A 144,179-nucleotide genomic window follows, 5' to 3' on the forward strand; every position below is an offset into this window, starting at 1 on the left:
CAGCATCATTTCAGCCGACGAGACGTCATTTACATAGCTCCGCCCCATGTCCTCACGACCCCTTCAAGGCCAGCGGAAATCTCGCTACTCCATTGAAAGGGCCGAGAAATCCCGTATTTTTCCCCCGAATATTTTCTTTTGTTGTTTAGACAACAAAAGCAACTAACTTTCGAGAATTGATGTGTAAGGACTGCACCCAAGAAATGGATAACGTAAAAAATTCCATAAACAGTGAGTCTTCATTCAGATTTTCCAGAAAGCCATGAGTCTTTTCAAGTGTATATTTCAAGTTTTGTGTAGAGTTTTCAGTTTGTTTGGGGTTTTTTTCATCAGAAAACATTAAAGGCTATTTTAATTCAAAATAAAAATAAAAAAAATATTGCAGACATCTAGCAACATTAAATAATTTCTCACATTTTTCATGTCTTATCAAAATAGGAGAAAATCCAGTTGATGTACTGGAAAAACAAAGTGTTAAAAATTGGGAATGTAAGTTGAGTCCTTACCACAACAATATTTGTTTTCTCTTGATTTTTTTTTTCCGAGCAAAACCTGAAAGCATCCTTTTTCATGCAGGCCAGCCTTGGTGGGTGATTTTAAGCCAAGGCCAGGCGGGAAATCTTTTGGCCAAGCAGTGTACCAGGATGGGGTGCACACCCACTTCCCTTTTTCCGTCTTCCACGAGGGGAGTAGGCAGTGTTTGGTTGAACAACAATGCTCCCTTTCAGAGTGACTGTCAGGAATTTAGAAGGCAAGGGAAGAAGCTGAAATGTGGCTCTGGTGGATCGACTTTCCCCTTAGAAGGCTTGTTGGCTTCAAGACAAATTAGGCCTACTGAGACAGACAGGCAGAGCTGGAAAGTAGGCCCCAAATTGTGCACAGTGAAGCATCACGTGAAGCTTTAACTGAAAAAGTGATCAGTTCACATATTTTTTTCTTCTTTCCTCTCATGACAGGATAGAATAATCTATTTTACACGTTGGTCCTGTCCCGTCTGCCCGGTGACGAAAACCAGATCCTGGTCCAGGAACAGCAACCCTGAAATTTCCCACATCTGTGTAACAGCTGATTAGCACCCGTCAGCATGTGTGTGACTTAACCTTCCTTATCTCTGGGTTCACTGTTTTAAAAAGGAGTCAGTCTAACGGTCAACAGGAGGCTCGGGGAGACTTTTGGCATGAAAACGTACAAATTTGACAGTGAGATTAGACAAAAATGTGTGCTCACTGGAGGACACCGGCTCATTATAGTTTGGTTTAATTGCAGCTTCAGGTCCTCAATCCTATCTGCTGAGAAAAGGCCAGATGTCTGTTACGTTGACTGCCAATGAAAACCAAACATGAAATCTAGGGTAACATTTCTATATAGCTTTATTAGCCATAAAAAGGGAAATTTCAGATTTTTGGGGGAATAAAAATTGAATTATTAAGAGAATCGATGCCCTTGATAGGCTTGTGTTTTGAAAAGTCTGACTTGATGCTTTCAAGGAGTGGGTCATGCTAGGAAGATGGAAAATTGGAGAAGACAGATCCAGGCCATGGAGCTTGTCTTTGAACGTCGTTCTGATCTGGTGCTTGCAGAGCACGTCTGCTTCTCTGGAGCACATCAATCTCTTCCCTAACAGACAGGAAAAAAAGTTTAGAAAAGGAAGGCTGTGGAGGTTTTATAGTTTGTCTGCAATCACAATCTTCTGCATTTTTTTCAGAAATCCAACTAGCAGAGACATTTTGACCTTTCAAAGCAGGAGAAACACCTGTTTGGTCTTGGAGATAAAGTTGGATCAATTCGGATGCATGCACACTCAGCCCTTCATGCTCCTTGCCTCCAAGTATTGATTGACAGGTGTGATTGGACATCAGTACGATATGGCCGGTTTGATGAGGGAAGGCAGAGTATGGTTTTGTGGACTTTAGCACTAAATGTGCTCAAACAGAGTCCACCTAATCCATAATAGGAATTAAATGACTTCTGATGACATGCAAGTTTGTGCAGAGCAACTCAGGAGCCACAACAGAAACAAAACGGCCGACCGCATTGTGCAAAACAGACAGTAGACGTAAATAAGACACACATGTTTAGCACCATAGGCCTAAAAAGCGTGCACAATGACAATAGTGGCGCTTAACACTGAGAATAAAGGTTGACATGCAAATAAATGCTTCAATGTCTTGAAAATGTGTCTAAACCATTTATTTATTAATAGCTCAAGATAAGCTCAGCCATCCTTTTTTTGGTTTTAGCAGATCCTATCTGATATTTTTCACTTAGTTATTACCTAAATCTCATGACCAAAATGTCAGTGTGGGAATTTACATCAAACAATAAACCAAAACGTATTTTGTCTCGTCTCTGTCATCAGTAGGTGTTTGTCCCATCTCCTGCTTTGCTCGACTTGCTTTACTTGGACAAAACACCTTAATGCTCATCCGAACCAAAGAACAGATTGGTGAGCGCACACTTCAGAACTTGATTGCATCTGATTTATAAACACGATTAAAAGCAAGACACATGCAATCGTGTTAGTCTACCTCCACTAGAACTGAGTCCATCTGCCAATACAGACAGAAAAAAAGTGTTGTGTGAAGGTGTGAAGTGTGAAAAATAAATCACAACCTTTTTCAAGAGAAATATATATATTAAAAAAAGGATTTCAAAAGAAAACATTTCAGTTTCTCATTGAAGTCTTTCGGGATTCTAACTCTGCAGTGTTTGGGCAAACGCGCTCTGCAGCCTGAACACAGTCCATCACAGGACGAACAAGAAACATTACCGGGTGATTGATATTGGTTTTGTTAACTCGTCTCTTCGCAATGTGACCTATATTTCATTTAGCTAAGGGGGGGGTTAAGGACAAGGTTTAATGTGGATTTGAGGTTTTTGGGTAGCAGGCATTGACTGTATAAGAGAACTGGACTGAGAGACTCCTTGCCGCTGGCGTTCTGAATAGGAAGCCAAAATCCATAAATTTCTATTGAAAATTAAGCAGCTATTATTCAGTCATTGTATTTTCAGTCACTATTCTTCCTACGCTACATTTGTTAACATGTTGTTGCTAATCGAATTTTTTTCATGACACATTTTTTTTGCCACATTCTTTTTATTGAATTTTCAAAGCCATAAAATTCATACATAATTTACAATTTTAAATTTCACTCGAGTCAGCCATTACAAAAATTGCAACTTTATCAACAGTTTTTAGGTAACCCCCCTCCCCATCCCAAGAACAAGAGTGCCTCTCCTTAGACATTGACAAAATGAAGAATATAAACTTAACACACTTAAAATTAAGAGAAGAAAAAAATAAAATAAAAATTAAAAAACAGAGGTCTGTTGTACCATCCAAAATTAACAATCAACATTCTATTCCAGAGGATCCATATTCTTTACAAAGTGTATGAAAGGTTTCCATATATTTTCAAATTCTTCTACTTGTCTTTCAAAATATATGTAATTCTTTCTAAAGGGACCCTGTTGGAACCATTGGGTTATGCTTGGACTGTAAGTTTTTTTCCAGCGTTTGGCAATACACATTTTAGCATGAATCAAGCTGAGATTTATAAACACCCTCTCACCTTTGTTGTAGTTATGCATTTCTGGAAATATACTTAATAAGAAAAACTTTGGATCCAGTGGGATCTGTTTTAAAGTAATTTTCTCTATTGTGACTTTCACGTCTTCAAAAATGTTTGTATACATTTGCATTCCCAAGTACAGTGGAAGTGTGCATTACCACACATTTGGAGCAAACATCTGGTATATTTCTGTTATACATATTTAAATCAGCTGGTGTTACATGTGTACGCATTAACCATTTGTATTGTGTTAATTTTAGTCTGGAGTTAATTGACACCTTTTGAGCTGCAGCACAAGCACCCTCCCATTCCTCATTTGTAATTTGTTTTTGGAGATCCGAAACGATGACTCAGACCAATCCTAACCAATCACTGCTCACTGATGTTGTTTTTTTTCTCCAACATCACAATGTCCAAATGACGACTTAATTGTTTTAGTTTGTTTGAACCAGAAGTTGAAAGCTATTTTCTATGGGTGACATACATGTTTGTTGTTTTACTTTGATCTGTTAATGCCAAAAAACAAGCATTTTTATCACCAAAATACTCATTTACTCTGTGTTTGAATATTTATTGACTGAATTGGCAATTTCCCATGATGCTTTTGGAGATTTTTACTCTCAGATTTGTTTTATGGATTATTGGGAAGTTTCCCTCAACCTGAGTACAAAATACATTTTTAATTAATTATGTTTTGGTTTGATTAATTACCCAGATAGTGACTAAAAGTCAAACTGGATAGTTACTATGAAGCTAAAATTCTCTTAATATAAATCTTTGTAAATCTCTGTTTGGATCAAGGATATTTCTGGAAATCCAAGCAGACAGAAGGAATTGTTGTTTAAGGAAATTCTCAGGATCTTGGAAAATATTTAACAGCCCTACAGGCTTTAATTTTGTATTGTAGAAAATTGGCTGAAAGCTCATTCTTTTAGGTTTGAAACATAACCTCAGCAGGAAACGACTTTCCTGACGGGTTTCGGCACAGCACCTGTTTTGAGCACTACTAGCCCCAAGACACAATATACCACCCCTGTTCCCCGAGGTCAAACAGGTGCTGCCGCTAAAAGCTCCCATTTCTACCTACACCTCCTTCCTTTTTCCTCCAGTCCACCCCGCCCACCACACTCCTACTGCACAAATTCAAACATTAAAGACAAGATGCATGTGAAAAATGGTTTGAGGAGCCCCCACAAAGGCTATCAGGAAACAGTCACAGCCTTCTCGCCAGCTGGCACAAGTGGCGTCCAGATCTAACCACATGAGTTAGGATGGACTGGAGGGTTCTGAGGTCTCTGTTTAAGACGCTTTGGTTAAAAGGCCTCCAACAGCTGTGGGTTTTCTGAAAATGTAAGCACGCATGAACAACACGTGTCCTGTAGAGTGAACAAGTGCATGCCTTTGAGTGAGAGGGAGAAAAAAAACAAGAGCGCAAATTAATTATTCAAATGTCCCCACAGCACACGCTCCGCAGGGACGATTATTTTAGAAACAGTAGTCCGTGTTTATCTCTGCTGGAAGACAGAAGCCAGACTGCAAGTTCTCTGCAGGTGATAAGCTTGAAGATGTTTGGAGAGTCTGAGTGGGCAATGAGGGTTTAAGAGACACTGGATAAGACTACAATGACAAGAGGGATGCTTTTAGTTTTCTTCTTTTTTTAAACCTTATCTGGAAGATTTGTCTTTTTGTCGCTGGATCACAAAGCATTTAGAAAAATGCAAACAATTTCCTCAAAAGCAGAAGTGTTTTGCTTGAAATTTTTTTTAACAACAATGTGATCCAAAGGGTGTTGCTTTTTTAATCTAAATCTTGTAATTTTTAATTAGATCAGTTAAAAAAGTATATCCCTTGAATTTCTGTTAAAAATGAAAGTAAACATTTCTGGAAAAATACGTTTTTATTTGTTCTTCATTGTAAAAATGATGCCAGGCAATAATCTTGTGACTTCCAACCATCGTGCATCCCATTGGCTCAAGCAAAAAAAAGTTAAATACAACAATGTTCACTGAAAAGACGAATGCAAATTTAAATCAGATTGCTCAAATGTTCATAAAACAAGCCACATTTGAAAACGTTTTGCTTTCAGGTTGGAATTTACCCTTCCAATCAGAGAATATTTGATTTCACCAGCTCAGTTTGAGCTCATGGTTCAGTATGGGATTTTTTTTAATGAAGTTGGACCCAGTTAGGACTTGCAGGTGACCTTTGCTGTTCCTTGGAGGATTTTAAAGTGTTAACAAACAAATAACAAGTATCCAGGAAACATTATGTCTTGTCTTAGTCCAGAAAGGTCCACTGATCTGTCTCCAGCAAAGATCAAAAATTGCTAACAAATTGTGTTATTGAAGTTATTACAAATCTAGAAGACTTACTGCAATGGTATGCATCATATTGCACTTTCTGCTAAATCTATTTTACTATTTCTCCTTCAAAACGGGCAGTGAGCCATCAGACGTCATCCTTTTCAGCTCCTCCCCTGTATGGACCAAGCCTCTATGTGCTCATCTATGTGCGAAACGTCCCCCCCACTACTAAGGTCACATCACAAGGTCCCACACCTCTGACTCCTGACAAGTTATATCTTTTTTTTAATATGTACCGAGTACCCCGGGACCCCAAAAAAGATATAGCAGGTTAAAAACATGGAGGGTTGGATGGATATAGTGAGTGTTTTTGCATTAAATCTCACAATTTGATTTTAAAATAGCTGTGAAATGAAAAAAATGTGGACTTTGGTTACTTGAAGGTGAAACCTGGCAGGGTTTATCTATAGTGTGAATGCAAACAAACAATCCAAAGAACCCAAAAGGTAAAGCACCTTAAAAAACTGCCACAACTGCATCCTTTTCAAGTAAACAAAACCACACTGGGGAACTAAAGAAATGTGAATGAAAAAAAAGCTGGACAGTTTTCTGACAGGAGTTGAAGGAAAGTTCTTTTAGAGGCATTGATAGAAGAGGTCCACACATTTTAGCCATATTCTTCTGTCTTCCTTTCTCATCTTGTGTGAAATTGACCCAAACAGCTGAAGAAATTAGAAAAAAGGTGTGTTGCCGTCTCTTATGTCATAAAAGTGGCCACCTCGATCAACACGAACAGCATTTGTGCACATTCTTGTATTCAGCAGCGTGGAAAAGGAGTTTTCCCCTCTGCTGACATTCCTTCTTCCATGAACCATCCATACATGTGACTTAATTTACTCCACTCCTACCAGACTTCTGCATTCCAAGACCCCTGTGCTCTCCTCTTTTGTTTTGACTGATTATCCAAATCTGATAAAGACTTAATGAGCAACTTCACTTTGTCTTACTGGGAAAAAATTAATTTAGTCTCCTGGTTTTCTGGACCACCTTTGAGTAATGTTATGTAATAAATTCGCCACTGACTCCCTTTAATAAGCTCCAGCAAAGCGATGTTTTCATTAAGGAGGGCTCTGCTACTGTTTTGTTTGGCAGCAGACTTTCCAGGTTACAGATGCTCCACACCATCCACTTTCCCTACAAGACCTTCTATATTTAACCCCCTTTTTTTCCGGTCCAGAATATACATTTCAATAAGTCTGTTTCTTTAGACGACACATGTGATATTCTTTGACATGTGGTGTGTTTCTTTCCCATGACATACCCGACACGGCGACGATGGCTCCTGAAGAGTGAGGGTGTGGCAGAGGCAGCTGGCACAAGTTTAGCGATCCACCTCATCACAGCCTTCCCATTCATTTTTTCATGAACATTGACCATTACCACAAGTGTGTAGCTCTGTTTAAAAGCAGACAATCCACAAATCCTTACTTTGTTAGATTGTGGGTTTTTTTTTCCAACGCACTGCTTGTAAATTTGAACTTGTCAGTAAATCAAGGTTTTTCTGTTGGGGTGGCAGCTTGTGCTTGACGGATAACCAGTTAGCTGTCCAGGATGATCTGATCAATGATGCATCTGTCTTGAAACGTCTACTGTACTCAGCGTATCTGTTTGTGGAGATTGTGCTGAATGAGCCTCATACATCAAGCCTCAGACAGCAGAGCACCCAGCAACCTGAAACAAGGAAACTGTTTGCATTCCTCCAGTTCTCCGAATGCGGCTCAAAAAGCCATCCTTTGAGGGGCATTCAGTTAATCCTGTGTTTTCCTTCACATTTCCGGACGAGAAGTCAGTCTGCTCATACTGTCAATCATTCGGACAAGGTCTTGCCCTCTTTCCTCTTTAATTCTGTCCATCTATTAAAGTCTTCCCTTTTAGCTTGTGGGATTTTCCTTTTACGAACAGCTTCGGTCTGGGTTAAACGGAGCAATCAAAGTCATCCCCTGAAAAATCGGTCCCTCTTTGCGCACAGGATTCTGCCATTTTTCCCGCATAGCTTGTGTGGTTTGCATAATTACACCTCTTTCTGCATGGGTGGTGCAGCAATGGAAAACAAACCAAACTCTGCAGGTTCCACCCCAGAGTTTTAGGTGTATTGCAGTATTCTTAAGGCCATTCTAAAACTTTTAAATTCCTTGAATAAAATGAAATAACATCTCTGAGGCCGTCATCAGCAAGCAGAGCAAATAGAACAGTTGTATTTGTGTTTTTAAAGCTTTTAAGATGTTAGCATTTGTGTCACAGTTCACTATAGCATCTCAAGAGCAGTTCATGAGGCTTAGGCCTAATGGAGAAAATCAAAGGCGTATCTTGATAAGGTGAGGCCGAAATCCAGAATGTGACACTTAGAGAACATTTGTCATTCCAGTGATGCCATTTTTCCACGTCTAGCAGTTGTGGATTTCCCCTGCAGGGTGCAGTCCTCTCACCAACTGCCATGGCCTCTCTGAGGATTTGCCTCGCCAGCTGTTTTTTTTTTTAAAGAAACCTGCACCTCTTGCGTGTTTGTTGCCGGCATTTTGGCATGTCTTCTCATTCGAGGGAGCAAACCCAGCAGCCGAATTTCTCTGGGACAAACAAAGGGCACGTTACTCTCAGTTTTGAGCTCATCTTTCAACTTGACCTCTTTTATTCTGTGAAGGTCAGAGTATCACCAGCCCACATGTCAAGTATGATTAATCCCCCTGGATTGTGGCCAAGATTTTTGTGTGGTTAAAGTGGGAAAAAGGGCTGACAGAAAATTGTAAATTTTATTAGCATTCTGTTTAATATTCACATTTCTGTGTGGTATCACTGATGCATCTCACTAAAGTCTGCTGTTATTCCCTGACGGTTTTTTGGGAGCAACTGAGGACAGCAAAAAAAGGCAATGCATATACTGCCATCTACTGGCCTGCGGGAGTCAATACATCTCATAAAAATACAATAATTTTTTTAAATACTTACTTAGAAAAAAAGTAAATTTGAATCACATTTCCCCCGCAAAAGAGAATAGAAAGCAGTACATATATTTATTAATCCTATCTATCCTTTGCCATTTTGACAAAGGATAGACAACAGCTCCCTCTGCTGCTAAATATAAATCATTACAGCTTTATTTCCTCAAAAGGAAAATTATTTCCTGAACAAATTGAGTTGTGACATCTTTTGGCCAAAATACTGCTGTAATACAATGCAACATCTCTCTATCTCTCTGAAAATGTCCCTACAGCTGTATTTACAGCTGGCGATTTTTAACATCACGATCTGGATTATTCAATGGGTTTTTGTCATTTTTGTTTAAATCTGTATCACAGTTAAAAAAAATTTTTTGCTAAGGTTTAGTGCATAGGATTACATTTGACAGGATAATGCAGTTTGATTGTTGAAATGCAGAACTTTGCTTTGATAAGTTGTTATCTTAATAGGATAATGGCCCAAAACAGTGAGCAGCTTGCCTGATGTATAAAAAACGACCTACTGTATTTTACAAAAATAAATACCAATAGCAGAATTCAGTTGGAAATTAAGGATTTGGCTTTTCAAATATCTCATCTCATCATTCATACGCTGTTTGTTTACATTGTTAGCACCAATATCCATTCACAGGTAATCCAGAAGACACCCTTGAATGGCAAGGTGCTCCAGCAACAATACATCAGATCCTGTGAGAGAGCCACGTTGGTTTGTGGAGGGAAACGGGCCTATAATTGATTTCCTTTGTGTCTTTGTCTCTCCTGTGCATTTTCCTGCGGCATTCGGGAGACAAGCACAAGAGGAGGATGAGAGATAGAGAAAAAAGGAGGCCACCATGAGCCCTCCTCCATGACTGCAGAAGGCAGAGGTGAGTTTCCGCACATGTGCTGCATGTCGATCCAATCCATCTCCACAGGCTGAGATTCATCAGGGAGAACACCTGTGCCACGCTGCTCTGAATAGAGTTCTCCCTGCACGCTTGTCTGCCGGCCATCCTGGATGCAGAAACATCTGGCAAAGGAGCCAGTGAACATCTGCACGGCAGCAAGCAGCCAAGTAAACAGTGCTAATGAAAGTAGGACCAGTTCCAAAATACAAGGCTACAGTATTGACCATCTACTTTCCTGTAATGGAGACCACATTAAACATTGGCACTGCTTCTTTTCCTGGTTGTTGAGAAGAACTGCAACTAAACAAACTGATGTATTTGACGTTTTTTCTATATTTCCTGTTCATCACATCAAATATAACCCATAATAAACAATCCACAGTTATTTGTTGTGTTTTTTTTAACTTTCTAGAGCTTGAGTTATAGCTTTATCCCGATAAAAGACTTTATAGGCCCCTCTTGAGAGTTGTACTATAATGTATTTTAAAATGACTCTAATTTAACTTAAATGACACAGTGTGGCAAACATCTAAATGCTTGTGCACATCCATTTTGTAGAAAAAAAACACACACCCTCAGTGCTCTTTGTCATAAAAGAGCGCCAGGATATAATCCAGGATCCCTCCCAAGCAGCTCAACGCGGAGACTGCACACATAAGTAGGAGTGCATGAGGCACGCACAGCTGATTGGCCTGATCCACTCATGTGATCACAAGCAGAGTCCCCCGTGTTAGGCCATGGTAATTGAAGCTTCCATATGGTATAGATCAGATGTTGCCTTCACCACAGCATTCCTGCAGCACAGTGACTTCCTTTTTGCATCCACACTGAAAACTGGGCTAATTTGGACAACTGTTTGGCATAACACCCACTCATGTAACGTCAAATAAATGAAATTCAATTTGCTAAATGACAAAACAAATTACATGTTTATGGTTTATACATTGGAGGATTTATTGATGATCTATTGTCTAATTTTTTCTTGCGTGGCAGGTGTGACGCTCTTTGCCAAAGTATACAAGAAAACGAACTTTAGCAGGAAACAGAAAAATTATGAAAAGCGTTCACTATTTTCTTACAGTTCTTTATATTACAAAGATATGAGCCATTATATAATGAATATATTACTATATTAAATTAGGGTGAAATATTTCATATTTTAAAGTAAAAATTGGATTAAAATTAAACATTTTAGCATAATATTAATCATGTTTATCCAATCACCAATTGGCTACTATTTAAATCTAAAGTCTGTAAAGTTATGCCATATTTAAACAACAATTTCTCCAATTTATCATTTTCTGTTGCTTCTGAAAATGTTACTTCTATGGAACTTATTTTTGTTTATAAAAATAATCCCTGAGTTAATTTTAAAAAGTGTGAAAAATTACTAGTTTTACTCTATTTTGGTTGCACGTGCAGTTAGTTAAACACTACGGCAACTCTTTAGGGATACTTTTAAAACAAATAAAAAAGATGATTGAGAAGGAGATTCTTAATTTGACAATTATTTCAGAGTTATTATTTATAATCAAAACTCCTATAACTACATAATATATAGGGAAACAGCAAATAAGTACATTTATTTACATAAGCACAGGTGATGTTCGCATTTCTATATCCAAGAACTTTTGTTTTTTATTTTAAAGTATCGCGATAGTTTAAGTTCTATGCCGCAAATAACTGAGGCAATGTTGGGATTTTCAAATAATAGTCGAATTATCTTTCTTGACAAGCAAAATTGTGATTTTAAACAAAAGTGTACATTCAATTGTCAAATTTGAAGTTGACATTTTCATAAAAACGACTTACATAGACGCGTTTAAGGAAGATTACGTCACTTTCTCGTTGTATAAATTACACGTTTTGGGAAATATGTCATGTGTCGCTACTTAAAGGTAATATTTGTTGAAATTGTGAGTTCACTTATCCACGTCCGGGTGCCCAAATTTTGAGGTTTCGAAAAAGAGGTGTACTGTCTCTTTAAGACGTCTCTGGCAGTCTGTTTCGTATTGATCAATCCACCATTTTCCAACACACAGCAGCTCCGGCAGCGCCACAGAGAAGAGAGCCACCCCTCTACCTGGAGAGGAAGCCAGGGACCGGGGCGCAGTCATGGCAGCGAACATGTACCGGGTTGGAGGTAAGCGCACACGGGTTCGGCTCTTTGGAACACCCCCGTCTTCGTTATTTTATGGCGGGCTCGCCATTATTCACAGAGCGAGATCTTTTATTTCCCAAAAAGCTAAAGAGCTTTGTGCCTCCACAGATGAGGATGGTGTGAAGAGGAGGATGGTGATGAAGAGTAGTAGATCTTTTTTTTTTTCTAATCACGAAATGTTGGTAGCTTCTTTTGTGCCTGTGTTTTGTTGCTCAGCGTGGAGCCAAACAACTCCTTCAGTGTGGGGATGCGCACTTTAGTGAAATGCTTTAGGTTCTCTCCTGTTTGAAGGTATCATGGCGAACATTTTCCCCAAAGTTTTGCGTGCGTTTAAACTGCTTTCTGCTCGGAGTAGCAGCCAGGAGGACTTCACTGACTGACCAACGGAGACAGGTAAAGCATCCATGAGCTGAAGGAGAAGGAGGCTGCTGGGACAAAAAGTTCAATTCTACCAAAAACATTTGGGGAACACCAAACTGGCAACTTTAGTGATGGTTTTCATGCCCATCCATCGCTAAGCTATTTTATTTCCATAATAATTTAAAAATATTTTTAAACAGGCAATTGATTAAAGTACCTAATTAAGATTCCCCACCCACTCGTTCTCTGCCTGTGTTCAGATTCAAATCCTACAGGGGAAAAAAACACGTGAAAGTTCACATAACAAAGTCTAATAATGTCATTATAAATTATTGTAAATATATTAGCCCTCTTGTTGTGGTTTAAATGTTTAAAAATACCCTTTAAAATGTTACAAATGTCTTGTTTTGTGTGTTAAAGGTTTAAACAAGCAAAAAACAACAACAGGTTTTTGGTTTAATTTTAGAAATTAGGAAGTGTTTTTTGGGATTTAAATAAATTTTTTTTTCTATTATTGTAACATAAGCTATCTTGACAACAGTGGTCATTATAGAATAATCCACACAAAGATGCTTTTCTAGTTATTAATTTAATAATGTGTGTTTATGTTTTTAAAATGTATCAAAAACTTGTAGACTGGTGTAAAAATGATATGTGAACTAACTGAAAAAACCATTAATTTGAAACATTTTGATACCATAATATTTATCTCGATGGTACACATTTCTCTGTGTTAGGACTTCATAAAAAAGTTTTGTAAAGATACATATAATGATGCTCAAAATTAATTTAAATCTTATTTTTAATGTTTTTCTTTCACCCCTAAATCCAGTTTGAATTAGATCTTCTTCTTTAAATGTATTGGCATTGAAATAACACCTGAATTTGTCGGATTTTTGCATTACTTACCCTCCTAAACGTTCATCAAAACAAACACTGACTGAATTAGTTCACAACTAGAACGTAAATATAGTGTTGAGTGGGCGATTTTTCTGCGAGTAATTTAGATGGGGTGCTGTGTGGGTTTTTGAACAATTGACGTTCTTTGGCTTGGATGAAGTTGTCATTTGTCTCGAGATGTGTCATCGTATCCCCGAAGAGCTGGCAGCAGGTGCAGCAATTTACAGCTGAGTTTATTTATCTAATCTATGTATTGATATTCTTTGGTCATAACCGCTTGTACAGGCTGAGTAACCACATTTTGTAGTACATCTAACCAGTGTGTGCACGTCTGGGAAAGAGGAACGATGATGAAGAAGAATTACCTTCACTTTATGGATCTATTTGCTTGTTCTGACCAAAAAATCGTCCCATCAAATGTAGGAGTTAGATGGACTTCTATGGATCAGCTATAGTCAAATTAAACCAGATCTACCTGACTGGCAACAGGATTATGCCCAGATCAGGGTAGAAGGTTAACCCTCCCTCTGCCAAAGTGTTGCCTAATTTGGTCCAAACCTTCATCGTCATTCTCTAGAGGAGAATCCATCAGCAGGGCTTAAATTCCTCATCTGAGCAAATTGTAATTAACTGTGCAGATGTATTATTTATTTATTGCCTTAATGCACTGAGCTTGTATTGGGTTGCCTCTGTTTTGTTGCACCGCAGCTCAGGAAATGTAATTAAATTTATCAATCAGGGTCTAAGCTGTTTACACAAACTCCCTAATTTGTCATTTTGGAAAAAGAAAAATCCATTTAGCTTCTTATAAAATACTTGAAAACATCTTAGGATTATGAAACTTACCCAATTTAATCAAAAATCATTAAACATAAGTCATAAAAATAGGACGTCTTAATTAATAACTGATAGGAGTAATCTAGACTTAGCCAATAATAAACCCTGCCTCTCCTGAAACCGGTTCCAGGTCATCATCAGAAGAAAGCAGAGCCTTAAAGAGTTGCCTTCAACTTTGCAAGACAATGCTGCTGAACCATCTTAGGAAGGACTTCCTTTGAAAAAGACTTGGACAAAAGCAGGCTCCTCTGGCCTTCATGTCTTTGTTTTGCACAGCGCAGGCCACAAGCCACTCATCCGGTGCACACAGCGGTTTTTCCTCAATGCTTCGCACCAGAGAAAGTGTTAATTACCAAAGATGGGCTGTGTGTAAAGCATAGAAGCAAACACAGCTTCTGCTTATTGAACTAGAGTTCAGGAGACATAATTTATTCGTGCAAATGTGTTGCTTAAAGGAAAATGACTGCAGAGAATTTAGTTGCCTTCGAGAAAAGAACCAAAAGGTGCTGAGAGTTAAGTGTGTCAATCATATATAGGGTATTTCAGAAGGATTCAGCATGCTTCTTGCTTGAACATGATCTTCGAAAATTATAGTAGATCCAGCGTCTACAGAGAATGGCATCAATTTTTAAATTTTAAATGGCATAGTGGTTTGTTTTATGGCTGTAAGGACTGGGGAGCCTCCTGATACACAGCAACCAATCAAGAATTTTTATTTCTGGTTGAGATAAATCATGCGGTTTCTTAAAGACCCACTCCAGTCATCTTTAGAGCTCTTTTAAAAGCTTTCCCAGTGGTCTTTTTTTTATGATTGGGTTATTTTTAGCTAAAATCAAAAGGTTTGTGGAATTTGTGGTCCCCCAGTGTATTTTCTACTTAACAAATACCGGTAATGATCATTTTTTTTAAACTGCATTTTTTTGCATTTGCTCCTGATTCCCACTTATTTTTGAAAAAAATAAATACTCAGAAATGGAATTTTTTAGCTTAATTGTCTTAATATATGTCCTCTATCATCAGAAAAAGGCCACAAGAACATGATAAAAGCACAGAAAGCACAATTTTCATCTGATTATGTCCCTAAGTACTATAATAGTCGGATGGTTTTTTTGTAGGCCAGTAAAAACTTTGATTTGTGTTTGCTTTTTTGGCATACTGTTTGTCATTGGGAACAACTATTGGAAAGTTAGGTCGGTCAGTAGAGACATGCATCATGGGTGGACCTTCCATGTCTTTATAATGTAGAATCCCAAAACATGGAAAAACAACATATTTTCTGACCTGCGACCAACACGAGACTGATGAAAAGTCTTGGAGATCAAGTTGGTCGAGCACTGATTTAGCTTGACAACGAAAAAAAACAAAAAAACTGACAAGGTGTTTTCACACCGGGCTGTTGGGTTGGTACAGTTATGAATCTTCTAGGAACATTAACCTAAACTCTGTTGCAGACTAAACAAATGAGCTTTCAGGTAACATTTTGTTCAATTTAATTTTTACTTTTATTTTTTTCCCCACTGTGTCAACAAACTATCAATAGGACTAGAGAATAGAAGGAAACCAAAGTGAACCGTCATGAAAAGTAGTAGGATTAAAAATAACTATTGAAATGGAGAAAAATACCGGTATTTAGAAAAAGCAGGAAAATATCACAGCGGTAAACATGGTGTAGTGAGTCTGAGGACGAATAGAGGACATGAGTTTTCTTTCCCTGATCAATACTCAATTTATGCAATAACATATAAAAAAAATGAGTAACATTTGTAATTAACAATTTTATTTTTTCAAGTATGAAAGGAGATTAAATTATGATATCACGATGACAGGGATATTTTTTAGCAATTGAACCAAGTCTACTTTCCTGGTGTAAAAGCACCCCTGGGTCCTTTAATGCAGCTATTGCTGCTGAATAGCTAATGTACCTTCATAGAAAACAAGAGAAACTGGCATTTAGAAAAGAAATTATTGAAATTTCCATTCATTTTTTTATTTAAACAAGTCTAAATTCTTGTTCTTTTATTGAATGCTTCTGCATAGACCAAAGTATGGGTCACTCTGTCATGATGGAGAGACTTTGATGTCAGCGGGAATTTCTTGGGGTTTTTAGAGATCTTTTATAGAGCTCAGCTGACAGTTATAATTTATGACATTGAAGTGTTTTTTTTTTCTTAATAAATTGCTCATGTAGTTCAACTAAAGGATCTGAAGGATATATTCGCACTAAAGTCTGTTCTTTAGTTGTGTTTTTGAAAATATGAGGATGGATATGTCGACAGTTTAGGACAGCAATCAGTTTTTATTTCAGAAGCCAAACCTTGCACATACCCATTGCTCAGTAAATGCTTTGATTTTAAGACTTCATTTTCCGAGAAAATAAAATTTTACTATTAAATTCAAACAGAGAAAAACGTGGAAAATGATGATGTCTATCCCAATAGCCATTGGAGATGTTGATGGATGGATTGTAGTAACGAGTTTCAATGTGTACAGCTGTTGCTATTGATGAGAATCTGGGTGCTATTCAAAAAGGTGTGAGTTTGATTTCAGAATATTACATTTTTGTCATAGAAATCCCCAGCTTCGCCGTCACATGAAGTGTGACCTATTGAAGGGTTTATATTCATGACATTTTGTCCAATTGGTGTAAAGAGTAGACTGACCGCTTCAAACAACCGTTTTCTCTGTAAAATGTGGGAATTTCAGATACTCGTCATTGTTGTTTGTCTCTTTGTCTGTGTAAAAATGTTGGAACCAATTTTCTTTGTCTCCCTTGTTGCTTTCCTTGTTTTGCCTCATGTTTACGTTGCTTAGCTTTTCCTACGGTGCCCTGCCGCTGTGCTGCTGGCATGTTGCAGATTGCGGAGCAGCAAGGATGTGGGCAACTGTTTAATTGGAGCGCCACTGGCAGGAACTAGGCTTGTGCTGCTTCTCAGTCATGCGATCACCATGTGTCAGCAGAGCTGCGTCTCAACAATTTACACATGTAAAGCCTTAGCTATCGCTCAAAAATATCTATATTTTAAGATGCAAATTGATGTGTATGTTGTTAACTGTATGGAGAGGGTTAAACCTTATTTGTTGATTGATTTTTATGCATGTCCTTTTTCAATTATCTATTCTAAGCTTATTTTGTGTCCCTCGTCGAACAAAATTTCCCATTTCACACCCATATTGTTTGGTTTTTCTTTACTTATTTATCCACTTTGTGCCTTTTTCTAGCCAAACTCACCAATTTCCATCACAAGTTTTTCTCGTCTTTCCATTCGAACGTCTGGTCTGGTTTAGATCAGCCCAACCGCCTCTCCTTTCAGGCTCTCAGAAACTGCAACAAAAAAAAAAAGTCTGCTCAGTGACATCATAGCCCCAGGAGCAATCTGATTGGATGAAAATGAGAGGTGGGGGAATAGCAGGGCGGTCGCATGCGGGGTGAGGCGGCAGGAGGCAGGATGGGAAGCAGAGAGACTGAGTGATATTGCTCATTACTAACAGGCCTTACTCCCCCTTTATCTCTTTCATTGGAGTTGGTCTCCAGCTTGTTCTCCGCCAGTTTTCACAGTCTTCTATGCTGGAAACTTCAGCTCACTACAGAGTCACTTTATTTTTTCATCCCGTACTCATTTGTTCTTATCAGAGGAGGTGATAGACATTCAATGCTGTAAGTATTTACAGTACTTATAATTTTTGTCCTGGGTCATCAAAAGAAGACACCCACCAGTGAGACACATTGATGTCCCAAGTCTTGCAAGTAAAGATGAAGCAGATTAGATCATCGCCGAGCTTATTTTGGTATTCAGTCTAGTTTTTAAGTACATTTGGAAGAATTTTATTTCCTTTTTTAAAAGACAAAAAGTCATGGATAGAAAACCGTAAATACGACTTAATCAGGTGGACAAAAATTATTGTTTACCAACAATGCAGAACTTTTTGGATGACTGGAAGAGTTAAATTTTGAGTTGATAGCAACCAGCGGTACTTAGGACATGCTGGAGAGACTACATCTCTCAGGATGTACGACTTGGGGGTCCCCCTCAGAGGAGATGGAGGAAGTGGCCAGGGAAAGGTAAGTCAGGGACTCTCTGCTTAGACTGCTGCCCCCACAACCACTGACTCCAAAACAGACATCACTCCTTGTAGTTTTTGAAAAATGACCATGTCAGAGTTGGGCTGTATGTGTTTGGTATGTTTATTTTTGGCTAAAGATGTTATTTTCAAAGTTGAACAAAATAAAACATTTAACGTATTGTATAGCTGGAATCTTTTGCCTTTTTATATGTGGAGATGCTTGGTTTATGGTTGCATCTCACAACCTCTTTGCTTTGATGGTTAAGTTCTAACAGATGTTTAGTTGTTTTCTGCTGTTGCCAAATTCATTGCACAGACAATCCTGAAAGTCACGAACTTGTATGTAGTCCTGGAATAATTTAGAGGGTTTAAAGTGACGTGCCAACTCTATAGGCAGACTCTGAGGTGATATAATCCACCGACACTGGTATTTGGAAATATTTTCTTTATTTGGTGTTGTGTTACATGATTGATATAGAAAATGTTTGAAAATTACAGAAATTGAAAATAAAAATCTGTCATTTAACTTAATTCCATTAAAAAGTCAGATGTTCTTTTGGGTAACGGGTGGAAACATGCCGTCATTGACCAAGTTGTAGTAGATGTACGTATTGTGATGTTTACATCTAAATTAAATCTTTGTGAGTTGAAAGCATCCATTTTTTTTGCCATTGAGAGCTCTTTTATCAGAGCCACACATAAAGTACTTACTCTATTACAAGCGATTAGACTGCAGTTGCAGTAAACTGTTTTTTTTAAATCATATCAGAAAGTTTTATCTTTGTGTTAAAAAGAGGCCTTTACTTTTAGTTTTCTTCAGTGAAAGCATATTTGAGCATAATTTATTCTCTTATTTTTTAATGCATAACTTGGAGGATAAGTCTTAAGCAAACTTTTTGGGCTCTTATCTGTTAGCCGATGCTCTGAATGAGCATCTGAAAACTATGACCTCAGCTGTCTTTAAAATGTATTGCTCAACAGTTCGCCCATTTATTATTTAGAAAGAGGCAAAGATGTCACCATGACGTAGTCTGAGAACAGAGTAATTGGTGACACACGCAGAGTAGTGATCACTTAAAATAGTTAAGTGATGTCTTGGTGCCATGAATGAAACAGCACTCTGCTTTGCTGCATGATTTGATACTACATCCTAATTCACAACAGAGGATTTTTAATTCAGTTCAATAACACTGTGATTGGTTTATTGGCCTCTTAGTCATTCGAGCCAGTTAAACAGCTCTGGGTTTAATGTGGATTTCAAGTATGAAAAACAAATGTTAGCAGGGATACTAGAACATTCAATTTAACAGTGGAAAACTTGACATGTGACAAATGCTCAGATGCAGTTGATAGAAGAGGTTAGTTCATGTTTGTGTTCTACAAGCATCATTATACTTCTCTCAGTTTAACCGCAGAAAATCATTCGATACAATAGTCATAAAATTGACCATTTGTGAAAATATGATTTTAACTTTTTTTTTTAAATCAAACTTTAAGAAAGAGGCAGTTTTATAAATAAAATTTTTATTTTTGTAGCAAAATGGTTTTAACGTCTCCCCAATGCACTGTAGACTTAAACATCTGTTCCACACTCAACTGACATACAGTGGTCCCTCATTAATTGTGGGAAATATGTTGTAAAAATAACCCATGATGGGAGGAATCTGCAAAGTAGTAAACATTTTTGTTTTGTTTTACAATACTAGATGTTTTAAGGCTGTGAAACCCCTCACTATGCGCCTTCTACACTTTTCTCTGACATAGTCAGACTTTTCTCTCTTATTTAAAATCTTTCAAAGTTCAAACCTTTACAGAAAAAAAAAGACCAGTATTACGAAATGAAATTAAAGTTCTGCTAACAATCGAATATTTCTATACATTTGTCAGTTTCTGTACTGGTAAGGAGGCACAGCATGGAGGAGGTTGATTGACTGTAGATTATTGTCAATCAGGACAGGATTTAATGTTGTAAAGTTGCACACAACACTGAAAATTTTATTTGAAAACGAGGTGCCAGTTGGGCAGATACGGTTTTGACTCCACCCAATTTTCTGCCCACATGCCCCTCACAAACCTGAACTCACACACTCACAAACACCTAAACCTCTGCAACTCTGCTGTACATATGTTTGTTTTACATGTGAAGTAGACTAAATAGGGAATTGCTCCCTTCTAAACCAGCCTCCTACTCTTTGGTACTTATGGGTCGGCCTCATGTTGTGGGATATATTTCAGGGGCTTTGTTACAATAACTGGCCTTTTGGTAACGCAAGCAAATGGAAAGGGTTTGAATTACTATTCAAAGATGATTCGTCAACCTGTCCGAGCTCAAAAATTCTGCATAAAACAGAACACACGAGGCCAAACGTTGGTTGAGTAAATGATGTACTTGTACCGTGTTCTTGTACCAACCCCACCCTGTTGTGTTTTCCATCCAGCTCAGGATGACTGCAGTGAGTGCGGCATGCCTAAAGCACCAGTAAAAACGGTCATAGCACTGTGATGAGGTCACAAGTTGCTCATGCAGTGACTAATGCACCAGAGATGTTTCTCCTTTTGCTTCTCCTCAGCAACCAAACTCAGAACCACACCGGATCACACATACATAGTGCATGTCGAATGCTGCTCTGTACATGTCAAATTGGAATTAAAGTATGTAGAACAATTGTTCTGGGTAGTTTGTATTTGTGTGGTGTCGCTCTTCCTTCTTTCTTCCCCGGGAGAACATTAGTTATGCAAACAATCCAATTGAACATGACAGTCGTCCGCTGGATAAGAAACCGTTTATTTAGACCGCACTGGAGGATATAAAATGAAACAGTATTTCCAGACATCTGATTGTTTTATCTTCTTTTAGAAATTTGATTACCAAAACAACTCTTACGCCTCACTTGATATTCAAACCTTTCGTCTGAAAATAACTTTTGAGTCTTTAAATCTAATAATTGATGTTATTGAAGATGTCGTCCAGAGGATCCCTGATCTTTCAGAGAAATGTTTGTTTTCCTCCAGTTGTGGCTGGAAATTGCCCGTAGTTTGCCATTACAAAAGGATTGTGCCTAAACCATCTTGTAATGGACATCAGCGGATGCTGGGGCGGAAGTTTTAAGTCATCAAAAAGCAGAGGTTTGTTGGGAACAGAGATTCCTAGTGATGGGAGAATTACTTGAATACCAGGCATCTTACCAAGTGGGGGATGTAATCTGAAGAAATTTAGCCAAGACGCATATGGGACTAAGAGCAGGCGCCCTACCATGACCAGGGCTTGTGGGGACGTCCTGGTGAGAGCTTAGCCTCTAGTGAGCCTGGAGCGCAGCCAAGACTCACATTTGTGCACTAACCCAAGAAAGCATGTGCAGTCCCTCATTCACGCTCGCACAAATGCAGACTCACTGCGCATGCAAACTCCTCGGAAGGAAAATAAGACGAGGAGCACGAATGTTGGGTTTGCGATCCAAATGAAGGGTTCAGATTACTGTGCATTAATGCATCAACGTTTCTTTCGCTCTGGCTTTCTTAACTACAATAGAATTAACTGGGTATAAAATTAGCCTAATCGGGCTAAATGAAAGATTAGTGCAAGCGTATTCTTAACTTTTCTGTTTGCTAATGGAGCTGTCCAGATGGCAGAAATGTCTGTATTTAAATGACTACAGTGCTAATTAAAACCATTTCTTTTTCTGTCTGTCGCTCTTTTCCCTTCTCTACTGGCCTCTTGCTGTTCTTCTGCAGATTATGTTTATTTTGAGAACTCGTCCAGTAACCCACTGCTGATCAGGAGGATAGAGGAGCTGAACAAGGTGAGTGGGTGTTTGAGGGGGTAAACTTCCATCTTTAAATCTAGCACACAACCACTGAGGATGATCACACCCCGTTCCTGCTATGGCACTTGGACATGTTGACGTTTTTGCTACCTGGAATGTTAAGATTTGACTAAATATAGTTCAGGAAATCGTGGTGTAGTGGCTTGCACTGTTGCGTCACTGCAATAAGGCCCAGATTTGAAAGCCCAATTGGGTCTTTCGCGTAGAGTTTGTATGTTCTTCCTGTGCATTATGGGATTTTACCACTGTCCAAAAACTTGTGACAGTGTTTTAGGCTTTGACAGTGAGTGGTTGTCTGTCTGATGCTCTGGGATGGAGTGGCGTCTTGTCCAGATTGACTCGTTGCCTTATGATAGCTGGGATGGGCTCCAGCCTTCCTTGAGATCCAGCTCTAGATCAAGCGAGTATAGATGATAGATGAATGACTTTTGAGTCAATAATTATTATTTTAATGACAGTTTTTTGTCTCAGAGTTCAAGATAATCATTTGCAATCTGAAGATATAAAGTCTCACTCTAACCATCTGTTTTAAAAGGCGCTCCAAGTGTTTTTTTTAATTTGAATATGCTGTTAATAAAAAAAAGAAAAACGGTTGTTTTCTAGGACGTAGTTTCTGCAGAACGGCAGTAGTTCATTAGAAATTCACCTCTGAGTTGTAGGCTGAACTATTGGCGCATAGGAAGCCCATTTCCCATCATCCACCTGTTTGCATGCTCTCCAGCTAGCTTACAGCCCCTTGCAACCCCAACCTAATGTTACCAGTGCAACAAAAAAAGTGAGCAGTTTTTTTTACGTCTGCTCCTGATTCACAACAACTTGAATAAAGAAAAACTCAAAAATGCTAATTTAATATTAATTTTCTTTATATATATCTGCCATCAGCAGAAAAAGGCCACAATAAAATGTAAAAAAACCACCATTTAACATCAAATGGTACAATCAGTTGTTTTCTGAGATGAAATTCCAATCTATCCTGTATACAAAAAGAACAGAACAGAACAGGACTATATTGTTGATCATGTTTCTACTGTTGTTTACTAAAGCTCGGGGTGCTCAGTCACAGGAAAACATGAACTCTTGTGGAGCAGCTACGGGTGGCTGCTGTGCGTCCTTTGCTTCAGGACTCAGCTGGTAGATGTGATTGACACAGATCTTCCAGTGATCCTCCACCCTGCTGCAACTGTCTGTCTGTGCTCCTCTGGGATCTTTGACCTGGACATTTATAAGTCTAGGAAAGTAGAGAAAAAGAGAGATGCAAAATTAAAAAGTTTATAGTCTGAAAATCTGTATGTGCGCGATTCTGCAGAAGTGAGCAGATAAGTTGTATTTGCTTGACATTTCTGCATGTTTTTCGTGGCTTTAATAAAAGCCTTAGTCATTATGTTGACTGGTCACACAAAGGGTTAACCATTAATAGATGTAAATATGATTGTGCTGTAAAATAATTTATTTTATCCAGATCTTTTAGATTAGGTTGTAAGAGAATCTGCTTCTTTGGACTTCTTGTATGAAGATGGAATTTTGTGATTCTTCTTTTATAATTAAGCTTTTCAAATAATCCAAGTATACCATAATTATTATTTTACTAAATTACCATATTATATCTTGCTTATGAGTTTGGTTTTAATGTATTGTTTCTGTTTTAAAATTTATTCATATATATATGTTTTGTATGCTAATACTAATAGTTTTAGTTCATCATTTGTTATTTAAAGCTTTAGTTTTTCAGTTCTGCAGCCTCTGGAATGTTTTTTCATAGAGAATTTGAAGAGTGCAGAAACAAAGATTACACACCACACTTTCCTGATCACTGCCTTGCAAAGAGATCTGATCACCGATGGGCTCAACTTTTCATGCACGTGCTCATGCATGTATCGGTGCTCCATGTTCAGCAGCTTTAGTTGCCTTGGTAACGCTGATTGTCTCTGATTTGCAGACAGCCAATGGGAACGTGGAGGCCAAAGTGGTGTGTTTTTACCGACGCAGGGACATCTCCAGCACACTCATCGCTCTGGCAGACAAACATGCGAGTGAGTGACCAGCAGACCATTGAGATGACAAAAACCGCTATCCAATTTCTTCTGTTTTTATTCCTTATACCATTTCATAAATAAAGGTCAGGGACCTTTGATCTAATGGATCAAGTTTTTGCTTTAATGAAAACTAAATTTTTATTTGTTGATCGTACAATTGGTTTACAGATGTGATAAAGACCAGTTGATGTATTTCTATGAGCTGGCTTAGGTTATTGCTTCTCATCAGATGTTTACTGTTTCAGGTTCAGACAGCAACAAGTATTTCCTCTTCTTATTCTTAGTTTTTGTTTTTTTATGAGGCCTTTTCACTCAGAAAATAGCCGCTTCTTGAGCACTACCTGCTTGTCCCAACATTTTACCACAGAAGATGGTAGCAGGCTCTAAAACGGTGATCTCCAACCTTTCTTTAGGCCACGGACCAGTTAAAAGTCTATTTTCACAAAGCGTACTGTAAGACGTGGCGGATAAATGCAACAAAATTAAATCATGTAACATTTTTAAACTGTATTTTATAAATATAATAACAGGCATGAAATCCACTTTGTGTGAAACTTTATTAGTAGTGCCTTTGTAACATTACTGAGCCAGTGGAAAAAGCATCAGCAGCTCTGAGGGTTTGCAAACCAAACCCCAGACTTTGACAGGGTGCAGCACGGAAAGGGGTGGTGCCTCTGGGTGTGAAGGTGTAAAGTTTAAGGATGTCTGTGTTTCTGAAAGATACTAAGATCTTTACACGGCAGTGTGTTTGTGTTTCTGATGAAGAGATTTTGAGCCACAAAAGTGTCAAAAAAAAATCCTGTTTAACCAGTCTCATGTTTTTTGGCTTCTTTATTTTGTCAGGTGATTGTAGCTGCGATCGAGGACTCAATCATTTTGACTCATTTCAAAATGGGGTTCTTTCTGCACAAGTTTTCCTAGTGGAAGTTTACTGAAAGACTCCAGAAAAAAGGGTTAACGGCAAAAATGACTCTGCCCCTCCAGGGTGTGTCTGCATTTCTGCAGCCGCGCTGTCGGTGTGGATGTTTATATACGCGCGCCGGGCTCGACTCGTTAACTGCGCGGCGTCGCAGGACGTGCTGGCGGGGAGCTTTTAATTCACTCATTATGGATGAGTGGGGAATGGCAGCAGGACGTGGGTGCACATGACTCTCCTCATGCATGTCTGTTCTGACTGGGTGATCAAATATTTTGCTTGCAGAAATGTTGTGGTGCTCGCTCAAAGGGGCCTCCAGTCCTGGCATCTGTCCCTCCTCTGGGAGTGAATGGGACTCCTGAGTGGTCAGCTCGTGTTGAGGATTTGGCATTCAGCCTTTCAGGCACTAAAATTTGCCAACACTTTTCTATTTTTGGTTTGTAGCTCTGTTCTTATGTATGCGAGAGACGTGTTCCTCTATAGGAGACAGATTCTGTTCAGTAATGTTTCAAGTGAAATTTCCAGAAAATTCAAGATATCTCCACTTTTCTTTCTGCCTTTATGGAATGCTTTCAGAGCATTGCAGTCCTGACACATTTTGTCGTGCTTAAACATCAGATTCTGTTTTTTTTTTTTTAATCAAAAATGAAAGTTTAATCCCTCACTGATGCTTCCTCCATTTATTCGAAATATAAAATAGTGAGAAGATGGCGGGAAGGTCAGCGTTGGGAAGAGTTCTGTGGTTTTTAGATTGACTCAATATGGGAATCTGTGTGAGAAGCCAGGTTGTGAGCAGTCCTGCATGTGACTGCTTGATTAAGGCTTTCCTCTGTTACACTATTGATATGACATTGATTGAGATGTGGCTCCAACAAGATTAAAACACTGCATGATTATAAAACCACACATCTAGAAATCAATCCCTTATCATTTTTTCCCAATTCCATCCTTGAAAATAATTAAAATGTTAAAGAGGACCAGTTGGGATCAGAATAAAAAAAAGTCTCTAAATGATCCTTTGCTTTAATTGTATATTTGTTTCCTGAGGGTTGTGTTGTTTTTATTTTATAACTATTAAAAAAGAAGTACCTTTTATGTAAATGTCTGAGTTTAATGTTTTTTTTTTTGGTGGACAAACTAGAAGAAAAATTGTTATCTATTACACTGGAATCATTTGTTTTGTTTACATTCTCTTTATTGCCAGAAATAAAAACGCAATCACACACATTTCATTTTTTATTTTTTACACTTTTGGACTTTATGTTATTTTACTGATCCTTGAGGTCATCTTTCTGATCTTTGTTTGGGTCTAAACCTTTTTCCAGTTTCATGTCATCTACTTAAAAAAAACAAAAACAAAGGGTTGGGGTTATACCATGGTCACTTACAAAAGAAATAAACATTTAACATTTTTTAGTACTTTATTCCTGTTTGTTACTATTTGTTACGTGGTGCGGTGCGTTGTCACCGCAACATGACAATGCGCTGTTCTGACCTCTGTTCTCGACTGCGGCGGCGAACTAAAGCGATATACATGCTGGTCATTAAAGTGAAAATAGACTTTAAACCGGTTGGAGATGACCGTTTTAGAGCCTGCTACCATAAATAAAGCATCAGTTCAGAGAGAAAGTTCCCCTCTTACCGCTTGTTTTTGTCCAGATAATGAAGCAAAAGGTTTGTTTTAAAGAAGCCAGCGCAGTGATACAAAACCTTTTAAGACCTTTTAAGACCAGAACTTTTTTTTAGGTGTGCATTATCGCTGTGTGCTATCACTTTTTAATGCACACCCAGCAGCCAATCAGAATCAAGAATTCACCCGGACCTTGGTTTAAGTACGGGTTAATGGCCGACAAAGTATGCATTATCACTTTATACCGAACGCCGTGGAAGCCTCAACGTGGAGGAGGGTTGCTTCCGCGAAGTGCGTCAAAAAGTGATAATGCATACTTTGAAGGCCATTAGCCTGCTTATACCATGGTCACTTACAAAAGGAATAAATAGTAACCAGTTTTTAGTCCTTAATTCTTGATTTTTCCCAATTTGGATCGCTTTTCTCACAAAAAAGCGAACTATTACGTGATGCGGCGCGATCACGTAATCCGCTACAATGAAGATTCGGAGATAATAAAGCAATATATATTTGCTGATCTTTCTGATGGGTTGAATAAAGCATCAGTTCAGAGAGAAAGTTCACCTCTTACTGCTTGTTTTTGTCCAAATGATGAAGCAAAAGGTCGTTTTAAAGAAGCCGGCGCAGTGACACAAAACATTTAAGCTAGGTAACCGGATCTTCTTTATTCACCGTGCGGTTATCCTGTGTTACATCACTTTTTCATGCACACCCAGCAGCCAATCAGAATCGAGTATTCACCCGGACCATGGTATAATAAATAATCGTCATAAAACTCTTGTAGACTCAAATCAACCTCTCTGAGACCTCGACAAACAGTGGCATCCTGTTTTTAAATCATATTTTCTCCAAAAAGAAAATGACATCTATTATGGCTCTGAGTCCAGTTTGGAGACAAACCCAGACCTTCACTGACAAACACTGAAAATAGTTTGCAGCTCAGCCTCGTCTTTCTTTCAGACTGTATTCCTGTTCCAGCTCTTTACTGAAGTGTGCACAGAATGAAAAAGATGAGCACAGAACACACTCGAGTACGGCAGACAAGACATTCAAAATTGAAAAACCCTTCCTTGTTGCTGAGTTTTCAGGATCAGAAAAATGCTGCGTTTCTGTGGAAATGACGATTTGCAAGACTGCAGTCATACTGTGGATAATGTGGTTTTAGTGTATGTTATTTGTTGCTTTTTGAGTTGCTTTATAAAAACATCTATGTTGAGCGAGCTGCAGGAATTTACCATGACAATCCTGGAAGTTCAGTTTTCCTTCCAGTAATTGAATGTTTACAGAGATAATGAATTGGAACAGTGGCTAAACTGTCATTTTCTTTCAGATGAACCTCATTTAAAGTGAATTTGTCTGCTTGTAGCTGTTAGCAGTGCGCATTAACACACTCACGCTGCATCATAGAGGTGCAGCCAGTTTGTTAATGTAATGACTGTCGGCCGTGCTCTGCTCTTTTTCCTCTCCCTGACTTCGCCTCTTCGTCTCTCGGTGTGGTAAGGCGACCCATTCATCAATAATTGATAATTGGCTAGGACAGGTGAGATGGAGAGGCAATTTGTTGAGTATGGAGCGGATGCATTGCCCAGGGGAAGGACTTAGGGTGGTGGTGGGGGAGGCTTGAGACTTTGGTCGCTGTTCAAAGATTGGCAGTCAATGGATAGCTACGCAATTATGTGTCTGTTTTAGCATGTTTTCTTTTGGTTTTAAACTCCAACACAATACTTCATCCCCAATTTATTCTATATTTAAGTTTCTCGTTTATTTTAATGAGATGGTGCAGCTGCTAGAAAAGTATTTTTTCTGCTTCATTTGGTCATTTTTGTTACATTTTCAGGGCTCCAGACTAACTTTTTTCACTAGGAGCACAGTGGCCCCCAACTGAAAATTTTAGGGGCACAACCAGAAAATTTAGGGGCGCATACCGTAAGTCAACATTCTAACCAAATCTACTAATTTCCGCTGTATTACGAATAAATACTTTAATAATAGATGCCGAAATTACAATGTGCTGTTTCAAATTAAGTGTCACATTTTATTCTACACTTTTGAAGATGAAACGAGGTAAACTGACAGCAGCATCACTGTCATGACAGTACAAATACTAAACAAAATACCATAAATTTAGAATAAAAAAAAGTTTTTAGTAACAAGTGATTACCGTAGTAACCTTTCGGTCATTTCACAGTTTCAAACAATACTTAAATGTATGTAAATATTAGAGGATGGAAATTCATGTTGGCGACACCAAATAGGTACAGCCAAGATGCACAGTAATTTGAGATCACCCAGATGGACACAACACTGCACAGATCACCTGGTGTGAGACGTATATTTTTGTTTTTGCTCTAACATCACCTGTCAATCAAAACAAAAATATCACCAGAAAGGGGCGGAAGCAAGACCCCAACCTGAGCGAACGCAGCTGGAAATATAGTACTGAACTGACTGAAAGCTGCCCTATTGACTACAAAACAATGCATTATGGGACATGTGTCCTGATGGTTTTTTGTAGTTCACTGATCAATTAAAATCATTTAAAATACCAACTGAATAAAAAAATGCTACATACATTACATTAAAAGATGTAATATCACAGATCATACTTAGGGGGAGAGGCAAATTAAAACTAAATTGAATGTTAAGGACAACTCCAACTCCAGCTTCGCCTTTAACCCCCCCCCCCCCCCCAGGGCGCTGGTTCATCTTAAACACGTCTATTGTTGCATTTTCCCCGCCTGTTTTAAATCGTGTTGTCGCTCACACGTGTTTTAATGTCAGAGCCCCGTTAGTTGTCACGCATGTAGGTGTGGGACATTTATGCTCCTCAGCTGACCATCTCCCGCGGGAGCGGTGTGCTGCCGTTGTAGGTACCGGATGTTCTCGGGTTGCCGGATGTTCTCGGGGTCCTTCAGGGTCCTTCCAATGAATTATATCACTAGAGGAGACATCACGTGGTTCCTCATGGGAGGAGAGCACCGCCATCTTGGTGAGGTCAAGTTTTGAAGACCAAACCACTTTTATAACATTTAATAAAGAGCTCTGTTTTTGCTTTCAATCACTTCATTATATGAAAAAGAAGAATGGCTTGAAATTGCTTAGTTTTGTTCAGAAATAAAAACTTCACGAGTACCCCTAACTTAACTAGTATTAGACTACTTAGATTTTTTCTATGTTCCTTTATTTTATTTTACTTATGTTTTTATTTATTTGTGTGTTATGTTCATTGTTTCTTTTTTTCCCCTCTATTCTTTATTTTCTATGTCAATATGTTATATTTGGCAATGGTGACTGATCTTCGAGGCAATATTGATTACATCGTTATTGTTCGTTGTTAACGTTAATGTCCTTGTTAATGTATGATACCGCAATTGTCAATAAAGTTTTTTAAAAAAACTTAGCGACGTTAACTCATTGGTCGTGGCAACTAACAGCCAATCAAATAGTGTGACGTCATCATTGGTCGAAGGACCCTGAAGGACCCCGAGAACATCCGGCAACCCGAGAACATCCGGTACCCACACCGTAACAGCCGCGCATGAGAACAGTGGTTTGCCTCGCGAGTTTGAGACCCCTGCTGTACACTCTGACACTGGTACACTAGCTGCAGGTCGGAAGAACGAATCAATAGTTCGCTTATTCATAGCTCAGACGCACATATCAGGTTGTGATGATAATCGTCTCCGTTTCCTTCCCACAGATGTTTACGCGCACTCGATTATCTCTAGGCCCCTCCCCCTCCACGCATTTTAGCCACTTACAGTGACTTTCCCTATTCTTCTCACACGCAGTGGCCGCCTCAGGCATCACTCAATGACACGCGAGTGTGCGCTCGCGTGTGCTCCAGTCTCATGAGTATTCGCGCGAGTGTGTGTGTCTGTCTGCGTGCGTGTGCGCTCGCGTCTCATTGATTATTTCATTGCTCATTTCAAAGATCATTGACGTGCCCCTTCCACGTTTAATGTATAAAAAATACGGAGGGTGGGGGAGGCAAATTTACTGGTAGCACATGTGCGACTGGATGTAAAATTCAGTCGCACACTCTCAAATTTTGGTCGCAAAATGCGACCAAGTGGTCGCAGTCTGGAGCCCTGATTTTATTTAAGTGAGGATGAGGAGATCCCACAGCATAGTCTGAGTCGAGCTTTTATTCTAGGTTTTTCCGAAATACAAATGTATAATGTGATATGACATCATACACGTCAGTGATCATATAAACTGTAAGATTGAGTATTGCATAATGTTTTTTGTTTACCTGGTTGAAAAAAAAATACCTGAAACCCCCAAATCTAAAATATTCTATAGTAAAAATGGTGCTTAAGTACCTCAAAAACTGAGTTTTTGGGTGTATTCAGACTGGACACATTTTTTCCTCCTAAAGTGAACCCAGAGTTTGATTCCCCCAATAATCCGTAACAAATTTTCAGTCTGAATGCACGCAAGCGCCTGGTCCGGGTACAGGAACCTCTCTCGGACCGATCTTTGGAGGTAGTCTGAGTTCGTTTCCAATCGCGCTGAGCTTCGGTTCGCTCTGAGAATTCTCAGTCCGATAACAATCCGCCCTTAGAGTGGAACAACTTGACTAAAACAGCCACTGTAGCCGACGTACACAAAGTAGGAATGTAGCAACAGATGAGCCGCGGGCAAATGTAAAACAACAATTGTCGTGTTATCAAACAGAAAAAAGGGTCCAACTTTTAATTTGTTAGAACGTTTGTTTAAACAAAACTAAAAACGATTCATACATGTTTTTCTGTGTCTTGTTACGCAGCACTGTGAAGCTACCTTGTAGTTCCTTAACAGAATTCTCTTTATAAACAATGCCATAACACCACAATGATGAGACACAGGAACTCATTGAAATGTGATTAGATGAATGCAGGCTCATCAAAACAACTTTTAACGTGACACACATTGCTTCTTACTGTTTGCCCGACAATCTATATCTCCTAAACACTTTGCAGCCTACCTCGTTATTTACCTTCTTGCCATTAACCACTTTGCAGCCTGCTTCCACTGTACCAAAAAAAAGTGTGTAAAAGGTGTCGAACCTGACAACGATACAGCCGTTTAAAACTGGTGAGCAAATATAAAGTTTGAATACCGGTAACTAAACTAGTTATGGAAGTCCTGCAAAGTGCAGGACTTCCATAACTTCTGCCTCTAGTTGTATGATTCCTGGCCAATGACTGAAGAGATCTTTAGTCACATGGTTTTGTTTACAAGCTTTAGTCGTGATCAGGAAGGTCTGCTTGACGACAGTCTGAATACAGACCAAACACAGGGTTCAGGACTCAATCCGGACCAAATTAAGTCTTTTCCCAGTCTGAATACCATCTTAGTTCAAAATGTATCAAACATCAGCTGAAAAACTTAGAATCATCTTTCCCAACATTGTTTGATGAATCTAAAAGCAGATTGTGTCTCAAACTCTTCTTACTATTAGATTATTGGAAATATTTGAATTAAATTTGTGTATTTGTCGTTTTTGTCTTAGTTTTTTTGTACTGTTTTATAGGAAATTAGTGCAAGTTTAATTATGACTGACATCTTAAAGTTGTTACATAAGAGACGTCATTTGTTGCATAAAATTTATTCTTTGGGGGTCTTGCTTCTCATTTTTTCAACATAAAAGAACAAAACTATAGTATGCTATAGTATACTGCTCTGTTTTGGTGTCCCCCACAGCTGTGTCCTCAGCCCACTGCTGTTTCTGCTGCTAAAACATGACAACATGTTGGCTTTTGCTGTTTTCAAATTAAAAATATTATTTATTTGACTTCAAAAGAATAGTGGAAATATTTTAGCTGAATTGAAATGAATGAATGAGTTTTACATGTGGCATTCTAACACATTTCAAAGCGAGTGGATTGTCTTGGCCTTAATGCATCCGCATGGTAGACGGGGCAAAGCTGGTGCTGTGCGCTTAAGCGTGCTGCTGTTCTTGGGCATTGATGCGGTGTCTGTTGAGGATTGGGCACAGTAGAGAACCGAGGGAGTTCTTATTGATTTTTCTCCACACATCTCTTCGGCTGAAAATCCCTTGATTGCTTTTGTTCTGCTCCTTGTCTCTCGCCTTCTCTCTCGCTGCCTCTAATGAAACTCCAAATGAATTGGGGCACGTACCAAACTGCTCCTTCACTCTGCACACCTCCTCTCTGAAGCCTCCAGCTGACAATCACTCGTTTTTTTTATTTTAAACTATGATTTTTCTGTTTTTTAGTTCCAATCATAGCCAGATTTTGGTCCTTTTATTACTATATTTCACCTCTTAAAAATAAACAAAAAACCCTAGTCCCTCTTATTTGACAGTTCTGTTTGTCAAATCCATGTCAGTTAGTTTGACTGTTGGGACATAAAAAGTCTAAGTTCCTTCATCCTGCGCTTGTCCTTAAGGAATGACACGGGTGTTCTACTGACTGCAGGAATCTCTACCATTTCCTGCTAACCACTTTACCAGTTAAACCAGGAATGACTCACATTAGAGCAGGGGTTTGATGTTTTATGTGGTGCTTCTTTAGCTTTTTTACAACTGGAAAAACAAAACTCATACTGTTTTTATTACTGCATTAAACACAACTATTACAGTCTAAAAAAACATTTGTGGTTTTTAATTAAGGCCATCATCAAACATGAAGGTGCGCACTTTAAACAAAAAGTCCATCCTATTACTTAGTTTTTTATTATATAACAGTTTTCTTTATTTGATATTTATTTTATCTCAATAAAATTGATGATAAAACAAAATTGACAATTAAAACACACAATTATTCATTTCTCTGCTCACAGGTAAAAATCTCCTGTTGCTGAGGTATTGCATGGTTACTACTCCTACAGAATCATGCTGTGAGTAGCAGACAGGTGCTGACAAGTCAATGCATTTAATGCATCATTGGCGAGTGTCTGCACCCCTGGAAAGACTGGACATTTGCCGGCTTGGAAAATGTATCGCGCTAATTTAGAGAATATTGACTGTGAGTCAATCGGTGACAAGAAATTAGGCGATATCCAATATAAAGACTATCATTCTTTCATGTAAACGTTTGGTTAGAAGTGAAAGGAAATAAACAACATTTTATAAGGATGACAGCAGTAGATTCTGGAGAAAGGTCATAAAGTCAGACTACTAAATTCTAAAGCCTAGGTTCTATCAAAGCATTAGCAGAGTGACCAGAAATTAATCCCATTTTCAAGTAGAAAATATTCGATATTCTTCACAAAGATTGTATTTATGCTAATTAAGCTCACATGACCCCGACATATAGACATATAGACACAGAAATCGGACTAAGGCCTTCAATTCACAGGATTTACGATACAAAGATATACGGGGGACTGTCTGAAAATATCTTTACTAAAACATTTTAACTGAAGGTATTGCACTATTGTTTAATATGTAAAACTCAAGACTTTTATTTGGAAGGACACATTATGTACAAGTGTTCCAAAGATTTGTAGTCCGACTTTGACGAGCCTTTGATCTGTTTTCAAAATGTTCCCAGTGGTCTTTAAATTACGACCTGTCGTTTTCTGGGACAGTGTTCCTGCAGAGCAGCAGTAGTTTATTCCAAATTCACTTCAGAGTTGTGGGGGGGCCTGTTGGCACGGAAGTAAACCAGCACTCATTTCCTACCATCCCTTTGTTTAGACACTCTCCCACTAGCTTACAGTCACTCACAACCCCAAGTTAACATTAGCGGTGTGACAAAACTGGCGAGCAATCTCTGAGGTATCCAGCCGTACAGTTTCGAGTCAGATTCCAGCTTGGACAAGGAAAACGAAGAATCAAACTGTGTCGACTTGAGCTTCTATTTACTTGCATGCTGTAGAAAATTGAAAAGATAAGGTCTCATGATGTACTGTTTAGGGGTAGGTTTTTGCAAGAATCCTTTCAGGGGAGGAGCTCTTCAAGCTTTTAAAAGTTAACCAAGCTTCACTGAACATAACTTCACCTGAGAAATGGCCAAACATCTCCCCACATTCCTCTACGCCAACTGCAGCACACATACTCCCAGTGAGACTGACGAGTTGCATCTCAGACTCTACAGGCCTCAGATGACAATGAATTCCCCCAAAATGCATGTCAACAGTCAGAGCGAAGGCTAAACAAGTACAGACCAGATGACAAAACACTCATTCACATCAACCCCTCACATTATTGCACTCTTTTAAACCTCTAATTCTAACTTTAAAAAAACACACACACACAACCAGAGTAGCAAATTTCAAACAAAATTCAAGGTGTGAAAACATCTAAGTTTGAACTAGGGGTGTGACGATAACCGCATCACCGCATTTTCTTTTTGTTTTTGAACGTTTTTTAAATTTTTTTTTATTTTGCATAATAGACACATTAAACACATTCATCTTTGCTGATAATTTACGTTTTCCTGCCAGTCCTATGTTCAGACTTTCTTTCTTTCTTCTTTCTGGCAGACTATTCTCCCCTTTACACTCTGCACCGCCCCTGTCACTCCCTCTTGTCAGTGCGCGGCTCTCACTACCTCTACGTTGCATGCCGCGCGCTCCCTCTATTTACACACATGCGCGCGGTTTCAGAAGCACACATCCTCTTTGATTTTACAACAGAAATTTCCGTCTAGCGAGGAAATACAACAAATTTGCTGCAGTCTAATTATTAATTTCCATTGTATTAATTTCCATTAGAAGCTGTGTGCGTTCTTGAGTGCATGACATGGCAACCTGCCGGAGGATTTTGTGTTGTGGGGGGGTGGAGGTGGTGGTGGTTTATTACTGTTTTCCTTCACTCTGTAACTCCGAACACGAACGCGCACTGTTAGATTTCAGGGGGGCTGCGGTTAACTGCGACACCGCGCCCCCTGCTGATTCATCACCACGGTGATCAAAAATCCCACACCCTCACAGCTCCAGTTTGAACCACAGCCAGATGTAAATGCTGTTAGGACCTAAAAAGACGTGCTTAAACAAAACAAAGCCTAGAGACCCAAAGAAGCATTCCTGTGTGTGTTATGTTAGGCCAGTACATTTTCTTACAGATTTGTTTTAATCATCACCTAATCTATAGGCTGAAACTGGTAGCCATTTTGTGTGTTTTTTGTTTTTGTTTTAATAGGAAACAAGAGTAGTAATTAAGTTGCTTTGTAATTTTTTAAAAACACAATTAAGGGCAGCCCATTGTTCTGAACTTCTCTACAAAGTACACAATCGTCTTATTTTTCCGGTTGGAGGTTTTTAGAAGGCTGGAAAAAGCAGCAATCCTAAATAAGATGAAAATTTAAAGAGTTTACCTCATTCTGTCGGAATCAAAAGACTTATCCTGTGAGATTTATGTGAAATATTTCTGCACAGTTGGTGAACATCTTGCACCCTCTCTGGGGGTTCATTGTTCTGGCTCATCAGATGTGAGTCTCTGTGGTTTTCTGTCCATTTGCTGTGCACCAGAGATGTATGCGGCTGAAGCGGCGAGATGCATTTGCATATTTCCCAGTGGACGCCATTGTTTCTGCCTCATCAGATGCACTTATGCTGGACCTTTACCCTTTTTTGTTCCACCTAGGGGAGCTGGAGGAGGAAATGGAGAATCCAGAGATGGCCGATCTCCCTGAGAAACAAAAGCACCAACTCCGACACAGAGAGCTGTTTCTGTCCCGCCAGCTGGAGTCCTTACCCGCCACACACATCCGGTAACCCCGCCATGCAATTCTCAACGCTACAATTAGCCTGCATCGTTGTTGTTGTTTTTTACGAACAAAATTGATGTAATTTTAGCCAATAGTTTGAATTGTCAACTTTTTGTTAGTGGCCTTTTCAATTGGCTGAATCGATCCAAATTCTTAAGGTTGCCGTTGAAATTCTGTTACGTTTTTTGACCAGAACAGCTTTCTTTTTCGTCACAGAGACGCAAAAAAAACATTCTCAAAAGAAAAATCAATCGTCCATTTCTCTGTATGCAGGAAGCAAATTGTTCTTTGGTTATTAATCTGTATTCTGCTCAGTGAAACAGGACACTGCTGCTCCATTTAAAACCAGAAGAGAATTAATTACACCAAGCTGGTAATACTAAAGGATTTTAGTAAAAATACAAAGGATTTCTCATAACATTTTTGGTGACATTCATTAGTGTTTTCATCAGAAACCTAATAGACTTTTTTTTCTTTACATGTAGTTTTAATAGGAATTCTTTGGATAAATTATCTTTATTGACCGGGGGGGTGAACAGATGTAAACCACTCCATCGCTCTCTGCAAACTAAATGTCAGTGCAGAGAACGCACCACATCATCACCACATTAGAACCTGACATTTATGGAATGACTGGAAGTTGAAGTTGACATCTGCTTCTCAAATGATGTTCAGTTTAGGCACAATTTACGCTTTTATTTTTTTTCTTCACCCAAGTTTCTGAAATATTCACATCTGAACAGTGACATTTAGGCCCTTATGGGTGAATACAGGCTGTCTGCGGGTCAATAATTGGCAAACTTTTCCGGCGCACGCAGGCGGCCTACGCTCCATGGGAACCCAAAAACGCTTAACTCCCGCCATACATGTGTCTTAGGCTTAACTAGGGATGTCCCGATCAAATGATTGGAACCTAAGCCCAATCATGTTGTTTCAGGCTGGATTGAAATCGGACATTTCATCCAGATCAGCAAATGAACGTTTTCTCATTAATATGATTGCTGCTAAATAAATACTCTAGTACAGTGTTTTTCAACCTTCTTTGAGCCACGGCACACTTTAACCTTGACAAAAATCCTGCGGCACACCAGCATCCAAAAGAAAAAGAGGAAAAACTCATAGTCTGTATTGATCTACAGTAGGGTTGGGCGATGTCCCCTAATTTGGCCGTTGACGATGTTTGCTGTCAACCATCGGGATGGACGATGACATCGTCGGGGGGGGGGGGGGGGGGGTATTTTTACATTTTTCGTTCTTATATAACTGCTATTCGTTATTTTGCTTTTTTCATTTTATTTCCCAACTAATGGTTAATCCGCGATGATCCAGTATAAACTGAGGGAAGTGACTTTAACAGAAAAAGTAACAAGCAAAATAGAAAAGAAGTGGTCCGCTCCCGCACTTAACTAGCGAAGTGGACCGGCGGAGGGCGGATTTACAGCTTTATGTTTGATGGGAAGGGGGGGGGGGGGGTACATGAGCGGTATGTGTGGGAGATTTAAGACTGCGATCCGTCCCGCAGCTCTAGGGGTATGAGCTATCAAACTCAGAACCGGGTCTAAACGTGTGTCTGAGCACAGCTCGGATCGTCAGCAGACACACAGCGGTTTGAGCTTCAAAGCAGAAATGTCGCTCAGTCCTTAGAAAACATTCAATCAATCACGTGGATTTGTGTTTCCAGTCGTGTCCCGACTAAATAAAGGCTGATGTTATTCACAGGATGCAGCGCCACCCAAAGCTAATGTTGTTAGCCCGTGTTAGCATACTGCTAATCCTGGCTACGTTCAGAAAAAGCACTGACCACACGGATTAAAATTCAAATGATGAGCGAACAGGTGTTTCATAATAACCGTAACATTATTAAAAGCACGTTTAGAAGATCGTCTCGTATTTTACCGAGCTGACATGTCAATGTATATAGCTGCTCGCCGCTGTTATCGTTTTGTATTGAATTGTTACCTTCAATAAAGTTTGGAAAAAAAGCCGCTCGGCGGAAGTTGTATCCTCTTCCGGTTTTCAAACTGCGCATGTGCGAATACTGCGCGTGTGCGAATGATTTATTCCGACCGAAATTGTGACCTTAGTGAACGTTTTTATATTCTGAAAACATTTTTCTGGGCCCATGTACACGGTTGGATACTAATCCGACCATTGATCCCATCAAGATATTTTGTACATGTAACCGCGGCTTATGATGTCGACGCGCAACGTGGCGGGGGCGTGGCATCACGATGGTGGTCTCTCCATCGGGATGTCAGTCACCCATCACGATGGACGATGATATCGTCCATCGGCACAACCCTAATCTACAGCCCCTCTGCAATCTCACATGCATTTTTGTGATAATTATGGCAAAAAAAAAAGGTATTAGAAGTTAAGTTAAAAGATTTAAAAACTGTTTGATGTGTGTTCGTTGTGGTTTCAAGACGTTTAACAACTAAGATTCATTGTGTGCTGAGACGCTGTCACTTTAACCCAATGCATCATGGGAGATGTAGTGCAAACAGCCGCTGATTGCAGATAGACTCGCTTCTTTGAGCTTCATGGTTTTGTTCACTTGTTCCACGGTCTGGCACCGGATCCGCGGAAAGCTACACCGCTAAAGATGAGCTTTAGCTGGTATTTTTGTTGGAACTGAGCGACTTTATGAGCTAAATCATGACAAGGAAGTGAAGACTTTAACCACTTCTGATTGGTCAGACTGATGACGTGTGATTAAGCCTCCAAGAATGATTGGTGGAGACAGTTAAAGTTCAAAATGTCTCAAGAACAACTGAAACAAATAAACTGCATTATTGATATGAGCTAGTCATGAATACTCTTCATCATATTCAGTCTACTTGGAAGATAGTCTTGGTTGATTTTTAAGGACTTTGAATCATAGCTGCAGTCACTGAACTTATACACACGACTAATTAACTCCTGGTTTTACTAGTGAACTATGTTTTCTACTTTTTACTTTATTGTTCAAGCTACTTCACAGAAATGTTCTGTTCAAGTTTTACATTTTAAAATAAGGTTCATAAAACAGGGATAGGGAACAACTTGGATCTGTTCATTTTACATTTGTTTTAAATTGGATCAGGGCCAAAAGAATCCAAACAGGACAAACTGTGGTCCGGGGAGCCTCTTTACTCCTAATCATTAAAAATCATTTATTCTGTGTTGATCGGGTTATTTTTTTTTTTTGTTCTGTGCTCTTTCTTACATTCTGGTCCTCCTCCAGGGGAAAATGCTGCGTGACTTTGCTGAACGAGACCGAAGCCCTGAAGTCGTACTTGGAAAGAGAGGTTTGTGTTTTAAGATTCGCACTAATTTAAAGACGGAGACGCACAAGGGGGCACAAACCCCTTGTCTTCATGATTTTGTAGCAAAGTAGTTGAGACACAGGCGTGTCGTACAGATTTTGTTTTTTAAACCCCTCAAATCCTGCACACGTGAAGTGCTGTTCACATAAGTGCGAGCTCCTTGTTTGCATGCTGACTGTTAGAATTTAGAAAATTAGACGATCAGCATGCAGCCCGTGTGGACATCCTATGGACACTTGCATATCGCAGTAAGGGACCAGGGCACGCACCCCACTAACGACGGCCTTACGGCACCGCACGACAGCATCACCCGCACGTCATCCGTGCATTATCCTCACAAATACTTTACGATACACGCATCACACACACATGACAATGGTACGGTCCCTTAAGGGAGCCGTATGAAGCTCAAGACACCCCTGCACCCCCCCTTAAGATGCAGCCACTCCTCTCTACGACCTTCCAAGGGCCTGGACAATCCTAAAAACCTGGAGCGACGGGACAGGTCAACCCCCACCCCCCACCTCACCCGTATAAGGCGTAATCCTTTTGAGTCATGTTAGCGGTTTGAGTGAAGCTGACCTCATGCTTGGACAGTAAACGGCTTTGCCTGATCGGTCGGTGCCTTAAAAGAATATTTACCGACGGTGTTGACTAAATTCTGATGGGGTGTACAAACTTGATCAGCACCTCTGTGTTTTCAGGCTGGGGGGTGCGAGGCGTACAAGAGGAGATTCTTGCTTTCAGATGAATAATTCAATGTGTTGACTCAGAATGTTCCTTTCACGGACAGTAATGAGGAGACGAGAGACTAGCAGAGCGCGCACACTCGCATGCGGACACACACACCGATCCGCCAGGCGCCCTCCCCTCCCTGGTCGCTCGTTTGCTTCCTGTTCCTTTGCAACCCCCCCCCCTCTCATGGCTTCCTGCTTTCTCTTTTTCCCAGGATGCTTTCTTCTACTCACTGGTGTATGACCCTCAGCAGAAGACTCTGTTGGCTGATAAGGGGGAGATTCGAGTCGGGAACAAATACCAGGCGGACATCACCGATCTCCTCAAAGAAGGTTCTTTACCGGCGAGCAAGCCCTCATTCACAGAGAAACCATGTTTTTTTCTTCCTCTTCCTGGTGCAAAGGGTCTGCATTAAAATAAATCCACTTTCATGACGTTTCTGCCTCTAGCCGCTGTTCACAAGTGAGAAGGTCTCAGCTTTGTTTCCATGGCGATCACAATGTGACCATGTGATTGCGCACAATCGGAGCATTCAGAATTTTGCCGTCTGCTGCACAAGTGATGACTGTGCAAACGACTGGACGACTACTGTTCTGTCTGCATCGTCCTCCACGGCTACGTTCTCCTGTTCAGACGATGGAAAACGAATTATAGTCATTTATGAAAATGACTCTCACTTCTTCTGCGTGAGGCCATTTGAGCCTCTACAAAGTACTACGAGGCTCAGTTGTTATTTTTTTCTTAAAGGTTGAAGGATTTTCTGAACCTTTTGTACCAAAACTTTCCCTTTTGAATTGTGTTTCTTGGCATAATTTCCCATACAAAGCCATGAAAAGCGTTCAGGTTGCACACTGAGCAGTTCACTTGAATCATTTGTCTGTTTTCTGCTTGAAGCTCCAGCAGGTTGATCTCATGCTGGCTCCACTCCCATTTTCTTCAGCCTAGATTAAAAAAAAGACAACCCCAAATGAACCAACCGTGTGTGAGAAGTTCCCTCCCTTCATTTGTGTCTCCAGATGAAGATGATGACAGGGACCTGACCAAGATGGAGGAGAAGGTGTGGGAACCCAACAGCTCTCTAACAGAGAAACAGATTGACCAGTTTTTGGTCGTAGCTCGGTGAGTCGGAGCAGACGAGCTTTTTTCCTTAACCTCGTTTCCTGCCTGGTACATCAGAAACATTATTTAGACTTGGATATTAAAACACAAACTGAACGGATATGATTCTGTCTGGAAAACGGGAGGGGGGGCTTTCTTATCAGCTAGAAAAACTGTTGATTATTTCTGTAATCGAGTGAAGTATTGATTAGTCCACTAAGAAATCAGGAAATTAAACTGGAAATAACTGCTCTTCATTAAAGAATTGATATGCAGAAAAGAAAAGATTGTAGAAAGTCAGGCGAATGAAAACATACAAACTTTTAATGTTTTTACTATAAAAGGTGCATTTTTTTGACAGTCTTCTGTGAAAAATGGTATCTAGTAGAAAGAAAGGAATCATTGTTTATGTTCATTGAATTGTAGCCGCACATTAAAACGACTCACTTGTTAATTAATTTCTCAATGTACATGAAGTAAAGTAATAGATTTTGACTCTATATATCACTCATTGAATGTCGCACTTGCCTCCTAAAATATAAAAGATGTATAATATACTCACCATGAACACCTCCCTCTGCAGATAAAACTTTAGATTTTTGCTGCTTACAGCGTCTACTGATAATTTCTAACCTATTTTTTACTTTATTATTGTGGTTTCTATGGGGGGGGAAAAGCAATTTTCAGCTAAAATTATGTGCATCAACTAACAGTGTCATAAAAATACGGTTTGCACAGACTGGGAAAATTTAAACTGATCATCTTGTAAAATATAAAAAAATGTATTAGATAACATAATAAATAAGAAAAATCAGAGTTTTACATATGTGTTCCCTCGCTACATTGCAGCTCACCTTTCACAATTTTTTTTTTATTGCAATTTTGTCTACTTTTTTTTTTTTTTTTAGCACATTGTATTCTGCGTCCTGATTGGCTGTAGACCTTTTGTCGATCAATCTCTGCGTTTACTGTACAGAATGTGTATAAATCTTCTTTTAATTCTATAATACTGGTCTTATTTTTCTACGAAGGTTTGAAATTTGATAGTCTAAACAAGAGAGAAAAGAATGAAAATGGTTAGTTATGTCTGTCTTTTAAAACGTGTATTCAATGTGTGATAATCCTACGTTGCGGATTTTACGCATCGCAGTGTATTTTTAGAATGTAACCCGGTACAATAACAGAGGGAACGCTGTTTTATGAAACTCTGGTGATCCGTTATGTCACGGCGGACGACTGTCTGCTGGCGTTGCTGATGAGACGTACCGGAAAACATGTGGGAGTTTTTTGGTATTTATACGAACAATAAAAAAAGTCTAGTCTGTTGGAAACACTGTCGGTTTAGATTGAGTGTTTTTGCGTCATTTTATTGAGGCTTTGCTGTGTCTTCATTTACTATCTTCTTGTCATCGATCTACTTTTACTGTAGTCGGCAAAAGTTTGAAGAGGAAAATCTGTGGCGAACATTTTCAACATTTGTTGTGAAATGACCCAAATCAACACTGACGTTTGCTTTGTTTGCGACTGGAGTTAACCAGGAAGTTGACAGAAAAATCTTTGAGTGAGACAAAAAGATTTCTTTCAACATCTTTGAGTGTTTATGTTTTGTTGATTCTGATCTCCTTGTCACACATCTAGAACAAAGACATACATAGAACAACCATTCAAACATAAAACAGTAACTAGTTAGAGTTGTGGTTTCATCTGTGAACCGTTGATCTGGGTTTTGGAATCAAATCGGATTTAAGATGTTCTTCCTTCCCGTAGTGACGAACGTGTAACTTGTTATCTTTGTCTTGCAGCTCAGTAGGTACGTTCGCCCGAGCGTTGGACTGCAGCAGCTCGGTGCGGCAGCCGAGCCTCCACATGAGCGCCGCTGCAGCTTCCAGAGACATCACTTTGGTGAGACGAAACTCGAAAGCTGTGATTGTTTTGGGGCTGTACTTCATAGTATACAATCGTGGGCCCTAAAGGACTACTGCTAGTCTGTGCCGGCCTGGATCTAAACCTTAGTTATAAAAGATGGATGAGAAGCCTTTAAGCCCAAAGATGGACTCCAAAATCTGCCAGAAGAGCTGCATTTTTGCATGAATGTTGCTGGAGTTTAGCAGCTTCAACAAGCTGAAGCAGCTTTTTCCCTCTCGTCAATAGTTTCACGCCATGGACACCCTCCATGCCGCCGGCTACGACATGACCCGGGCCATCGCCGCGCTGGTGCCTCAGGGGGGACCCGTCCTCTGCAGGGACGAGATGGAGGAGTGGAGCGCCTCGGAGGCAAATCTGTTTGAGGAGGCGCTGGAGAAATATGGCAAAGACTTCACAGATATTCAGCAAGATTTTGTAAGTGTCAAACATGATGGAATATTAAAGGAAAAAATACAAAATATAGACGTTCTGGTTCAATTCAGCACAAAAAAAAACAGTAGCCATGCTGTCCTCTTTCGCGTTTGAGTACCTGAATAAATGCTCAGGGGACAGCCACGCTGAACTAAGTGGAACATTGTCAATGTGGTTATGTCACATCATGAGGCAGTCTGCCCCCTGGTGGCCAGATCCTGACAGTGCTGTTCATTCTTGGGTCTGTTCAATCCAGAAAAGAAAACCACAGAATGGGTGGGGCGAGTACTGAGGGCAGCAGCTTCCAATCAAACTCCTCCAGCAAAAAAAAAGAGGAAAAAAACCTATAAGAGCACATTTGATGGGTCAAAATGTCCCATTTGGTTACATTTTTAAGATTTAAATAACATTTTATTTTTGTTTGTTTAACTATATTTGTTTCTATCTTCCTGTAGTTGCCCTGGAAATCCCTGACGAGTATAATCGAGTATTACTACATGTGGAAGACCACAGACAGATACGTGCAGCAGGTGACTGTAGTTTCTACTTTGTATTAAAGCTCCTTTGCTGCAGCTGCTGGTCATCCTTTAAAAAATTCACATGTTGATGATCAGACAGTTCTTCTTTTGCACTAAAGCAGAAAAACAAACTAAAATCCTTTTGATTTCTTTTTTTCCCTCCAAACTGTTCCAGAAACGGCTAAAAGCAGCAGAAGCAGAGAGCAAGCTGAAGCAAGTCTACATCCCCAACTAGTGAGTTTGTCGCAATTAAAGGTTTTCTTGTCGGACCTGTTTTATTTCTAATGTTTGAGACGCAGAAATGTTTTTTTTTTTTTAATCATAAAGTAGCAAAGCTTCACAATCTGCTCTAGAGATGCAGCCACTGGAAAAACATGCCATTTCATTTAGAGCAAAATGGAGAAAAAAATGTCAATTTTTAAGGATATTAAATCTTTGGATTTTCCAGCCGAACAAAAGAAACATTTAATTGTGCTTTTTGCAGATACACAACATTAATTATGATTATACGAGCATCTATTCAAGGTTATTTCACACTTTGTGTGGATTTTGATTTTAATTGTATGGTGAAATAAACAGAAATGTACTGGTTGAAAAATATTTTGGGTTCTATAATGAAACCCCTTTTTGGAAACACATGTAGCTCATACTGAAATTTTTTTTTTACCTATTAGTTTCATTGGTTTTTATTAGTACTGGGCCTTTTTATGCCTTTTTTTAACTTAAATTTATTCTTATCATATTTTTTTATTTTACAACAACCCCAGCATCTTTTTTTCCTTCTCTTTATTTTTCATCATATTACACAATAGTTCCACAATCAACTCCAAACAGTAAATGTTGTAATTTTTCAATGCAAAAATCACAAAAATTGACACAAAAAAAACACATAAATCCGCAAAGACGAGGAGAAAACAAAATGGAAAAAAGGAGCAAACAGGCAAAGGCTCACTAAACTCCATACAGTGTTTCTGGGCTATCAGAATTATTATCACAACTGTGTTTTAAAGCAAAGATTTCAAAGCTAAATAGCTTTTTGAAATCTTTACCTTTGGTGGGGGAGGGGGGTCGTTTCTGCAGTATTGTGAAGAGCTGGTGTGATTGAATTCCAATTACAAACCAATGCTAAATGCTAAAAATACTGTTTTTATTTAATTCACACGATTGCATCCGTTTCCCTGTTTTAGTCAGTTTCTTTTCAGTCATCTGTTTATTTTTATTTTCTAATGGTTTTTCTCCTTTTATAGAGTTCTACTATGAAATAAATAGGAAATATCTGCCATTTCTCCTCCTAACGTGTTGGAAAGATCGTTGGTAGCCCATAACATGTTTCCGTTCTCGGTTGAACTTCTCGGATGTGCTCGTCTCTTCTGGTCTGATGTGGTCTCTTGTGCTCGGCTCCCTCCAGCAACAAGCCCAACCCAAACCAGCTGAGTAACAACGTCAAGCCGGCTCTTCTGAACGGAGCGGTGGCTGGAGGCGTCCCGGGACCGCCGGGCTCGGGTCAGATCCCCGGCCTGGGCAGAGCCTGTGAAAGCTGCTACAGTGAGTCACTCCGATCATCAACGGTGCGGCGCTCTGACAAAATGAGATCATCAGCCCTGAAGCGCTCGATTATTTTAACGGTTGTATTTAATTGACTGAAAAATGATTAAAGTTTTCGCTCCTTCATGCAAAAGCATCTGTCGTTTTTCTTCTAGTGTTGTCCGTTTGGCTCTTTTCAGAACCAATTTATCGTTTTTTTACATTTCTTTGAACAAAACCTGATAACTAATGAAAATTCATATCAGTGCTCTGTTGATATTTTAGGATGGAATTGAAGCCTTTCGATGAAATTTCTGTTTATTTGTGTGTTTGTAGCGAGCAGCTCTTACCAGTGGTACTCCTGGGGCCCCCCCAACATGCAGTGCCGCCTGTGCGCCTCATGCTGGACCTACTGGAAGAAGTACGGCGGCCTGAAGATGCCCACGCGGCTGGAGGGCGAGAGGCCTGGACCCAACCGCAGCACCATGGTACGAACCCACACGCCGAGCTGAGGCCTCACTCCTGACTTTATTCTAAATACGCCGGTCCCGCATCTAAAAATCTCCATTTGGTGATAAAAGGATGTGTGGAAACTTGAGGAGAACGTCAAGTTTGGAGGAGATTAAGCTTCTATTTTAGAGAGGAGGAACATCCCACGAGAACCCAGTGTGTGTTTCCTACAATTAATGTAGGATTTACTGAGAGAACAGATGAATTATAACGAAAAAAACTTCTTGACATGAAATGTAACTTAAAAAAAAAGGGCACAAAAGTCAATCTCTTCATGCAGGATGTAAAAGTAACTTCAGCTTTTGTGGTTCTAAAAGAGAAAGACTTTCTGCAAGAACAGAAAGGTGGGATTTGAATCAGATCTAGACGTAAACAATAAACAAATTCACATAGCTGCTTCTATGATTTATTTCTCTGAATTTTGTCATTTCAATTGAATCTTTGCTGTTGTTAAAGACCCATTGATTAAAATCACCTTTTTTGGTGTTTTAAACATGTTTTCATGGCATTTTTCTCATGATGGAGGATGTATCTAAAGAACATTGAGAAATAACATCACATTTCTGAGTATTTCTTTGTTCTAATGGTTGTGAATCAGGAGCAGATGAAAAAATACAGTTTGCCAAAGAACTGACAGAATATAAGCTGGTTGGGCCACAAGCTCCCCACTACAAACTCTCTGAGACGGGGAGGGGAAGGGGGGCGGGGTTGCTAAATGCCAGCTGTCCCGCACACCGTTTAGAAGCAAATTCGTAATAAACTGTTGCCGCTCTTCAGAAACTATGTCCTAGAAAATGTCCTGGTTTCGGCTAAAAACGGCAAAGTGATATTCGTGCCAAAGAGGATTTGAGTGGGTCTCTACTTATACATGCTTCTGCTTATTTAAAGAAATGTTTTTAAGACTTTCTGACTTGTAGTGAGCCTGTTTAAGGGGGGAATATTAACTTCCTTACATTTAGAGGGAAATCCGGTTGACCTCTCTGTCCCCCCCAGAGCCCCCACGGCCTCCCTATGCGACACAGTGGCAGCCCCAAGTTCGCAGTGAAGACCCGGCAGGCCTTCTATCTGCAGACCACCGCCCTGACCCGGGTGGCCCGCCGCCTCTGCCAGGACATTATCCGACCGCGATTTATGGCCAGGCACCCCTACCTCCCTGTCAACACGGCGTCCATCAAAGCAGAATGTAAAGCCTCCGTTTTATGTTTTCTGACTCCGTATTTTGTCTCTTCATTGTCTCTTAAAGTGTTTCTTTTTGTTTTATTTTGTGCCCTGTAGGCGCACTACGGTTACCAGACGGGCCCAAAAAGCCTCTGCCACTGAAACCCGTGCAACGTAAACCCCTGGAGTCTGTGGTTCGGTACTTAGGTGAGAATCTGCTGCTCAAACGGGCTTCAGGGATCATGGAGGACATGAGCAGTGAGGAGCGCAGGAAATCACAGGAACTGTCTTCAAATTTCTCCCTTTAGAGCTTCACGCTTCAGAGACTCTTCTTGTGGCATTTGGAGTTTTAAGTACATGAATGTACATTTACTTTGTGGTTACTAATCGGTAAAATGTGTTTATTTCCCTGTAATTACAAACGTATTCATTAAAGTCCCACTCCGATTATCTTTGATCTATTTTCACAACGTTCCCACTGGTCTTTTAATCGCGACGATGTGATTTTTGGCCCAAACCAAAAAGCTTGTGTCGTTTTCCAGGACATAGTTTCTGCAGAGCGGCAGGAGTTCATTAGAAATCATCAGAAGAATGACACAAACACAATTTTCCTCAGTGGGTCTTTAAATTGATGCCATTGTGGGTTGTTTTTTTTTTTTGCATATGAAGTGTGAAACTTGATGTATTGGAGCCTCAAATGCTCATGGCAGCTGTGGTTTTTAGTGCTGCAAATCATTTCCTAAATCTCTGAATCAAAAAAGTTGAACCAAAAATCTTATAGTTTTGTTTTGTTGAAAGATTTGAGAATTTTTGTCTTTATTTCTTTAGAAGCACATCCCCGTCCTCCGAAGCCAGACCCTGTGATCCGCGGACCCACCATCTCAACAGGCAGCTTGACCCCCATAAAGTCCTCCCCCATCCTGAACAACGGCTCCCCCACCATCCTGGGCAAGCGCAGCTATGAGCAGCACAACGGACTGGATGGTGAGCGCCCCCTGCAGGCCGCCCGCTGTAGTGCAGCCTGTCGGGAGGTTCCTGGTTCTTCCTCAGCATGGCTGCAGGAACCTCTGCATCTCAATCATTTCAATCCCTCCGATCGAAACGGCTCAAATTTTTCCCTCGTTTGCCTCAAGTTGTCCACAGTTTGCTCTGATTTTTTTTGGGTGGGGGGTTATGTCCCAGTTTTCATTTGGCTGCATTGTGATGAGGGGGGTGGAAGATGGAGAGAAGAGGGAGGTTGCTGGAGGATGGGATCAGCCTTGCTGCTTTAGCTGGAGGCTATGGCCTGCGTTGTTATGGTAACGGTGGAAGATGAGGAGGATGGGGGGGGGGGGTACTGTGTTGGAGGAGAGCGCCTCCTGGTCTCTGAGCCCACCTCAGGCTGGGGCTGGAATAATGCATCAGGAGTTGGACCTCGGCCAGACTCGCCGTCTGATCCGGGTCCTTGCAGCTCATCAAAGAGGACTCACTTTCGGGGGGGTGGGTGTGGGGGGGCGTGTTGCAGCTTTTGGGGAATAATTTAAAACATGATTGTGAGATGCTTTTCTGTATGATTGTAATAGTTCAACCCCTTAAGTGCAGAATTATTTATCATTTTCCCCTTTTTTGTAAGTCAAAGTTCAGTTTAATCCTATCCAAATTTTTTATATTCTTGGTGACTCTGTTGGGAAGTTTGTGGGGCAGCTCTGTTGTTTCGTTCAGGAAGCAGACGCATTGGTGAAGAAACATCATCCGGATGATTTACCATGAAGATGCAGACAGGAAGCTCTGCAGGTTGAGAATCAAACAAGCAAACACCTCACTGCAAACTCAACAATACAGTCTTTCTGAGGAGCGAATTGTTTTTTATTTTGCTTCACTTACATCCGAATTCAGACGGAGAATGGTTGGTGATGCCTGCAGAGTAACTCGCAGTGAACTGAAATCAAATCTGACCAAATAAGATCTGATTTTATTTGAATCAGCTTCACTGTAGGATTTAGGAAAATACATGAATTGTGTTCACTGACAGAGTTTCTTAATTTGAGGAGAGTTTCACAGTGAGCCTTCACTGCATCTCCATCTGCGTCTTCTCTGCTGCAGATGTTTTAAAACTATTCTCCGCCTCGGTTTGCTTTGTGTTTGTCGCCCCCTGCTGGTGTAGATCTACACCAGCAGCTGACACATTGAGGCTTTTAAAGCAGATGTTTGTCTGTAATAAACTATTTTATTTCATGTTTGATTTAATGTTCTCAACCTTGAACGATTCTTTTGCAGGTATTTTAAAAAATATATATTTTTTGCTTTTCCTATATGTGTTGAAATGCATATATATATTATTTTTCTTTTTTTTGGTAAATTGAGGAAGTTCAGCCCTGAGGAGGCGGACGTGTTTGCGCTTCCTTTAAATCTGTCGTGCTGTGTTTCATTTGCAGGGAAATCCAAAGGCCTGACGCCACAGTGGGAAATCATGGCCAAACGGGTCAGCGATGCGAGCCGAATGGCGGCCTCCCTGCAGGAGGAAGTTCACGAACTGGACTGAGTTCCTGCAAGAGCGGCGTCGACTGCAAACCCGAGTGAGGTGAGCCGTGCAGCGCCGCTGGACTTTTCTATGGAGCCAAAAAAGTTTGTGATTCTGTTTCCATTGAACTTCTGTGTTTATTATCACAGTTTTATACCATGGTCCAGGTGAATTCTCAATTCTGATTGGCTGCTGGCTGCGCATTAAAAAGTGATATACCACAGTGATAACCGCACGTCTAAAAAAGTAGTTCCGGTCACATAGCTTCAATATTCTGGATCACTGCGCTGGCTTCTTTAAAACAAACTTTTGCTTCATCATCTGGACTAAAACAACCGGGAAGAGGTGAACTTTTTCTCTGATCATCGTGACCATCGGCATATATCTATGGCTTTTTATCGCTGGACATTGACCGCCCCACGTAACAAATAGTCCAAACTGAAAAAATAACAGGAATAAAGTATTTAAAACTGGTTGATTCGTAATTTCTTTTGTAACTGACCATAGTATAAGTGGGTTAATGGCCTTTGAAGTGTGCATCATCAGCCTTAACGCGTTGCGGCGAAAGGTTCAGGCTTCCACGTCGTGCGTTCATTTCTGATAACGCCCACTTCGTCGGCCATTAACCCTTTCCTAATTTTTTAATCCTCATACACTTTCATTTTAATCAACATATTCGCCGCACCTGATCTAAACCATCGACTGTATACGGGAACTGGACTGAGTGACCCCCCCTTCCTCCAGTGTTCCAAACAGGAAGTACCTGCTCGCCCAAAAGGGCAAAATCTCATAGACTAATTTAAACCTATCTTTTTTCTGGGTGACATCACACTCACTCACAGTCGATGATCTAAACTACGAAAATTCCTCACGTCTAATCCAACGCCGTGACCCAACAGATAAACGAACGTGTGAATGTTGCACGATCACGCTTGGCGGATGGCGGTTGGAGGCGACCACACAGATGAAGCTCCTGCATCCTCTTTTGTCTCCCAGCCTCAAATATCCCGTTCTCACAGCTTGTCTCCCACTCAGTTTCAGCGTTTACAGTGAGATGGGCTCAAATGGCGTGATCTGGCCCGGATCCAGAGGACGCCTGCGTCGCCTTCTTTGTTTCCACGGTGATGGCTTACAGGAACAACACACCTTCATCCTCTGCATCTCCTCCTCTTTTTCAGATGTGCTTTTAACATTTGAAGGCAGCTGATGGAAGCTGGAGCAGAGAGGAGGACACAGCATTGGCCACTTTTCTTCAGTCGGTCCGGTTCTGCTGGAGACCAGTCCATAGTCCATCGCTGGCGTCTCCCAGACGACGAGTCTGACTGTACAGGACTGTGTTTATTATTTACATTTCTCGTTATTACTGTCTTTGTAATTATTGTTATTGTTATTTTTCTTTTTTTTACCAATTATAATTCAGCTTATTGTTTGTCGATCAAATTATGAAACTTCCGAGGTTTTGGGGGAAACCGCCTGCAGAACCCTGTGAAGATCAGGTGGAAGAGGATTTTCTCGAAACCGTTTCTGGTTAGAAAGGAGACGCACTTTTCTTTCAGCTCGTCTTTTGTTCCTTTGAATCCGAGGACGCTGGCCGGCGCGTTTTCCGTTGTGAGCTGGTTCCGCTCTTCGGCCCGAGAGGTTTAACTTATTGAAGGAGACCTGGTGTTTTTTCTACCTTTTACACAGCTAATGCATCTATGCTTCAATTCTGTAATAAAAACAATCGAACGGAACTTTCCCTCTCATTTTGGCGTCTCCGTACCGGAGGAGGTGAAAGCTGTCAAAACTTTGCACTGATTGTTCCCTTTTCCAGCTGGTGTTGGCCTGTTTTTCTTACTCCTCAGAGGTATGCAAACAGGGTATATGCAAATCACCGGAGACTTTTCATTCCTAATGGCTTTGTATGTTATCAGTATTAGATCAGATTTGATGCTCAACGGCAACATGTTTTGTAAGGAAACACGTGAAAAAGCAAAAAAAAAAAAAGCAGGAATACAGTCTGCTTTCATGTCCAGCTCGGTGTCGGTGTCTTTATTGGGTCTTTTTGTGCTCAGAACTTCAAACCCAGGTGAGACGGACCTCCCCACTTAGACCTGAAAATCCCTTTTCTTCACAAAAGAACACATTTGAGGAGTCCCTTTAAGAGTTTACGGTGTAAAGACCCTCTCCCATCATCTTTTGATCTGTTTTCAAAGCGTTCCCAGTGTTTGTTTTTTTCATTATCATTGTCATTCTTTTATCCAAAACGTGTGACGGTTTCTGTAGAGCAGCAGTAGTTCGTTCAAAACTCACCTCTGGATCTGGGCGGGACCATTGGTGAGATGCAAACACTCTTTCCTGCTAGCTTACAGCCCCTCACACCCCCCTAGCCTAACATTACAGTCATAAGAGCTATCCAGCCGTCCAGTTTTGTGCCGGATCATAACGATGACGTACGTGGATCTAGTCATGAGGAGGACACATCAGAGTAGAGCCACGTTGGGAGCTTATGGCCCGCCCAGCGCATGTGTGACGTAGCACAACGTGTCTTTTTAAAACTCAGTCGTAGGGAAAGACAAACTTCTTTTCATTCCTCCAGTTTGAAAAAAAAAAAAAGTTGCTATTAAAACTCAGTTTTTGGGGCAAAACACGTTTTCCAAGTCATCGTTTAGTCCATTGTTTTTAAGAATTTTACTAAATTTAACTTATACAGTTGAAACCAGAAGTTTCCATACACCACATAAATACACACATGCTTTTTTTCCTCAGTCAGACATGAAATAAAATAAACTTTTCCTGTTTTAGGTCAATTACAATTAATACCATTATTTCTAGTTGCTATACGTCGGGCTAATGAGACTACAGGTTTTTCTTTAGAACATTTTTTAAATTACTTTTATCAAAGTCAAATGTTTACATATTCTAAGATGATGATTTTGGAAGCTTCTTATACATTTATTGACAGCATGTGAGTTGATTAGAAACATGCCTGTGGATACATATTAGGGCACATTTGAAACACGCTTGTTTTTAAAACCTCAAAATATTAGGAAGACAATTGTGGATTTGCACAAGTCTGGTTCATCCTTGAGTGCAATTTCCAGATGCCTGAAGGAGCCACGATCATCTGTTCAGACCAGCATGTCCAGCCATCGTATCCCTCTGGAAGGAGATGGGTTCTGTGTCCCAGAGATGAACGTCCTGTGGTCCGATATGTCCAGAACAACCCAAGGATGAAGGTAAAAGATGTTGTGAAGATGCTAAGAATGTGTCAACAGAGAAAGGAGTGTTGTACAGACGTGGGCTGAAAGGCTGCTCAGCCAGGGAAAAGCCAGATTATACATTTGCATCAGCTAAATGTTACAACAAAATGATAGTTTGGTATTCTGATTCTGTATTAATGTGCAGAATCCGATCATTATAGCAGAAAATTGGTTCATATTGGATGTAAATTAAACTATTATTTAAAAGAAAGATTTTCCATTTATTATTTGAACTCTTTAAACAAAAAAAGAAAAATACCTTTAATATAAGAAAGGAACTTAAATATTTAAAGGTCAGAAAAAGCTACCTCGGTTCTGAGTGGAAGACGTGTGATTCTCTGATTCCAGTTGACTGTTGTGCACCTGAGTTCACCTGAGCCAACATTGATTTTGCCAAATGCATTTGCATTAGTAAAGATGTGTTCATGCACATTGAAAACTCCATAGTTAACAATAATCTGAGTTTGGTAGTTTTTCAAGGTCAAAGGGGGGGCTACATTTTTGCTGAGTTATTTTAACCTAAACATCCTGAGGCAAAAATAAAAAAAATCACGTTTTAAAGAGGCCTTAAAAACCCAGTGAGTCATGTGCCAGACAGGCTGTCCATCTGTGCAATTTTTTCATCAAAACTGCAGGAAAGTGTAGCCTTTGCACTTCGATGGATCCCTGATTTAGATTCCTTCCTGCCAGCCTCCTGTCCTGCGGGACCGGGTTGTTGCTCCATCTGCGCGCAGCTGAGCTGCGGCGCCCAAACGGTTAAGCTGGGCGCTGAAGTGCGCGCGCCGGTCTGAGCATGTGCCGGCGCTGCTGCTTCTGCTGCGGTCACATAAAATGTGTGAATTTCCATAGGAGATCAAATACAGCCTGCACAAGGAGCGGAGGGGGCGCCGACTCTTCCGTCACAACCTGATCGCGGAATGCGCCGGATCGGCCGACGTGCGCTGCGGCAGACACCGCGCCGCTCAGTTTGAAGGTAAAACAGAAAACCAGCTCTCAGAAAGGAATCCCGTTAGATTATGACCGCCTATGTTTAAATGTTTAAACAGTTTATTTACAAGTTGGCAGTTGTCCAGTTCTTGCTCTGGCATTTCAAACCGCAGAAAACAGTTGGATTTTCTGTCATTTTTGCCCTTTATTCGCGTATTTTACGCGCAGCTGCACCTGTTAAATCCCGCTCCATCCGTCCGCGCCGCTGCAGTCAGCATTTTGCATGATGACATCCAATCAAGTGTTTCCCCTTACTGGTCAAGGACAGCCGCGGCATCTCTGCTGCGTCCGGGCCTGCGCACTGGCCTCCTGGCCTTCCGGGGACGGAGTGTGGTGCGTGCGTGGGCTCCGGTGTCTGCCCCGCACTCCCATTCCCGCCTTGCTCCCAGCTCCGCCGCGCTTCTGCAGAGACCCGCTGCTCGTTTGGGGTTTCGAACATTTCTCATCGATTTGCGCCTCGCAGAGCCGCTGGTTGATTATCATTTGGATGAGATAATCCCTGCTGCGTGCCGGAGCACACTACACCACCACCACCACCCTATTTATAGCAGCCTCCACAGAGGAATCCCAAAATGACCCCGTCACAGAAATGCTGCCGAAAAGGAATAACCCTGCTCCTCAGCGTGGAAAGCTGCTGAGCGGTGGGCTTTTTCCTTTATCACAGCGCACCTAAAATCCCCTTCTGTGAGGCTAAAAGCAGTATTTGCAAAGCATCCTAAAGGTTTACATAATAAAACATCTATTCTTAGACTAAGAGTCTTTTGCAGATCATTTTGTCAAATTTGCTGGCAGAGAAATACCAAAAATCTGCAGGGACTGACCAGAAGTCCCCCAGAATGTGGAAACATAGTTTCCCAACATGCATTTGTGCAAAGTTAAAGCTGTTAAAGCAACTTTTATTTGAGCATTTAGATCACCAGATCTGGAGAATTTGGATTCTAAAAGCCCGATGTGTTTAGATAAAGGAGCATCTAGTGATGACCTTTTCAAAACAACTGGAAATGTCAGATGTTTGCAAATTAAATGTTGAAATACCAAGAGATAGATTGATTGATAGATGGAAAATGTAAATAAAATACAATATAAATGTGAAAAGTGCAGTATATAAGATCGTTAAAAGGACAGATCAAAAGGCTGCTTTTCATTTGGCTCTATAAACTGCAGTTTCCTCATACTGGCACTTTTGTTGTTCGCCCAAAGACAAGCTGTAAATGGAGGAGGAAAGAATGCCTTCAAAAGAAAGTCTGAGATCCTGTTTTTCTCACAGTTTTGGTTTTAACTTTTGGTCAAAAATGCAAAAAAACTAAATAACAAATTCAAGCTCTGGTTTGAAACGATATCCGCTTTCAGGATATTTTATGGCAAATGATCTAAAAAACAACACAGATGTCTGCTGCCCCTCAGGTTTGACATCCGTTTGTTCTGGAATATTTTCAGGTGAAGGAAAAATGCTGAGATAAATTGATGAATAAAATGAATTATAATTTAATCTAAACTGGAATATTTGTGTTTGAAGGCTGTACAATCAATAGTGGAGATGTGTTCCTCCTGTAAAATGATTATCCTGCCCAGAAGGGCAGATTTAGAACTTGTTTAATAGCATATGGAGGCTTTCATCAATGAACTCCTCCATTTGGATCTTTTTCGGCTAAATATCCAGCCTCTGGCTGCATTCCATGATGCTTTTCCCTCCTCCTTCCATAAAGTTTCTCTCACTGATATGAGTAGATTCTGGATCACCGTTGAGCAAGAGCTCTGACAGCTGGCCAATAGGGCCCGGACCAAACGGCTGGGTGCAGCACAGCCAACAGAGGCTCATATAACTTAATGGAAGGCATCTTTCCATGTCTGCAAGGTGAAAGCCAAAGAAGAGAAAGTGGAGTGCTGGGGGGTAGGTGGGGAGGGACGGTCTTTGTAAACAGAGCTGCTCTCGGAAGGTTTTCTATAGCAATGACATTGTTCATTTATATTTTTCCAACACGTCTGAGTGTCAGTGTTTTTATAGATATATATATATTTGTAGTTTTGAAAGATTATTATGTTAGACTAAATAGCTCATGTTATATCTACATAGAGGAAAATAAATCTAACATTTTGGTTTAATAAGAAATTCCTGCACTCACAAAGAGGTGCTCCATTATCCAAGACAAGCCCCCGGTTCTGCTTTGGAATAAAAGACGCTTTTAGCCTAAGTAGATAGAAAATGAGTGTGATAAGAAAAAGCCAAAACAGTACACACACGTTAACCCTTCAACACCCCAAAAGTCGTCTGTAAGACCTAAATAGCCCACCGTCTTTGACAGGACGCATAATGGCGCAACGCCACTTTTCTCCTTGACTGAATCAGCTGATTTAGGATGATTTACGTGCACACGTCACTGCTTTAAAGTGTTGCATATCAGCACAAAGCTGATTTTCTCTGCTTCAGAATTAGCTGGAATTGTGAGTTACAGCATTTGAGGAGTTACAGCAGTCCAGAAATATCAAGCCAAAACTCTGGTATCAAAGGGTTAAAAATGAATTCCTGTGCACAAAAGAACTGGTCATGTATCCCGGACAAGCCCCTCTAAATTTACAATGGAGGGAAAAAAAAGCTTTTTTCATTTAAAATGGGTGCGACAAAATCAAAAGCAGAATTTTATGGGTACACTTTATTTGTCGAAGGGGTGAGTGGGGAAAAAAACAGCTTCAGAAGAAAATTAGCAGAAGATTTCCACCTCTATCTCAGCTCCCAGCTGGACTGAAAGACGATCTGATTAAGCAAGCGATTTGTCAGCAGGGATGCGAAAAAAACAAAACAAAAATAAAAGATCTTCTTGCAAGAAAAACAGAAACTCTTACGCCCTCAGTATTGTGCAAACTGCGGCCGCGGGGAGGGGTGATGACCCCCACAACCAGGTGCTGCCCTTTGCAGTTATAAGCTCTGGAAAAGGCAATAACTTGAAGCTCCCCCCCCCCCTTGATTTTTAACGATTAAAACTCTCTTCATGTCTGTTTACATGCGACCAAATTGTTGATCCTTTGGTATACAGACACTCTGACGTTCATAATTATCACTCATGTAAGAGACATTTAAGCAGAGCAGCTCCATTCACCCCCACACAACCCCCAGCCCCCCACTTTAGCCGTGACATTCAAAGGTTCCTGCAGGAAGACTATTGAAAAGATTAAAATCAAAGGGAATTCTGACATAAAAAAACACATTTTAAATGTAAAAAAACGGGAAAACAAAACAGCGGCTTTGGTTTATTTCATAATCAAGTTTACTCTCCTGGATGGACAGATTTGTTTGGGCTTCTGAAATAATTCAGAGAAGTTGAGCTCAATGAAATAATGCTGAAGCGTTTTTCAAGAGTCTTTACTGGTCAGCAGTGATGTAAAGACACGGAAACGTAAAGAGAAATTGATCGAGTGATGGGAGTATCAGCAGTATCGGTTCAAAACCACAAATACGGAAAAAAGCTGTAAAATCAATCGAGAAGTTCCTAAACAGTTTCTGTCAATCTAGTTTCACTTCCTGTTGTGTCTCTACAGTCTTCAGCTTTTTATGGAGATGTGATGTAAATAAAATGACGTCCAATCACAAGGTTGTTTCAAGTCGAGTCAATTACAGTTGGCTGAAGGTGAACCACAGTGAGGGAAGTTTGGTGCATGCACTAAACATCTGATAACCGCTTTTTCTCCACAGGACTGGAAACATTACCTGACTAAATTAATATGACTCGCTTTTATTAACTACAAAGTCTAAAAGACTTGAAAGTGTTTTTTTTTAATTGCACTTTAACACTTTTTAATTGAAAGTGTTATTTTTTAAATAAGAAGTGGCAGAAAAAGAGTTTTTATGTTAAGGCATTTTAATTAAATACCAAATAAAACCTTTGTTGAATTTGTCATGTATTGATGTGAGCATGTATCAAGATGCGCATCGAAGTGTTCAGCCTTTTGTTAGTGTTTCTGTTGAAATATCTCTGTTTAATGAAATGTTTTCTTTGTGACTTTTAATTTCTGTAGATCTGTGTTGGTCCACTTTATGGAAGCGTTTTGTATTTAATAAAAAAAAAAAAAGAGCTGGTGTTTTTTGTACTAAATTTTTGGGTTTTTCACTTTAATTTTTGCTAGTATTTCCTCGTTCTTATAGTTTTAGGAATTACAAAGAACTACAAACAGAATGCGTACTAAACTCATTTGCTTATGAAACTTATAAGATGACCGGCAGTTAAAAGTTGAAAAGCCCCAATGCGTCATAGACATGATCCCTTTTGTTTGTGTGCTCATCACAACATCGCCAACCTGTTTTGTTCGTCTCACTTACTTTATCCACACATGTGGCCAACTTTGTGGCATGGAGTCTGTTTTTTGAGATTTTTTTGTTTCTGTATTTTCTTCTTTCTCTTTCGGCTTTTCCCATCAGGGGTCGCCACAGCGAATCATCCTTTTCCACCTCACTCTATCATGGACATCTTCTACCCTAACATTAGCCAACTTCATGTCCTCTGTTAAGACATCCATATATCTCCTCTTTGGCCGTCCTCTTGCCCTCCGGCCAGGCAGCTCCATCTCCAACATCCTTCTACCAATATATCCACTATCCCTCCTCTGAACATGTCCAAACCATCTCAGTCTGGCTTCTCTGACTTTGTCGCTAACACAGGCAACATGAGCCGTCCCTCTGATGTACTCGTTCCTTATCCTGTCTAACCTGGTCACTCCTAAGGAGAACCTCAACATCTTCATCTCCGCTACCTCCATCTCAGCCTCTTGTCTCTGTCTCACTGCTACCGTCTCTAACCCATAGAGCAGAGCTGGTCTCACCACTGTCTTGTACACCTTTCCTTTGAGTCTTGCTGACACTCTTCTGTCACACAACACTCCTGACACTTTCCTCCACCCGCTCCAACCTGCCTGCACTCGCCTCTTCACCTCTTTTCCACACTCTCCATCACACTGAACTGTTGACCCCAAGTACTTAAACTCCTGCACCTTCTTCACCTCAGCCCCCTGTAACCTAATACTTCTACCTTGATCCCTCTCGTTCAGACACATGTATTCTGTCTTACTACGACTGACCTTCATGCCTCTTCTTTCCAGAGCAAACCTCCACCTCTCTAGCTGTTCCTCCACCTGCTCTCTACTCTCACTGCAAATTACAATGTCATCCGCAAACATCATTGTCCAGGGAGATTCCTGTCTTACCTCGTCTGTCAGCCTGTCCATCAGCATAGCAAACAAAAAAGGACTCAAAGCTGATCCTTGGTGTAGTCCCACCTCCACCTTGAACTCCTCTGTCTGACCTACAGCACATCTCACCACCGTCATACTTCTCTCATACATGTCCTGAACTACTCTGACATACTTCTCTGCCACTCCAGACGACCTCATACAGTACCACAGCTCCTCCCTCGGCACCCTGTCATACGCCTTCTCTAAATCTACGAACACACAATGCAGCTCCTTCTGACCTTCTCTGTACTTTTCCATCAACATTCTCAAAGCAAAAATGGCATCAGTGGTGCTCTTACGGGGCATGAAACCATACTGCTGCTCACAAATCTCCACCTTCTTCCTAAGCCTGGCTTCCACTACTCTTTCCCACAGCTTCATTGTGTGGCTCATCAACTTTATTCCTCTATAGTTGCTGCAGTTCTGCGTGTCACCCTTGTTCTTAAAGATCGGAACCAGAACGCTTCTCCTCCATTCCTCAGGCATCTTCTCACTCTCCAAAATCCTATTGAACAACCTCGTTAGAAATTCCACTGCTGTCTCTCCTAAGCACTTCCATACCTCCACAGGTACGTCATCAGGACCAACGGCCTTTCCGCTCTTCATCCTTTTCAGAGCCTTCCTAACCTCATCCTTTCCAATCTCTGCTACTTCCTGCTCCACAACAACCACATCTTCCTCCCTTCTTTCCCTGTCATTTTCCACGTTCATCAGCTCCTCAAAATACTCCTTCCATCTTTTCTGTACACTCTCCTGGGTTGTTAGCACCTTTCCATCTCTGTCCTTAATCACCCTTATCTGTTGCACGTCCTTCCCATCTCTGTCTCTCTGTCTGGCTAGCCTGTACAAGTCCTTCTCTCCTTCCTTTGTGTCTAACCTGTCATATAGCTCATCGTAAGCTTTCTGTTTGGCCTTTGCCACCTCTCTCTTCACTCTACGCTGCGCTTCCTTGTACTCCTGTCTACCTTCCTCAGTCCTTTCTACATCCCACTTCTTTTTAGCCAACCTCTTCCTCTGGACGCATTCCTGTACTTCCTCATTCCACCACCAAGTCTCTTTACCGTCTTTCCTCTTTCCAGATGACACACCTAGCACCTTCCTACCTGTTTCCCTGATAATTTCTGCTGTAGTTTCCCAGTCATCTGGAAGCTCATCCTGACCACCCAGGACCTGCCTCAACTTCTGCCTAAATTCCTCACAAGTTTCTTCATTCTGTAGCTTCCACCACTTGGTCTTCTTTTCTGTTTTCCCTCTCTTCTTCTTCCTGACCTCCAGAGTCATCTTACACACCACCATGCCGTGCTGTCTGGCTACACTCTCTCCTACCACCACTTTGCAGTCAATAACCTCTCTCAAATGACCTCGTCTACATAGGATGTAGTCCACCTGGGTACTCCTACCTCCACTTCTGTATGTCACTCTATGTTCCTCTCTCTTCTGGAAGTAAGTGTTGACTACAGCCATTTCCATCCTCTTCGCAAAGTCCACCACCATCTGTCCCTCCAGATTCCTTTCCTTCACACCAAACCTGCCCATCACCTCCTCATCACCTCTATTGCCCTCACCAACATGCCCATTAAAGTCTGCTCCAATAACAACTCTCTCTCCTCTGGGGAAACTCTCTATGACCTCATCCAACTCACTCCAGAATCTCTCCTTCACTTCTAACTCACAGCCAACCTGTGGCGCATACCCACTGACTACATTCACCATCACCCCTTCGATTTCTAACTTTAGGCTCATCATCCTGTCTGAGACTCTTTTCACCTCTACAACACTGTTTACAAACTCCCCCTTCAGAATCACTCCTACCCCGTTTCTCTTCCTATCAACACCATGATAGAACAGTTTGTATCCTCCTCCAATACTACGTGCCTTGCTGCCCTTCCACCTTGTCTCCTGCACACACAGTACATCTACCTTCCTTCTCTCCATCATGTCTGCCAGCTCTCTGCCTTTCCCTGTCATTGTGCCAACGTTAAGAGTCCCTATTCTCAAACCTATGTTCCTGCCTTTTCCCTTCTCTCTCTGGCCACGGGCCCTTCTGCCTCCCCTCTTTCTTCGACCAACAGTAGTCAAATTTCCACCGACACCCTGTAGGTTAACAGCATCGGTGGCGGTCGTTGTTAACCCGGGCCTCGACCGATCCGGTATGTCTAAAGTGTTGTGGATGATTCGCATGGTTATTTTGGCAATTTTTACGCCGGATGCCCTTCCTGACGCAACCCTCTCTATTTATCCGGGCTTGGGACCGGCACAGAGGCAACTGGCTTGCGACCCCTGTGGCTAGATTTTGATAATTTAAAAAAGATTTTTGAGTTAATTTTTGCTTCTTTTTTTTCAAGTTTTTTTTTTTTTTAAGCACGACAACAGTCTTATTCCTGAATTGATACACATCTAAAAATTGCATTACTCGATGATATCACGATATCGTGAATTTATTTTTGGGGTAAATAATATCCCAAAAATATCACAAGTACCCTACCTATTATTGCTAAAACTAAAATGCAAACTTGTGATGTTTGGGGGATTATTTTTTGTGATTTAGTGAGAAACTGCTATTGTTTATCTATGATGTTTTTATGTACTTTATTGACGGTCCCTGCCAGCTTCTGCAGCCTCATGTGCATCAACATCACAACACATCTCAAAGCTCAGAGCAGAAAGATCCTATTATCGATAAACTCCAGCAGAGACTCATTTTCTGCATAATCTTTTGTAGCGCTAAAAAAATCTACTACGAAAAAAAATCTTTTGCAAGAAAAACACAATTAGTTTGAAAAAACAAACTTTTCAAAAAAATGGACATCAATTACATGTTTTCGTTTATTTGATCTTTTAATTTTTGTAGATTCTTTAGAAGCTTCTTTTTACCAAGTGGTTTTTCTGATGTGCTGCTTTTTTTTATTGTGTCATTGTGTTAAATGGTGCCTATTTGTATCCAGGTAGGCCTATGCACAAAGAAAAATTCCCTGCAAAATAAAGAAAAGTACCCCAAAATAATCCCCTCATAGCTGCTCAAATAAACGTTTTAATTTTTAAACTGCAGTGAATCCAGCAGAAGTTCAGAGAGTTTCAATCCCATCTGTGATTGAAGTTAAATTAGAGGAAACTTTAGTCCAACTCAGTAGCGGTTTTAGGCACGGGCCATACGGGCGATCGCCCGGGGCGGAAAAATGACGGAGGGGCGGCGCCAGCGGCTCAGCTCTTGTAAAATACTTTATGCATCACTATTGGTTTACTTATATCACAGAGTTTGTAACAGCCTGAAACCTGGCGGCGCCCCCGCCCCGCAGCTGCGCTCCCTGCTGTCTTTGAGAAGTAGATGCAAATGTGTGTGAGAAGGAGAAGGGAGGGGGCGCGGGGTGAAGAAGGAGAAGGGAGGGGGCGCGGGGTGAAGGGTGCAGGCTGAGGTGAGCACGGAGCACAAAACGCATGCGCAAACCTGGCTGGATCTTCTTCCAGGGGGGCAACGGTCGCGGGCCGCGGCTCAGTGCTTGATGAAAAAATAAAAATAAAAATTGCGCCGCCATGTAGCGAATTGGCGCCCCTGGGTGCAGCTGCACGCGCTCCTGCTGGAAATGTTTGACGAACGGGAGGGGGGGGGGGGGGGGGGGGCTGCAGGTATAAAAAAAGTATAAAAAAATCATGCTTTTTTGGTTATTTCAAATAAAAAATGGGAAAACAAAAAAAAATTCTTCACTTAGATGACAGTTGGTTTAGTCGACAGACTTGATACCTATGTCAGGACATTTATGCTAAATGCAAAAACATCTGAAATATGAAGAAAAAAGGTCAAAGCTGGTGCCCAATTTAGAAAGAAAAGAGAAGAAGAGGAGAAAAGAGACAAAGAAAAGGTTATTATCGCATAGCTAGATGCACGTTTTCTAAATTCGAATGCTACCTGCCCTCCAACAACAACAACGTTGCAGAGGAAAAATCTCTTGTTTGGTCTATCATGACCAAAACTGAAGTAGGCCCAAATATTGCAAATAACGTCATTTTTAAGATATTTATTCTTAAATGTTTGCTCTGCCTTAACTTGTAACATTAGTTATGATTCGTGTGTCTGTCTGCTCTGCTGTAACACAAAGTTTTCGTTGTGTTTTATTGTTGTATATTAGTTCATAATGTTAAATAAGCTGTGATGGTAGCATGCTGCTGCTGCTGCTGCTGCTGCTGCTGCTGCTGCTGCTGCTGCTGCTGCTGCTGCTGCTGCTGCTGCTGCTGCTGCTGCTGCTGCTGCTGCTGCTGCTGCTGTTAGGTTTTCAAAACTCCAGTTGATCAAGTCATACCTGAGATCACCAATGTCTCAGGAGCAACTCACTAACCTGCTGTTGTTAGTATCAATCATTCAGGGGGGGAGCAGATTTCATATGATGACGTTATTGACAAGCTTGCATCAGGAAGGCCACAAAGGTTAGGTTTTAGTTAGTGTTTTCTCTTCTTAGTGCTGCAGTTACATTTATTCTAGTGTATTATTAGTGTGATTTGTAGTTTATAATATTTATTTCAGATTGTTTGTGTTTATTAAATATTTCCTAACTGTATTTTCAGTTACAATAAATGGACAAAGTGACTCTATGGGGGGGGGGGGGGGGGGGGGGGGGGGGGGGGGCTCGCCCGGGGAGTAATTCAGGGTAGAACCGCCACTGGTCCAACTTCAAGACTTGAACCCACATCCGAGAGGATCAAACCAGATGATGATGGAAAACTGACCATTTTTATTCCTTTTTTTCCCCATTGATTTCTAAAAGCTGGAGATGTCCAGAGGATCCAGCAAACTGCGGCTCGTTCTCTGCGGTCAGCTGTTGTCTGTCTCCTCCGTGACGGCATCCACGAGGGGGCGTGGCTGCCAGATCTAAACAGGAAGCGGGTCACTGCGGGAAACGTAAACAGGTGAGTGACGGCATTAAAAAACGGAGAGCTTCATGGTCCCTGATAGTCCTCACGCTGCGTTGCAGGATGAAGCGTTTCCCGGTGGGAGCGTGACGGATTCGGGGGCGGTATCTACAGCAACGGGTGCAGGTGAGTGACGGAATCCGACAGGTGTGCGGAAATTTATTTATTTGTTTATTTATTATTATTATTATTATTATTTTTTCGACGACTCTTAAAATCAGGGTCAACGACCCGATACACATGGGGGAAGGGGGGGGGGGGGGATCAGGAACAGATGATCCAATAGGAAGTTCATAAAATGTAAGCGAAAAGGCTCCTAAACGAGACAATGTAAACAAGTACGGAAGTGCAGAAGGATCAAAAAGGGTTGGATTTGTCATGGACTGCACTAAAACCAAATCAAAGCCAATATGTGATTTTTTTTTCTTTACTTTAGGTTTGATTTTTAAAAATGGCCACCGATTATTATAAAATGACAATTCAAACTTTGATTTTATCCTAAAATAATAGCAAAATATTATTTTAATTTGGTAATATTTCTTTTAAATGCAGGCCTTTTTTTTTACCATGATGCTTAAGTGTGTCATCTGATCAATGTAATCCTTTTGCCATAGGTGCTTTTTTTCCTTTTCTTTATATTGTATTCCATTGTTATTATTATTGCTGGTATTTGTTTTATTTTAGTGCTATTTATTATCTATTGTTTCTATATTAAATATTGATTTGTGAGCTGTGGTAAAAAAGTCATGAATCAGTTAAAGCTTCATCTATCTATCTACAAGATCTCTTGATTCCACAATTTAAATAATGTTCTTTAATCTTTTTATCTTGAATTATCTTTTTTTTTCAATTTTTGAGTTGCAAGAATAAATTGCATATAAGCTATTTAGAAATTTAATGACCAAACTGTAGATTTATTTATTTGTCAATTGACAATTGAATTTCAATTCTAGTTTTATTTCTGTAGGTTAAAAAAACAAAAGAAATCATGTATTCCTTTCAGTTCTTGCTGTTGTGTTTCAAAGAGTGTCACAAAAAGCAAAAAAATATCAGACAGAGCTTTATGAATATAATTACTATAAACCAATTTAATCAGCTAATTCCAAAAAATCAGATCATCTTAATTATAATGGCCAAGGGTGGCTAAATGCTCCCTTAGAGATGGGATGAGAACAGTGGCGCCTCCAGAAATTTTTCATGGGGGTGGCCAGTGGGGGGCCACATTAAATCTTGGGGTGGCACACAAAAACCATGAGCTATATTTTTAAAATTCATTCTACCAAACGTAGTAAAACAACCTTTAGAAAACCAACAGAAAGATAAATGCCTACTGATATTTTGTAGAACATGAACTTATAGTAGATACTACTAGTATAATAACTAATAGATACTAGTAGATACCATTAGTAGATACTACTACTGATATATATTTATTTTCTTTTGTTTATATTTAATGCTTAGGTGTGTCTGCTTGGGCTGTTCGGCTCTTGACTGAGAGATATCTACAATAAACAAAAAATGAAATCTGTTGTTCTGAAATAATAATAAAATATCCTTCTAATTATTAATTATATCTGTTGACATTTCTATTCAGACTAATAATCATGAAACATTTTTATTATTAGGGTAACATAATTCTAACTTCACCAGTTGGTCCAGGAACAGGTGGAGCCCCTGCTTATGCTGAGTTCTGCCTTGTTTCTCTGACCGATGATGCTGACTGTTCCTCCTCTGATGCCGTCTCATCTTTGTCTTCCTCATTCTCTTCTGTCATTCATGCTGCTCTGTCTCATCTTCCTCCTCCTCACTACTCCTCTGTTGCTCCCCTACCATCTCTTTCACTCCTTCTGCTGCACTTTTATTCTTAAAATAAGAATATATGTTGAATTTCTCTTCATTCTCTGAAAATGGACAGACACAAGCATCAACTAATGACTATAGGTAACTCTGTGGAAACAAAAACACATCAAAATGTTGCGGTAACACAACAACCAGTGCTTAAATAGTGCCATGAAACTGAGTGGCTTGTGACAGGGACATCCTTTTTTTACTTATTAATAAAAAGTAATGACACATCCACCGCCGCTGCTGATGTGGCGTATTTGCACCAAGTATTTGCACACTGGGTTTACATGTTTTGCAGACCGCATGTTTTTTACACCTTTGCAGCTGTATTTATTTAACATTTAATATTTATTTCTTTATTTAATAAGAATCTAATTTTTGATACTAATTTTTCGTAATAATTTGAGTGATATTTTTAATTATTTAATATAAATGTCATTTGTGATGTCCTTTATTGATGTTATATTATATAGATTATTTCTGAATGTCGTGTTGCTGCCACAGATAAATGAAATTTCTCCATTGTGGGATTAATAAAGTCATCTATCTATCTATCTATCTATCTATCTATCTATCTATCTATCTATCTATCTATCTATTTATCTATTTATCTATTTATCTTATCTTATCTTATCTTATCTTATCTTATCTTATCTTATCTTATCTTATCTTATCTTATCTTATCTTATCTTATCTTATCTTATCTTATCTTATCTTATCTTATCTTATCTTATCTTATCTTATCTTATCTTATCTTATCTTATCTTATCTTATCTTATCTTATCTTATCTTATCTATACAGATCTAAAGTACAGTAAACAGATTGTTAAAGACCCACGGAAAATTAACAGGAAAAGAAACGTAGCATTTTGGGATGTGTGATTGTGTGTGCGTGCGTGCGTTCTCGCGCGCACGCGTGTGTGTGCGTGCTGAAACCGGTGTTCGCGCGATGCAGGAAGAGAGGGGGGATAGCGCGTGTGAGGGTGTGGAGCGCATACACGCGCGGTCAGTCGCCGTTTTGGACTTAAGGAAAAAGTAATAAAGAAAGTTCATCTTTAGTGACTGAGACTGGTTCTTTTGTCTGACCGGCCCGGAGGATCTGAGGGTTCGAACGCGGAAGTGAACCACGCGTCTTATTCATTCTGCGTCCAGCGGCTCCTCTGTAGATGTCTGCGCACTCAAAGGCAGCAGGAAGGGGAGGGGGTGAGGGCCGGTTTAGGTGATCAGAGCGACTTGCCCGCTTGCTGGCTGTGCATTTGGGATGAAACGCACAACTGATGCTACCACAGCTTATAGTGGCTGCTGGGGTGGCCGTGGGGTGGCCACTGGGGTGGCCAGGTGTCGGAGAGGGGTGGCCGTGGCCACCCCTGGCCACCCCCTGGTGGCGCCACTGGATGAGAAGCTCAGAGTAGAGCTGCTGCTCCTCCATATCCACAGGAGTCAATTAAGGCGGCTCTCACATCTGGTCAAGGCCTTGGAGTCCCCATGAGTTGGACTGTTGCTCCTGCAACCTGGTCCCAGAAAAAAGGGGGAAAATGGATGGATGGATTGATGGATAATAGTCTATAGAAAACCATCAGATTCCATCAAAGCGTTTTTGGTTTACTGAGTTGGCATGAGGCAACGGTTGATAGGAAGACTTCCTCTAAACAGAGAAGAACAGGAAGAAAGCTCAGACAGAACCAGACTGAGAAAGGACAACCATCCATCGTGAGCTGTCAACGTCTGAGAGGACATGAAAGGGACAAACAAAAACCAAAATACAAGAACTCTTGTAGTAAGACAACCAGACAGGTTAGCAATGAACAAAATAAGAGAAGTGGAAGCAGATAAACACAGAATATCCAGAACATCTGTTATAGAGCAGAGAAGATAAGTCAGTTATTGCAGCGCTGACAGAACTGAATACAGACGATGATAAAAGCGTTGGTCGTTGGAGGGTCTGTTGCAACACAAAAGCGCAACAAGAAACCAACAATGAGAGAGCAGGAGAGAGACAAACACCAAGACAGTGGAGCATGAGTCAGAAGACAAGAGACATCAAAGTTTTAATCCATTTTTGAAGCATTATTTGCTGAGATCCTGAGGTGGAGGTGACTGGGTTAAGCCCCGCCTTCAAACATTTCTTAGCTATGGTCAGCTGCAGTAGTTGCAGATCTGCTGTTGTTACTAGATACCCCCCACCAGCCCATCACCCCTGCTAGCTCTCTCATCAACCAACGTATTGATCTGTAATCTTCTGCAGCAGCGGCCGGCTCAGCCTGATGGCGATCAGACGGTCAGATTTGACGGAGCTGCATGTGCTGCAAAGCTCAGAACTTCAGGGAAGATGTTTTTAGGGCCCGGCAGATCCACTGCAGCAGTTTATATCAAACAAACCACCCTCATCCTCAGGAATAGACTCTCTAAAACAATCTGGGAGCTGCAGCTTCGCATTTCCTAACCTGCAGAGATGGATGCCGCTAAAAGCTGAGGATCAAGGTGACCTGAGAGTCACACAGGAGCTTATTGAGTGATAAAAACATTTACTTTGACTGTTTTATGTCATAAAGAAATCCATGAAAAGAAAAAATTGTACATTTTGAAGCAGAATTGTTTTATTTAATGTTATCAACAGAAGAAAACAAGAATATTTAAGAAAAACTGAGGTATTTAGATTTATTTCAGTAGACTCTTCAGTTTTCTGCTCTGTTCTTTCTCATTGAGTCTGTTTACAAGCTAAATAAGTTGAGAAATTTATCCATTAAATGTACATTTTTTTCAGACAAACTGATGTCATAACAGCTGTATTTCTGATGAATATTGTGGCCAAAGAGTCACATGGAATTTTATTCAATAAATAATATTTCTAACGTCAAGGACGAATCATGAGAGAACAACTTTTGCATGAGAGCTTTTAATTTGAAAACTTTATTAATCCACATAATAGTTTAAACTTCAAAAACCTGATTTGTAATATGAAATGTAATAATCCAATGTTTGGACTGAAAAAAAATGATTTTCCAATTTCCCCCCCGGACCAATTCATATTTCAAACACCCTATTTTTCACAATAAAAGACTCAAACTTACTTACTTACTTAAAAGACGATATTGGAATTAGTCCTCATTTAAAAATGAAATTATTTCTCAAATCTATAAGTTGATTTTTTAATAGCAATTTTAATTTTTCTTGAGTTTTGCTGGCAAAACTGTTTTACCATCATTTTTAATGAAAAAAAATCCCAAATGGTTCATGAAATGCCCAGTTTAAATCATTAATGATGTGAAAATAGTTTTTGCATAGCCAAATAAAAATGGTTTGAGAATGAAGGGTTGATATCTAAATTAATAAAATCCAGTTACAAAAACATACAAAAGTTCAGCAGCCATGAAGCACATCTCTGCAATTTCTACAGTAGACATTAGAAAACTCTTTTAGGCTATTTTTTATTTCTGTGGCCAGCTAATTTGCAGAAAAAAAATCATTACTTTATGGGACTCCAAAAGTTTTAGAACAACATTTGAACTCTAAGTACGAGCAATATAAAGGATTCCTTCCTGAAAGATCACAAAGTTCTTCTCAGGGAAGCGAGTCAGCAAACAAACACATGCGTTGACTATCAGAGCTAAAAGAGTTAGGGTAAATGGAGCTGGGGGGGTAGGGGCAGCCTTACAAAGCAGCACTAAATAAACGGATCGATTGCAAAGACAGGTCAATTATGCCTGAAAGGGAAAGCTGCCCCCCCCTGACTAAGCCAGTGCTGAAATATTAATCCATGCTTTTATAACATCTAGGATAGACTATTGTAATGCTCTTCTTTCTGGTGCTAAGAGAAATACTGTAAACCGGCTGCAGCTTGTTCAAAACTCAGCTGCACGTCTTTTAACCAGAACCAGAAAGAAGGAGCACATTACTCCAATTTTGAAGTCTTTGCACTGGCTCCCAGTCAGCTTTAGGATCGATTTTAAGGTTCTTTTATTAGTTTATAAAAGTTTACATGGAACTGGACCCTCATTTTTATCAGATTTACTTTTAGTCTATGACCCTCCCAGAGCCCTCAGGTCCACAGGTGCAGGTCTGCTAGTGGTCCCAAAGGTCAGAACTAAAACCCACGGCGAGGCCTCTTTTCAACACTGTGGACCTCGCCTGTGGAACAGCCTGCCTGAGGACGTGAGGGCTTCAGCCACTGTGGAGGTTTTTAAGAAAAAACTTAAGACACATCTTTTTAGTAAAGCTTTTACATAGTTTTTACTTGTCCACATGTTTTTATTTGATTTTATAAAATTTTAACAGCTAATTTTATTTGTTTTTATTTTAAAGGAGGGATGTGTATGTGTTGGGTTTTTGTGTGTTTTTATTAATTCATTTATTTTATTATTATTTGCATTTATTTTTATTTTTATTATTATTACATTCTTTTTACTTTGTTTATTATTTTAACTAAAATATATATTTTTTTATCTTATTTGTTTTATATTTTATTTTATTTTTTCCTTTGGTAAGCACTTTGAGATGCTCTGAAGCATGAAAAGCGCTATATAAATAAAGTTGAATTTAACATCAGAGCCTCATTTTAGACTGAAATGAACAACTCAGGGCAAAACATTTTACCTATTTTACTTTAAACAATTTGCACATTGTACAACACAATTGTTTAATTTTCATTGTGCAACCACTTTATTCATTTTTTATTCATTTTCAACCGTTTTATCCTTTTCGGGGTCACGGGGCTGCCAGAGCCTATCCTGGCCACTTGTGGGCGAAGGCAGGGGACACCCTGGACTGTTCGCCAGTCTGTCGCAGGGGCAACCACTTTAATTGAAATGTATTTATTTGAAGATGTAAAGATGTTCGACATGATAAATGGCTTAAATGGATAAATGGATGAATGGACTTCAGAACAGTCCAACGCTTTTCTCTGAGCCATTCTTGGGGTTTTTTGGCTGTGTGTTTTGGATCGTTGTCCTGTTGGAAGACCCATGACCTGCGACTGAGACCAAGCTTTCTGACACTAGGCAGCACATTTCTACCCAGAATGCCTTGATAATCTGGAGATTTCATTTGACCTTGCACAACTTCAAGACACCCTGTGCCAGATGCAGCAAGGCAGCCCCAAAACAGAACTGAGCCTCCTCCATGTTTCACAAGAGGTTTAAGGTCAACAGAACTGAAGTTTAACACCGAAAAACTGATGACAAGAAGAAAAGGCAGAATTTTTCATATTTCAGAAGGCTTTTTCAGAAGTTCCTGGTTCAAATCCCTAAATCTCAAAATTAGAGAGGGGACCAGGTGCAGATGTCTCATTGACAAATACAGATTTAGAAGGTTCGGATGCTTTTGTTAAAGACCAATTCAAAGTAACGTCTGTTTTTTATTTGCAAATTTTCAGTAAATCTTTTTACTTTTAGGCACAGATAACATTTGCTCCATTACTGATAAAAATAAAAAAGGTTTCCTGCTGTTCCAGGTTTTCTCTATTTGAGGATAATGAGCTCATTATATCGACTTAATGTCCCAAAGCTGCAGGATTGTAACTATTTCTGTTGTTTTCTCTGTGGAACATTTCAAGCCACCTTCTGATCTTAGTGATTTAGGATAACACAGTGTTTCCTCGCATCGGTGTACTTTTGGTTTTTGTCTTTCAATTATCTTTTTTTCCGAAAGCGACGACTTCAGGTACGACGCCGTCTTCACTGCGTTTCATGTTTTAGGACCTCAGCTCTGCTTTCAGCACAGTGGCACCATTGTCTCTTATCTGCAAAATGAAAGCAAAAAACATCCAAATTAATTTATCCACGAAGTTCAAGGCCAACAGTCTGTTCCTGTCCTTCGGTTTGTCCCAGCTTTCTGCAAGAGCAGAGACTTTTCCAGGAAGAAAGTGAATCGATGGACTTATCGTTCCAGAGAGAGGTCACTCGGTCTGTCACCTTGGTCCAGTTCCTCACATGAAACCCTTGTTCCTAGGTGGGCAGAAATGCTGGCAGCCCTGCAGGCCTCAGTAAGCCTTTGAAGAAAACCAGCTTTTGTTCTTCAGCCCAGCTTTTGTGCTGCTGACTGCTCTGAGCCGCTTGTTTGTAGATACAGTTTCTTCTGGAGATGTGGTGCAGTGAAGGATAAACCAGCAGTGGTCCTGAAGAAACATTTTTCTCTGCAGGGCTACTTTTAGGAGATGCGCCGTGGCTGGAGGATCTGTGTGGGCCTCCTGTTACCTGATACAGCAAAGAGCGTGTTTCAAGCTGCGGGAGCTGGAAAAAGAGCACATGATGGAGGCGGTCACATGACAGAGCTATAGCTTACATAAGAACCCCTTTCTCGCCGTCCAGCAGAGAGAAGACGCAGCAAAAACAGGATTTTAGCTTTGCTCCACAGTCATCATTCTCTTCTAGATAATAATTTGCATTTAAATGCATAATCCTCAGGATATTGACTCTATCAGCAGGTTATAGAACTAAAATGAGATTTGGACATCAATCTAAATACAAACATTTTGGATGTATTGGAATAGATATGTTAAAAGTATTAAAAAATTATATATCATTTGCACAAAATGACTTAGACTGTGTGTTTCTGCTTTCTTAAACAAACCTCCCGCTATGTGTCTTTCTACCTACATGTCTGGGTATTTATGAACTCTGTGGCTTAGAAGTCAGGTTTCCGTGTCAACAGCCTCTAGTATGTTAGGTTATCCGGAGCGATGGAAGTCAGATCTGATCCGGTTACAGATCCGATTCCTTTTTGGATGAAGTCTTTCATTCTTTTCTGCAGTTTCTTGGTGACTCGGTTGAGTGCGATGGCTGCTTGTGTTTCTTTCCCAAAGACCATTTGTGCAAACAAAGCGCTTCCCGTTTCTGATAAATTTTATTCTGCTTATGTAATGGATGAAAACATCATTGGTTACTGTCCACATTCAAATGTGTCTGCTTTGACCTCCTTTTTTAATTACGGAATACTTCGCGCCAGTTCAGCCCTACCGTTATGGACGTTCTTACGGGGGGACACGCAAACCTTTGCAGGGTTGTAGGTGACCTGCACGAAGGTGGTGGACCACTTGGTGAGCCTGTAGAGCAAAAATGCTCATGCTCACTTTTTTCTACAAGCATACTGTGAGTGACAGGTCTTTTAAGTGCATGCCATAAGAGCGTAAAACTTACATTATCCTTACAAATACATTACCACACACTTACCACACGCGCAACAATTGTGCGTTTCATTTTTAAGGTCGCACGAGTCTCGACTGAGACCCACCTGTGCTACCCTTAAGATCCAGATCCTCCCTTTGACTGTCTAGGTCCAGGGAAACTCAGAACCCTTATATGGATCAACGCCGCCGGTACGGGTGCACTAAGGCTTTGACTTGCTCCACTTTAAGTGTGGCATTCTTTTGCGTGCCCAAATATAAAAGACGGTCTGGGAAAAATGCCTTCTGTGTTAAAGTACCAAATATTCTGAACAATCTTCCTCTGTCTCGACTTCCTCTTAAGAGATAACCATCATTTAGGGAAGCTATCTCACTTCATCTGAGACATGCCTACTATTGTTTCTATTTTGTTTTCTGTGTGAAATGTTGGGATTTTGTTTTTGAACTGTGTGTATGGTGAACTGTTCATTGAGGGAAGGCTGAATATTGTGAGTCGGGGTAAATGTCAAGAGTCGGTATGTGTTTTTGTCTGCTAAGTGAGACTGTAAATCAGACTTCATATCATTTTCTCTTTCGCTTTGCCATCTGTGCTCGTGTCTCTTTGAAAATGAGATTTTTCACCAATCCTTCTGTAAATTTAACCGTTTGAATTAGAAATAATTGTAATTTGGAAGCAGAAATGGGGCTTTGGACCTAATAGACAAATGTGACAAGCTCTAACTTGACTCAGTAAACTTGAGGTCACAGACGGGATTTGTTAGTTTTTATCTTATGCTCATTACTGTGAGTCGAATGGTTGATTTGACTTTTACTTGGCACTAATATGGAGCTTTATCATTACAGAATAGTTGAGGTGGGATTAGTTTTAAAAAAACATCTTTTGTCGTTCTTTCCTTCCAGATCTCAAAAAACCCGACAGAAAGGATGGTGGCCTTGGAAACCCAGGAGGTGCCTGTTCCTCTGACTCCTCTCTCACGTTGGTACCTTTACGCCATTCATGGCTACTTCTGTGAAGTGATGTTCACAGCAGCATGGGAGTTTGTGGTCAACTGCAACTGGAAGTTCCCCGGCGTGACCAGCGTGTGGGCGCTCTTCATCTACGGCACCTGCATCCTCATTGTGGAGCAGATGTACCTGAAGCTGCGCGACTGCTGCCCCGTTCTGCTGCGCTGCCTCATCTACACGCTGTGGACCTACCTGTGGGAGTTCGGGACTGGGCTGCTTCTGCAGCAGTTCAACGCCTGTCCCTGGGACTACTCCCAGTTTCGCTACAACTTCATGGGATTGATCACAGCCGAGTACGCTGTGCCGTGGTTCTGCGCCTCCTTCATCGTCGAGCGCCTGGTGATCCGCAAAACCCTGCGGCTGCGCTTCCACGAGGGGTTTGAGGACGGCTGGTCAAACCGCCGGTCGGATGATAAGGGAGTTGGAGGAGGAACTCTGGAAGGAGCAATGCAAAGAGAAAGTGATACAAATGGCTACCTTAAGGAGGACTGAGATTAAGAAAGTAGCTCCAGGAAAAAAAATAATCAAGCAGCTAAGTCAGACTGTTGCACCTTATCGACCCTCCTGAGTGATGCTCCTGAATCGGTTCTGAGAATATGGAGTCACGACAAACCGCTTCTTGTCAAAACAACTTCAACTCATTTCTGTGTTTCTGATGCTTAACTGGGATGCAGTTTTATATTTTTGCTGCATTTCATTCTCTTGTTCCTGTGTCTGGATCGGAGCTGCACTACATCTTAAAGAGCTGCAAGTATTTAGTCGGACTTGAATCAAGTTTGGGTCTTTTGGGCACAACAAAAACAATTTAGACTTTTATTCAAAAGTTAGAAATTTGTAAAGTTCAACTGAGCAGCATTTACAAATATTAATTGGCTGATTTAGAATATATTATTTATAGCTGGTGTGCTTTAGCATTGTAGTTTTGTCTCAGTACGTTGTGCACTTTAAATCTAAGTGCAGCCCAAAAGGGACAAACCAAGCCAAAGCCAAGCAAGGCTCGCGTCTGCTTTTGTTTATGCAAATTCTAAAGGTGCACTTCAGTTTTTACTTTGGAAATAATTGAAAGAAAATATGAGCTTGAGTTTTAGGATCCATCCATTACTTTCTTCTCGTCTTAGTGAGGATGCTCAGACCCCGCCCCCTGATCTGGGAGGATATGAAGGCGCTCCGAGCAAAGTGAATCATCTCTCTACTGTTTCCTGCGTCTGCAGCTGCTTCCTTTTTGACATTCTCCCTGGATGTCCAAACCACAGAGTTCCTCCTAGATAGTTGTTTCCTCACTTAATACCAGAATAAAGAAACTTTTTCACCTGGAGGAGTCATTCCCCACTTAGAGGAGGCGCTCTTCCTCCTTTTTCTGACTAAGAAAACAGAGGCCTCAGATTTGAAGGAGCCGATTCTTAACCCAAGCCAAGGAGGTCATGACCCAAAGGACAACACTGTCTGCAAGCATCAGAGATACTTGAGGCTCCCAAATCCCTCCACCGATTGGCTCCAGCTTGGAGTTCTGCAGATGAAACGGATGAACAACAAAAGAAAATCCAACTCTCACCAAAAAAAAAAAAAGTCTGACTTTTCTGTGAAAAAAATCGTCTCAAATCATTTTCTGACGTTTATGCCTGGAAATAATGCATGCAAAGAAACTGTCTTCCAGTGCGATTTAAAACACAAACAGAGGTAATTGAGCATCATGTTGGCCTGCGTAGCAGCTCAGGACGTTGTCTGCCAGTTATCAGGACAGATCTCTGAACGTCTTTTTTCTCTGAGAGCATGTTGAAGAGTCGGTCTGCTGTCAGCGAGCAGCTCACAGGCCTGCATGGCAGCTTCTCCAGCCTCATGGCATGAATGACTCTAGAGGTGTGTTTTGTTTCATTTGGGAGGACGGAAACCATGAGTTTTAGGTCTTTTTTTGCAACTCCACTTGCTTGATGTATCTTAAATTTGCCAAGGACCTTTACCTTATTCATTCTCTACTCGTGGATTTCCATCTCTGTTGCCCAATTTCATTAGAATTTCATAATCAACACTGACCTCTGCAGCTTCAGACTGCTGGAAGTTTTCAGCAAAAACAGAGAAGCAAAAGTTATATTTTTTGAAACTAACTCTGGTGTTATTGAAGGAAATGATTTCCACAGAGTAAATCATCTGTAACTGTTTAGTCAAACAGAACACCTGCAAAAGTGGAAATGTATTTCAGGAATGCTGCATAATCCCGTTTATATATGAACAAAGAAGCTGATAAGAGTTTGGGATCAGCGGATGAGGTGCTTTAGCATAAAATACAGACACAACACTGACTGATGGATGAATGGACGGATTTGAAACAAAGTGAAACAGTAATACCACCTATTTTTATAAAGTTTTACATTAGTAGAGTAAAAATTGGTGCTTAAAAATTAAGATTACAACAAGTATTTAACACAATAAAAGTAAAAAAAAAAAGTAAAAAGGCTGTGACTAAATCAATGTAGAAAGAGATAAAAAGCTTCTGGAATGAATTCAGAGTTCATTATTTAAAAGTAGTCAGAAATGTATTCTCAGATACTACAGGCCTCAGGTAGAAGTTATCATGTTTTAGTGAGATGTTAAAATAGAAAAAACTATTTGAGTACAGATGTGTTTTCATTGTGAGACCAAAATGAACGTATGCATGTCAGAGGAGAGTTTACCTCCACTGATTGACACGGAGGTGGAAAGGCAATGATTTGTGCTCGTTTAGCAGATGCACAAACAGCTCGGAGGCTGTAAATGAAAGAATACAGATAAATGTGAGTCTGTGGTTCACACAAAACTAGATTATTCAACAAGAAAATCCTGAAAAGGGATCTTCAGGATTAAAAATATTAAGTTGATGTTGTGACAGGACCTTCAGAGAGATGGAAACACGCCTCATTTTCCCATCTTCTGCTTCCGATGTTTCATTTTGATGCACAAAGCCTTAAAAGCGAAAGAGGCTATGTTTACTCTTTCACATTCTTTCACATAAGCAAAATTGTTGACGCAGAAATCAGGAAGTGGAAAACCGTGACCTTTACTGTTGTGTCTGCAGCAAAGTTTATCTGTGAAGGGCTGCCACCTGGTGGAGACTTTAAAAACATCAGCATAAAAATGTTAAAAAGAAAGATAAACATATGTAGAAGCTAAAGTATACTTTACATATTTCTATGCATTTATTTTGCTTAGGAGCAATAATAAAGAGGTAATAATTACCCATTTCTCCTGATTAATGTAATAAAATTGATATGCAGCAGATCTATTTAAACTCTTCAAATAAATACATCATAACAAATGTAATCTCTGCAGCATTTGTGTGACTGAGGAGCAGAAACAACGCTGAATGAATATATGCATGCAGAAAATGTTGAGCTGGAAAAACATTTTATAACCGTTAAATGTGCATGTCTAAAAAACTTCTCAAATCCTTCGTGTTGTCCTGATGATTTCTATTCCCCCTGTATTACAAGTGTCTTTACTTTTTAAACTGAAACTGTTTGCGTTTTCGGTATGAACGGCTGTAATTTGTACATCGTAGGTTCAGTTTGTGCGTCTTTCTGGTTCATTTTGTTTTTTTATTTGATAGTAAAATGTGTGTTTGAGAGATTTTTTTATTTCCTTTACATGATAAACTGTAGACATAAGCACTCACATAATATAAACATCCTCTCTTACTGTCTGTTTTTTTGTTTAATGTGTAAATATGCTCAGTTTTTATGTGTCTATTTGTCAAAAAATATAGTAATTCAGAAAAAATAATTTCAATTACATCAAGAAAAAAATTAAAGTTTTGTTAAAGTCTGCACGGACAATTAGTGAAATAATTAAAAAAGAACAAAATAAAAATGACACCTAATATAACACCTGATCTTAACCTACAAACGAGTGCAAATTCTATTTCCTCAGGCTAGAACTACGACTTTCAGATGCCAAGGAGAAGACGTGATGAGTGTTTTTGGTGGTTTTAAAGTATCTGTTCTCTGTAAAGATCAAGCTGTTGCAGTGATGCAACACTATGAAAGCTTTTGGACAGGAATTGGTTTAAAAATTGCTCCACTGGATGCAGGTCCGAGGCTGTCCATATTTTTTCTTATCAAAACATTATTTTTGTAAATCTACTAGGATGAAATAAATATTGTTAAAATAATGTTTTAATTTGAAAACCAGACCAATATTTATGTCTATATTGAACAGTAAAGGGTTTCATTTCTGCTTATGGCGTCATCCCTGTGTTAAAGCAGATTGTAAATGGTCATCTGGACCGCGGAACATCAGGAAGGAGAACACAAACCCAAGAAACTGCCAAATGTTTGTCCTCTTTGCTTTCACCCAACTGACCGATCTCATGAGTCAAGAGTCAAAGGAGAAAAAAATCAAAAATATTTGCCGAATCAAATCAAACTTCCCTCTAGATATTTGCAAAACACAACAAATGCATCACTAAAATGCAGCAACAGCATTTAGTCACACATTTTATAGCACGGGAGTTTTTTACAAACTGTTCGGTGCATCTTTTTAGCTTTTAAAATACTTCTTTGCATTTAGAGTTGAGACTGCAAAGAATAATAGGACTGAACAACTCCTTTTAGCTGCTGTTTTTTTGTTTTTGTTTTATTGACTTCTATGTTCTACGACGTTATGTTTTATGTCAAATGAAATTTAAAATCCCATAAAATTTTGTTCTTGGGTTCTTCGGGTGTAAGGAAGCAGCAGGCCATCTTTCCCTTCTTTCATATTTTATTTGCTGATTTAACAAAAAGAATAAATCCATCTCTACTTTTGGGTCATTTCACTGCTGACTCTTTTAGAACCACGAGAGCAGGACACAGGTAAGAAAATGTGAAGAGCCCTCTGTCTTTGATCACAGTTTTCCTCTGACACTTTTCAAGCAGAAGCTTATTTTTGCCCTACTCCTTGCATTTTTGGGTGATGCCCCCCAAAGGTCTCTGTAACTAGGGGCTGATTCCAGGAGAAAACAATTTATCCTGATGCCAAATTGCTACTTAAAAATCGAAAAAAACTCAGTTTTTTAGCATTAGACACGTATATGAATTACAATAAAAAATAGGTTTCTAGTTGATGATTTGTTTCTTTTTATGATTGCATTTCACTTAAAGATCTCAAACTTCCTTTTCAGATTGCCACATCCCTGCAGTGATTTACAGATTGATCCCAGCTGCAGTTGCTGCTTTCTGCCACACGATGACTCTTTTTGACCAAGAAAGACCAAACTGCCTCTGAACTGAGGTCACAGGCTCATCCTGAGTCATCAGTCTGCTCAGAACAATCGCTTTGTCAAGCGAACTGTTCCAATGACCCTGCTTTTCAAGCAACAACAAAACGGTCGGCTTAAATTATAACTTTACTCCGCAGAACCGAAAGACTTTATGGGAGCCAACACGTCCCTCATTCCACAGGACTTGAGAAACACACCCGTCTTTATTTTTACCCCGTCACGCATCAATGGTAGCCTGTGAGCTCAGTATTATATAAGCATCATAAAAGTCACATGTGTTTATTTATACAAAGCTTCAGTGACAGATCTCTTTGCCCGTAGGGGACGCCCCAAGGCAATGTGGGTCATGAAATTGTTCAACTGGCCTGTAATGCTCAGTGTGGGGCCCCGGGGCCCTCCACCGGCTGCGCAGTGCCTACCAACTTGTAGGAGGGTGTGTCCACCTAACACCCTCGGAAACACAAATGTCTCAAAGCGGCTGTGGCGTTTCCTCATCTCACACCTTCGGCCTGTGGCTTCATGTTTCCTCCACCAATCAGTCTCTTCCATTCCAAATATGGAAATGTGCAGCCTGCAATTAGCGTGGTGCCACTGACGAGTGTCCTCCCCAGGGCAGGTTCTGTGGCCGGTTTTTCTGGCACATCTGCATGCGCATTCATTTGTCTGGCATGGAGTCTGATTCAAAATAAAGTTAGTAAAGTTTAAGGTGCAATTTTGTGTCACAAAAGTAGCTGTCAAGCAAATAACTATCTTTAATTAATGACTTTGATTTTTTTTTTTTTAAAGAAAGATTTCTTGCTAGATTTATAAAGGGTGTCCACATAAAAGTGCAAAATGCTGATGTAAGCCTTTGGAGATTTCTATGTGAGGATAATAAAAGCTTTTCCAGTTTTCACTTTCAGCCAGTGACCGATAAAACAGATGCATCTCTCTGGTAATGGAAGAAAAACCCACAATGATCATTGCTTTGCCTTAAGACATAAGAAAAATATACTTGCAAACAACAAATGAAAATCACACATTACTTTGAACATTTGATTGATTAGGAAAGTATGATTCCACATTTAATTAACATAAACAAGCCAAATCTAAATCTGCCAGATTTTGGCCACAGGCTAATTTCCATCTGCAGATCCCCTGGCAGGTCAATGTTGTTGAAGAAATAAAACATATTTTAAGAGGAAGAAATATACAAAATACAAATAGAAACACAGTGTAAAATGTAATTAAATGTAACATTTTAAAGTCAGTGTTTGCTTATGAAGAGACTTCTGATTCCTGAAGCCACAGTTTCAATTGTCCTTGTGACAAAACTCAGACTTTCTCTTACGTTCAGAAACTTCTAGAAAAGTCAGAAAAACAATTCCTCCAATCAGCATCACAGGTGTCTTCAAACCTGCAATCAGTCTGCCTGCCTGCCTGCTTTAAGGTGGCATCAGTCACTGTCATGTTTGGTAACATCACGCCAATCACAGACCACACAAAGAGAAAGGGATGCGTCTCGGGAGGACAGCAGGAAAACTTCAGAAAAAGCAGGCTGCAGGTAAAGGCAAAGACGCTCTTCATGCAGCTGGATGTTCCTGTGGCTGCAGCTGCACGTTGTGCAAAGGTTTAAGGTTCACCACACCAGATCTGACCTCTGTGGATGACAACTAAAGAGATGGGTCCTATGAACTGTAACTAAAGAGTCAAGAACAATCTCCAAGACACTAAGGTGATTCAGCATCATTCATCGTTAATGGGAGATGGCCAAGCAGAGCATCACTGATAAAAGTAAATATTACTTAAAACTTACTCAATTTTGTCTCAATCCATATTGGCCATCCCGGGAGCTTCTGGAGGAAATTTTACAGATGTTTACAGATGCAAGAGCAGCATAGAAAGAAAAAAAACACTGTTCCTGCTGTGAAACATGGAGGAGGCTTGGTTGGGAGTCCTAAATCTGTTCAGAGTTCACTGAAATCTGAAGACATTCTGCAGCCTGAAGTGCTGCTTGGTGTCAGAGAGCTTCATTTTTCATTATTAGAATGACCCAAAACCCAAACCGTGTAAAAGAACCGAATGGACTGTTTTAAGGATCGAAACCCTGATGAACATCTTTGGAAGGAGCTTCATCTAGAGATGGCAAACTTCCAAACCTTAAAGAACGGGAGCAGCTTGCGTACAAAGAGGGGGTCCACATACCTGCTGACAGCTGCAGAAGTCCAGTGACTGACACGGAAATTGCTTGACTGCGGGGACTGCTAAAGGTCATGCTCCAACATATTAAGGTAGGGGGCACCATCATTTTTACCCAGACCTGTCACAAGTTTTTAAAACCTTCATGGAAAACCAATCTCTAATTGTCGTTGGTTGATTTCTCAATAATTAAGCTCATTGAAGAAAGTTTTTCATCTAGTTGGTTGTTCTGAGGTGAAATACAGGATCTGAGGACCCTCTACTGAAGGTCGTCTGTTCTCTGCATGTTGAAATTGAGCGGGAAATCTCTTTGTGATCAGTTCTGTTCATATTTTTTTGGAGCATACAAGGGCTCGATGGTGTCCAGTTTGGGACTATTGTTTCTACTCATGCGCAGATGATACTGTGATGTTTGCTTCATCAAACCAGGACCCTCAAGGTGAGGTGAAAAGGTTTGCAGTTGAGTGAAAAGTCGGTGGAGAGGTCCCGCCTCAGGTGGAGAAGTTTAAGTATTTTGGAGTCACGAGTGAAGGAAGGATGGAACGTGAGATTGAAAGGTGCAACAGCTGCAGTAATGCGGTTGCTCCATCAATCCGTTTTATTGAAGAAGGAGCTAAGGTTTGAGAAGACGGATTCTTGCCCGATCTATGAAACTCTGAATCATGGAATTTTACAGTTTAGATATGAGCAATGATATGAAAATTTAAATGATGTAAATAAGGTCCACATTAAGTAGCAGTTTTGAGTTGACGGTTTAAAGCTGTTTAAAGCATCCTAGAAAGCTGCTCTTTTGTCAAAGATTCCAGTTTTTCTCTTTCTATATTTTGCATAACCAAAAGCAGCAGAGTGGTTTACGCCTTGCTCTGGGTGGACTTTATTTTTTTTTTTTACAAACTCAATTATCTAAACTGAACGTGTTTGGCTTGAAGATTACAGCTGTCCTGCACCTGCATCATGAGAATGTCACTGACCTGTGCCTTTTATCTGTATTAGATTTCTAGGATTCATTGCACGAATGAAACCTTAACTGCTATGCGGCCACAGATATGTGAAAGTGTTGCAAGCGATTTAATTTTTGCAATACATTAAGAGTTGTGTTTGAGGAAAAAGTCTTTTTACAGGCACTTTTAGAGCCGGATTTGTGCCTGATGGCAACAAACAAAGCGCCAAGAAATGTTCCTTTACTTTGCCAGTTTTTCCTTGAACTGTTTTCCATATTCAAATGACCTGTTTGCAGTATAAATAATAATCAATCTACAATCCCATATGGTGCATCAGATAATAGGCAAATATTCCCATTTCTTTTGACGCCCTCCTTTTGATTTTTTTTTTACTTTTTTTTTTTTAGGGCGGAACCAAGATCTTATCTGAGCACTTTAATTTTCCGTTCTATCATCCTTGTTTTCTCAGAATTTCCCAATAAAGTTTGTATTATTACTGGCAATCATTAAACCAGCTGTTTTCACTCCTTTGTGCTAATCCTTCCTGAAAAAAACGGATTTCATTGTGAGTGAAGGGAAATGACCTTTAAACTTCTTCGAAGGTTTCTGATAATTGTTAATGGACCCAAACACTTGCAGTGTATAATGTGTTGCATTAAATATCTGTAGGGAAAGTCGGTAATCGGTTAGTCAAACATCTGTTTTTTCCTTTCACTTATTCCTTTAACCTACAATTTCTTATAGTCTGAGGTAATCACATCCCATTAATCTCAGTTAGTTATTAGTTTTTAAAAAAAAATAAACTACTTTCCCTACTGGCTGTCCTCTGGCTTTCTTGTTCAGATGTTCTTATCAAAGCCTAAATAAAGCTGGTTACTGGCTAAAAAGGTGAAAAAGGAGCAGGTAATCTAGCAAAACTGCTCCTTTATATCTTTTAAGGATATCTTCATTTTTTTGTATCCTCACACATCCTTCCTGCATCATTTCAAGTACAGCTTAGTTTCCACTTGGTCCGTCCAGAGATTGATTTTTTTCAGGATTGGATCTGCTCCTCTCACCTACGTTACTGAAGCCAGGTTTCTCTCAGTCCAGCCGGCCCCGGGGCCCATGTCTGCTTTGTGTCTTAACATGGTCCGCTAAGCTTCAAACGGGCGCCATGCTGGACTGCAGAACCAAACCCGTCCTCCTTCCATACTTTGAGGCTCCAAGAATTCAGCACATTTTATTCTCATCAGAGTTTTATAGAATCCAAAAGAAAACCATTTGTTTTACTTTGACCAGTTTAGATCTTAGATCCTTATTTGGCAAACAGAACACAGCTGAAGCCTTAAAAATATAACAAATACTATGGAATTACACCTTCATGTAAATGGGTCATTTTCATGTGCAGAATCATCCCTCCCCTGTCTGTGTGATGAAGGTCCGGCTGGAGTTCTGGAATCAAACGGTCTTATCAAAAGTTACGGCTTAACCGTATTCAACGGCCCTCCTGTCCCATCACCTGTCTGTTCTGAATCCAGCTGCAAAAACAATCAGGCGTGCATCTGCACACATCATATTTCATAGTTTGTCCAAACAAGCAGAGATAAGAATCTGACAGTATCTCTCATCCTCGGCTTTCTTGTTGGCTGTAGCGCTCCTGTCATGTTTTCCGGCTGTGCAGACATGCAGAGGGAAGTGTTTTTAGGGCGGAGCCTCCAAACCGACACAAGTTTCTCTAAAAAACAACAACAACAACCACAGTTTAGCTCCCTGTTTGCTCCTGCTGCTGGCTCCTTACCAGCTTTGCAGAGCGAGCACATCCGCTGTACAAATATATACAAGTGTACTCCAACCAAGTATATGAAACAGAGCTACTTCAGTGAGACGACAACTGCAGATGCAGAACAGGTTTGAAGATGAGTTCTGTGTATAAATGCATGCAAACAAGTGGAATTAAATGTCTACTGGATAATGTCATATTCCATGTGTGTTCACTCATAATATGGAAATGTATTTAAGGCACACTATTATTCTGGATTTACTCTATATTCATTAAAACTTTGGGCCTTAAAAAGGTCAACTTCGGGTCAAATGAGTGGAAACATTATTCATTGGAATATGTGACATAAAATGACAAGAAGAAAGACATCACTCACTTTGTTTTCTGTTTGTTTGATATTTTACAAGGTTTCTTTGTAAAACAATTTTTTGGCTTGTTTGCATTGAAAAAAAACTTTTATTTAAATAATAGGGCAAAAATAAAGCCTTAATTTATTTCTAGGCATTAAAAAATTTCGGTTATGTTTTTGCTTTTAGGTAGATGCTAAATGTTCATGCAGATTTTGTACTACGACAGGTCGTGGCGATCACTTATTCAACAAGGAAAGTAAGTAAGGAGAAAGTACAGTACAGACCAAAAGGTTGGACACACCTTCTCATTCAAATGAATGGAAAGGTGTGTCCAACGTTTTGGTCTGTACTGTAGGTGAGACGCAGGGGGATCAGACAGATTTTTTGATTTTTTTAACCCCGCAAAATCCTGTGGACTGCGCAAGGAGTGTTGTTCACAATTTTTAAATCTATTTTTATTTAAACATTTAAAAAACCTGTAGCACCCATCCTGGTCAACCTCCAAACTGAGGCTTTATAAGGGGATTATTGGTGTGCTGAGAAACACGGTTATTAAGGCCAGATCTTAATAGAAATGTCTTTTAGGGACTTTTTGTTTTTGTTTTGAATTAATTGCATTAAAAACAAATCTGTTTAACTTTAAGTCATGCCACATTCTCTAATCACAGACTGGTGTCACAAAATGCTTAATGGCCATGGCTTTTAGTGTGAAAGGTGTCACAAAAATGCTTCCCTCAGCACCTCAGTAGCACCAAGTGTGTCTCATCAGGGTTAAGCTCAGCATGTGGCTGAGCTCTGCAGGTCTGCAGCTCTCGGCCAGAACGTCTGCCTGCTTGGATTCAACACAAAAGCCAAATGCGATGTTCACTGCATGCTAAATTCACCGTGAAGGGGGCTTTCCAGCATGACTGCCTGCTCCACAGAAGGGTACAGTACCACCGCTGTTTGTACAGGTGTGCTGCAGTATGACATCTGATTATGAAATATGTGGACATACATAGCTGTTGCTTTTCCACATGTAAAAAGAAGAAAAAAAAACCCCCACTTCAGAATAAAGGCAAACAGTCTGATTTCCTGACCGGGTCAGTTTTGCGGCATGGCCCTCAATCACAGACCCCACACCCCCTTTCAGCCCCTCACGCTGGCTGGTGAGGCTGGAAGCAGAGGGGCACTGAGGGGGTTTATTTTTAGAGCTGCTTTCATGTGTGGACTGACAGCTGATGTTTTTCAAGGTGCAATCATAAGCTGAGGCCAGCACTGTAAAATCTGCAGTGAGGCACCTGTGGACCAGTTGTGTTATTCTGCTTTTCTACACCCACAAACCCTGTATTTATGCACATTTTACAGTTAACTTTTTAAGTTAACTATAAGCATTAACTCTTGATGATTAATAAACACAACATGTTGACCACCTTTCAAATGTTAGAGAAACTATAGAGACTTCAATTGTTGGTATTTACTTTTAGGCTAAACATATTTCTGTAGCACATTTTTACGTCCAAATAAGCAAAATCTTATTTTTCTAGTTTATTCAGAAGCCGGGACACCATTTTCTCAGCATGTTTGTGATGAAACTCATGAGTGTGCCTGCTGTGCTGCTTAAGACTTATTTGCAACTGCCTTTATGGCTGCAAGCAAAGTGTTTTAACTTGTGAGGGAAATGTCAAGGCCGTTGACCGCTTGGTGAACCTGTGTCAAAAAAATGTGCATTAACATACATTGCAGTGGATGCAGTTTCATTTTCTCCAACAGAAAGATTTTTTTTGTTTTAACTGCCACAAAACTAGTCTTCATGTTGGGAAATGTTATAACGGGCTGGAAGTCTGTCAAAACCGCCAGTCTGCTTATTGTACCAACAATCAAGGGAGAATCTCTGTAAGATTCATTTTTTTATTAAAGTTCATATTTTTTCAAGCTAAATATAAACACAAATGGCTCCATACCACATTGAAATGGTTTTATCTGTAAAATACACTTTCCCCTTACCCATCTGTGTAGATTTGCATGAGGAGGATGCCTTAAAACAGCCAATAAAAACCAAACAAATTGCAGAAACAACTTGGATAGTAATACATATTTGATTAAAACAGCCTGTTATTACTCACTCCGAAATATCTCTAATAAAACCTTTGTGCCTCCGAGTAGCAGAGAAAGTGTTAGCATCATGAAAAGCACATGCTCGCTGTTGATTTTGGCTCAGACCTGAGCGTTGGCCTCCACGGCCCGACTGTGGTCCTCATGGGGGCTTCTCCATTCCTCTCACCCCCTCCGCCCCTGCAGCGTTTTATGAAGCAGTTAAGTTATTTTACATCATGTTTACTCCCCACAACAGCTCTCCCCCGTTCTGCAAATCTTGCCTGTCGTTATAAAAATAGTTCTAAACGCCGGCATCTGGCTGGAGAATGGCCTCTCTGTGGATGACCCTGTACGCCGAACACTGTGTTTTTAAAGAAAAAGCCAGACGGTGGATGAGTGGTTGCTTACACTGCTGCACGGGCTTTTTCACTGTGACAGCAGAAGTTTCCAACGTCAGGTGTAATCGGGACACAGCCGTGATCACAGATTGGATGTCCTTGTAATGGTTCTCTAGTGGTTTGTGTTCAGCAAGGAGGAACTAGTACACAGACGTAATTTACGTTTGAATCCCATCTTTGATTCACGTTGTAATACAAACTTGCAGAAATCAAAGCTAGAGCAGGCAATGGTTCCTCAGCACAGCCATCTAAAAGCCCCATTAGCTGTAATAAACTGTCAGGTATTTTTTTTTAGCAAAGGACTGATTTAATCAGTGATTTAATGGGATATTTTGATTGCTTATAGACGTTTATTTTAACAAAGTTAAAATAATGTATTTAAGTTATGTGAACTGATAGAAATGTTTCATTTTTTGGCTTGGTTTGGTGTTTTTCCTGCTTATAATGGCCTCAGTCGTGAACTTGAAGCTTGAAGAAAAAGAGTAACTTAAATAAAGTATTAGATCTTTTTAAATCATTTTTAAAAAAGTTTAGGAAAAGCTTTGATTTTAACCAACTATTGGAAATAAAAATATTTATCATGCATTAGATTATCCAAAAACAAGAAAACCTGACACACAAACAAAAATATGATAAATCAGAAAACACTGCTTGATAAAAATACACACAAAAAAATTAACTGGCAAATAAAAAACACTAAAAGCAATAAAAAACGTGGGCAAAAGAGTTTAGCAGAAAATGTTAACAATCAGGAGCATGTGATCCAGACATGTGTTTGCAGGGACACACAAAACAGTCAAAACAGAGAAAGATTGTTTGTATGGATTTAATTTTGTTCACATTTCTTCTAAAAGTCAGCTCCACGCAGATGAACAAAAACATGATTCATTTAAGGATGAATGAAAAAATTAATGAATAAAAAATTAACAGGAAAAGTTAGATTCTCTTGGCTTTTTTTGTGTTAACCAATTAAAAGTAAGAAAATGTTTTTGTATTTGCAATTCCAGCTCGCAGGAATTTTAACACTTGAAGACACTTAAACAGTCAAACTGGTGTAAAATTAAAATATTAAAAAAGAAATAATTCTGGAAAACTGCCAGCTGAACAGTATCTTCTGCTGCTCCAAATAACATATTGATTACATTGAATAACCATATTTTTTCAATGAAGTAAGCATATTTTTTGCACGATTTGGCTGGTGGTGCAACTTTTACTCAGTTGCGACTTTTTTTTTAAATTATATGGACCTTTTTATGTTCATTATTTTCCTGCTAACATCCGGGTTCTGTAGGTAAATGTATCTTACGGCAAACTCTTTGGGAGTTGTTCAGAAACGACACAGAGGACAAAGAATTCAATGGAATTAGTGATTGTTGAAACAAAGAGTTTACTTGACTTGTTAACATGTTCTCTATGCTTTGGATATCAGAATAATTGTTCAAATCAAATGCTAAATACTTTGGCTTCTTATGAATCATGAAGCTAAAAAAGCATCAATGTGGTATGGTAGTTAGGCGTGCGAATTGTTATTTATTCTGTTATCATTAGTTTCTCATTTAAGATGAAATGTCCATAATTTTTTCTGAATTTTGTTAAATAAATTTCAACCCAAAATGCGACTCATGTATAAATTTTCTTCTATTTTCTGCATTTTCTGGCTGCTGCGACTTATACTCCAGAGAGCTGACTTCCTATCTATTTCCTCATGTCATTTATTTTGATGCAAAGTAAACGCACATTACTGCCCCCTGCTGGCTAAAAGTTTTTGTGCTTTGGTAAATTTCCATATTTTTATTTTTGCAAGCAAGCAACTTTGAACTTTCCAAAGGTGACTTGTATGCACCTCAAACCGAACATACTCTGCATTCTTTTAAATAAAAATGCATACCTGAACATGAATGCAGAAGAATTGCTTATTGTTGTGGTTTCTAAAGCAGTTTTGAAGGTGTTTCGTGTAATCTCTTGAAGGTGCCATAAACCCGTTACATTTTTTAGTAAACCTCATTCAGTTTTGCTAGTGTTTCTGCTTACTTTATAAACCCTCAATAAAGAAGAAGGATGTGTTTTGTTACAGCCGGCATCTTGTTAATTACAAACAACCAGTTATCTATTAAATATGCTAGATCACCCTTTGTTCTTCTTCTTTTTTAAGAGTCAGCCTTATCTTTTAGGTCACAAGTCACCACTGCATCAAACTACAACACAGAAAAACTTTAATATTGTGTGTTTTTGTGTGGTGGTTGTGTTCTGCAAAATAAATAAATGCTAAATCTAAACCAAAACAACAGGCATGGTCTGACATGATTGGTATTTTTTTTAAACTGGTGCTTTATAACCTAAAATCCTCATCTCTCACCATGTCAGGGCCCCTCCTTACAAGAAGCTCTCTGATTGGCTGAGCCCAAGTGGTCAGACAGAGCGGTGAATTTGCCACCATTGTGACGTCGGAGTAAGTGAGGATTCCCCTTTTGTCTGTCGGGGCGGGTTTTGACCTCCATGAGTCATCGCGCTTTAAAGTGGTGATTGATGTCGGCCATGAGCATGCTCAGACACACCTTTGAGCTTTCATTGGCACTCGAAAGAAACCTCAAATGTTTACTCTGGCCGTTCTGGCCTGTCAATCTCAGAAGATAGCACACTGGCCTTTTAAGTGGTAAAGGTGGAAACTAGGTTGAGCGAACTGGAATGGCAGGTTTGAGGCTTTTAGTGTGAAAGAGTTCAGTGAAGGACTGTCCTAGAGCTTCATGACTAAGCAGCTGTGCCTGACTTTGTCACTAACCTCATTCTGGAGGCCCTTTAGAAAACAGCTTGGTCAGACTCACACGGGTCCAATAGTACCAGGTCCAGACGATGACTACAAAGACAAATGATGCTCATAGCCATTAAACATTCTTTCATACAGCCGCAATAATTTCTGCAAAGCATGGGTCTGCAACCTTCAACACTTAAAGAGCCATTCAGGTCGATTCCTCAATGACAACATCCCAGTATGAGTCAAAACGTCTTATTTCTCCCTTCAGAAAAAATGGAAAATTATTTGTATTTATGTTATTGTTACAGTTATAATAATAAATTCTTGTTTTTTGTACAAATAAAACATAAATCTAAAAAGAAATTGCTTCATTTAAAAAAGGAAAGTTTTGACAGAGGTTTGCATGACTTCCTTTCAAAATAAAAGACATGTTGCGTCACATTGGATCATCTTAGTGCAGTTATTGTAGAGGTACAGTGTTATGTCAGAGGCTGTTTTAACATATGTGGTGCATCTAAGCCAGAAATTTGTAAATCTAATTAACCAAAACTAAATCTAATTAACCCTTAGTAGTCCTGGACCTTTTGAGTTTTTATTTTTACTACTTAACCATTTGCTCAATCATTTAGCTTTAAAACTGTTTTTTGTGGCTAAGCTTGATACCAATCTTTTCAGTACATCCACAACTTCTCTGAATGTATAGATATTTTTCATTATATTACAAAATAATTCCACAATAAACCTGAAACTGTCCAAAGAACTTGGTTCTGAGTTGTAAATTCTGTGATTTTCTTACTGCAAAAACAACACAAATTTGGATCAAACTGTTTTTTCTGTATTATGAAAATAATCCAACTTGCAGAAACTAAAAGGATAAATCTAAAAACAATGACAAAGACAAAATGTAAAGACTATAATCTAAAAAACCAGGTCAAGCTTCATAAACTGTATACAATGTTGAAATAATTTAGTCCAAGGCGTGTCATGTTTATGTATCACAACTCTCCTTATTTTTATTTTAAACCAAAAATTTTCAAAGCAAAGAGTCATCTTACAGTTCAGAGACAACCAAGGGTTAAATGATCCTCACAATGTTTTTTTGAACCATAAGCTGCACTTAAAAGGCTTGATTTATTCAAAAAATAGACAACCTGTTGTCATATGTGGTGCACCTTGATTCTGGCTGTGCTTACTGGCTTGATTTTGTGTGGTACACGGCACACACAAATCTGTCACAATGTCTCAGTTCGACTCGTGATACGTACTGTCCTTCAACTGTTTGTGAATGAGTTGAATAATGTTTGTTAGTTTTTTTTTTTACTTTACAGTTACTGTTTAAAATGAAAAACCCTATTTTTCTTTAGCCAGAGAGCCACAATGGAAGGTTAAAAGAGCCGCATGTGACTCCAGAGCCACCGGTTGCAGCCGACCTCTGCTCTAGAATGAAACTCTCCAGAAAAATATATAAATCTAACTGGAAAAGCTCTAAAAATTCAGATTTATAATAAATCCAGAAAGTTTGGTCCTGGAAAGATGAAAACAATGCAGGAGCTCATCACTAATCTCAAGTATCAGGAAGTTGTTTATTTTTATGACCAGCAGTGAAACATTATTGTTTACAGCCTTTTCTTCACAAAAGACAGGGATTGTGGAGACAGTCTCTTTTATGCAATACACAATAAAGAGGTGGCTGTATATTATTATAACGACAAACACAGATTCAGGTTAAGCGCATAATTGCTGTCTCTGATCGTAACTTCCAAGGCCTTGACGACTGGTTACATATTTGAGGAGGAAAGCCACAGTAACTCAGATGGTGTTGTTGGAATGAAGAGTGTCCCTTGTCTTTGTTCTCGGAAGTTTCTCACTGACGGCGTGTACGTTTTTTCCGGGTGCTGCGGCATCCTCACACAGAATGAGAGCCCACGTGTTTATCATTAAGCGTGTCTTAGCTTGAAAGCTACAGTATGAACACATGTGTCACAGAACAGGCAGACGGCTGGTTCCAATTGCGGCAGGTTTATTAGCTCAGCTAAATGTCCACAAAGCTAAATCGGGGTCAGGCAGGCAGGGGTCAAGAATGAGCACGGGAGCATCAGAGAAGAGTCAGGATCCAGGCGAGATTCGGCGCAGGCGGCAGGCAAACGGTATCAGAGACAAAACAGGGTCAGGAAATCAGAAGATCAGGTCTGGATATAACGCTCAGTCATGCAGGCAGAGTGGCACAAACAATGCTTCGCACTGAGTGACGCTCAGTGCAGTGCTTAATTATACTGTGAGTAATTGCAAATAAAAGTCAGGTGTGCGGCATCCAGAAACTGCGCTGGGGTTGCTGGGAGATGTAGTATGGTTAGAACTCTGGAGATGGTTCCTGCTGATGACCAGAGGGGTAGACAGAGCTCTGTCTTCTGACAACATGCTAAGTGGTAAGGAGCAGAAACCCAAAACCATTTTTTTATGACTGATTTTATTTGGAGAAGATCCTTCATGACAAGCCTCAAACACCAGAACTTTAAACTTTCGACTACCGTAACACTTCAACGGTGGACACGATTAACATAACTCCAACTCTCTGAAGTGGAAAAAAGCAACTTTATGCTGATATTCTAGGATTTAGTGAAGTGCTTTTGCAATCAACACACATCGACTGATTCTGTCACCAAGAAAAGCGGCGTTGCAACTTTCTACGCAAGAAATGTGTTGCATGTTGGTGAAAAAAGCCAAAATGAAAAGCTACTTTTTCCCCCAAGTCAGAATCGGTTGATAAACGTGAACTGTCAAAGAGTTAACCCAAATCCAAATTCTTTCCCTACCACTACGGCTCCTCTTATGGAAAAATAGTGTCTTCGAATTCGGACGTCATTCCCACTCGATGCCGTCTAGTGCTTGCAGAATACATAACAACATTGGTTTCAAAACTTTAAAAAGGTCATGCTAAAAAAAAAAAAAGTCTTGCGTTCACAAAAAAAAAGTCTTGCGTTTACAAACTTCGTGCATTTACGTGAAGAAATACGTTTCTCCTCCACGGCACAGCGCGACACGGAACACCCTCGCGGCGGAAGACTCAGCATCCCTCCACTGCGAGGGTTAGCCCTTAAAAAATTATTTCAGAGAGCCCTACCACTCCAAATGCCCCTAAAATTGGAGGTATGGGGAGAAGCCGTAAGGGTAGGGGAAGAATTCAGATTTGACATTACAGAATGTCAAAGGGCGTGTATTATTTAGATTTTGGCAAAAGTGCTAAAGAGTTTAGATACGGCCCATCCTCTCTATGACACTCTATGACCCATACAACCCAAAAACCCATTTCACCCATAGGCGTCAACTCCCCAGACTAATCATTAAAGTTTAATTAGGAAATTGGTTGTTTGGTAAAATTTGATTTAAAAAAATTCACAGGGTGGTTACATAATAGTTTTCCACAACAGAGAGTATCAAAAAAGCTTGCATGTGTAGAAATCCTTCACTCCCACAATTGATTTTTTGAACTGACAACAGAAAACAAAGTTTTATGTTCTCAGTCTTCCACAGAAACTTAAGCAAAAACGAAACAAAATAATCACTTATTTTCAATAAAATATCCCAAAAACATCCTGATTACTGTGATATTTGTCAAAATAAGACATTTATTCTACTGGAATATAAAACAACCTAGAAAAAAAATGAAGGATTTTTAAATCTTAAAAATCTTTAAAATGTGATTTGAAAGATTTTTATAATTAAAAAATTAAATTTTTTTAATAATCATTTAAAAACTTGGTTTCTTATGGGATCTTTTTAATTATCATGTTATTTAGAAAATGTTTTGGTGAATTTATGAGGCCAGTCATTGAATCAAACATAAAACAGACCAAGTTTCTATTTTATTTATTAATGCAGAGATTTCTGTTTTCATCAGCCAGGGTTTATCCTCATTTTTTCATCTTTTTAGTGAGTTCGAGTTTCTTTCTGCTGCTAGAAGGTATCATCGACATAGAATGAGACATTCAAATTAGAATTATGTATAAAATTACATCCTAGTGTGACTACAGGCCCATTGTTTTTGGTTGGAATTAGTCTCATCCAGCAGGTGTCTTAATGTGACTTGGAATCAAGGATGCTGGGAACATGCCTCCCCGGTATTGTGAGCCAGACTGTGACGCGGCTCACTTTCCAGCACGCCTTTGATGTCCGCTCATCACGGCACGCCGACAGTTGGTGCCTCCGTGCCCCCTCGCCTGCTCCGCATTACTTTTGCAGACCACCCAACTGTGAAAAAATGCCCTGCCAGTCTACATTTTCTGAAGAATGCGCTCCATCTGAGCGTCCCCCCTGCTCAGTCCATCTGGACCCCTCTCAGCCTTCGGATCGACCTCGCGGCTTGGAGCCTGCGCGTTTGCTGTGTGGCCTCATCATTTGGGACAATTAAGAGCTTCTGAAAGTTAATTCCAAAGTCTCAATATCATCTAAAGAAATTCTCTGCAAAATCAATAAATTCTCCTTGAGTGATCCATTTAGTCTGGAATGTTGACACTCAATCTCCCGTTTTCTGGTTTCAGATGAAACATTTTACTTCATAACAGCCAGACATACCACAAAGACGGATTATTGGAGCTTAAACAGGTCAAAGCATTTTCCTCCTAATGTCCCAAGCTCGGAGTACTTACCCTCATTTCACAGTTACTCATTCAGGCCAAAGTCTTCAGGTCTTGTTTGTTCAGACCAACGGCAGGTCAGTTTTTCACGGCATTATTGGAGTTTGTCGGGCAGATGTAAAACGCTGAGGTCTGTTAAAGACACAGATAAAAAGTAAAGGGCCCGTTTGAGCAGATAAGATGAATAAGTTAGGGAGTAGGGCTGTCTGACACAACTGACCTAAATGTTTGAGTCTAGAGAAGGAAGTTCCACCTGTTTGTGTGCAGACTGTTGCAAGTTACAGGACTGAAGGGTTTCAGGTTTTGGAAGGGCTCACGTTCAGGGCTTTAGGCTGTGGCAAAATTAAAATGGAAAATCTCATTTGTCTATTCATTTTCATCAACTAAACAGGAAAATCAGTCAACAACAGGTCTTATAATTTATTCAATCTACGTAAAACTTTGGCCAAATCGTCATAACTTTTACGTTTGAATGATAGGAAATTTTGAATTAAAATTCATTGTTTTTAGAGAAAAATTCAGAGTAAAAAGAAACTGCTCAAAGAAAGTATGAGGTGACATCAGATAGGATTGTGAACTGCTAAGAACCCTTCAGTGATTTTGTTTTTTATATTCATATCTGTCAAAGAACCTGATCTGATTTGTTGTTTCCTTTTGTTGTTGTTGCTAGTTTTTGTTTTTAATGTTGGGGGCTGTAAGGGCTTTACTATTATTTGTGATTTCTTCCTCCAGATAAAGAAAACCACGGTTTCGTCTCCATGCTTGCTTTAACTAAAGGTTTCATTTAGCTTGACACAGTTGTCTTAAATTACAGTCTTCATGTTGATCAGTCGACTCTTCAGCCTTGCTCGATCATAACTTTAGTTTTTAAAGACCCACTGATCATCTTTTGAAAGTATTCCCAGTCTTCAGTCAAAATCTGAAACATGTGTCATCTAGGACATAGTCTCTGCAGACTGACACAAGAAATTCCCCTCTAAGTTGTGGGCGAGACTGTTGGCATGGAGCAACCCCGCCCCCCTTTCCTCTCAGTCATCTGTTTGCACTCTCTCCCGATGGCTTACAGTTCCTCACACCCAAAAACCCAACATTACCGATGCGACTAAAATGGCGAGCAATATTGAGCCATCCACTCAGACTTTGAGCCAGATGTCAGATCAGAGGAGGAAAACAAAGACGTGGATCTATTTGTCTGCAAGTGAATGCACTGAAATAGAGCAGAGCAGGACGCTTCTGGCAATGCTGATGGTATTTTCTGTGTCACAACTACACGCGTTTTCAAACTACATGTTTGTGTCTGCTTCTGATTCAACACAATTTTAATAAAGAAACACTCAGAAATGTAATTTTAATCCCCATTCTCTTTCTACACACAAAACGAAGTTTTTATCCGATTGGGTCTTTAGGAAGAGCGTAAACGTTCTTAAACACCTCAATTTAATGGTTCTAAACTAAAAAAACTGATTTAATACTCACTCAAGTCCCATTTTGGTAGTATCTGTTTTTTATGGGTATTACAGGCTATTTTTTATACTTATATACTTCACTTGGTATGCATAATTTTTATATTAAGCCAGTATATTAGTCTGTTTTGAAATGTTGTTCATAAGTGAACTGTAGCTTCTTTGTTAGTTTCTTGCCTTGCCACATGTCTTACCTTTGTTTGTTTCTTTTCTTTTCACTTTCAGTTCCTTGTTTGTGTAAAGATTGATCTGCTTTGCTTCTTTGAACAATTGGATGCTCAACCTGCCTGTCGTCTTGTGCACCAATTCTCTGCAACCAACATATATAATGACATATTTTTAAATCATTCCACTGCGATTTCTTTCTTTTGCTGCTGCTTCTTTCATGAAACTAACAAAAACATTAATCAAATTAGAAAAAAATTTCCCCCCACAAAATTCAACGTTTTTTTGCCTTTTGGCCTCCGTTCTTAGATCTTCAAAGCTGATGTCACAATATCTGATCCTGCACACAGCAGTTCTAGGAAAACAAACGTGCTTTCGCACTACCAATAACTGCTAGTCATTTTACGAGTGTGCGATAACACGAGTCAGAGTTCATCTGCACAGAATCCTTCAGACACGTCTCTGTCACTGTTTTTATTGTGGTTTTAGAGCTCCCGTCTGACTCTAATAATTCTGTTTTCTGCCCTTCCAAGTGACATAAATCCTAAAAACAAAGAGCCTAAGAGGAAAAAAGCAAAGAATTTAAACCAGCAGTTATATTTTATTGTTTCAAATTTGTAGTCAAATATTTGTGACACAAGCACTATTGGCTGTTCTTCATAAATTCACTCAACTGTTTGTCAGAATCTGTGTTGGACTTCCCACCTTGTGATGTTGTACTGGGAGCCCAAAGTTGCAGAATAAACTATGACACACCCCAGAGGAGCTGTGAGCCAACAGGGTGCGGCCAAGAACGTCTCATCATGTCCTGGAGTTTTCAGTAAATGATCCACGGATCCTTTGGGTGCTATGAGTTGTGGAGGCGGGGTCACCTCTAAGAAGCATCAGGATAAAAATCCCCACCCTTTATGTCAGGTTCTCGAAAGGCCTTGCCAAAGTTGTTTTTGATTTTCAACAAAAAAAACCACATAATCTGCGGTTTGGCTTTAAATCCTGCACCAACATGACTGAAACACATCAGATAAATCCACCTTAAGCAATTCCTGCCCACAGACTGTCAAACGTGGCTTCTACAGGTTTGGTTTACGAGTCACGTTCGGCTCAAAAATGCCGTTTTGAAAATGGAAACGCATTAATGTGTAAGGCCTGAAACAAAACCAAAAAATGATAAGAAAGATGAGTTGCAGAATTTATTGCTCAAATTAAAAAGATAAATTAAATGGATAAAATATTTCCATCAAATAAGTTGAAAGACCTACTCCGATGAAAAGTGTGTTTTTAACATGTTCTTGTGGCTTTTTTCCTTCTTGATTATGGGCATATATTAGGAAAATTAAGCTGATTAGAAGCAAAGAAAAAGTTTGATAAAGCTTGTAGCTCAAATGTAGAAAATACAATCAGCAGCCCACCTGCTCCTTGGCTTTCCCCAATGATCCAGCTCACAACTCAGAGGTGACTTTCTGATGAACTCCTGCTGCTCCGCAGAAACTATGTCTTAGGAAATGGCACAGCTTTTTTGATTTTGACAAAAAATTGCATAATCATAATTAAAGGACCGCTGGGAACGCTTCTATAATGGATCAAAAGATGAACAGACTGGGACTTTCAGGAGAAATCCTCAAAAGTACAAGCTGCTTACTCATTTTTCAATCAAATCTGTTTATAACAAGCACCAGAGTGTTGAAACCATAATTCATTCAGAAGTAGATTTTTATTTCATGTTCTTAAAATTCTATTTTACACATTTCATACATCTGTACCATTATATTTGCCTTTTAATTCAGTGCTTTAAGTTTTTAAAATTTTCACGTTTTTGTTGCCTATTTCTAAAACTTGCAATTACGAACTTCATTGCTCGGTCCTGCTGTGACAATAAACCTCTTGCATCTTGAATTAAACTGTCTTTATTCTAGGTTTTGTATTGCAACCATAAAATACAGTCTTTAGCTCTGCTCATGAAAATAGTTTGATCACCTTAACCAATATTTCACAGGTCTCTTTCACAACAAAACATTCCAGCTTATGAAAAAATTGGATTTGATTGAGAACATCTATCTTGTTTTGATTTCAAACAAAATGATCTCTAATTGATCTGGGTTTGGGATTTTTGCATTCAAGTTGTCGGTGGATTTGGGCTGACCTGTAAAGTTGACCAGTGCTTTTACTGCAGAGAACAATCATTGTGAAGTGTGAGGATAGACTTTCAATCTGATGGCCCGCAGTAACTCTCTTTGATCCCCTCTGCTCTATTTCACTGCAAAATGGGTTATTAATAGCACGTCTAAGAGGAAGAAGTGGTTTATACCTGTTTTTTCTTGTTCTCAAGCGGTACAAATGACTGAGTCGCTCAGTCATGCTGGCAGATGAACTGTAAACATGTCAGACTTCACATCATCCTGGATTTTCTGTGCAGAAGTAAGCAACGCAAAGCTGTAGGACCAGCTGCTAATGAGTCACACACTTTCTGTTCAATGGCACAAATGGAGTCATTTATGTTTTGAGATGGTTGACTCATTTCCAGTTGGCTCTTGACTCATTAATTCAGTTCAGATGTAAACATTCAAGCCAAATGTCTGCTAAGGCTTTGTTCACAGAGGAGAAGAGATAATCTTTTGAGTTTTTATTTTCTTAGAATGAAGAGCATGATCCAACCTTAGTATGTAGATGTTTTTATAGAGATCCTGCTCCCCCAACCAAACTCAAGACAACATCGAAAAATAAAAGTTGTTTTAAATACGCATCTATACTTTTGTACATCAGAACAACAGAAAAATGAATCATGTGTTTGCATGGAAGTCAGTCATGACCCATTTACAACAAAACAGGTTATCAGATCACGTGTCATGCAGACAAGGGTTCCTGCTGCAGTATAACTCACCTGTGACTCTATTTGTTCATCACCTCACCACAGGTTTGTGGAGAGTGTAGGATGCTACGTGGAGGTAGAGGGCCTTCTGCTAGCGTTTAGTGTGTAGGTCTACCTGAAGAAGCAACAACAGCTCTTGGGGGTTAAAAGTGTTTAGGACTATGTTATGCTGTCATCGGCAGTTTGTTGAGCTGTCATGGATGTACGGTCTCAGATATTTTGTGCAGCTTCCTGCGTACCCTGTAAAGGTTTACCCCTTTTTCATCTGTAGATGCCCTGTATCCACCCGTAAGGGCAATTGTCACTACAGCAGGACTGCCCACATTTCTCCCAATGAGCTGAGTCACATGATTCCACAAACCGATTGACAAAACGCACCTGATTTTTGCAGTCAGCAGTTCAGGGAGAGCTGGAAAACAGGCAGGGTTGTGTCACTTGAGGACTAGGGTTGGCCAGCCCTGGACTAAGGCTTCAAAGAGAGACCAGAGACCTCATATGCAGTTGTTTTTGAAAACCTCTGGAACTCCTTGTGATGCAGTGTACTGAATTATTGCAGGAACCACAGTGAGAAACTTTGGAGTCGTGTTTGAGTTATTAGGAATGCTTTCTTTGGCCAAACTCAGGCTACCAAAATCAGGAGACCCTGGTCTCACCTTTGTTCAGAAAAATTAAGTCCATGAACGATCCCGTTTGTTTGGTTTCAACCAAAGGACGCAATGTTCCACACAATTAGCAATTGGATTGGCCTGAATTTGTCATTTTTCCAACATAGCACTTCCCTCTTAAGGGCACGACTGCAAACAGCCGAACTTTGAGTTACTTAAGGTGCCTTCTAGAAAAACCAAGTGTTGTCCATTCAGCAGGACATCTGAGGTCACTCGTTTACTCAAAAGAATACGATATGCTCTCTGTTTATGTGCTTTTTAACATTTCTGTCATGAAAGTCTTATGTTGTTGATCCTGTCTATGGAAATTGTTATGATTCAGGAGCTGCAGCTTTGCAACGTAAACTCCACGTCTATCTTTAGCTCAGCACCCTGTGAATCTGGTTTCTGCTTTGTGAGTTTAGGCCTTCAGGAGCTCCATATTTACTCATTCGTTAAGTTTCCAAACTAGAAGAGTTACTGCAAACTTGATTCTCTTCGAAACACTCGAAATATATAACTTATTTAACATTCTACATTAAACCACAGTCTTAAATTTCCACTCTGATGAAGATGCATCCAGACAGCATTTGTTTTTTTTTATCTGAAATATTTTCAAGCTGAGTGTCCATCTCCTACTTCAAAATAAAGGATTTTGATTGATGAAATGGTTTATTTCAAGCAAAGCAAGAATATTTCGTAAAACAATTCAGTTTTACATCCATACTTTCCTGATACGAACACAAGACAGACCCAGATACTGTGACCCGGACGGAGGAGACAGGTACGTAGTTAGGTTAGTAAACAATATTTATTTTTTCCCGTTCCGATGAGTCTTGGGAGTTAGAGTGGCCGGAGGCGAGGCCGGGAGTCCAGGTGAGTCTTGGAGTTCGTGGTGTAACGGGAGCTTTTGGCGAGTGGCGTGGCCGGAGTTCTTGGTGAGCGGCGTGGCTTGAGGATCTTGAAGGAGTGAACTCTTCAATGGATTCAGGTGGATAGCTGCTGCTCGAGGTGGTGTCTGACTCTCGTGGCATGAAGTTCCTGAGGCAATAACAATACAACATTGGCGAGAAAACAAGACAAGGGGGCCAGACGTGGGTCTTAGAAAGACTTAGCACCATCAGGGTTAACGAACTGGCGAAGAATGCTGGAGCTGGGTCTAATTAAGTAGAGCTGAGTCTTGATGAGTTGAGTAGTCACAGCTGGTGAGTCAGGAGCAGAGCAGAGCTGGGAGGGGGAGGAGAGCAGATGCACCATGACACATACAAAGAGGTATCAAACATAGGATAATTAGTCATGAAATCATAGATTGCTTGAAAGGGAGTGGAAGGAATGGGAACTTATGTAATCCCACTTCTTACCATTTTCTTTACATAAATTATCATAATGTGGTCCATAACTTCTAGTCAGATAATTATGGACTTTACTAATATCGGCGCTGTCACTTGTTGCTTGGTTTTTCTTCTGAGTCATGGTCAGCTGTCTTTTTTGGAGAATTCTTTGCAGTAATTCTTCAATAATTGAACTTTGAAGTCGCTTGAAGTCGTTGATACCCGGGATGGGCAGATGTGTGTTTTTTTAATTCGGATTTAGGAGCTGCAAGGTGGTGTAGTGGTTAGCACGTTCTGTGCATGCGTGGGTTTTCTCCAAAAGATCAAAAGCATGCATTTTGGGTCAACTGGTGACTAAATTGTCCCTTGGTGTGTTTGTGGTTATACTCTGGTAAACCATCCAGAGTGTACCCCAACAGTGGTTGGGATAGGCTCCAGCAACCCCATGGCCCCATAAGGGAATAAAGTTAAAGAACAAAACCAACTCCTGCTCTGCCCAACCACTTTTGTCAGTTAAAGTGCCATTGGTTGTCACACATCAAGGTGTGTGAAATTTGTTCTCCCCATTCAAACCCATCTCCTGGGGGAGAGGTGAACTGCAGGAACCATTTGGTGGTTTAACCTCCCTAGTCCTATCCTCTAATGCTGAGTATCAAGCAGGGAGGCTTTGGGTTGTCGTGAATTTGAACTCTGGACCTTCCAGTGGACACTCTACCACTTGGCCACTAAATTATACCACTGTAGGATTGATTTACGAAAAACAAGAAAAAATATTTTACTCTTTTAACTCTCCATATATTTATAATGTCTTGTTTTTTCTTTTAGTAGATGTTTTAAAGTTATTCTCTGGGTCCAATTCTGTTGTCAGAAAGTGGTCCCTGTCCACTTTTATGCTCAAAGCTTGGACAGGAAACTGTTTCGAGTCGATCTGCTCATTTGCTCTTTGAAACAGTTGGTCATCTTTGCACAGCTTCTCTGTTTGGTGTCTCACGAGGAAAATTGTGCTTTTCACAGCATCCCTGTTTTACAGATGTTTCAGAAAGGATTCAGAAAATGTCATCTCCTTATAAACACAATCTGTGTCTCTTTTTAATCGCGTGTCTACTGTGACAGCAGCCTTCACCAGAGAACATAGTGTGGTGCAAACCAATCTGTTCCCATGGAGTATTTCTCTACTCGTGGTCTGGTGAGTCAGACCCCAAAGTTGAGTTCAGCAGTGAGACCTTCACAAACTGATGGTTAAGACAAACTGTCACAACATGTTGCACATTTGTCTTTTACCATATTTGCTTGAATAAACATAAAAACTCCACAGCATGTGACCACACATTGGAAAATGATGATTTTGTTTGTGTTTTCCTGACTTCAGCAGTTTATTTTGATGTCCGTCTGCAGAAAAACAAAAGAAAACACTGGAAAACTAGTAAAGAACAATCTATTCCGTAAAGTCTGAAAGTAATTTTTCCTTGTTCGAAAAAAAAGTCAGAAAAAACTCTTCAGATTGTACTTTTGCAATGTGTGAAAACAACAACCCAGCTCACTTATGCACCTAATGTGGCTTAATGGCAGTTTTAACAGTCTTTTAACACTAGAGCTCACTCTGCAGCTTGGCCACAAGTCTAACAGGCTGGCAGGTCAGAACCTGTTATTGAGTCAATGAAACCATTATGTTCTCCCAAATGCAGCCAGATCCCATAACCTGCAGAAGTACAGACCAGGGAGAAGACCCCACAGGCTCAAACCCAGCATAGAAACAAACACACACTCATTTTAGCAACAACACACATTTGCATGCAACCCCAAACTTTGGGGGGTATATCAAAACTTTGAGAGACAAGTGTGAGGTAGCAGTGAAAGATGCATCTACCCTTTGCAGTTTGAACAGATTTTTTTCTTATACAATTGTGAAATAACCAAAAAGAATAAAATCTTGAGTTTTATTTATAACCATCAAATATCTGCAGCAACATCTGATCGTCTTTTTTCTTGCATTATTTTCTGCCTCCTTTACTTTTATAACTCTTTTACTCCACTGTCCGAACCGAAACTTTAACTCACGACACATTTGTGCAAAAAGTGTTTCCTTGAGCCCCTCTAAAGCTACGTTCACACCGCCCTCTGCAGCACACATTCAAGCCACCACTTTCATAAAAAGTCTATGTAAACACGGGTTTTGGGTTTCTGTGTACAAAACTCCTAAGTTTGTGCGTTGCGACGCAAGTCTTTTAAGCAAGTTTCAAAATCCATTAAATGTGTGTTGAAAGTTAAACCCGGTGGAACTTTGGCCAGTCCTATGGTAGACATTTGGAAGGCGTCCATATGTCACTATGTCCGTTCAATTCATGGAAGTGTCAACCATTTAAAATTTGATCACGGAAGAGAAATTAATAATTTCAATTTGTGCCCGGACAGAACTATACAATAACAAGTCTTTCAGATATCAGAATACGGATGTAAAAGAAAAAGCCTGGAGCGAGATTTGCAAGATTTACACCGCTTCAACATTCTGGCAGTTGAAAAAGAAAAAGACGAAGCCCCTCCCTGTTTGTCGAGTGTGAGCACCACGGGCTAAAGGCACGTTTGAGAATGTGCGTCACATGCCTGGTGTGAACCTAGCATTATACGTGTTTTGGAAAGATTTTTTAAAACTTCTTTTTCTCTGATTTAATTTGAACAAAATGATACAAATACTTTTCTTTCAACTCTTGCACATTTAGGTGATGTCTGTGAATAAAACATATATCGCTGCTCTGTTCCCCGTAGCGTTCCAGGTCTTAGGGGAGAATATCAAGGTGTTTCAATGCCACTTGAGCATGTCCGTGTGGCAAAAGTCCAAATTGCATGGCTCCTCTTAACATGTTAAAGTGGCTTTGTACTACGTTCCTTGTAGATGGCCTAACTTTGCACCCTAAGTGAGACCCTCACTGTTCTATGGAGGAATCCAATTTTTGCTGTTTGTTTGTGATCTGAACCGTTGCCCAAACGGCAGAGCATGTTTTAACGCAATCCTGGGATGTGTTAATGATTTTACGATCAACTTTCAAAGGTTTTCAGTTTGATATTCGTTTTCAGAAATCCAAAAAATTTGGCATGTGAAGACTGCTCAATGCTCCAAAAAGGAAACGTTGAAAAATAAACTAATTTTTAGGTTGTTAAGCAGTTTCGATCCTGTTTTTTGTTGTTGTTGTTTTTTTTTTTAGCTATTTCCCATGATGCCCTGTTTCTGTTCAAACAGGATCTCTTTTTAATTGGTACCGAAGTTGTGCGACCTTGATGCACAGAAACCGAAACCGGCTAGGGCGACTTTTGTCAACATACAGTTAAAAGTTAAATCAGGAGTCCAAACTGTTTTAAATTGAAAATAAGAAAAAACAACAGAACTTTAAAATGAGTACTGTACTTAGTTGGATATTATTGTTTATCAATGTCCACCATGTCGTAAATGAAAAGAAAAAGTAGTGCTTTCTAGATTTATGTCTTTCTCTTTATATTTGTGGTTATTATTACTTTTGTGTAGAAAGAATTACAAAAGATTTATATTTAAATATAAATCTGCTTTAGGGGTTGCAAATAAAGCCCCCATCTACCCACACGCTCCTGCACTTTTACAGGAAACCTCCTACATTTTACAGATTTATTTGCAGTTGGTTAAAGAAAAAAAGAAGTTTCTTACATACATCTAAGGTCTCACTTGAAACATTATGAAGGCACACACCCACGGCACAATGGCAAGCCCCAGGGTGGGGGAAAGTCTCAGATGTCTTTTTTTCTTTGTCTCCACATTCATTAAGTCTAAAACCAGGTCGTAACCCAGTTGATGCTTTTATGAAACAGTCTGTTTCACTGGAGACGAGTGCATGTGAAGGGTATAGCATGGCAGGGTGTGGAAAGCCCTTGCAGCATGAGCACGCCGCAGCTCATGCAGCCCGAACGTGAGCAAGGAGACGTTTTTTGACACGTGCATAGGAGCCTGTTTTTCATTGCAGAATGACTTTTCTGAGAATGAATGAATGAAACTTTCCTGCATGTGGACAAATGTCTGGGAGGCCGGGGAACAAAGGAACGCTCCCACCACCAGGGGGCAGTGGAATAATTTCCACAGGAACTGAGGGCTCTCTCTTTCTTTCATAATTTTCTTTTCATTTTTACAACTTTCACCTGTCTGAAATCGCAGAAATATTTCACAGATCAAAAATGTCCACTGCATCTTATTGATGAGACATGGTTCTGAGCGTTTGTTGTGCAATGGAAGAAGTGAGTGCAGGAATGAGGATTCAAGGGAGGAGGTGAAAGGTGAACCAGACAGATTTGGGAGCGACTGTGGGTCAGTGTGGGCAGGCTGAAGTGAAAGGCCGCGGGCGACGTTTGGGCAACCATGATTACTTTTCAGAGAAGCTGAAAACTGCAATGGGAGAGGGGTTTGTTTCTGTTCAGTTGTGGTCATTTATGAGCAGAGGAGTGTGAGAGTTTTACAGGCTCACACAAAAACCCACACAGTGTAATGGACACCCTTTAAACCCTGACTTTTTTTTAGGGAGACATGAGGGGATGGTGACATGGAAATTTGAAAACCTGTTGTGTAGCGTTCAGCCCTGCTGCTGAGGGAAATCTGATTTGACCGTTTGTACTTGTTTGAGTTCTTGGAGGTGTAATTTAATGATGGAAGACAGATAAGGGTAAGAGCAGCTGAGCTAAATGTTCTTGTTGTTTTCCACATCTGTCAGTCAGCCTTCAGGGGTGTGTTTGTGTCTGAGCGTAGGGGTGTGGGTGGTGCTCCGGCGGGGGTTTGCATCCATCGGCTGCTGGATGCCGAAAAGTGCAGAGCAGCAGAACTGGGTTCCAACATGGGGGCAGAGCTGCATTGGTTCCACGACTATCAGGTTCTTTGGCTGGGCTGCGGGTTTGGCTCTGCCGTCGCTTAATGGCAGGAAAAGAGGCAAGAGCGTATAGATGATTGCTACTCAAGGAGCCAAAACAGAGAAGAGTGTTTTAGCTTCGAAACTTTATTGTTTTTGAGATAAAAAACATTGCCAAAGGCATTAGGGAGGTGGGCGTTGAATCCCAGCACCGGAGCATTATGAACAAAAACAAGTTCAGTTAAAGAAGAAAGCTGCCTGTTATGTGATGTTCAGTGTGTCAGTGCTTGCTTATACATGTGTGTCATGTGCTGCCTGCAGAGGCCTGCAGCGGGGCCTGCAGGCCGTCTGACTGCTAATGAACTTGGATCGGCATCCGCGAACGTTGGGGCTGAAAGAGCTCTTTCTCCCGTTCGGCCACAGCCACTCAGTTGTCACTCGCTGACCTACAGCTCTCTGATTATGTCACTGCTGCTCAGAAGGCTCTGCATTCATCCATCATTAGGCTACAAGTCTGGACACCCCAATCAAGCGGCCTATTAAAACCGTCCTTTCAGTTTGTTCACTGATTGCAGCTGCTGCGTGCACACATGATTCTGTCTCTTCAGCACCAATTAGGCCGAAAAACATAGAAATGTACTTTAGGTAGAAGTAAATATGTTGCAGCAGCTGAATTAAAAATGCAAAAGGGCTAAAATGTTTGTTTGAGGTGAACAGTTGAACCTTTAAAAAGAAAACAGAAACTCTGCTACTTGATTTACACTGAGATACAGCTAACAAAGCATGTCAGCTAAACCAGAGAGATGATAGAAACAAAAGCTAGAGTTTTTTTGGTGTGGAAGTGCCAGGGATCCTCATAAGTACCTTTTGGCAAATCGAGCCTCAAGTCAGGTCAAGTCTCAAGCCTATTGCAGTAACTTTTAGTCAATTTCCAAGTATTTGGTGATACATCCAAGTCTCAAGTCTCAAGTTTTGATAACAAACCCAAGACAAATTTCAAGTCTTTGGTGATACATCAAAGTCAAGTCTCAAGTCTGTACCCGGAACTTCAAGTCAAAAATCCAAATCAAGTCGCAAGTCTGCAGCTCTATCGTTAAGTCACATTTGAACTAAATGGTAAAAATCAAGTCATGTCAAGTCTAGTCTTTGGTGAGAAATCCAAGTCAGGTTCAAGTCTATACCGGTAACTTAAGGTGAAGTCTGAAATTTTAGAACATTTATTTAAAAATAAAAATTTCATTGTCATAATATTTAATCAAACACATTTTAAACAACATTTAGAAGCAGAAAGTTGGAGTTTCTACATACCCAATGCAAAATCTTTGTAAAGAGATCTCATATTTCAGATTTGATTGACCTGGAGTTTAATTTAATATTAGAAAAAACAAAAGAAAATTGTCTGCAAGTACCAAACCTCAAGTTTTAGTCAAGTCCCAAGTCTCTACATATGAGACCTTGCTGTATTTGGAAAGCACATGTTGCCAGTTTGTTGGCAATTCCAAATTTATGAAAGAGTCAAAGTAAATTTTCTCTGTAATTTTTTTGTAAAAGTCAAATCAATCTAGGGGACTTTTCTGACTTGAAAGGCTTCAGGTAGCATTTGAAAGCACAAGGCGCTAAATGATTTATGAAGCCTGTTTTGTTGGAAGAGTTGCCAACAGGAAGTCTCTTCTTTCCAAAATGACTACAGCTTTTTAGATCTGCGAAATTGCTTCATAAAGCTACAGAGGTTTTGCAATAGACAACTTCCTTAGAAAAAAATTCAACACAGTGTTTTTAGTGTCAAGCATAAAAACACGAGGCGATGGGGAAATGGGCTTTTTTTAAACCGACAGTTAAGTCATATTCCTACATTCAAACATCAAAAAAATCAATAAAAAAGCCACAAAACTAAACATTGTTAAGCAGGGATGGGTCAAAATTCCTCTACTGTTTCAGTATGATTTAAAAATGTATTAACTTCTTATCTTACTGTAACTCCATTTGTGGATTGTTTTCCAATAAATGATGCAGATGCTCACAATGATTTTGCACGAGGGAAGAACCTGAGAATTCTCCCTTTTTCCTGGAGAGTGTACTTTCCCTGTAGATCACTTAACCCACATGTCTGATGTACTTTTAAATACTGTAAGTATTTTCAGTTACTGGCAGTGTGAGTGGAACCGTGTCATCTGCCTTTTGGAACATCCCCGTCAAGCGTGCTTCTGAACCGGACAAGCCAACAAACAATGAGCTTTTAGTAAATTCAAAGACTATGCAAATAAAGAAAAAAAGTAAACAAGTTTTTATTTTTCAACACAGATATTTTTTCAGCAGCACATCACAAAGAAATTATTTAATTCCTTCAGGGTCACTGTGGCGGCAGTGGTGCAGCGGTAGGGTGGTCGACCCATGATAGTAAGCAGGTTCGATTCCCGCCTTGCACGCCCGTGTGTCAAAGTGTCCTTGGGCAAGACACTGAACCCCACCTTGTAGGTTGGCGCCAGTGTTCGGAAGCGGAGCCGCCATCAGTGTGTGAATGGGTGAATGGGTCTGTGACTGTAAAGCCCTTTGGGCCTTTGAAAGACAACAGAAAGTGCTATATAAGTATATGCCATTTACCATTTACCTCCTTGTGTCTCATCTCCTCCTTGTATTCTCTTCTTGATTTCTCCTTTGCTGCATCCCGGTCTTCAAAATGATAAAGTTCCCTGAAAAGAATAAAGGAAACTATAAAATCACTCATGTCTTTTCCACTGTCTTGCTTTTACGAAACGGCGTTATAATAATATAATAATATGGAACATTCATGCTATGTAACCGGAACTTCTTTTTAGGTGTCTATTATCACTCTGCAGCCAATCAGAATGGATAATTTGCTCAGACTGTATAATAAAAACATGTTTTTCAGTGTTTTTTCTGTTCAAGGTGATGCTAAATTAAGTGGAGTCCTAGATTATTTCATATATTGCAAATTATTGACAGGGCGTAAAGGGGGTTAAGAGGTTAAGAAGTAGAACGTTTTAGTTGCCAGTGATTCCATATTGTTTTAAAGCGCCCAGCGTCAGGAGAAATCCAGTTTAGTTTGTTTTTGGTTGGAAGAGCATAAGCTCATGATTGCTCAACATGGAACAACAGTGTGAATGAGGCAGTTTAACAGTAAAATCCTCACATTACATAATAACACGTGGCAGCTTTTGCTTTCATGGAGAGTAACGCCGGAGTCACCTCCCTCAGGCTTTGATTTTATACATTGTTTGCAGGGCTGATCTGCTGCATATGGAGGAATCCTTTGAGCTCCCGTCTCCAGGAGCAACACAGCTTCATGAGGAGGAGGGGTCTGCCCATCACATCTCCCTCTCTGTTGCTCCTGATGAGCCGCCCTCCCCTTCCCTCCCCTCCCCAGACAGGCCTTGCCTTTGGCTGAACGCTGGGATTCTTTCACAGAGGCTGCTGGTTGCCAAGAGAGCGATCCTCAGAAAAGCTGGGCAAATGCATGTGGGTCAGAGCGAGTCAGAAGGGGGCTTTCATTCTTCTGTTCCCTCCTTTTTTTTTGTTCTTTTCATTTTCGTTGTTCTTTCCTGGCTCCCTCCACCCTCACGAGTGAAAAGATAACGCTGATTTGTCTCTGACCTGTTTGTTATTCTCTATAACGCAGCCCAATACGCTAAGGAGCAGAGTCCTATTGACTTATTAACTTCTCCTTCTGTCTGAGCACATCCCTTTGTGTGTGCGTGTGTTTGTGTGCTTGTGTGCTTGTGTGAGGCTTGTCCTCCTGACTCATCCACTAACAAAATGCTCTGCGCGAAGGAGGACATGTTGCACCAAAACGGATCTAGAGCAGATGTTTCTCTGGGCTCAGTCTCACTTCCTTTCACCAGATCTTGACTTCTTCTTTCCCTTCCTCTTCTTCTTTGGATGCTGACTGATTTGAGCCGTTTATGCGGACGCTTGATTGCACAGAAGCAGGAGAACAGTCCACATCAAACTTCAAATTGAATTTTAAGTAATCATTTATTATTTTTTCTTCATTTTTGTTTGCCTTTTGTTGTTTGTTTCTCATGTAACCCGAGCAAGAAACTGCAGGAAAACTGCCCACAATGTGTATCCAAGTTAAAAACGCGACAAGGGGCTGTGAATGGCCTTCCAAATCTTTTAAATATAAAACAGGAATCCTTTGCATTTTAGCTGTAGATTAAACAAAGAATTCAAACTTTCCTTGAAAAGCCATTATATATGACTGGTCACGTGTTCTGCCCTGCAGTACACCATCCATCCACTAAGGGCAGTAGAAAGGCTTTTCCCGCTCAGGATTGTTTCCATTAAATCCCAAAAAAGACTTTCAGCGGGAACATTTTTGCTAATTTAAAAACTTTTTGGTTTAAATAACTTTTTTTTTTTTACATAACTTCTTGCTGTATTGAAAGAATGAAAAATTGGATAAGAATCATTGTTACACCAAGTTAAAATAAAGTGTGGATCAAATTTGACACTGGGTAAATAAGGGGTTTTATTTCTGTCAACATTTTAATAATATTTTTGTGGATTTCATTAAAGAGTTTAAATTTAAAAAACGTTTTTTTTCTGTCAATTCTATGATGTCGTGGGGTTTTAAAGGACAAAAATATGACTCTTATTTTGTAGAATAACATAATTAGGTTTTGCCACCAATCCTGCTTTGTGCATTTATTCAAACAATAAATTTATTATCTTCTTGAGGAATTTTTTCCAAACTTCCAGATGCAGCTTAAATGGATAGTTTTAATAATTGTTGAGTCATCTGTCAAAAACAGACGAGAAGTCCAAAGTTTTCCAGAACACTGTGAAAAATATCACAGAGCATATCTAACTTTTACTTTTGCGTTTGTGGATAAATCTACATATGTTTTAGGTTCAAAAGGGTATATTTTAGTTTGTTTTGTGTCTCAGTTCATCAGAAGAATTCCTCCTCTGTGTGTTTTTTGCCCTCCTCTGGATCTAGAAAGGGTTCAACTGTGAAGTCTAAAAACCCGAGATCTCCACTTCAGAGGACTCGCTATTATTTCATTAGATTGATATCGAGTTGTCTGACAGTACCCTCTTTCTTCCTCATTCGCCCTTCTGAGGCAGAGTTTCTCATTTCAGCAAAGACAATGGCCTTTCTATCCTGCAGTACTAAGTAAATGTCAGGTACTGTCCACCCTCCTCCTCATCTATTCACCGAAACGCTCCGGGGGCTCTGGGGTGGATATTCATCCAGTAGGGTCTGTGCATGTGGGTGCTGTTTGGTACAACTCCAGTCGAGTCACAGGATTGAGTTTCTGTCCATGCTTGTGGTTTATAAGCTCTTTGGTGGGACGTCAGACATCTTTATTTCAGCAAAAACATCTTTCACCGTGGAGTAATCACGAAAGCAATCTTGACTTGAAGTTCTTGTAAACTTTCGTGTCCATAAAAGAGGCTGTAATGTAGAAATGAACTCCTGCACGGGCTGATGGTGAGTGTTGTGTTATATTGTTAGGATAATAATTCCTCCGATATAAGACACCTCTGGCAGCCTTCAGCTCTTTCCAATCCCTCTGTCTTTGCTTTGGACATCTGGCAAACATACGCTAGAGTTTCATGTTGAAAGGAGGATGTGGGGGCAGGGATCAATTCCACAACTCCACGGCCCGTCGCCTGAAAACCTCATTATTTCCTCACAGGGAAATATGCCTCTTTCAGGTGTATGTGTGAGCCCCGCTCTGTGGGTTCGTGTGGATCTACCGTAACTATCAAATTCAAGTCACCTGATTTCCTGCCTCTCCTCTGAGCGTTTTCCTCCTCACTTCCTGAACGGCTGCTTTCCTCAAGATATATCAAGAAACACTTGAGATGACAACAACATGTGGGCTTCAGAGTGATGTGAACAAAAGGTCACAAGTGTTGTAGCTTTGTTTAATTCTAAAGTTCTCCAAAGTTTAATTGCTATCAGGCATTAGCCAGGGTCTGTTTGCAGACTGTGCTGATAAAGGATCCTGAAAGCGGTTTGGGATTTGGAATTCTTCCACGATTTACAAGATGGGATAAATATTATTGAAGCCAGCGGGAGGAAGCTTGGACAACCACACCACATGCAAAATGTGAAACAATGAGAGGAAGACGTAGATATCAGAAGAAAGGCCGATCTCCGCGGCTATAGCAGAAAAACAGAACCTGCATTACATTATCACAGCTTTGCATTTTCTTAACCTCTCTGTCGGCATCCCTCTGTGGCCTTCACAGGAAACTCGTCCACCTCCTGTTGAGCTCCGTTCATCTCTACGTTTATTTTCTTTCCACTGCACATGTCCAGTGGGAGCTTTGCAAATGGCCCACTTTTTGTCAGGACTCAATGGGGAGCGTTGTGCCAAGTTCTCCTGATGCCAGATAGGACCCGGCAGATAGGCTACATGGAGAATCCCAGAGGAACAACCCCTGATCATCAGGAAACCCCCTCCGTTTGGGAACCGACAGGGTGTATTTTTGCCCCTCTGCATAGGAGCTTCATAAACAAACACTTGTGACCTCAAACTGACAAGAAACTTTGAATTTTGGGGCAAGGAATATGCTCAAAACGTATTCAAAGTCATGTAAGCATTTCTGTAAAGACCCACGCCAAAATTAGGCTAAAAGTTGCATTTCTGAGTATTTCTTGATTCAGATCGTTGTGAATCAGGATCAGATGTAAAAAAGGCTGTTGGAAAAAGTTTGTAGCTGTGATGTAGGTGTTAAAATTGACAGGCCACAGGCTCCCTGCTCTGCTCCATTCTGATGCATCCACTTGTAGACAACTAGATCCATATACCTCTTAATTTTCCTCATTCGAGCTGGCATCTGGCTCAAAACTGAACAACTGGATGCCTCCAATATTTCTACGCATATTTGTTGCACCGGTAATGTTACGATGGGGTGTGTGGAGTGCTGCAAGATAGCGGGAGAACATGTAAACAAAGGGATGATGGGAATTAGGGGAGGGGTTACTCCGCGCCAACAGTCCCAAGGCAATTTTCAAAGAGCTACTGCGGCTCTGTCGTGGCTATGCCCCAGAAAACGAACAATCTGGGCTAAAGTTGGTAAAAGACCACTGGGAATGCCTTTAAATAATAAAAAAGATGATTGGAGTGAGACTTTAAATCTGTCTTTTGCTCATTTTTGTGGTGCGCAAACATGAAGACTGAAGAAAATCAAAGCGTGAACTGTTTTGTTGTCTTAATCCCACGTTCCTCATCAATAACACTGTCGGGACAGTTAGTCACCTTTTGGAAAATGTGCACCACTTTCACCCATCAGCCCAGTATACATAACATATGACAATGTTCAGACAGGCACATTTAAACACACACTTAGAGGATTTAGTGCTGGTTAAGCCTTCCTTATTATAGTAACTTAGTCTGATGGTGGCATGGAACCTTTTGAATGTCTGATCCATCACTTCCTGCTCCGGGGAAGGCAGTGGTGATGAGGGGGGGTGGGGGGAATCAGCTCCACCTAATGAGCAACTCTCTCACTGAACCAGACATTTTATGGGTTGGCTGCCAGCCTCATTAAGAGCGGCTCTTAATTGCCCTTTTTTAGCCAAAACCCAAAAGCTGAAACATCTGCTGGCCTGTGAAGCCCCCCTTCCTCCCTTCGTTCTGCTTTGGCACTTGTAGACTGTTCATTGCCAACATCTCAAACTTTGATAACAAATTTGTAGAAACATCATGGATGGGACAGCAAAAAATGAACCAATCAACTGAACTTTGTCAAGAATAGAAATTATTATTTTGGACTGCATTTTTTAGCTCAGTTCTTTTTGAACGATAAAGATTGAGCAATTTATCCTCAATAAAAAGGGTGTCTTGAGATGCTGACAACACTGACACATTCCTTTGACTTTTCAAAAATGTTTTTTGTGCTTTCAACAAAGTTCCTTTGACTAGATATAATGCGCCACTCTTTTTCCTATCATAGGTGTTGCCAATGTGAAAACTTTTTGTGTTCAAGTTGCAGGAAGCTGTGGGAGAGTTTACTCTGAAAATGTTTGTTGCTGTTTTCCTGGAGACTGATAAGACAAGCAGTTTAGACAAATGCTCATTGTCCAGTGCCCAAGGTCGCTAAATCCCTGTGTGTGAGTCCAAGGCCTCAATATTTTGTCTCTGACTTCCTCCTGTGGTTGATGCGAAAAAAAAATTGTGGTCAAACTAATCACAATCAACCGTCTTGGAAGCCTCAGTTTTCGATATTACTCGTCATTAACTTTCAGCTTGATTACTAAAGGACTCTGTTGAAGAATTTTTGCTTTTATGGAAACAGTGTAAGGCTATTTTTAGCTTTTCACCAAGTAAAAATTATGTCTAGAGACCCACTCCGTAGCATTTTTCTGATGACGGAAAAGAAAATCGAATCAAACTTTATTTATAAAAGGCGCTTCTCATGCCTGATGCAGCTTACATTTGAAAACAAAAACATATATTAGAATGAAAGCCCAACCGGAACAGAAATGGTGTCCACTCCACAGCTGTGAGGCTGCAGTGTTGAACTCCAGTCGCCCCAGCAAGGGCAAAACTGCAACAACAACCACTGACCAAGCCGGCAAACCCTAAAAGAAAAGATCCCCACAGGGAATCCACTGTATTAGGAATAAGCTTAAAACTGCATTTCTGAGTATTTCTGTGTTCAAAGTGTTGTTAATCAGGAGCAGACGAAAAAATTCCTTTTGAAAACAAATTATTCTGAAGCTGAATAAAGCAACTTTGCTCTTTTACAACATTTTACAATGGTGAACGGTTTATGCAATCAACGTAAACCAACTGATTCTGACGCAAAGCAAAGCAGCTTTGTGCCGTTAACAACACTTTATCCAATTAAAGTGTTACCGTTATCGCAACGGTAACACAGCTTTGCTTATTAGTGCAAAGCGCTGTTTTTTCTGCGTCAGAATCCGTTGGTGTTGCGTTAATTCTGTAAATGGTTGAAGAGTCACGATAGTTCAAAGAACTTGTGTTATTTCGCTGTCGCCGGCGACAGATCCAGTGTTAAAAGTTTAAGTAACTAAGCAGTTCAAGTAGCAATTCAAAGATTATATGTTTTTATGACTTTCTATGCATTGTGGTCTATTTTCTTCTTCAATTCTCTTCTACATCTCTCCTACGGTTCTGCCAAAACAGAACAGGCTAATCGGGGTTAATCAGTTCAATTATGTGGCTGTTTAGATAGTTTAATCTAAACCTGCTGTTGTGCTTTCAGCTTCTCTATACTTTGCATCTAGAAAACATGTCATGGTTTATGACCTCATGATCAATTCCAATTTCCATTTAATGATTTTGCTGAACCCACACTATCACCCTTCCATTGCCATGCTTGGAAGCAGATACACGTTTCCACCAAAACTCCATGTTTGCAATACAACCTGTCCACAGACTCCACTTGTGCAGTGGTTTTGTTGTGAACCCCAGCCATTTTTCTTCTTGGAAAATTAAAGTCACTTTGACTTTAATTTTGCCGCAGCTTTTCCGGCATTCTTCTCATGTCCAAACGTTTCACATGCTCTGTAATGTTGTAGTTATTCTACCTTCAATCCTCCAACATTGATGTTTTTTCCCCCTCTCTACATTGCACAGTATATCCACTGGAAGGAAGGAGATGTATTTTACATAATCTGGCTCGCTGCTTGTTTTTGCTGCAGAGTGAGAACAGAGGAAATAACATGAAACGTACAGCTGGAAACATGGCCATGCAGCCAAGTGACAGATTTGTTTGTGGGGCCCTCATGTCAGAAAAGCTTGTCCCAATGAAACTTGCAGCCATGTTGTTTTGGGTGTTCGTTGAGCATTGATTACCTGGCTCGAGAGGGGCTAAAACGGGTGGGATAGAGCGTGTGGGAGAGCATGTGCAGAAGAGTTTTTCTCAATTCTGGCAAGCTTTGGACAGCTGGACCACCGGTTCAAGTTTCTCCTCTCAGTGAGGCTGAAATTTCAAACTCTCAGAATCTAGGGTAGTAAATGATTGGGGCTCTCAAAACAACCTCGGAGTGTGTTTATTTTTCCCGCCCTTTCCTTATTTTTCCTGTCCCACTTTAGCTCCCCTCCAACATGCGCTGGTATGAAAGAAAACGGGATTTAAGCGTTTGCGTTACTCGAAACATGGTCGAATAGTTTAGAAAAAAAAACTCCTTATTGTGTTGAATCAGCAGGGTTCACAAATGCTCTATGTGCTTCGTGGTTCAGATGGTTGGGATGATTCCTTATCCAAAATAGCTGCGTTCTTCCTCATCTAAAGGCAACCGTCCTGCAGTGTTTTCAGTAACCGAGGCTTTGAGGAACTGAGAACTGCTGATGAGGCAGTTGTGTAGCAGCGCTGGTGCAATTAGACCAACAGGATGAAGCAAGGCCCTGACAAGACTGAGGAAGTAGGAGCAAAATTGAGATGCGCTTTGGTTGAACATATGTAAATTTACAGTTATTTCAAGTAAAACCCATGTGGTTTAAACTTCAGACCAAAACATTAAATGATAAGAGCTGCCGGAATGCTTGTGAAAGATTTGAAGTTTTCCCGTCAATAATCACATGGTCCATGTTTATCTTCACTTTAGCACACATTACTCAGGTCTGTGGGATTTCTGTTTCCTGTCAACTTTGGTGTAATTAGTCAAAAGAAAATTGAGACTGTTTTGTAGTTTGAATATCTATAGGTCATCGATCACAAATTTTTTTTTTGTTATGCTGTGGTTTGTGCAGTGGGCATGAGGATGATGTCATGTTTACTTCATAAGGGAATCCACTTTGGAAATTTTAGGAACTTGAGATGTTTTTTAATGTGCCATGGACCTGATCAGGGTAAATGTAAAAAAAAAAAGTTTGTGCTTTTGATTTTATACTGCAGCTCTTATCTAATTATTTGGGTTAATGTATTTGAAAAAACATTTATTTTCTTTCATAAATTTATAGCCAAGAAAAATCTTGACTGTAAAGGTATTTAACATCCTTCAGTATTTTGCTCCATATTTGACCTCAGAATTATACATAGATGTGGCTATTGGCCATTAATTATTGGCCTTACTGAGTGTGTTAATGTTTTGACAATTTACCCAAAGACCTGCAAAAATGGTGATGGCCAGAAAAATCCTAACAAGATAATCACGATACAAACACGATGAGACAAAATCTTTTTACCGTCAAAAGCCACACCCACCGAGAGAAAATCAATCTGTGCCTCCATCCAGCATGTGGTGTAATCACAGAGCCAATCAAACGTCGCTCCACAACCAGATTTATCAGGAAGCTCCTCTTAGTCACACCAAACACAAAATTGAACCTTTACCTTGATGCCATTTTTTAAATTTTCTCTGTTAATCAGATGATACCAAACAATAAACAACATACCTTTGTGTTTCATCTACCTGGTGAGAAAAGACAAAAGAAAACAAAAAGACACCACCGTTTTTGTCCTGAAAAAAGATTGTTGTACTTGAATAGCTTCTAGAATCAAAACAAAACAAACAAAAAAAAACTTCCTCTTTTTTGTCGAAACTGAAAAAAGTGTGACATTTATGTCTGCTGCCAGTCTGAGGTGACTTGTGGCTTGACGGTCACATGAGGGAACGCATGAGCAGTTATTCATTCAAACACAGAGGCTTCAGAGGCCAACTGTCAGAAAATTAAGCTTACCTCTCTCTCCTTACTCAGCAAAGAAAGAAAAAAAACCCCACTCTTGTCTCATTTCCTTGCTCTTTCTTTATCCTCCTTCTCCCCCCCCTCCTCTGTGATGAATGGAAGGTATGAGTTCTCCACAGCCTCCCTGGGTTTCTCTCTCAGGCCCTCAGCAGCTGAACAAACAGCACGCTCTCAGCTAAGAGGCACAATCAGGAATTTATTGGAAACATCTACATTTTGCGTATATTCAGCTTTGATGCCAAAGTGCTTGAAACGAAACAAGAAAAAGGTGTTTGTGAAATGATAAAAATCTCTGTCTAAAGCTGCAACAAGTTAAAACGGAGCAACTTCATATCAGTTATCAAAGCTGAGATGAAGCCATACAGAATTACCGCAGTGTAAACACAGAAATGCACAAAAAAGCGAAGGCTTCTCCCAAGCTTCCTCCTGAAACATGTGGGCACGGACTCGAAGGCGGTATTTGCGGTTGTGGCGAGGCGGAAAAAGAGCTGTTGCTGGTCAAGGCTGGAAGGGTGGTCCCGGTCAGGAGTCAGACCCAGCTGTTGTGGCCCATTTATCCAGGCTGCGGCTCCAGAGGTCGTAGCGTGCTAGATGAGTTGGCGAAGCAGAGCATAAAACAGAGAGGGAGAACATGTCTGTTTGACAGGGGTGGGGGGAGATGGATGAGGATGATGAGAAGCAGATGGACGTACTGTTTTTTTTCTCTCGTTTCTTTTAAGGGACTATCTGCTTGTGACGCAGGTTGAGTTTTCCAGGTGGATTGTGGGTAGTTTGAGTGACTGCATGCCAAGTTGTTTGCGGTCGTAGATTGATCGCGGTGGAAGGCCTCCAATGATGCAGCTGTAAGAACAAATATAGATATATTTCACTTAAGCAAAGGCTGAGATGCACATGGGAAGGGAAAAATAGATGCAGAAACTACAAAAATTAATTCAAACAATGAAGAAAACACAGGTTTGAACCTTTTTTTTTAATCTATAATGAGCATCAGGACAAATCTGAAAGGGTCAGGAGGGACCCTACTTATTAATGAGTTGAGTTGAGTATAATGAGTTGAGTCATTATTATTTTTTCTGAAAAACTCTGAAATACGCCAAATTAACAAGTTTAGGTAAATATGCCAACCACCAAGTATGTTGGGCTATCGGTACTTCAATGATATTCACCCTTTAATACCAGAGATGCAACTGTTTATGCGATCAACATAAAACAGCTGATTCTAACAAAAGCTGCTTTTCATTACAACAGACATGACCAATGAAAACGCAAATGTAAATGTAAATGTAAAATTGTTTACAGCTCCTCACACCCCCAATCTGACAATACTGGTCTTAGATAAATGGCGAGCCATGTTGGAGCTATCCAGCTGTAGTTTTAGAGCCAGATGCCAGCTGGGATGAGGAAAACAAAGACGTCCATGGATCTAGTCATCTACAAGTGAATACATCGGAATGGAGTGGAGCAAGGAGCTTGTGGCCTGCTCAGTTCTACATCACAAATACAAGCTTTTTCAAATGGCATTTTTTCGTCTACTCCTGATTCACAACGATTTGAGTAAAGAAATACTCTGAAATGCAATTTAAACTTGTTTTTTTAAATCTATCTCCTCTATCATAAATAAACGCCACAAGAACATGTTAAAAACACTAAAAACACAATTTACAAACAAAGTGCGTCTAGAATTAAAAGCTAGTAAGGGGACCAGAATAGAATGGTATTATGAAATAGCTGGACTAACTGAGGTTATTCCAAAAACTGGGAAATAGTTATTGAAAAGCAATAAAATGTTATTTTATGACTCACAAAATGTGTCCATTAACCACACAGTTCCCATAGGGCCTCTTAAAAAGTAATTTTAAGGACTCAATTCAGCAAGTATTCTTATCTTGAGAGAAACGTTTAACATGGAAATTAGTAGGGACTGACTGTGAAGCCATTCACCAGTGGCCATTAAAGGAACTACAGGTTTTAGCACTTTTCTGCACACAATATAAGCGGTGAGAAGGCTGCCCTTTAAAAGTTCGAAAAATGATTCAAAACCTGAAAGAAATGTATATTGTAGTGCTTAGAAAAACACAACAAAACCACTTTAACAAAAAAACTTTCTTCAACTATTTGGATTCCATGGAAACAACAACGTTAATAGTTTGTGTAAAAATAATTACTCTGTCAGGGAGAAATGTTAGGTTCGTTCTAAATACAGAAAAACATTGGACACCTTACAGTTTTTTTTAACTAACTGCAGACCGTACCCATCCATCCATCCATCCATCCATCCATCCATCCATCCATCCATCCATCCATCCATCCATCCATCCATCCATCCATCCATCCATCCATCCATCCATCCATCCATCCATCCATCCATCCACCCACCCACCTCTCTGCAGCAGCTAGAACATTCCTCACACATCTGGCCCCCAATTCTTTCCCATATGCTCGCTCTCCCACCACTCCCTGCCACAATTACCCACAAGTCCTGTGTTCTTCTTTTCTCTTTCCTTTTTATGATCCTCATTCCCCCTCCTCGTCTGGAATCATAAATGTAGGCAGTGAGCAAACATCATTTAAAGTCATGATTTTAAGAGAGGAGCCTTTTTAGGCTCTGAAGGGCTTCGCGATCCGCAAATCCACTGCTTCTTTGCCTGATTGTGTGTTGCCCAGAAGTTATAAAAGCAACATCAACAACATGATGAATCAGTTAAGCAGTCTGAACTGTCATTTCATCTGTAAATAGCTGTTTGCCTCGTGGGATGTTTGCGTTACTTTGAAGCTCACTGAGTGGAAAAGAGACTCATTTTTGATGATACATCATTGTCTTTGTGTGTGTTTTTAGCCCCTACTGAGCATGTTAAAGCACAAGTGAAAGTATTTCACATGCCCAGCTTTATTATACAAGCTTGAAAATATATTTTAAAACCCACTCTGAGGAAAATTGTGTTTTTTGACATGTTCTTGTGGCTTTTTTCTGATGACAGAGGTCTTAAAGATAATTAAGCTTCAAATTGCATGTCTGTGTATTTATTTATTCAAATCCTTGTGAATCCGGAGAAGATGAAAACATTCAGTTTCAAAGGGATCATATGAGTTACATTGAGAATATAATAAACTGGCCAAAAGCGTCCTCCTCTGCTCCATTCTGATTTTTGTTGCACCGGTAATGTTGGAGTGAGGGTGTGAGGGGAGGTCCCGCCCAAAACTCAGAGGCGAATTTCTAATAAACTACTGTCCCTCTGCAGAAACTGTCTTAAAAAAAAAAACACAAGTTTTGGATTTGGGCTAAAACGTCAAAATTAAAACTATAAAAAACACTGGGAACGCTTTTAAAGTGTCCTTATCATACCATTCGTCTGCCTTTCAGAGTAAATTACATTCATATATATGATTATATATTACCTTTGGCACACTAAAGAAATGAAATATGAGTTATTTTTGCAGCTCCTTTACCTACCCGGAAGTAAAACGCCTCTATCTCTGTGGCCCAGCCTTTCGCTCCTTGTGGGTGCCACCCATTTCATGACGCCAACCCAGAGGAATGCTCAAAAATATGTGAATGGAGCAAAATATCACTTTGGGGTTGTTTTTTTGTGAGGAATTAACATCATAATACACCTAAAAGCTCAAGAAATGGATTTTGCATGATATAGTCCCTTTAAAACAGCTCAAACGATGATCGGAGTGGGTCTTTGAGAAGTAACCTCACAAACTTTTGGTAATCAAGGCCCCTAACATGATAGAAATGCTTTTTACCTTACAGAAAAACATTTGATTGTATTTCACCCAATGATGCTTAAATAGACACTGCAATGCAATAATCCTCCCAAAATGAGAATGTGGAACTGCTCTTTCTTCAAAGTAAAGTTGTAATGTGTGAGAAAGGGGCTCTGAGGTCAAAGGTTGATGCTGTGTAAGAGCCTGTAAGTGCTGATGTGTCTGCACTGCGCCACATGTCTGAGCGTCCAGGGGAAGTGAGGGCGCATGCAAGAGGGCGCGCATAGAGGAAGCCGCTTTTGTTGTTGCTCCCCGCCAGGAAAGAAGTATTGTTAAAAGGGCACGGCCATGTTTTTTTTTCTTCTTTCTTTTTTATCTGAAGGGACTGTTTACTCCCGCTTTGTCCGTAATCACTGCTGCACCTCCCTTTGCTGGCGCTCGGCCACACATTTGTCTTACGGCTCTTGTGTTTTAGATAGCGGTTTACTTTCACACAGTGGAAACAATTGTTGCGACACTTGAGTCCCTGATAACTGCATTGGATTAAAGGGTTGTTTGGAGCTGGATAACACTCGCAAGAACTGATATGGTGGGAATACATAACAACAGCTTGTGACTGTTCCCCATCACATGTGTGGATTCAAAGGAAAGGGGGGAAGGAAAAAATAATAGGAAAAGGGGAGAAAGTGATAGTTCTTTTTAAGTGTGTGAGATCAGATCCTTTAAAGCAGCTTTTAGTGCTGTAATGTCGCCTTTTTTCGTGTGTGTGTGAGTTCTGAGGAAAGAAATCAGACACGTCTCGATGTCTTTGCCGAGAAACTCAACAAGTATACTTAAAAGACAAAAGTTATTCAGCCTACTGGTGCTAAACAGATTTATGACCACCAGCTGAAGAACTGGTTCAACACCTACACGGTTCATTTGTTTTATTTGAGGGACGTTTCATTGTTCCATATGGGCCCTTGTTAGTTTGATCTTTGCGTCTTTGTACTTTTCACAGTGAGGTGTTGGTCCGATCAAAATGTCTCTGGTCACAACTATCTGGTCCGTAAATATCAGAAAAGTTTCTTCAAACACGTTTTGAGCTTGATGGTAACTTTCTAAGTAAATGAAACTTTTTCTTTTCTACCTTTCCAATAATCCAACTCCCCGAGGTTGTCTCAATGTGGCATTCTTTCTCTTCACTGTACGCTATGCAGCTCTGCAGCTCAGCTCTCCTTACTTAAATCCCCCTCAGTCTGCCTGCCTTCAATAGAAATGGAAATTTGAGGCCCTCCCCTCCCGTGGCTCCTCTGCTCCTTTCTCTACTCCCCAAGAAAGAGCCAGGATGTTTTGAGAAGTGGGATATTGCTTCTAATGGATTCCAAATACCACAAAAGTTTATTAGGAAACAGTGCATCGTAAAAGCGAGGGGAGGGGTGGGGGTGTGGGAGGGGTGGGAAGTAGGGAATGTTTGTTTTTGTCGAATATTCAATTTTGCCCACATTGAGCTGCTTTGGTGTATTTTTAGTCCAGCCAGGTGGTTTCTAAAGTTTTTCTGATCAACAGGTCCCCTTTAAGCCTTCTCCCACACACTTTCAGGAGTTTGACAAACACAAAATAAAAGGCAGCCTTTATCGCACACGCTCTTTACAAACCCACTTTTTTTTTTATCCACCACACTCTGTCGCAAGTTCCTTCAATATCTATAGACAAAAAGAGGAATTTCCCTCAGTCTTTTGCGGCCAAATTTGTCCACTCTTGAATCCACTGATGTGTGTTACTTGGAACAACACTTCAAATGTGAGAGTGTGCAGACTTCTGCAACTTCTACTTTGATCAATGAGGCCAATAAAGTCAGTCAAAGGAAGGCTGAGCTCGTTGGTTGGCTTGTATCTTTAGGCAATAACGATTAGGTTACCGAGAAATAATTGATTATTTGTCCAACACACATTGAAAAAGATTTTGTTAGTCAGCGATCCCAAGAACTATTTGGTTGGGGCCACTTCCTTCTTGAAAGAGTCTTCAAAGACAGTGTGGTTTGAAATCCACTATGATGAGTTCATCAACCCCAGATGGATCCAGTTACAGACTGCCGACAGGGAAAGTTGCTGGTTCAATCCACGAATCCCATGAAGGTGACTCTGTTACGCTTTGAGGCCTCTAGGTGTAGAAACTCCATCCTGTGAGGGGGTCAGTTTACACGCCCATCCAAATATCCAATCTTTTTTCTGATTTCTCAAGTTATTGGATTTATCTGATATCATTTTTCCAATTACGGCAGCTATCTGATAATGATATGTTGGATTAAGAAACGTAGATTGTTTTTCCTGAAAAGACAATACTTCCTTGAGTGGTTCCACCTTTTTATTTGGCGTATTTCAGTTGACATTTTTGCAGAAGATTCAGAAGATGGAAGTCACATGAGAGCCCAGAGCAGGAGTGTCAAACTCCAGGCCTCGAGGGCCGGCCTCCTGCGGGTTTTCCAGAAATCCAGCCATTTCTTCTTTTGATTATCTGGATCGAGTGTGTTTAGCTAACAACGAGGTTCAATGGCAGGTTGATTGGAAAACATGTTGGATACCGGCCTTCGAGGCCTGGATTCTGACACCCCTGCCCTAGAGGGAACCATGTGTAACCAAGGTAACAGGCATTTCTCCCTCGCTTAAACTTTTTTTTTTCCAGACACAATAGTTTCCACAAAAGCAAAGCTTCTTAAATTACAACTGTCAATCCCACAATGTTTATGAAGAACAGACAGAAAGGAGTCTTGAAAGGAGCAAAACGTTGCATCGTGATATAAGAACAAAGTTCTGCAAAATATACCAGATAATTTACTGTCATTTTGACCAGAATTTTTTGATGATCATGTTTCGGAGGTCAGCGTCCATAAACCAGATAAATCCCAACTACCCGATTTTTGTCGGAATGGAAACATGCTGTTTCGGTTCAATACAAGGACTTCATCATGTGCGGAAACCTTGCTTGGGTTAAATTACCAAATGGTTCTTGATGATAACTCAGAGGGAGAATCAAAGTGGAAGAAAATCTTTCAACAGTGAACTGAACAACTGATTTATTTATTAGAATTTACGTTTGTGATGACATGACTTTCAAACTTTGTTACTTTCAAAACTGTACATCCTCTTCCCCTCCATACATGCTGATGTGTATCTGCTTTTCAGGTAGAAATCTACATGTAGTAATCAGGTAGCTCTTTATCAAATAACAGCTGTTCTTGGATTAAGGACATTGATTTATTCATGGACATTTGAACAAAACAATAACCCCAAAAAAATCAAATGTTTAATGTAAACAGGCTCCAATGACAGACGTTTGCTTTTTAAAAAGCCAGGGTGGTCTAGTGGTCACTTGTCAAAGTGGACCTCTTGAGGTGGTTTTGGCATCTGGCTTCAATACTTACCAGAAATGTTTCTGAGAAGTCCAAAGTGAAGGAACTGATCCAAAACTTGCTTGAGAGATGTTATCACTAAGCTGGTATATATTGGCATCTAGATTCCTATATGAGCTCCAGGAAGTGGTTTGATCAAGGCTGGTGCGCACACCTTTGGTCAGGATGGTGCCTCACATTACCTTCTATGCTTTCAGGTTCAATGTCTTTGCGGCAAATAGGAGTTGTGCATCAACCTGTAGAGAAACCCATTCTGTGGTGTTTTTTTAAGCTGATACGTGAAAAAATAGTCTGTCAGGCAAAAATATAGTGCACCGTATAATGAGTTCGCCATTTTGTAGTGCTGTGTGAATGTCTGATTCCAAAATCGAGGGCCTTAGAAATTTCCCCGAAGTCTTTAAAAAAAACAATGAAACAATTCTAAGATGTATTGAACAATTTGTTTTGAAAAAGAAAAAGTTTTTAAATGTTTTTTTTTTTGTCCCACAGAATGTAGTTCTATAGTAGTTAGGGGTGGGAGCGGAATTCGGATATAGTCTTGGTTTACCTTAATTTTTTCAACTTACTACTACTGTAAAGTGTTGCATTTCAGCACAAATCTGTTTTTCTCTGTGTCAGAATCACTTTGGATTACGTCAATTGCGTAAACACTCTATAGCTATGAAGTGATCGGTGCAAATTGCCTTTCTCAGAGTCAGAATCAATTGGTTTGTGTTAATTGTGTAAACACTACTACTGTAAAGTGTTGCATATAATAATAATAATAATGGATTAGACTTATCTGCGCTTTTTCTTGGGGATCAAAGCGCTTACAATGTGTCCATTAGTCATTCACTCCTCATTCATACTTGGTGATGGTAACTACTAATGCGACCTCAGCAGCCCTGGGGAAGGCTGAGACCAGTGCAAAGCTTGTGTTCTCTGTGTCAGAATTAATCGGTTTATATTCATTTTTTCAACTTTTATTACTTTTAAGTGTTGCATGCCGGTGCAACCTGCTTTTTTCTTCATCAGAATCAGTTGGTTGACGTGAATTGCGTGAACAAATGGAGACTTGCTAAAGCTGTTAAAGGGTTGAACATGTGTTTCTCTGCATGTAGACTTCTAACGACAGTGAATGGAAAATTTGGAGATGGATTGAATACCATTGCAGTGCGTTGGCCTGCAACTTGAAGCACTTTTCACTGAGGGGGAATGTGTGCGCCTCCCTGTGTGTATGTGCGCAGGCATGTGTGTGTGTGTGGCCTCTTATGGCCTCTCTTGGCTGGGTCGATCCTTGCGTCAGAGGCTCTCGTCTGGTCCTCTCCTCACAAAGCCTCCCTTTGATGTGATTCTGCTGCTGTTGCTTCCTGCCATGTTCAAATAAAGCTTCACAATTAAATTGAGTCTGCCTCCCCCGAATTCATTAGTCTTTAATAGCGTTATTGATAAAGCTCAGCCAATTCTACAAGCCCTTTTCTCAAGTTTTCCCTGCCTGGAGGCTGAGCCCTCCCTCCTGCTTACTTCACCAGCTCAGCCTCAGAAGTGAAGCAGCGGGTTGAGGGTTTCAGGAAGGCCCAAATACCCTCCAATGATTTCCCTTCACAATGGGTGATATGAAGCTCCTTTGAGGAAAGATGGGATTGTGTTTGTGATTTCCTGCTTGATCCGGTAATCTTCCACTCCCCCTTTTCTTTGACAACAAAACACGAATTCCCTCCACCAGTCCTGATTTTCCCCTGCAGAGCTTGTTAAAGTACTAACTGGTCTGCAGAAAGGAACACTGCGACCTGCTCTGAGCGAGATAACAACAGAGAAATTTCATGTCTTCATGGACATTTAACAGGCAGGTTGTCTACTTGTATATATATGTGTATATGTACATGTACATACACACACACATATATATATATATATATTTTTTTTAAATAAATTTAAGCCAAGACTAAACTTTAGTGGGGTTGCTGGTAAATCTTTTTTTTTGTCAAGCCAGACTTGTTCTTTTTCTTTCAGCGGAATCAGCCTTACAATCTCACTCTCAGCAAAAAAAAGTGGATAGGCTCAAATTGCTAAAGTATGCCTTGAAGCAGTTTTTTTTCTTTCTGCACAGATCTTTTGCCATGCCTCTGCAGGAGAAAGAGCGCGCTTCTCTGTTCCTCATCAGCAGACTTCTGACAGACTGGCTTCTCCAGCCCCAGTAATCAACCCAAAAAGCAAGGGGAGATGTTTTCTCTCTGTGCCGAGAGGGAAAAGAAAAGCACAGTGGGAGAGGAAGGTGGAGGAGAGAAAGAAGGGGGGAGTCAGCTGATGATTAGAATTCTCCCAGCGGTGCTTTGGCCCCCACCTCCTTGGACCTTCCCGGGCCAAGTTAGCCGTTAAATCCTTCTTTCTTCTTACTGATGACCCGTGAGTGATGTGGGGGGAGGAGGGGTTTTGGGGGAGGAAGAGTGATGAAGGCGTGATGATGATGAAGGTGGAAGTAGAGAGGCAGTTAAACTCGGATGGGCCAGAGCCTAAAGAGGATGTGCCCTTGTCTTTCCACTCGCGTTATACCTCTTATTTAAATCGGTGTTTTGAATGTAAAAAACAAAATAAGATTCCAAAATTTCGAGGCACAAATTAACGGACTTTTCTGACTTTTGGGTACAGCGGAAAATATCAACACAACACCGACATGACAGATTCAAAAAAAATATCTTTTTAAAGCAAAGCCATCAATAGAAACGACGGAAACAGGCAACAGAAAAAACAAAAATATAAAAAAACACTAATACTTGAAACAGAATGGGAAGAAGAAAAGTTACTTACAAGAGTTTAAAGATGATACACAGAAACCAGCTAATTCACATTTTAGGAACTTATTTGGCTACTTTCCAGCAACAGACAACATTTTTTTTCTGCCACACAAACCAACTGTTGTTTATAAAGATTTATATTCATTTGGCAAACCTAGCTTTATATCCGTTTTATGGCATTTTACTCATGATGGAAAACATATGAAGAAGCTTAAACTTTCATTTTTGAGTATTAATTTATTCAAGTTGTTGTGAATCCGAACGTATCGTTGAGCTAGTAAGAAATATCAAACATATTTCTTCCAGCTCCACTTGATCTATTCCATAACACACACACAAAAAAAAATCCTCTCTAAATGGATTCTTCCATCGATGAAATTAATCATTTTCTGTCTATGCTAAACACCTCCAGGAAATAAAAAAAATCCAGATAAGACCTTTGGTAAAAACATCCATCTTCAAAGAAGCAATAAACACGTGGTTTGTGTGGAACAACTAATTGGGCTTCAAGCTCAGCCTTGTTTGGAGCTGAACTCTAAATCCACCCTTTGACTTCCTGCTCCTGTCCGGGCTCGTATGAGTCAAGGGATTGGCACACCTCAACCACTAAAAACAATGGCGAGGTGAAGTGTGGCAGTCCCATCATGCCCTGCGGTGTTTCCAAAGCCGGGCTCCTTTTCTTTCCTTAGTTTGGTCAAAATGTCAGGGAAAGACAGCTTGAAATAATGGTTTAACAAAATATATATATATATATACACACATATACCGTATTTATAGAGGAACCAACCATCTTGCTCTATTGTTTGTCATTAAAAAATTAAAATAACTGTTTTGATTCTGACAAAAATAATTAGGTTTATTCAGTAACTGATTCAGTTTTATTCTGTTTGTAAAGCTTTATTTTCTCTCATCATCAGTCTTGTGATCAGTGCAGTGGTTACAAAAACACAGACCCAGACTTTATAATGACCAAAAACCACCAGTTCAGCCTAATTTTGTGTCTTTTTAGTCAACTGCGGTTCTCTGTGAGCAAAGATAGTCATGAACATAAACAAGAGGGCAGTTTAACATTTTTTCCGGCTTAATATTAACCTCAACTGACAAACTAAAACAGCTGCTCCACAAATACAAATGATGTTTGAGTCTGAAATCTAAATGCTGCTGAGAAGGTTTCTCCAGCGTGAAAGCTTAACTTTTTACCAGCAGAAAGGCTTGGATTCTGCAAAGACCAGAATCTGAGATGGTCATTGCTTCTCATCTGTGAGCGGGAAGGCGTGAAATCTGGAGTTGACTCATATCTTCCAGGTCCTGCTATTGTCTAAACAGAGAGGCCGTTGTAGGGGGGGGGGCTTGTTATCAGATTGAACATAGAGGACATAAGATAAGACGGGAGAGTGAAACCAAAAACTAACAAAAGACGGACTTTTCTTGTTATTTTCAGCTGATAATCTCTGCCATGTTGGTTGATCAGTATTTTTCCATGGGTTTAACCATTTAAAGGCCACTTGGTTTCAGATTTCTTTTAAAGAACATACATAAAATAAGTAGAGGGGTTTCAGAGAAAAGCATGCATTATAGATCCAACCATGATATTAAAATCACACATGAACTGTTGCTTTCATTTTTATCCCTGTATGGGTGACCACAGCTTTGGAAAAACAACAAGTCGGTGTCCCTCACGCCACACCCCCCACCCAGGTGGTTCCCGTGAGTTCTGATTGGTTGCATTGATGTCTCATGTCAAGAGGGTTTTAGCGACTGATGCACACTCTTCAGTTTGCACATCCGCCTTAAGTCAAGATGCTGCAGAAAGCTAATCCTCACCTGGAATTACAGTCTATGAATTGATTTGGATCTGGGAATGCTGCCACACTCTTCAATGATTCTCCCATTCAGAAACTTAAGCTACGTTCACACCGAACATAATTCCAACACCAGGGGCGGCCAGTTTCAATGTTAATTCAATGTACAGATGCGTTTACAGGTCATGCAGCGCGCTTCGAGCATCAGGTGCAGAGCAGCGTTCTTGTGGCAGCGTGTTTTGAGCGGCGCAATGTTTCCAGAGTTCAAATATCTGTATTGGGGAAGAATTCCCATTGCAACCAATCTCCATCCAACCAATCAGGGACTCAGCCTTCGTCCTTAACGAGTTTTTGAACGCACTTTTGGAAAAGCGTTGAGCAGAAAATTTGATGCTTGTCAAAGGAGAGACAGAGGATGCTAATTTAATGCATAAATCCTGTTTGGTTTGAACACAGCATCAAAGAAAATTATTTTGATTAGACTGCTTCAGCACCAGCTGATAATTTTAAGTCATAAATCTGCTTAATGCAGCAAACTAACAAAGTTTAAAATGTTTTTGGTCCTAAAAATTGAACTCCAGAAGTAGTTCCCCCCCCTTCCTTTATGAATTCTTCCATCAGGTTTGCTGGATCCTCTGTGTCATAAATCTGGGATCCATTTCTGACATGGAAAACATCAGACCAAATAATTTGGGAAAACTTAAGAAAATACAAACAGAGAGGTTTACAAGGTTTGGCTAAAATCAAATATTGATGAAACGTTTTTTATGTGAAGACTTTGTGACTCTGTTATTTTAAAATTAATCTTGGAGCCAATCTAGATCATCAGAAATGTTAGTTTGTTTTTACATTTAGTTCTTTGAATTTCTACTGTTGTTCTTTCAAGATGTGTTCACACCTGGTTGGGTTTGCTCTCATCGCAGACACTCCCTGTCGTTGATGGATCCTCGACGTGAGGGCAGCTGCATGGCTTCATTTTCTCTGGACCAGATCTTTGTCACAGCTTGGGTATTTGACTTGTGTCTTTTTCATTTTTTTCAGTTTGTCTCAGTTTATTGTTCGGTTTTGCTCATCCAGCGTGCAAATCATGCTCTGACAACCTCCTGTAAGACAACACGTTGGTTTCAACTTGAATACCTTTTGACCCTTTAGTTTGTGCAAAGGACTTGTTCATCATTTAAGTAGGGTAAACTCTAGCAGTCAGTAGCCCCCACAATACAGCAAAGCTCGATGAGCACGTAGAGAGAAATTGTTCTAGGACATGTTTTACTATGAGCATGCTGTGAGTGAGGGGTTGTAGAGAACACTTAACGTGCAAGGTTAACTAAGGGAGAAGTAGGTGAGACCCCCCAAATCCTGCACCCTACGAAAATAGCCTATTAGTGTTGTTCAAGTAATAAGTGTGTATAGCCTTGCAGCTAGCAATGAGGAAGTCAAACACTCTTGGCTAAATTTTTGTGGACATCCTGTCAGCATATTACAGGTTTGCATCAGCTGCACATCCCATGCGTGCAGCATTAAACAGGGTCAGTTAGCAGCCAGTACTCAACAGCATCACCCGTATACGTCATAATTGTCCTTACAAATACTTAATTATTCACTTACCCCACACGCAAAAATGGAGGTTCTGTTTTCATGACATCCCTTGAGGTGGCTGTACGAGCCTCAATGGAACTGCAAGACACTCCTGCGCTCCTGTGCACGACCCTCCACAGGCCTGGACAATCAAAAAACCTGCAGTACCCCAACAGCACCCTTGAACGTGTGTTGAGGCTTAAACGAATGCCTTTAATGCAATGCAAAAATCTGTGAAACACAAAACCTCATGGGATTCATAATTTTCCATCATTTAAGGGCTATGTGCTGAGTTTGTTATATTATAATAAGTTTGATATGTGAATGGAGTCCACAAAAGAAGCATTTGAGTTCACGGTGCTGCAGGGAGTATATGCATGTTTGCTGATAAAGTCTCACGGGCCAGAGGTTTTTACACTCTGATGATCTTGTGCCATAAATATCAGGACTAAGCTGAAAATGTGTGAAGAATGGAAGCTGTCGTAATAAAGTGGAGTCGATCTCTCAGAACCATTTAATCTACCAAAGTGACATAGTTATAAAATGTGTTTTTCTTTCTCCTCAGTTCCAATGCATGTTTGCATTGGAAAAATAAACAGCAATAAAACAAACAAAGTAAATATTTGAGGTCAGTTGAGCACTTCTACAAGTTACACATATGGATGGATCCTCATAGTTACTCCAAACTGTACAGGGGATCCTGGTCTTTCAAACCGGCTTGGAGATTGCTGTATATTCTAATCCAGCAGCATTGCATGGGGGGGGGGGGGGGGGGGGGGGAATACATCTGGAATTTAACACCAAATTCCAGATGTATTCCAGCTGTTTTCCAGGTCCATTGTCATCGTGGTTGCAAAGGAGCTCTAAGTATATATTAATACACTTTTTGTTCATTTTTTTTATTTAGAACAATCTGCACGGATATTTTAGCATTTCGACCTCTGCCACTGAGCAAAGCACACATTGCACAACAAACTCTTGCCACACAAGGCAACTTTTGAACTAGAAAAACTTGTTTCAATGATGGCCTCATAGGTAAATATAGTGTTGGAATGCTTCATGTCACCTTTAATTGATGGCATCCATCAGCCATGTTTGCATCATGAATGAAGTGAGCACTAGTCTGAGACTGCTGATTCAAAATGAAAATAAGCTTCACGGGGAATTTATAAAGTTCAACCCGTGTTAACCTTGTGGTTTCCTTGACGAGTCTTTTTCTGCATCGTCTTATCTGCTTCCTTCTATCGTTGGCACTTTCTCTGCCATTTGTCATGAGCCTCGTCTTGTATCTTTCCTACCACAAAAGAGCTGACCACAGCGCATCTTGCATCACGGGGAGGTATTTCAAAGGAGCTTCAGCTCTTCTGCAGAGGGTGTGGAAATCTGCATGTCTGGCCATCCACCTATAGTGAGAGATGTTCCACATTTGTGGCTTGACCTTTTACAATCTGCCAATGGTCTTTTTGTTGCCTACATACCGGGTCAAAGCTTAAAGAAAGCCTACGCAGGGCTATAAAGAGAAGGGGTTGGTTAGTCAAAACCATCAATAACAAGTGAGCGAGGAGATTCATATCTCACTGGGTTCTGACAGCTTCAAGACGAACCAGAGACTCATCGTTTTGAGAAAAACTACACGACTTAGTGTGAATGTCTCAGTTGAAATGGGGCTAAAACTTGACACTTGAGTGTGTTGAGATCACGTATTTCATTTGTCTCCTTCTGATATACAGGGATCATGTCTTTAGGTGCACTCCGATCTTTTGCTCGTCTTTCTATATTTAGCCGCAAGAACAAAATTCAGCTCAAGACAATTTGACTACATTGCAGCAAATTTAAATCTATGGTCACATGACCACAATGTCAGAAATGACTGTTTTTTTACATACTATAGAGGATGATAATACATTTAAAGCAGAGGAGGAGGAGAACTTTCCATGACTATAACTAATTGCTGTCTAAATATAGAAGAAGATTGAAGCGGAGGGGGCACAAACGCCTGAAACTGCCTTCTTGCTGGCCTTGTACACAGCATCAAAATCTGATTGACAATTGCAGCTGTCTCTCTGCTAGCTTCCCATAAAAGCTTGCTTTGTTGATTCTGGAGGCCTCAGATACATTTTACAGAATCTGACAATTAAAGTTTGCTGAACTATGAATAGAGAAAGCTTCAGTGAGACTGCAGCTGGTTCAAAATGCAGTGGCGAGATTTTTCTGTGGCACTAAAAAGTTTGTGTATGGAGCCCTAATCCTGGTTTCATTGAATTGACTGTCAGTCAAATGTTTGATATTTATTTATAAAAGTCACTTACAGGTACTGCACCAGCTTATTTGCTAGTTTGCTTTTAATATGTTCCCCCCTAAAGTCTCTATAGGCTCTTTGGACCAGTACGTGCTACTAGTTACAAGAACCAAATGCAAGTTGCAGATGGGCCGCACGTTTGCTGTGTTGGCTCCTAAACCCTGAAATTAACTACATTTTGAAGAGTTTTAAAACCAAACTGTACCTTAGACTCTCCCTAGCTGATCTTTTATTATGTTTTTAATTCTTTTAGAATTGTTTTTATTTATTTTTATGTTGTATCACTAGCCGCGGTTACATGGGCAGAATATCTTGATCGGATCAATGTTCGGGTTAAAGTTCACCCGTGCACATGGGATCAGAAAACCTTTTTCCGATTAGAACAAACGTTCCCATGGCGCACACCTTTGGTCGGAATTAATCATTTGGGCATGCGCAGTAGTGGTAAAAAAAAAAAACCGGAAGAAGAGATGCGTCCCGTTGTAAACAGACCGCTGCCACAGACTTTTGCAGCAGCTCTGTAACACGAGACGAGGCGATCTTCCAAACGTGCTTTTATTAATGTTATGAATATTATGAAGCGCCTGCTCGCTCACCGGGGCTCGGGTGCCAGTGGACCGAAGCGCTGCTGCCCCGCATACCCCTCGTGAAGGGGGGAGAGGCAGAGAGCCAGCGGGGTGAGAGCAGAGCGGCGCTTTTCACGGGGCCTCCGCCAAGCAGCTGGTCGGTCCCCTATGTGCTCCAAAGCTTTCTCTCAGCGAAACACCATCTATGCGTGACGTAACCCAGAGCAGTAGTGACACACGATCGGAATGACCGTTTACATGCTCCACGATCGGATAAACGATCGGTATAACCCACCTATCTCGATCGGAAAGAAATTTTGATCCGAATGAGTCTGATCGGGGCAGAGTATTCCGAACGGCGTGTTTACATGACGCATTTTCTTTCCGATCAGGCGTTCTTTCCGATTACTTTTGCCCATGTAAACGCGGCTATTGTATTATTCACTGCTTTCACCTTATGTACATCACTTTGGGTTAGGGTAAAACATAAAAAATAAAATAAGAAGTACTTTTCTAGAAGAAATTTAGGTCAGCTGAGAAGGTCGATGTTAAGAATAAAATGGAGCTCTTAAGAGAAAAGGGTTTTATATAAATATGCATAGTTTGAGTCCAAATCTTAGGCTGTAACGACTGACTGTATGAGAACTGAACTGAGTAACCCCCCCCATTTCAAGTAGGAAGTAGCTGTTGGTTCCAAGAAGCCCAAATCATCCTTACACCAGTGGAAGATTGAAGTTTCCACATACCTCCTTAGTGTTGGAATTACATTTTGTTTAGTCAAAAGTGCTTTATACAACCATGAAGAGGAATATTTTCCTTTTCACTAGTGCGTCGCACGATTAAAATCCACTGTTAGTTTTGTGTTTGGAGAAATTCCTCCTATTCTTTGTAGAGTGGTTCCTGCAGTGGAAAGGGAGGGGTCAGGGGAAAAGGCCTTAAAAGCCCTCGGGAAACTTCTTGTAGTCACAGCGGTCCACATGATGTCGGTTCGTCATCGACGAACTTTCTGAAACATTCTGATGTGAAAAACTTTTCCAACATTTTTACTTAACTCGATTTTGAATGACCCAAAAATGAAAGTGGTGAAGGTGAGCAGAGCAAATAGAATGAGTGATGTCAGAGATTTTCATCCAGTCATTTGGATGTTTCCAAGCAAACCAGTCCGTCTCCCGATCCAGAGATCCAGAAGTTTGTTAAACCTAACTGTTCTGGTTCCCTGGTGTTTCTACCCCGATAAAACATGTATTATAGGAAGTACAGATTAGCTAGTAATTCAATTCAATTTTATTTGTATAGCCCAAAATCACAACAACAGTTGTCTCAATTAGGTTTGTACCGGTAATTGCAAAGTAAACATAAAAAGATCAGGAATACATAGAATTCAATAGGAAAATACTAAACTGAACTAACTAAACTAAACTGGACATCCCTGCCCTTAGACCCTCCTTCGCGGTAAGGAAAAATTCCTAAAAAAAAAGGATTCCTCAGGGGTGAAGGAGGGATCCTCCCCCAGGACAGACAGGCGATGTACCAGAACTCTTAGAAAGAATTAACTTATCTAACTCTACAACTACATATTTAAAGTCCAGCAGATAAACGTCATCTAGATGTACCAGCAAGTCACAGTAAAACAATGTGCAAAAACTTATAAAAAAGGGTTTTGTGTAGTTCTTCAACAATTTATTGACAAAAATGTTAGGAAATAAAGTGTCCTTTTATTTTAGACCTATTTTATTTCATACTCTTCTTTTTTTTTGTAGTTTTTTTGTTGGCTTCATTTTCTCCCTCGGAAGATTATTGCAAATTCAACAACAACCACATCTGGTTTTTGGTTGATCTGCTCATAAGAAAAGACGATGAGAAAAAGTGCAGCTTTTGCAGGAGTTATCCAAATAGTTGGCATTTGCTTTGCTGCGTGATTCAAGAGAAAGGTGTGGGTGGAAAAGGAGCTGCTTGTTGTTTGAGAGACGTTTGGGAGTAATGAAGGTGGGGGAGGTGGCAGGGTCAGAAAGAAACCATGGAAATGCAGATTGCCTCTTTTTAAAGCTTTTGCCAGGCGAGACTTTGATGTGAAATGAAATAAAGTAATACAAGCTAAACTTTCATCAAACCTCCCTTCCCTCCTCCAGCATTCATCCCCTACTGCTTTATCCATCCTTCTCCCTCGCTGTTTCCCCCTCAGCTCACTAAACAGACCACTGAGGGCAACGAAGTGTGAGCTTTAACTATGTTTTTGCTCTCCCCACTATTTTCTTTTCACCTTTTTTTCTCTTTTTGCCTAAACATTTCTTTGCAGGTTTTAAACAGCAAGCAGTTCATATCTTTATTGCTTTTTTTCTCCATAGTTTCTTTATAGAGAAGAATTTTTTTTGCATGACCAAGATTTAATTTTTTGCTTTACGGTAATATGCAGAAGAAGTGGACTGAAATCTTTAAACTTTTACATTTTTATTGGTAAAGACCAATTGTACAAAAAGAACCAAAACTGTCTGTAAATTTGAACTCAACTGATTTCCTGGGTGAGTGTGTCTCTTGGGGTAGATACATATTATTTTAGTGGACTCCCCCTGTGCAGTTCACCCAGAGAATTTTCTTTACATCACAAATTAGCTCTTCATGTTTTTTTCATCCGCTCCTGATTCACAATAATATTAATTAAGAAAAACTCATCCAGGCCATTTTAAGCTTACTTTTTCTTAATATATTAGATCTACTCTTTATAGGATCTGTGACATTGACTCAATGTAGAACTGAACATTTTTTTCAGCTTTTTTGTTCATTGCAGTTCGATCACACTGTAAAGACAAATTTTTAAGAGAGTAAAAAGTCCCTTCTTCCAAGAAAAGTGTCTTATTTTTGTCTTGCAAAAAAAAAAAATCTAATCAAGAAAGTTTTTCAATAGAAAAGTAGTCTTGGTTTGAGAAAACATGTTTTAGTGATTAGAATCTTTGTCCTAAAATAAGAATTCCTGATAAGATCATTTTTGTATCCCATTGGCAGATTTTTTTGATTATTTAAAGAAAATCTGCCAATGGCGTACCGATTTCTGATTTATTTATAAAGGGCCTGTTTGTGCAGGGAAGGACTTGAGGCAACAGTGACCCAAATGAAAGAGGCTGACCAACCAACCCTGACCATGGAGCTCAAATAAAACCCATCTGAATGTAAAACCTGGAATGGTGGCGGGATATTCACACCTTTAACCTTCTTTTTGATTTACAATCCCCTTTTCTCCCAAACTTTGTCACTCCCCGGCCTTCATCTTTGCCATAAATGGGATGAATTCAAAGAAAACCACAAGCAGACTCACAAGAGAAAGCAAGAATAGGGATCTTTTAGGTGGTCTGGAAAATGCAAAAAAGGGACATAGAAGAAAAGCAGATTGAATTGTGGGGCATGAAGAAAATGGTTGGCTAATTAAATCTTTATACCGCCTTTCTAAGGAGAACCTAATCTGGTGGTGAGTGGGAGTTGGCCTCTCTTGCTATTAAAAAAAAGCCCTTTTCTTGTTTCATGTGTTCTGTTTTGCAGCCCACTTTGGATTTTCTTGACCGTCGGTGATTTTTTTTTCCTCGTGTGGTTGGTGGAAGATTGGGAGCGAGTTGGAGAATGCCAAGCCTCATTACTGGAATGAGCTCTGAGCAAAGATGTCAGGGGAGAAAGTAAAAAAAAAGGGGGGGGGGTCTTCTCTCTGCGATTTAAAAATGTGAGGCTTTAGGAAGGAGCTTTATCTTACATTCAAAGTATGAATACAGTGGATCTCAGGAAGTGAATGAAGGGGTGGTATAACAAAACAGGGAAATGAACGGTGCTGTAAAAGAAGCAGCGAGTGGTCCTGCCGTGCAGAAGAGACATAATGAGAGCAAGCTTTTGTCTCCGAGTTGATGGAAAACCAGAGGGGGTGGGGGTGGGGGGGTAGCAATGATCTGAGATCAGATGTTTCCTCCAGATAGCATGCAGCCAAGAAGATCACTTCCAGACGCAGACTGGGATTTTGTCGGCGGTAAGGTCAGAGGTCGATGTCCACCCTTCCTGACCTCCGGCCTCCAGATCCTGAAGATTTCTGCTCCACCTCTTGCTTCACTCTTTTGGCAGGAGTATCTGAGTCTGTCAGACAAACACGGACGACGTTTGTTGGCCTGCGTGATGAAACCAGCTGGATGCCATTGAACTGTGGTTATGAGAAATTTATTGGCATTTTAAGGCATGGAAAAGGGTTGTCATCACCCGTGCTCATGTGGTCTTCACACCTTCCCACCTTAACCCTGTAGCACCACGCTGAAGCAAAGCGTGGTGCTACAGGGAGTTTAGATCTGAGACCAAATTTAGGGTCAAAGCACCGGTCCTGATGTGAATCTTCTTAGGAATGCAGATGAAAATATTCAGGTGAAGTCTGACTTCATCTGCTCCGATTGGTCAACTGATAAGATTGTATTTGTTGCTGAATACTATTATGTAATTACCACACCCTGTACAGTAGCCCTTATATGATGAATGTTTGGAATTTACTTTAGTTGTGTGATGTTGTTACTGACCATTCACTGTAACTTTACCAAAAATTCTTATGTTAGCATTGCTTGAAAAACTACTTTTCTGTTGAGACATTTTTATAACAAGTATCACTGCTCTAGGTGTTACAATAACATTTCTGCAACAAACAGGAATATGTTCCATTACAATAATAATAGATGTTCTAAGGCTGTAAAAGTCCTCACTACACACTTTATACACTTTTCTCTCTTTATAGAAAACCATAGAAAAACGGTTCAGTATTATAGACTGAAACCTAAGATTTGCTTGTGCGATGGAAAGATTCATGTCACGGAGGAGGCGGATTGACGATGATCTACAGCCATTCAGAATACAAGGGGCTGTTCAAAAGAACGCATGAAAAATTGCATTAGACAGCAAAGTGTGAACAGCATTATAGCGAGGGACTACTGTATTTTTGATCAAGCATAAAAAAGCTGCATGAAAAAATCCCAAAACACCAAAGTTTTTGGCTAACTTTGGTTTATGTTTACCACTTAACCTAATTCATGTAATCTGTGTCAAAGCAAAGTTTTTGTTGCTGTTTTGGACCAGTTTGATCCCATTGGAAATACAAATCACACTATAAATAGAACAAACGTCCAAGATCTTTCAATTGTAAAGTTGATTTTGAAACTCCTGATTAAGAGTGTTTGGCTAATTGAAAAACAAAACAAAACAGAAAACAGTCTATAACCAGTCTGCAGTACCTCAGGTGCAGCAATTTATTACTTACAGGCCCGTGGTTTGGGGGTGAGTGCAGCACTGGGGAAAAACTGTTTTCAAATCAAATCAATCTTTATTCAAAGCATGTTTCAAGTGCTGTACATCAAAATAAATCATGTAAAACTAGCAAAATAAAGGTCACAAGCGCACTCATACACAAAAAACCCTCAACTCCCTCAGAACCCTTTAACTGATGAAGGTAAACATGGATTTTTATTTTTTTTGCACAAATGAAAAGAAAATGCCGTCCTACAGTGCAGGTTTTGGTCAGGCTGAAAATGTCTGCCTTATTCTCCATTTCATTGTATTTTTTTCTTTGGCCTATCACTATACTTTATGGACCTCTGCTCTTTTTCTCACACGTGTTTTCTTAATGTTTACACCTGTCTTTGTGTGAGCAGACATTGTAGCTGCTCAACACATGCAATTTATTTTTGGGCATGGCGTTTCCGATTTCAAAAAACAAAGGTACTACGAACTGTGGCTGCTGCTTCACTGGGCTCAACAAGCTACAAAAGCTCCAGTTACAACAAAATATACCCAAAGGTTTAATTGTATAATTACAATACCTTTTAAACAATACCAAAGCGTAAACATTTGTTTAGATTATTTTCTGAAACTTAAAAATTAAGCTGATTTTTTTTTGATCATTCTGTTGTGAATGTTTTTTGTTTTTACAACTTTTCGCTTTCAGTCCTAACATCCAGGTTATCGGGCGATTCCTGCTCAGTTACCTGTGAACTGAAATAGGTCACACAGATTTTCAAAAAAGCATGAAAAGCTCAGCTGCAGAGCTTATTGAAACACTCCAGAAAGCATAACGAGAAAACAAACAGACAGGTAGAGGGGGAAGGGAAGAGTTAAGTCCATTTCCTGAGTATAAATTAAAAGAGTCTTGTAATCACATTGCAGGAATGCAGTTAGTGTACACTGTTAAACACTCCCTAAGCCCTGGCTCCACTTCACTCTCCCAGCACTGCACACAAAAGAGCCTTTGTTCTCTCTGCTCTTGAAAAGCAGTGCTCAGTCACCCCCCCCCCCCCCCCCTGCTGCTGTTTCTGTCATTTGCTCCTCTTCTGCCCCTATCTGTTTCTTTCATTCACAGACTTGTTTTTAGACGTTTACCTATCCTCCCACCCTGTTTCTGTAGATCCTGCGTCTGCCTTCGGATGACTTTTGGCTACCATACCCGAGCTGGAGGGAGGTGGTGGGGGGAAAGAGAACGTGTGTGTCTGATCCCAGCAAAAAAAGAAAAAAAAAAAAAAAAGCATAAACTCTGTCACAACAATCATCACATCTTTGGGATAAGACGCGGGTTTAGGCCTGAACAAATCCACGTTTCCCTCTGAATTGATAAATCTCTCAAAGCACACGTTCCCGAGGAATTACCGGCAGCCTGTTTTGGGTAACGGCACAGATACGGTAAAAAACTGGAATAGGTTGTAAAAGATGACAAGAGATTGAATCTAAAACTTATTTCCATTTCAGTGTTCTTTTCTGGTACCTGACTGAAAAGTTTTAAGAGTCAAAGTGTTTCTCAAACTGTCAGCTAGCAACCGTGCACACACCTGGGAGAGCGCAGGCCCTCAGGCGCGCAAGTCAGGTCATACGTGACAATTACGAAATCTCCCAGTCTAAACACATTTCCCTATGAGAAGGCCGAGCAGACTCCTCCCCCCCAAAAACTTTGTGGCCTTTACCTGTTGATTGATCCTTCTATTATTTCAAAACATAAAGAGGAGATGCTGACGTGTTGCTGCAGCTTTTGGAATAACTCCAAAAAGGGGACTCATTTATAGTAACATGTTTTGTCTAAAATACCTAATTGGAATTTTTTTTTTGTAAAAAAAAAAAAAATTGAAATTTGACTTTTTTCTTTTTTCACACTTTCTCAAAAAAGTCCACAAACAAATGTTTATTGTGGATGTTGAAGTGTCAAAAGTGCTTCGATGGTACAGCTGTCGAAGCCGGATTGATGGTTATCAATCGTGCGTAATACAGGTTTTCCTCGCTCTTTTGTTTGACGTCTTCTGAGTTGCAAGAAAAGAAAAGATGTCAGTTTCCAGAAAAGCTACTGACACAAACTTGGCAACACAAGCATTGAACTTGATTGTATCTGTGAACGTTGTGAGAGATTCTTCTGTTGGGCAAAAAAAAAAAAAAAAAAAAAAATACAAGACACACACCCTGCTAAACACGACAATACCAAACTTGGTAAACAGAGTCTGTAATAATTAAATTCCTTTTTCTTGAGGTAAGCCAGGTGTTAATGTATTGATCACTGCTCTTTTTGAGACCATTGCAGTTAGAATACAGACTTATCTCCATGTACTTACAAATCCCATCCTGTTTGTGCAATGGCCAATAATGCGATTGTGGTGCTGTCTTTCATAAGCTTCAGCATGCCTGGTCCTGCCAGAGTATTGCCCGGCCACACTGTGAGGACCTGAGGCGTGAAGTGCAATCAGGTTCGTCAAGTCTTATCAAACCTGTCACGGTGTGTCTGATGTGAGCTAGCGTTTCACAATAACCTCCTGACAGATGAGCAATGCTGAGAAAGAGGTTCAACTCTGACTCCATATGATTATTGGCTCACTGTGGGAGATTTCTGTTCGCAGCTTCAATGACTAAGTCCTACGAAGAGCTCATTTTACTTTCAAATTTTAAAGAGCACGTGTGTGTAGTGCTTGTTTTCTTAAAAATAACTGCAGCTATTTGTAAGACAAGAAACCATGTGAAGTATCTGTCACGTTCAACTTTAACTGAACTTTTACAATGCAGATAAATCTGGATTCCCGCCTAAATTTATATGTTTATGCTGTTCAATTATAGTGGCAATACAGTAGTAAACGTTCTAATTTTGTTTTATTTTGGTTGGACTTTATAACTAAATGTACTTCTGACAATCAGTTGGGTCAAACTCCCGCTTTGACAGTCATTGTGTCCTTGGTGACTTGTGTGTGCCGTAGTGTGCCAACAACTGGTGTGCCAAATATGTTCTCTGCATTAAACCCATCCTTTCAGGGCGACATGACCTGGACCAGGACTATGGCCAACAACCTTTGGGTGGCTTAAACCCTCCCCAGTCTAATGCTTAATATTGAGTGTCAAGCAGGAAGCACTGAGCTTCAACTTTAGTCTTTGTTATGAACCGACTATTGAGAAACTTCTGGGTGGAAATGGGATGTTTGAACGTGAAGAATGGGCAAACCGAGGCATGCAGATGGCTGACAGGAAATATGAAGGTTGTAGGCCGCTTAGTGAGCCCATAGAGCGAAAAAGTTCATGGACATTCTTTTCTATGGTCATGCTGCGGCCGACAGGTTGTACCGAACACTCGCACACAAGGATTAGTAAGGGTAAAAAAATTTGTACGGATTGTGAAAGGGTGTCGTTGGTGCTGTTACGTGATACTAGAGTCCTAATAGCTTCCTATCATGTACCCACCCTATGTGTGTACAGTCATGTGGGGTCGGTAAGGGGCCAGTATTTTCACCTTACCAATAACTAGAGTGTGGTGTAAGGGTCCGCACAACAACATCTACCGTACGTCATAATGACCTTACGAATACTTCACGATACATTTACCACACGGACGATAATCGTGCTTAATAATCATGTTTTCATGACGGTCCTTAAGGTGGCAGTACAATCCACAAGGTAACTGCATGACTCATTTTGAGATAGGGCCCCTCCTCTCTACTACCCTCCACAGACCCAGACAACCCAAAAACCCGGAGAGGTCGTACAGGTCAACGCCCCCACAAAAACGTTTTCCCTTTACAACAGTTTGTCCAACAGAGAGAACTAAAGTACTTTCTTTCTTTGACAGTATAGAAATGGAGCACACAAAATTCAGCACACATAGGCTAACAATTCTTTTTAGCTTGGTAAACAGAAATAGACAAACGTCCCTCTTGGGTTAAAGTTGTCCGTGTTAATATGCCAACATGAATGCACCTAACACAGCCTGCAGACATAAAGATGCTAACATAACATGTTGTCTTGAATTGTGTCATGCTACACTTTTGGGACTACTTTTAGTGTGTTCTGAGTTTGACAGTTGTGCATTTTAGGATGCACACATGAAGGTAGCAAACACAGCATGTGAATATAAAAGAAGCTGAAATTAGATCTCAACAAGAATGTGGGTAAAAAGCATGTCAATGTGGGTTTTACTGACTCACACAGCTGAGAAGAGTTAGCCTGACATGTTTTTCCTTTCGGCTACCCCTTTTAGAAATAAAGCGTACCTAACGTCCTCATGTGGGCGCAGCTGATGTAGCATACCAGCTGCTAACTTTTCATTGTGTAATTTTTTCACTCCTATAGAATCTACCAGAACACATTTCTGCTAGAGCTCCAGGATTACATAACTTTGTTATTTCAATTCAACAGTCATTTTAACCCTTAACTGTAAATTCTGTACAGTTTTTTTAAAGAGTCAGAATGATCATTTTAACTTAGTTATTAAAAGGAAAAAGGTCAGGATGCATTTCCACTTTTTTGGCGAATGCCAAATGCTATCTGAATGAGTCAACAGTGTGAACGCAGCAACAAAAACAATGAAGGTGGTTTGTCCACTTTTTAAAAAAAGAAGATACCATGTGTCTCACAAGTCGGTAATCTTGTTGTGGTTGTGAGTAATTCTTTAAGTAATGGTCCTGATAAGAGAAGCACAACTCCAGAAAGCTCCTCTGTATGCTTAGGCTGCTTTGACCCAGTTTTCCCAGAAGCCCTAATGCAAATCACGTCCTCTGTGACTGCTACAATTTATTACATTCCTGTTCCAGCCAGGGAAATTTCAGGCTTGAGGTGTAGCAAAATCAACCCACAATCTCTTTTTCGAAATGCCCTGAATATTTTTTTAAGCTAATTTGAATCTTTAGGACCTAAAAAACTGTTTACTAGAGCTGAGAGTTAAAGAAGAAACAAACAGCACAAACTTTCATACAGACTTTTATACATTTATTTTTATGGCACACATACGATTTTATTTACCACTTAGAGCCATAGCAGGGTACAGTTTTATTTCTTTGCTTTATATTGAATGCATTCACCCTTTGTGTGGAACTATTCCAATAGAAATTAAACCATTTTTACAGTATTATACCCTGAAGTAACATCACAAATCTTGGCCACATGCAGCAACTCGTTTGGCCTTTCTAACAAATCAGTTTCACTCTGTGCAAACACACAATGACACACACATATACACTCGAGGCAGGAGAGTTCCCTGACTTCCCATCATGCTCCCATATGTTGGCCTGTAGCAGCCTGTCTGTAACCAAACCATCTTTATGGACCAAGAGAAATAGCTCAGGGTGTATATGCACCGCAGGCATGGCTGAGCCTA

General features: G+C 40.1%; 3 protein-coding genes and 2 long non-coding RNA genes across 10 annotated transcripts in view; 2 read left to right on the forward strand and 3 right to left on the reverse strand.

Annotated features, from left to right (window-relative positions):
• crip2 (cysteine-rich protein 2) overlaps positions 1-9 on the reverse strand; it is a 19,409-nt gene extending 19,400 nt beyond the window's left edge. The window contains exon 1 of one of the 2 annotated variants that reach the window (XM_020713744.3): positions 1-9. This exon is cut by the window's left edge and continues 159 nt beyond it. The gene's annotated coding sequence lies outside the window, so the exon portion shown is untranslated. The other variant, XM_004082156.4, reaches the window with a different exon arrangement.
• Positions 10-11,595: 11,586 nt separating this feature from the next.
• On the forward strand, positions 11,596-51,863 carry mta1 (metastasis associated 1). Of its 3 annotated transcripts, XM_023951359.2 has the most exons (19): positions 11,596-11,674; positions 11,819-11,919; positions 21,829-21,896; positions 23,857-23,950; positions 36,038-36,164; positions 39,388-39,451; positions 40,419-40,536; positions 41,221-41,323; positions 43,105-43,204; positions 43,454-43,642; positions 44,095-44,169; positions 44,333-44,391; positions 45,566-45,702; positions 46,018-46,169; positions 47,185-47,374; positions 47,467-47,556; positions 48,178-48,333; positions 49,764-49,909; positions 51,028-51,863. In XM_023951359.2, exons 2-18 carry the CDS (start codon positions 11,892-11,894, stop codon positions 49,868-49,870), a joined length of 1,857 nt encoding a protein of 618 aa, XP_023807127.1. In that variant the 5' UTR covers positions 11,596-11,674; positions 11,819-11,891; the 3' UTR covers positions 49,871-49,909; positions 51,028-51,863. The 3 variants fall into 3 exon arrangements, with proteins under 3 accessions (XP_023807127.1, XP_023807126.1, XP_078797224.1); XM_023951358.2 differs by lacking the exon at positions 11,596-11,674 and having other exon boundaries at positions 11,770-11,919; XM_078941098.1 differs by lacking the exons at positions 11,596-11,674; positions 21,829-21,896; positions 23,857-23,950 and having other exon boundaries at positions 11,800-11,919.
• A 1,941-nt stretch (positions 51,864-53,804) lies between these two features.
• Positions 53,805-77,838, forward strand: tmem229b (transmembrane protein 229B). 3 transcript variants are annotated; one of them, XM_023951360.2, is made up of 4 exons: positions 53,805-54,064; positions 64,056-64,197; positions 64,244-64,326; positions 74,066-77,838. In XM_023951360.2, exon 4 carries the CDS (start codon positions 74,090-74,092, stop codon positions 74,660-74,662), a length of 573 nt encoding a protein of 190 aa, XP_023807128.1. In that variant the 5' UTR covers positions 53,805-54,064; positions 64,056-64,197; positions 64,244-64,326; positions 74,066-74,089; the 3' UTR covers positions 74,663-77,838. The 3 variants fall into 3 exon arrangements, with proteins under 3 accessions (XP_023807128.1, XP_023807130.1, XP_023807129.1); XM_023951362.2 differs by having other exon boundaries at positions 53,841-54,064; positions 64,263-64,326; positions 74,066-76,620; XM_023951361.2 differs by having other exon boundaries at positions 53,855-54,064; positions 64,056-64,326; positions 74,066-76,620.
• A 13,589-nt stretch (positions 77,839-91,427) lies between these two features.
• On the reverse strand, positions 91,428-94,846 carry LOC144989104 (uncharacterized). Its single transcript, XR_013653252.1, has 3 exons — positions 94,712-94,846; positions 94,504-94,623; positions 91,428-91,905 (listed from the first exon to the last, which is right to left on the reverse strand). It is a non-coding gene; the product is annotated as an uncharacterized LOC144989104 (long non-coding RNA).
• A 22,630-nt stretch (positions 94,847-117,476) lies between these two features.
• LOC144989061 (uncharacterized) lies at positions 117,477-120,114 on the reverse strand. The gene is made up of 3 exons (XR_013653207.1): positions 119,830-120,114; positions 118,142-118,289; positions 117,477-118,036 (listed from the first exon to the last, which is right to left on the reverse strand). It is a non-coding gene; the product is annotated as an uncharacterized LOC144989061 (long non-coding RNA).
• Positions 120,115-144,179: the final 24,065 nt, after the last annotated feature.

This window comes from Oryzias latipes, chromosome 22 (assembly GCF_053564925.1).
Source record: "Oryzias latipes strain Hd-rR chromosome 22, Olatipes_Hd-rR_3.1".
Classification (NCBI taxonomy): domain Eukaryota; kingdom Metazoa; phylum Chordata; class Actinopteri; order Beloniformes; family Adrianichthyidae; genus Oryzias; species Oryzias latipes.

Excerpts from the sequence above, each read along its gene's own strand:
- mta1 (XM_023951359.2), top strand. The coding sequence starts at position 11,892 with ATGGCAGCGAACATGTACCGGGTTGGAG. Across the intron at positions 43,205-43,453 it reads CTTCCAGAGACATCACTTTG|TTTCACGCCATGGACACCCT; the intron begins GTGAGACGAAAC and ends TCTCGTCAATAG. Across the intron at positions 44,170-44,332 it reads CAGACAGATACGTGCAGCAG|AAACGGCTAAAAGCAGCAGA; the intron begins GTGACTGTAGTT and ends AAACTGTTCCAG.
- tmem229b (XM_023951360.2), top strand. The coding sequence starts at position 74,090 with ATGGTGGCCTTGGAAACCCAGGAGGTGCCTGTTCCTCTGACTCCTCTC.